Raw genomic sequence first — 133558 nt, forward strand, 5'->3', positions numbered from 1 at the left:
GCGTGCATTGTTATGATATGTATGTATGTAACGTTCCACTCTCGGTCCGGCAGTTGTTCTCTGCTGATCCAGGAGTGGGACGCTTCTCTGGAGTGGTGCAATACACATCATACTTACCTCCTCCACTTGTGTATTACTTGACAAGTGGCGACGAGCTGCACCACTCCCCGGACCCGCATTCCAGGTTCTCTCTTCGTTCTCCTCCAGCGTTTTTTTTTTACAGTGTCTTCTGTTTTTTTTTTTTTTTTTTTCTTCCTCCTGGATTTCTTTTCCATCACTCCTTCATCGTTGTTCCTGCTGACGGCTCCTACTCTTCAAGTTTACTGTGCCATAAGTTTAGCGGCATTTTCTCTTTTACTTTTTTTTTTTTTAGAGACTTATGGCTTGCGCTGTATAGTGCGAATTTGCCGCTGTTGGAAGTTTTCATTGCGTGCTTCCAGTTGTTTGGATACCTAGTGACGTGTGCCCTTGTTGCACATCATTTAGCAACAGTGGATGCCTGTCAACTGAATGCCGTCGTTGGACGTCCTGTGCATTTCATTGAACTCTTCATTCGTGCTACTACAATCTCAGAGGATTTTTCTCTATCATCTGGCGTTTTACGCCACATTTATTACGTCCATTTACTGCTTTCGTTCTAAAGCAGTTCAACCAGTGACAGCAGGACGGTTAACTACGGAGGAACACCTTGACTCTGCTGCGTGCCATTGTAGTCATTGCTACTTCACTTAACTTCACTTAACTTATCTGATCAACCTTCGAAGCACGCATTAGCAATATGTGTGCCCAGAGTTTTTCTCTTCCTCCTCCACAATCGTTCTGGCCTGCAGGTGGCGCTCCTTGCATGAAGTGGCCAGAATGGAAAGCATTCTTTCTCAATTACATTGATACTATTGATATCCAAGGTGACATGCCTCCCCAACAAAAGAAAAGGATTTTCTTGCATTGTGTTGGCCCGGAAGGTTTAAAGGCATACAACCAAGCAACTAAAGCTGGGGGCGGAGAAGGGAATCAAAATGCATTTGATAGTGCTATCAGTGTTTTTGACCATTATTTTTCCCCTAAAGTATGTATTGGTATTCTAAGATACACATTTTTCCACAGGAAACAAGAAATTGATGAGACTATTGATGATTATCTTGCTGCTCTTAGAACGTTATCGTTAGATTGCAATTTTGGACAGTTACAAGAAGAATTAATCAGAGATCAAATTGTTATGCACGTTAATGATTTTTCTGTTCAAGAAAGGTTATGGGTTAATGGAGATGCTAACTTACAACAAATTCTTGACATTGTCAGGAAAGCTGAAATGTCTTCTAGGAGTGCTAAAGTCATACTCAAAGAATCTAAGTTGGATGAGAGTGTAAATAAAGTTCGTTCTAAAATTCGAGGGCAGAATACATGCAAAAAAACAGAAGTAGTTAAGGGCACTTCTAGTGAACACCTTAAATGTTTCCGTTGTGGCAGCAGCTCACATTTAGCAAATAACAAATCGTGTCCTGAATTAAAACAGAAATGTTCTTCATGCGGGGTGGTTGGACATTTTTCTAAGGTGTGTAGGAAGAAACTCTTCAATGAAGTCAAATTTGTAGAGAAAGAGTGTGATGATACTTTACCATGGGAAAAAAATGATGACAATAAGTTTGTTCTAAACATCAGAAGTAATAACAAATCAGTCCTAAATGTTGATTCTGTGAAAGTCAGGAAGAAACCTATTTGTATGATGACTATTGGTGGAATTGAAGTCCAAATGTATGTAGATTCTGGCTCACCTTACACTATTATCAATGAACAGTTGTGGTTTGATAAATTTCAAAAGAAATTAGGGGATATTCTGGTCCTTCCTGATATCGCTCCTGAAGGATTTTCGGGTGAGAAAATTGATTTAGTGGGATTTACTACTTGTTTGTTTGAATTCAAAGATAGATCTAGTTTATGCAAATTGTATGTTGCGAAGAGAGGTCCTGCAATTTTAGGTTGGCAAGATCAAGGCAGTTTAGATATCATATTGAATCCCAATAGTCCTGAACCAGTGATGGTAGTCGATGTGTGCGAATCTGGATCTAGTTCCCTTAAAAAAAAATTCCCTAAAGTCTTTAATGATAGTATTGGCAAGTTAACTGATTTTGTACACAAAATTGTGCTCAAGGATAATGCTTCACCCAAGATTTTCAAAGTAAGGAACATACCCTTAACTGTTAGATGTGAAGTTGAGAAGGAATTAAATGCTTTAGTGAGTGCAGACATTAGAGAAAAGATTGAATCTTCTGAGTGGGTTTCTCCCATTGTGGTTGCTAGACGTTCCGATGGCAAAATTAGATTGTGTATTGATTTACGTCATCTTAATGACAACATTCTTGTTGACCAGTTTCCTTTACCATGCATTTCAGAAATCCTATCCACAATTAAAGACCAAAACTGTTTTCCACCATAGATCTTTCGGCCGCTTACCATCAGATTGTGTTACACCAAGATTAAAAAAACTATACAGCATTCATTACTCCTTTTGGATGTTTCCAATACAAGAGGATGCCTTTTGGTTTGGCCTCTGCTGCTGCTGTTTTTCAGAGACTCATGCATTCATTATTTGGTAACATGCCCAACGTACATTGCTTTCAAGATGACATCCTAATCCATGGCAGAGATAAAATCGAACATGTTCACTTGTTGGATCGTGTCTTAAGTATCCTAAATGAAAGAGGTTTGACTGTCAAATTTTCGAAGTGCAAATTCGCTGTCAGGAGTGTTACGTATTTGGGTCACGTGTTGAGTGAGGAGGGAATTAGGCCAAACCTGATTTAATTGATGCAATACGTTTAGCGCCGGAACCCAGTTGTAAAGATGCTGTAAAGTTCTTTCTTGGTCTCACAGAGTTTTACTCCAAATACATTATGAATTTTTCCTGCAAAACATTCCACATAAGACAGTTACTCAAGAACGGTAGCAAATTTAATTGGTGTAAGGAGTGTGATTATGAATTCAGAAACATTAAAACAGCTATTGCTAATGCTGTTCCTCTGTCAGGTTTTGATCCCAATTTGCCCAGCATTGTTACCACCGATGCCAGCTCGAAAGGTTTAGGTGCAATATTGTCTCAGAGAAAGAGTGATGGCAGTGAAAATTTAATTGCCTATGCTTCTAGGTCTCTGACTGACGCAGAAGTTAAATATTCTGTGATAGAAAGAGAAACATTGGCGTGCGTGTGGGCTTTGGAGCATTTTAGAGCATTTGTCTGGGGCAAACATTGTGAAATTCGTAGTGATCACAAACCTTTGGTTAAATTACTCACCACTAAAGGGATGGCCAAGGCTTCGGCACGTATTGCCAGGTTATGCATGAGACTCCAAGATTTTCTTTACAATGTAACTTATGTTCCTGGTAAGGATAATGTGTCAGCTGATTTCCTTTCCAGAATGCCTTTAAGTGGTAAACATGAAACTGAATCTGAGTGGGATGACTACCATATTGCCTGGTTACACGATGAAGATATTCCTTTTATCAACCAACAGTCGTGGATTGAGGAGTATTCCAAGGATGCTATAATTCAAGAAGTTTTGAAGTACATGGTTGAGGGATGGCCAGAGAAGAAAGATCTGAGCCCTCATTTGAGGAATTTTTGGGAAGTTAGGAACGAATTGTCTCACTTCAAAAGTATACTATGGAGGGGTGATAGAGCTATTCCACCGACTAACCTTAGGAAATCTATTACTTTACAATGCCATGAGGGTCATGGAGGCATCGTTAGAACCAATCTGTTAAAAAATTATTTTGGTGGCCTGGTTACGATATCTTCATTGAAAGGTGTGTTAGAGATTGTGTAAAATGTGCTAATGCCGACAAATCTTTAAAAACTTTGAAACCCAATGAGTACTTTTCTTGTAACCCCAAGAATCCTTGGGAAGTCATTGCATTGGATATTATGGGTCCCATTGGCATTAATAGTAAATATATCATCGCAGCTATAGATGTTTTTTCAAAATGGCCGGTGGTTGAAATTGTAAATAGGGTAGACTCTGATGCGGTTCTAAAATGTTTAGACAGGATTTTTACTGATGAAGGTATTCCCTCCAGGATTATCACAGACAATGGAGTACAATTTACATCAAAAAAAGCTAAGGAATATTTCAGTAGAGTTGGAATTAGACATTGTACTACCTCTTTATACAATCCCAGTGGCAATGGTTTTATCGAACGATTTAACAGAGTGCTTAAAGGGGCAATTCAATCTGAAGGTATAGCGGATGAGAACTGGGAATTACAAGTCCTTAAAACAGTGTGGATGTATCGTATTACGTTAAATGAAATGACTGGATGTACTCCCTTCGAGATTATGAGAGGGAGAATTGCTAGAACTAAAGTTAATCCTTCTTGGTTGTTTGAGGATCCTGTAGTTACCATGGACTTAGATGTTGTAAGAAATAAATTAAGTAACACTCATGAGCGTTATCAAACAAAATTTGAGCAAAATTGTTGTAACAAGCACACCCATAGTGTAAAGGTAGGGATGCTAGTTAAAACTAAGAAACCTTGGAAGGTCAGGAAGGGAGAAAGTCAATATTCCAAACCTTTCAGGGTAATTGAAGTGTTAAGAAATGCGGTCAGGTTATCTGATGGTAGAGTCTGGAATTTCAGACGCATTGCCATATTAAAAGGTAATGAGTGGGTGTATCCTACTAATAGCCAAGGTGAGCGTGGGACTTTTCTGGACTTTGACCCAGTAATTGAATCGAGTAGGTCAAATTGCAATGAGGAGAGTGGGGGTCATGAGGCTCAAGATTTAGTAGTAGAACAAAATGACCTAGATTTCGAGCCTCATAGACACGAGGAGAATAATTCCTTGAACAGTAACATGTTATTCAAAGAGTCCGGAGCTAAGTCTTCATCTCCAAATATACTTGATGATAACTATGTTACCAAATGTAAAAGGAATAGATGTAAACCAAAATGGCTAGATGACTATGTTGATTAGATCTGCATTATTTTCGTTGACTGTTCTTTAGATTTCATTATTTTTATTTTTATTGTTTTTCTTTGAATGTTTATATATTTTGGTTATTAAGAAAAGGGAGATGTGTTATGTCGTGCACGCGTGGTTGCCACTTTGTGTTCATGGCAACGCGTGCATTGTTATGATATGTATGTATGTAACGTTCCACTCTCGGTCCGGCAGTTGTTCTCTGCTGATCCAGGAGTGGGACGCTTCTCTGGAGTGGTGCAATAAACATCATACTTACCTCCTCCACTTGTGTATTACTTGACACTCACCCCCAAGGCTGAGGGCCTGATTTAGAGTTTGTTTCGTGGAGGTAAACCCATTGCTATTGTGGAGAACTTAACCTCTGCCATACTGAGAGTCCTCCGCCCACCAAATTCAGAGTAGTCTGCCAGCCCTGTAGACAACCCTTAACATTGGCAGGAAGAGCCACAAATGCGGTTCCTGTCAATGATGTAAATATTTGACGGACTGCTGCGTACAACATGACAGCTGCCTGCCTGTCAAACTTTTTCACAGTTTTACATTTTTGAGAAATAAACTCCCCAACTGGGAGTTTGTTATTGAAAAATGTAAAACTAATGGCCTCCACACCACAGGAGTTATCTCCCATGGTGTGGGGGTCATTACTATTATTATGTTGGTGTCTCTCACCGTCAGATTTTACTTGGAGGTGATAAAAAGCAACAAAAAAAAAAAGTAACACCATCCACTCTAAATCTGTGCTAGTGTGAAAAAATTGTTGCAGTTTATATTTTTGGTATTGAGAAACCAAGTTAACTCTTTATTGGAAAGGCACTGCATTATTGAGTGTGAGAGAAGCACCGAGAAATGCATACAAAGATGATCATACCAATACACATGTATGTGGTCTCTTAGATAATATTGAGTCCAGAGTGGAGCCTTTGGTATGAGTAGGTTTTAGGCTTGTTGGACTAGGTCATTTTTGGAGTGGAACGAGGAAAAAAGATTGACTGCGGCATCATCTGCCTTGCCCAAGTGAAGATTAACTCTGCAAGAAAGATATCACCATCACAATAAACTGATTGAAAAATGTGTGGCGTTTATGATGAACCAATCATTGTGGCATTGGCACCAGGAAGACGAAAGAAAATATTTAGTCTAATATAGGAATTTTACTTGAGTAGAGCTCTACAGCTAGATGCTCAAGAGATGAACATTAATTCTTGGATATCTCTTTACACTGAAGAAATTTCCTGTGAATTACTTCAACACCTTCCCAATTCTTCTTCATGGTTACATCTAATAATGGATTAATTCGGAGGGAGCCAAAGGTCCATTATATTGTGGGAAGTGTTAATGAGCTAGATTTCAGTAAGTGCTAGTAAATTAAGATTGTGGTTGTTAATAGTGTCATCTTGTACTTCAATGCTAATATACAGTTATGTAGCATGGAGTGCAGAGCTGAAATTATAGTTGTGGTGCTCGGAGTGTCCAGGGGTTAAGTCGCAATAGGAAAAATGTTCCTCTTTGCCCTTGTCTTTGCTGAGTAAGGCTGATGAACAAGTTACTTACCTTCAGTAATGTTTTTTCTGGTGCATACTATATATACTTGTCATGAAGACCTGAAAAAGGCATACATATGTCCGTTATTAAAGAAAACATACCCAGACCCGCAAGACCCCAACAACTACAGACCAATCACAAATGGACCTCTCCTGGGCAAACTGATAGAAAGAGGAGCATTCGCCCAGATGTTACAGTTCTTTGATGACAATTCCATACTTTCAGACTACCAAACTGGATTCTGCAGAGGAAGAGGCACTGAATCAACACTCATAGCACTCTAGGATGATCTTGCAAACACAGGGGACCGCAATGGAGTTGCTGCACTGCTTCTCTTGGACCTCTCGGCTGCCTTTGATACGGTTGACCATCACACCCTAACTCAAAAACTCCACTAAGCCGGCATAGAAGGGACTGCTCTCGACTGGATTACATCCTACCTTCAAAACAGAACTAATATTATCTATTCTCCCCCCTTCTCGTTCAAACCAAACCTCACAAAAGCAGGGGTCCCCCGAGGATCAATCATCCCACCTTTGCCTTTCAAAATCTACATGATATCATGACCAGAACTGATCAATGATTTTCAACTTGCATGCTGCAACTATGCAGATGACACACAAATGCTACTTAAATTGGAATGCCCCAAAGACATTGAAAACTCACAGATCTTAAGTTGCCTCAGAGCTGTTGATCAGTGGATGACTTGGAGCCATCTCAATTTAAATACCTCCAAAACAGATATACTCATATGTGGTAACTGGAAAAAGTATGACCCACTGTGTGCCTGGCCTGATGATTTCGGACCACCTCCTCAATTATCCGAGGAAGTTAAAAACCTTGGAAGTACCATGGACTCCAAGTTAACAATGAATGCCCAATTGGACAAATTAGCACGAACAAGCTTCATCACCTTGACCTAAGACTCTGCAACGCATCTTCCCCCATCTCGGATTTCCACACAAGGTGCAGGCTACGATCTCTTTTGTACTATCCAAACTGGATTATGCCAGTGGCCTGTACCATGGATCATCTCTATCTATTATGAAAAAACTACAACGTATTCAGAACTCCGCTGCCAAGCTACTATTACATCTAAATCCACAAGCCCACATCGCCCCCACTTTTAGTGCACTACACTGGTTATCCGTTGCCAGAAGATCCACCTTCAAGCTGCTATGTATCACCCACAAAGCTATACATAGAACAGGACCGCTTTTTATCAGAAACAAAATAACCAAATACACTCAAAGAAACCTCCGCTCAAGATTGGCACCCCACCCTAGAACACCACCATACAAGAAAAAGACCATAGGTGGTACATCCTTCTCCGTTCAAGCAGCCAAACTATGGAATTCATTACCCCACAAATATAAGATCCACGTATAACTATCTTGTCTTCAGAAGAACCACCATATTCAAACAGCAATGGACTGCATATGCCTGTGTTGATAAATATTTTTAATCTTAATATGTGTATATTCCAGATATGTATAGTACTTTAGGAAATATGTATCGCTACTATGTCATAACAATGAATTACACACATATTCTTTAAACCTGTTTAACAAATGTATATTTACTCATGGTTAAATATGTATAATGTCTCTATATATATATATATATATATATATATATATATATGTATATATATATATATATATATATATATATATATCCAGAAAAATGGTGTATTTAAATCGCACACCAAGGGCTGCACATCATTCAATACCAGCTGGTAAAATACTCAAAAAAACCACTTATTATCGATAAATTCATCGGCTGCTATTTATTGAAAAAAGATTAGATTGCAGGTAAATCACACCAGCAAAAGTTGTACAAAAAGCACAAAAAAAAGATCCACAATGTGCCCACCATTCAAAAGACACACACGCTGTCCCAACCAAATGTCTACGCGTTTCGGCCGAAGCCTTCAACAGGACATTGGCAGACATTTTACACTCAACTATTTAAACCATATAGTCCTTCTTTGATGTTCATTGCATAGCTCAAGAGAAGTGCAAATGGAGCGGCCATTTTATAACGTCACAATTTTAACTTAAAAATGAGAAACTCCTAATCCTGTGCATGTTTTGAAATAAACTATGAACTAAAAATGTGACATTATATATTTCTCTCATATTATAATACATCACAAATATAGTCTGGTCACCTGTGAACACTAAAAAATTAATTAATTGTAATCACAGTCTACAATTCTTGAATACAAAACAAATCCCATGTATGCTATTTTTTTCTCTCTTTCTCTTTTTCAATTTTCATTTTTCCTTTTTCCTTTTACTCTTGATGTCCACATATTGCCCACTTATACCTAATAATTTCAATTTTGATTTTGATTTTAGTTTTAATTTTAAAAGCCTGATATATAAATGTAATTAATTAATAATATAAATATATAAATATATGTACTGCCAATTGATTGCAATACATCCACTTCATATACAGGCTATAAATAGATGACAAATGATGACAAATAAATAGAGTAAATTCAGTCAATTCTAAAAATACAAAATAAAATATAGGTAAAAGCGATTTCAACGTGGAATAAATAAATAAATGGATATTCATCATCATAATTCATTAAATTAGTCATAGTCCTATAAATTAATATATTCTAAAAGGAATCTGAAGAGATTAATTAATAGATCCATATCATAGGTCAAATTGTTATCGATTAGGAAATTGTAAATAAACCCCACAAATTCAGCAACAGGAGAATGTATATGTGCGCCGCTATCCTCCCCAAGGACCTATGCAACAGTATAGGAATAAAATAGATGAGTATAACACCCTAAAAGTGAATAAATTATTAATAAAAAATTATTACCAAAATACACTAAGTTTCAATCCGGCAACATGCTAATAATAATAATAATAACAATAATGATAAAGTCAATCAGTAAGGATCCTAACAAAACACAATATTCTAAAAAAGTCATCAATTTCATTTCATGTTTTCTATTGGACAAAATCTATGTGTGAGAAAATGTGAAAAAAAGTGTATATATCTGTATGGGAAAATCTAAAAACTTACAGATGTACATGAAGCTCTGCGTCCAAGTTGTGACCCCAAGGGTGTTCTGTACCTAAAAGTAAAATAGTTTTGGACTCCATTTGTCTCAAATGTGCAATTCTATTGCCTCCTCGGGGATGGGCCGCAATGGTTTTAACACCATAAAATGCTAGGGAACTACAGTTACCTTCATGTACATCCCAAAAGTGTTTAGCTAAAGGATAAGATGGATCATGATTCTTAATGGCTCTGAGATGTTGCAGGAACCTGACTTTCAGTTTATGAATGGTACTGCCCACATATTTTTTGCGACACCCACATTCAATGACATATACAACGTATTCAGTTTCGCATGTGATACGTTCAGTTATGTCACAAATTTTTCCTTCGAACGTGGTGTATGTCTGAGTATTCTGTGCATACAAACAAGATTTACAATGTCCACATTTCCAAAAGCCCATGCTTTTTTTAGCCAACCATGACATATTAGTTTTGGGACTCTGAAATAGGCTTCTGGTAAGATGGTTACCCAAAGATTGAGTTTTGCGATATGTGATACATGGATGTGGACCTATACTGTCCTTGATGGCAGAATCATGTCTCAAAACATGCCAATTTTTCTGTATGATATTATTTAAATGCGAATGTTGAGAATTAAACTCTAAGAATAGTCTAGGTGATGATACCTTATTTTGATCTTGATTATGAATGTTATCAGGCTTGAAAAGCAATTTTTCTCGAGACATATTCAAGACCCTCAAGTGTGCATCTTTAAGGATCTTCAAAGGATATCCTCTCTCTAAAAACCTCTGTGTCATCGTCATGATTTTAGTCTTGAAGCAATCATCATTAGAACAGATTCTACGAGCCCGTAAAAATTGACTATATGGGATACTCCATTTCAAAGCTTTTGGATGACCACTATTGCCATGCAAGATTGAATTACAGGCTGTTGGTTTACGGAAAATGGTTGTCTGTAAGACATCTTTTTCAATAGAGATCTGGACATCAAGAAATTCTATAGTTTGTGCACTATATTTCAAGTCTAAGTGAATGTTCAGCTCATTGTTGTTCAAGATATCAACATATTGTTTTAGAGAAATCTCGTCACCATCCCAGATAAGAAAGAGATCATCAATATATCTGACCCATAGTATCACTTGTTCCATGTATTTACCATTAGAGTCAGACCAAGCTATCTCCTTTTCCCACCAGCCCATGTAAAGGTTGGCGTACGTGGGAGCAAATGAAGCTCTCATTGCGGTCCCTTGTTTCTGCAAGTAATGTTGATTGTCAAATAGAAAGGCGTTGTGGGTGAGGCAAAATCTTAACATGCTAATTAGCATGTTAGTATGTTGAAGAAATTCAATTTTACGAGTGCCCAAGAAGTGACAACATGCTTGAATGCCAAATTCATGCTTGATGGAAGTGTATAATGCAGTCACATCCATGGTTACCAATAGATAGTTGGGTTGCCATGGAACATTGTGAATCTTAGCAAGAAAGTCATTGGTGTCTCGAAGATAAGACGGCAATTCGGTGACAAAAGGACATAAGAAAAGGTCCAAGAAACGGGAGGTATTTTCTAATAGGGATGAGTTCATACTCACTATAGGTCGACCAGGAGGATGTTTTGTATTTTTATGAATCTTTGGTAGAAAGTAAATACAAGGGATTCTAGGAAACAAAACTTTGAGATAAAGATATTCATTTTGGTAAATTAGCCCTTTAGTGTGCCAGCTATCAAGCATCTCCCAGTAGATGGTTTGATATTCATTAGTAGGATTAGTAGTTAGTTTTTGATAATGTTGTTTATTGGAAAGTTGATGATTAGCCTCCTTCATATAGCTATTAATATCCATAATAACAATATTCCCTCCTTTATCGGAGGGTTTGATGATAATTGTGTTATTGGATTTAAGCTCATTTAGATATTTCCAATCTGAGGCTGAGAAATTCACTCTTTGGGCTTTTTTCATTTTAACCCTTTTCCAATCATTCCGAAACCGATCAACGTCATCAACTACCAATTCATAGAACAAATCAATCATATTACCAGTCGGTAATTGAGGATTAAATCTGCTGGAGGGCTTAAGCCTACTGGCAACGGTCTTATTAGTAACAAATCCCATATCAGTCAAAGTGTTATTGTCTTCACCTATATCATTGCTAACATCATCCAAACAACCCAACCTTCCAATTTCTGCTAAATCAGGCGCTTCATTGACATGAAAACCAGATAAAGTGTCTACATTAATGTTGGAACAAGATGTAGTGGCCTGTGTTGTCTTGGAAAAATATTTCAACAGCCGCAACTTACGTGTATATTTATACAATTCTATTCTGGTGTCAACATAATCCCAATGATTATCAGGACAAAAACTTAATCCTAAATTTAGAATTCGCTCCTGATTAGAGGTGAGCTGTACTTTAGAGATATTTACAATGATATTGGAATTGTCAGATCGAAAGGTCCTCTCTAGTCTTGATATTTGTGATTTCTGCCTCTTCCCCCTCCGCGTCTTGAACCTCCTCGACTTCGTCCTCGACCTCTGTTTGATTGTGGCGTGATTGATCGTAGTAGTCTCATTTCCCCGTGAAAATCCAGTTTATTAGCAGAAGCTTCGTCAGCTGATGAGCTCAAATCCGAGCTGTCTTCTGCTGTATTAGTTGTTATATTAGGACTGTCCATCATCATAATTTTGTCTTGTGCTCTAAGTGTATTATATTTACGAGCAAATGTATAAATTCTACCTATTTCATAATCTTTCTTGTCTCTATTGAATTTAGAGGCCTTGCGGAGCTTGATTTCATCCTCTTTTTTAGTTATACGTTCTTCCATCTTCATTAACAATTGTTGTATTTCTGAGGAGGTACCCATTTTTTCTAGTTCTTTAGTAAGAAGTTCAATTTTATGGGTTTGTTCTTCCATACGACGTTTTGATTGAATAATCAAAGTGTCCATCAATTTAACTGAGCATTCAGATGTATGAGCTCTCCATTGTTCTAGAAGATCAGGATCTATATCACCCAGGGTAGACAATATTAGAATTCTGAGACCTCGTGGCACACAACCATTTTGTATATATTTGGTCAATGAGGTCATTTCCCACCATTTTTTTAATTCTAAGATTCTTGCCTTTTCTAGTTCAGAAATAATGGTGGTTGCTGTGCGTGTATATATATATATATATATATGTATGTGTGTGTATATACATGTATATGTGTATGTTATTCTATGATTTGACATGTTCATAAGTCATTGAATAGCTCCTAGATAAGTTGTTATATTAGATACTTATGAATCCTTGCTCTCGTTTTTATATCGCACTGATCAAATGTTTTATTACCATAAGCATTTCACTATTCAAAAATTGAGGAAAGATAAATAAATGTTAAAAAAAATACACTTATTAATTAACTTCAAATATTACAAATCTTGAAAGTCTGTTTTTATACAATACTACTTTTCTTCTCATATTATTATACCCATTGTTATATTCCTTGAACATATATTCCCCTACTATGTAAATAAAATTAAAGTTATAAATAAGTAAATTAAAGTAAAAATAATAATAATGAATAAATTAAAGAAAACAAATAATAATTAAAAAATGTGTGTGTCTATATATATATATATATATATATATATAAATAAAATTATAAGTAAATAAAAATAATATAAATTTCCTCTCTTGTAAGCTTAACTTTGTCTACCCACCACCATATGTCATGTCTCTATCAATCTATCCTCCATCCCCAATCTGACTCATCCCAAACCCATTCTACTTCTTTCATCTCCAAAATAACCCTGCCTAAGCTCTTCCCTCCTCTTCCACATCTAGCTTACCCAAACCTCAGTTTACTACCATGATCTCCCAAACAACCCTACTAAATTCTCCCTCATTTATCTCACATTTGACTCATACAAAACCCCTCCTGCTACTATGATCTCTCTAACCCTTTCCACAGACTCTTCCCTCCTCCATCTCTCCTTTACTCATCCCAAGCCTCATCCTATTACTATAAACTCCCAATTAACACTTCTGGATTCTCCCCTCCTCTATCCCTCCATTCCAACTAGCAAACTCACATATCCTTTGCTCAAATTAATTCATAATAATACTAAAACTGTACTCCTATTTCCCTATACTAATCCACCACTAATTCCTCTTGGGTTCCGGAGTAGCATGCTATTCGCCGAAAATCGCTTCAACGCCTCATCAGGGGTAGTAATCGCTATATAACTACTATTACAATTACAATACTTGCAGATTCCTAACCTTTGAATAGTCTGGATCTGGAAACATTTCAGTAGATTTCCCACTCAGTTAGTGGGTGCTGGTTCCATCACAAGCTTGCATGCAGCACCCTGTAATGTCCCTGTAACCATAAGGACCTCCCATTGGTGTGCTGACGTCAGTTACTATCCATTTCTTTAGTACTCCTTGAAGGCCAACAGATGAAACCAACATCTAATTTAGACAGGTGCAAGTTTCAGAAGTATTAATAGAAGAAAATAGTAGAAGTATAGGTAGCAACAACCATGCCACAGGGAGGCGGGTGGGTTGGTGAAGAATCTGTAGGTAGATATAGTATCCACCAGAAAAGTGTTACATAATATATGTAACTTGTTCTTCTGATGGATACTTCTGTCTGTAGATTCTCCACCTTTTGAAGATATTCCCCAAGCAGTCTCATACTTGGAGGTGGGTGAATGGCTGCCTACACCAAAAAATTCTGAAGAACTGAATGAGCAAAGCAAGTCTCCCACCTCCCTTCAGAATCCAGACAGTAGCGTTTCTCTAAAATGTAAAAGGGAGAATCAAGTTGCCAATTTGCAGGTATCTGCTACAGTCACTCCTCTCGCTAGCACTGAAGTAGAAGACTTGGCTCTGGTAGAATGATCACTGAAAACTGCTGGAGGCTCCTTGTGCATAGCATAGCAGATCTTGATGCACAGGATAATCCATTCTTATCATGTCCTTTTATGGGCTGCCTTGCATTTTTCCAATACATCCCCAAAAAATCTGATCATCCAGCCTGCAATCACATGTTCTGTCCATGTAGAAGCTGACTGCTCTCTTGGGATCAAGTTGAAGTCTTTCCTCCTCTTTTGTAGGACGTGGAGGGGAGCAGAATGTGGAGATGGCAATCGACTTACCTAAGTGGAAGAGAGTGACCACTTTATGCAGGTAGGCAGCCCTGGTTTGTAATACCAGTTTGTCGGGGAGAAAGGTGGTGAAGGGGGCTTCAGACTCAGTGTCTGAAGTTCGTTTACTTATCTGGCTGACATGATAGCAATGGTTAAATAGTCTTTATTGTCAATAATTGTAAGGGACAACTGTGCAAAGGTTCAAAAGTAAAAACATCAAGTAAGAACTTAGCTGAGATCCCTTAAGAAATGGAGTTGTTTGTGAGACCATTTATAAATCTCATAACAATTGGAGATTTAAAGAGAGAAAGTTGGTCGGGTAGACACAAAAAAATCAATAAGACTGACAACCTTTAACAGTAGCCACAATGGACTCCTGAGCCAGTCAGAGGGCAAAACGCAGAATGTCAGACCGGTGAGCTTGAAGAGGATCTGTGGTCCTGTCTGTACACCATTTAACAAATCTGCACCATCTGCTGGATTAACCGTTTTGACGGAGTATCATCTAATGCATAAAATTACATTCACCACCTCGAGGGGCAAATAAAACACAGTCATGTTGCCCCTGTTTAATTTGCAGGCATGCAGGTGGAGGCTCTGGAACCCAGGATAAAGAACCTGTGCCTGAGACTGCAAGAGGAGGTCTACTTATAGAGAGAGATGGAGCAGAGAGCATAGGGAGAGATGAATGAGGTCAGCATTCCACACCCTTCGTGGGTGTCCAGGATGATTAAGATTACCTGTGCAGGGTAGCACACATTTTCCTCAATACAAGAGGAATTAAGGGTCTGGGGGAAATGTCTAGCGAATTGGAAAATTCCACTTCAAACGAAACACGTCCTCTAATGTTCCCTGCATCTGATACTGAGGGCACCAAATTTCAGGTATTGAACTTTCTCTTGAGTGGCGAATAGATCTATCTGAGAAGCCCCCCAGAACTGGAAGTTGTCCTGGACTTTCTTCTAGGCAAAGATGCCACTGTGGTTGGTGAGGTAACATCGGCTAAGATTGTCTGTTCGCTCCTAGAGCACTCTAGCCAGGTGATTTGCTACCTCACAAATCTGATGGTCCTGAGCCAAGGAACGGAGTACTAGAGCTTCTCAACAGAAAATGCACCCTCTGTTTTTCCTGTTTGTTGATGTACTAAATTGTGGTCATATTGTCTGTAACGATCTGGACTGACTTACTGCAAAGAGAAGGGAGGAAGGCCTTGTGATCCAGACCTATTGCCTGCAATTCCAACAGATGTGTAAAATATGTTCTGGATGCTAGAGTCCTTGTAGCTCCAGCTCCTCCAGATAAGCTCCCCACCCCAGAGTGGAGGCATCTGTAATCAGTGTTGCTACTGGAAGAAAGGGTGACATGGCTTTCCATCAAAAAGGCTGCTCTCCCCACTCCACCACTGCAGATCTGCTGCAGTGTTCCTGGACATCTCAATCCAAGCGCGGAGATCTCCATTTTTTTTAGAACCACAGTCTCTGGAGGCACAACTGGAGGGGCATCACATGCCAACATGCATTGGTGACCAACAGAATACAGTAGGCTAGGAGACCAAGCTGGTGAAGGACAGTTAGGACTCGAATGGTCGCTCCATCCTGAAACATCAAACTCAGTCTGAATATCTTGAATCCTCTGGGAGAAGGGGAGGCTTCCTTCATTGTAGTGTCCTGTACTGCTCCCTCTAAAAAGGAGCTCTGAAAGGGCACTAGGTGAGATTTGGGCTTGTTGGTGGAAAACACAGGTTGTACAACAGCTGAGTTGTCACCTGCAAGTGGCAAGACGCCATCTTTGGTGTTCTGGATTTGATGTGCCAGTCTTCAAGGTAAGGTAACTGTGCAGCGTACTGTTAACACCCCCGAAAGGAGAAGCCTCTTGAAAATCAACAAAACCTCTTTAACTGCCTGTAATCTTTGGGCTGGGTCTGCCTCAGCACCAGCCAAGACCCATCGACTGGTAAGTCCATTAGTGTTGTTTGGAAGTGTTTGGAGAATCCTGAATTTCGCAGCCGGGCATGTCTTCTTTGGGAGACCAATGTCCCCATCATTCCACCTGCTGAGCCTAGGGTATCAAGGCTGATTTGTATCACTTGCTCTGCAACTCTTGATCATCATTTATGAGCTCTATGAAGTGTGTCTAAAGCTAAGCATAAGAGACGACGGATTAAGCACAATCCAGTAGGGAATGTATGTATTGTCTCACCAGGCAGATGGCATTGATGGACTTTAGCACCATCCTTCTAGCCAAAAACACTTTTTTGGTGTATTGTTCTATCTTTTTTGATTGATCAGTTGGTGTGGCTGGAAAAGATCCTGGAGTGAATTTCAAGGAACATGAAGCTTGCACTACCAAGCTTTCTGGAGATGGATGGGACGATAAAAAAGTACAGGTCTCCAGGGGCTGGTTTGTAACGTCAAACTGTCTTTTTGGACACCACTGTAGAAGTTGTTGGTTTATCCCAGATGGCCAATATAGGTTAAATTATCATCTCCTTGAAAGACAGTAATGGCTCTGCGAATGGGAGGTACAGTGAAGTACTTCGGTCAAAATGTTGGATTTTACCTCCATCGATGGAAGTTGGAAGGCCAGCATTTTGGCTGCTTTTCTCACCACAGAGTGCAATGAAGTCATTTCAGGTAGTGGAGTAACGTAGGGGAAAGCAGTTCCCACTCAGAGAAGGTGTTGAGACCCCTAGCATCTTTCAAACCTGTGGAGTTTGGATCCATCAGCACCCTGTACAGAAGCAGAATCTTTTTGTGGGTCTGGTTTTCCGAAGAAAAATCTTACTTCTTCGACTAGTCTTTGAGCATCCATTCTAGAATAATGGGGCACCATAGGCAGGCTTTTCAGATTGAGGTGGTAATGGCACTGATGATCTTCTTTGCGGCACCAGTGGCATTGTTTTTGGTGACGATTGCTACACCTCTGGTGGAGACAATGCACCAGATACCTGTTGAAATCTGATGGTGAAGGAGACGAGGTTGGCTTAACCAGTGAAGGGCGATTTTTGGCTTCTCCTCCAGTGTCATTGGAGTCTTAGAAGCCTAGGACACTTTTGGCAATGGCTGAAAGGGCATGAAGGGTGCCGATTGGTAATGTGCTGGAAATCCTCCTAATGAATAGGCTATCTGTTCCATGGGCCAGTAATGGCACCAGAGGGGAGCATAGCTCTATTAAACATACTGACGATTGCATTCTGGTAAAGTGTAGGATCATGAAATGTGCTTGTGCTAAGTATGTGTGTCCTCATGACTTGTCAATTGACTTACTTTTTCTATGTGGTAAAAATGATTTTCCTTTGTTATTGTTTCACGATCATTCACCACATCATCTTCATTTGGACCTTTCAACGTTTGCTGTGATATATTGCTGTTTGGAAGCACAAAGTGAACATCTGTTGATCCTGGGAGAAGCACCAACATTGGGATGGACACACCTTTTCCAAGGACAGCTTGCACTCTGATGGCATGGAAGTTCTGAAGATTGTATCTGACATGTTTCGTGTGATGCTACCATCAAGGCAATATGTGCCACTTGAGTTGCTCAAACCATATGTGTATGTGAATCACTATTTACTGTTCTTCCTCCACATTGGCTACATCTTCAGTTTGTGGACAGTGGAGGTAGCTGTTGATGTATTTAATCATTGATATTAGTACCTTTTTGTTAGAACATCACTGAATGTTGAATGTGTCATTGCACCAGAGATTGTTATAGTATTCTGTAATTGTCACTGCCATGATGTAGAACCTTGGTGTTATTGGTCTAGGATTTCTGTTGTGAGGGCATGATATATGGCTCCAACTAACGTCATACATGAGTGATAGCTTGCTTATTTAATCTGTTCCAAATGGATATTCCCTTTCCTCCATGGTATCAAGGTAGAGAAGCGTATAACCCTGAATGGTACAGGTATTTGGGTTAGGACTGTTTTTTGTTGCCCAGACTCTATTTCTACATGGACTTGTTTTCAAAACTGGTATGTTACACATAAATTCTCAGTAGAGTTTGTTAGCTCTGAATACATTTGTTGACACTTTTCCTCTTTGTATTTTGCAACTTTTTTGATAACATGATTGTTCTCTAGTGCTCCCAACATGATGTTGGAAGCTGGACATGACAAGGGAAATGCCACAAATAATCAAACAGAAGTCTTGTACTCAGTGTCCATTACATTTATTGTGAAGAAACAAAAACAAGTGTGATATGAAGCAAATAATATGAATTGAACAAAAAGAGTCTATCATGGTTAATGGAAACATGGTAGTAGAGAACAAAACAGTTTGAAGCCCAATGTCCAAAATTAAAGTCCTCAGAAAAGGTATATGTCCATTGAATAGTCCACAGGGTGAATAGTACACACACAAGGAGGGGAATAGGTTTGGCTTCTATTGGGGGTGGTGGTGTTGGTCTTCCTTTCCTGCTGGTACAGATGACTGCCCCCTTAGGGGAGCGGGGCACAGGTGCACCGACCAGGATGGTAGGAGCAGGCTTCTCCTGTGGCAGGGCCGCCTTGTCTGTGGCTGGCAGAGTTGTAGTTTGTGCAGATGTTGAGGGAACACAGACTGGGTAGATGGATCAGGATAAACCTTGTGCAGGATCTGGTAGATGTCATACATCAGCCCCATCAAGGAGCTCAAAGTAAAATTCATGTTTTGCATATCCTCGCTGTTCTCCCTCTGCACCTGCTTAATGTCTCGGAGCTGGGTTAAGCCCTGGCCCATCACGTCTTGGGAGTGTTGTACTGATCCCAAGACTTGGTCAAGGGTGGTCTGGCTCACAAAAACCCCAGTAGCCTCAGTTGGCTGTCCCACAGATTCCCTCCCACGACTCCTACCCTTACTAGCCTGTACCCTTGAAGTGTGACCCAAACCACTGGGTCCTGACAGACATGTTGGCTGAGGTGTTGGTTGCTCAACACAAGACAGGACTGGTGGGCACAGGATAGGTGTGGTGACTCACGGTGCACAGGAAGTAGAGGTGTCCGCATGCTGAGGTCATCTTGCCGCTGTGGTGGGAGGAGTACCTGTGGGCTGGGTTTGACTTACTGGAGCCGTATGGCCAGACAGACCAGCTGGGCCAGCTTGCTCCTCATCACCCGGATTTGCAGCATTGGGGTTCTCACTGAAGGCTTGCTCCTGGGATGGAATGGAGGTCTCTTAGCTAGCAGATGGTGGTTCACTGGTCTAGGTGTTTGGACCTGTGAGGAATATAGAGGATATGTGATTAAAATATAGTTTGTGCATTTCACATGTCTTTGTTTACATGAGGGCCAACCTAAAACCTTGAAAGGGAGAGATTGACTGATTAGGCCTTTGTGTGATTTTCATTGCTTAACCCCTGCAGCCTGACTTGCACAGATGAAAACTCCAGTTTGGACCTTGTAGAGATTCCTGAAATGCAAAAGTGCAAGTTCAGATATTGAGGCCAACACAGTGGTGAGTACATTGGAGCCCTGAACCCTTCCAAGGCCTAGCAGGCTGCAAGACATTGAATACACAATGGTTAATAATACATGAGACTGTAATTGATCATCATATGGACAGTGAGAATTCATGTGTGTGGCTACTAATTCTGTTCAGCATGCCACAACAAATCTTTTGATGTCCTGGATTCAACAGGCAATGACGTATGTAAGCATTTTCATAAATTCATTGTTGCTATCAGCAAGTGCCAACATGGTTGAGATGCAGAAGAGGTGACATTTTATTCCTAAACATGACATGGTGACTGACAAATGCATTTGTTTTTGAGACGTGCGCATATGGAATTAAAGGCCAGTGTTACAACATTACATTGCACTTTTGATTGTCAGATCTGGAAACAGAGCATCATGGTAGTTGTAGTCATCCATTGACACCGTGGCCAATACTTGTTTAAAAAATAGCTTCCAGATATCACTGTCAATGACTGTATTAGAAATGAAAACACGTTTGCAACTGGTACATACATATGGACATCATGTGACTAGAAGTAAATGCAACCTAGGGACACCTTACTCTCCTGTGAAAATGGATGTAGTTTTGGGCCAGTTTTTGGTAGCACAGCATTATTGATAGTAATGGGCCACCCCATGCAAGGGATGATCCATGGGGAACTACACACAATCTGACTATACTTGTAGCATTCTGTTAGGAGGAGAGCTACACCCATGCTGCTAGTAATTAGTATGAAACAACATATTTTATTTAGTCAAAATTAGCTATCCCTGTGTTGTGAATGTTGCAGCATTCCAAAAGTCTACCTCAAGGGCAGGACTCCATTGGTAATTGTTAAGACATATGTAGGTTTGACTTAGGTGGTCTGCACTCCACCAAGGATTCCAGCCAAGCCTTCAGGATGGAGGATTTGCAAGAACTCCTCCTCCCGGGCAAAGAGTTATAATGGGGGAGAGAAGAGACACCACCAGTCCTCTGGCTCTCCAGGTGACTCTTGGAGGCCAGTGAATGAACCATCTGCTGCAGGTCATTCCACCTCTTCCTAATCTCCTCCTGTGTGCGCAGGTTGTTGGCTACTGCATTCACCCTGTCAACTATTCTGGACCAAATCTGCCTTTTCTGGGAAATAGTAGAATTTTCATCCATCATGACAGACAACTCTCCCTCTGCGAAACAGGGATTTCTTCTCCCTGCCATCCTGATTAATTTTGAGAAAAAAGTGCCCAAAAAGTTGACGGATGAACAAAAAAAGTAATAGTAACAAAAATACAGAGGGAGAGTAACACAGAAAAAATCATGTTTCCTGTGTGAAAATTCCTGCATCCAAATCTTCTGCTGGAATGTAATCGCAAAGGATCATGGTCTCCGATGTGACGATCTTTTTGGCCCGCCGCCGACACAGCTTGACGGTAATACGGTCAAGATCTAAATCCAGCCTTTGTGTCTAAAATTCTCTCTAAACGGGGGGCGGAGCCAAGATGGCGGCGGACTAGCAGTGCCATCACGTAGCTCCGTCAGCTAAAATGGCGTGAGGACACCGCAGATCTGGTGGGAACTGCAGGAAATACTGTGGTGTCTGTTGGAGGCACTAGTGGTCCCGAGGGGAGACAGGAGGGTGCCTGGTGAACCGCAATGGAGCTGTGGAGCCACGGACAAGATGGTGGCTGCTCAAACCGTCCGCGGATATAGCTGCCAGGATGGAAGATGGGTGGTCCCAGGCCGCGGGGACCCAAAACTTGGCCCAACAAGAAGGTGGAGAAGACACCCCCTGCCCGATGATGCAGAGGACAGCGCCATGTGCGCTGGAGCAGGTGGTGAACGGGCATTAAGAGAGCATCGCTGCGGGTGGACTAGTGCGGCGCAGTGACGTGACACCTCCCCCCCCCAGTCTGGAGAAAAGAGCCCACGGTGAGTGGGAGCCCTGGAGAGTGCCAGACTGCGCCACAGAAGGAGATTCGTACTAGAGCAGAGGGGCATAGCGACGACGCGGTGGGCCTCGCCCTTCAAGGTGGATGCAAGTGAGGGACCTGGGAGGCACTCCTGCGTCCCCTTGGGATGCAGAGAGGCCATCGAAGAATGCAACAGACTGGCTGGTGGGGGAGGTGAGATACCAGGTGCCCAGCCAGTTGAAAGGGGCATGCAGAGCGCATGGAGCGCCTAGAGGTGCATGGAGAACACAGATATGACCAGCATGTGAGTGAAGAGGCGGCTGGCTGCCGCGTGGTGGCCTGGGGATGCAGCTGGATGGGTGGCCCTCTCCATTAGGAAATAATAGCTGAGCTTACGGAGAAGGAATATACCTCTTAGGTGGAATCGGGGCTAAGAGAGACCCTCGTTGGAAGCAGAGAGCTGGTGGCCTCAAGACAGGATCCAGAAGTTGGGAGGACAGCTTTTTCATCTGATGACGCTGCATGGGGTGGTTAAAGTGAGAGAGAGAGCCTTGAATCAATCATAGGAGAGGCACCATTCCCTGGGAGGGGATGGCAGCACAAAGACAAGGCAAGACAGGCAGCAGCCTGAAAAACCTCTTTGCTAAAACCTCAGCTAAAAAGCAGGAACCCACCTGCGTTGGGAATGACGCCATGGGGGAAGAAGATACCAACCCAGTAATGAAAGCCTTTATGGAGCAACTATTTGGTGTACTCCGTGAAGATCTAGCCACCCTCCGACAGGAGCGTGCCACAACCTTCAAAGAGCTAAAAGGAGAGGTTGCGTAGTTGGTTCAACAGGTGGACACAGTAGAACGCAGCTGTGACACACTGGAGGAAGAACTAGACCACCACAGTCAAGAGATTATCGCTGTCCAAGACAGCAAACAGGACTTGCGGTATAAACTAGAGGACTTGGTGAATAGGTCCCGGCAGTCCAACATCCACATCATGGAGTGCCAGCACAGGCATCAGCTGGACCTCTGGAAGACCTTGCAGTCCATCTGTTCCAGCAGGTGGCGCCGGCTCTTAAAAATCAAGACATAATATTGGACCACACGCACAGGACTGGGCGCCTATCCCAAACCCCGGGACAGCCGCAGGATATACTCACCTGCCTTCATTATTGCAAGCAGAAGGAGCAAATTTTGATGGCTGTTCGTGACATGAACTCTTATTTACTTTTATGTAAGGTTGATGAGCCTTGGGAGGCACCTGTGTGCCATGAGTGGTACTTAAACCTGAGAAGACATTTAGCGGCATTTCGAGCAAGCCCCTATACCCTGCTGCTCCCTGCTGATGATGGGCTAATCCCAGAAACACATGTACAGGGATATACAGCACTTGCTGCACCTACGGAGGTGAAAGACTTTATTACTTTTTGAATGGACCACGAATTTGACTGCATTTACCATGATGCACTGGGGTCATACTTTGTTGCTGGAGTGTAGGCAATGTGCTCCCTTTCTCTGAAACCGTCTTAATGATGGCTCCCTTGAGCCACGGCTGACAAGTCATGGGAGGCACCTGTGCGCCATGAGTGGTACTTAAACCCGAGAAGAAATTTGGCGCCATTTCAAGCAAGCCTCTATACATGCTGCTCCCTGCTGATGACAGGCTAAACCCAGAAACACGTATACAGGGATATACAGCACTTGCTGCACCTACGGAGGGGAAAGACTTTATTACTCTTTGAATGGACTACAAATTCGACTGCATTTACCATGATGCATTGGGGTCATACTTTGTTGCTGGAGTGTATGTAGGCAGTGTGCTCCCTTTCTTTGAAACTGTCTTATTGACTGCTCCTTTGAGCCACGGCTGATGAGCCTTGGGAGGCACCTGTGCCCTATTAGTGGTACTTAAACCCGAGAAGACATTTGGCGGCATTTCGAGCAAGCCCCTATACCATGCTGCTCCCTGCGGATGACGGACTAAACCCAGAAACACGTTTACAGGGATATACAGCACTTGCTGCACCTACGGAGGTGAAAGACTTTATTACTCTTTGAATGGACTATGAATTCGACTGCATTTACCATGATGCATTGGGGTCATACTTTGTTGCTGGAGTGTATGTAGGCAGTGTGCTCCCTTTCTTTGAAACTGTCTTATTGACTGCTCCTTTGAGCCACGGCTGATGAGCCTTGGGAGGCACCTGTGCCCTATTAGTGGTACTTAAACCAGAGAAGACATTTGGCGGCATTTCAAGCAAGCCCCTATAACATGCTGCTCCCTGCTGATGACGGGCTAAACCCAGAAACATGTGTACAGGGATATACAGCACCTGCTGCATCTGCGGAGGTGAAAGACTTTATTACTCTTTGAATGGACTATGAATCGACTGCATTTACCATGATGCATTGGGGTCATACTTTGTTGCTTGAGTGTAGGAAGTGTGCTCCCTTTCTTTGAAACCCCATATTGACTTTGAAGGCCACAAAATATACTTGTTCCAGGATCTTTCCCAGCTGACACTGCAGCGCCGGCGCGTGCTGTGACCTGTCCCAGCTACGCTTCAGGAAAAAGGAATTAGCTATAAATGGGACCATCCCTTCTGTCTAGTTTGTTTGGCAGAATGAGATGCGCATTATACGCACGCTGGAAAATGCCGAATCCCTCCCAGAAATGGACTTGGGGCAGAATAACCCCCTCCATGGGGGCTCAGAGGAGACCTCACAGGTGGCACTTTGGAATCGTGGTTGCGTAGCTTGACAACGAAAGAAGAAACCACAAAAAACATCTGAGAAGAAAAGCAGGAGGGAAACGGAGGACTTGCTCCATAGTTTGCAGCACCGTGAGGGCCTACCTGAGACAGGATCAGAACACTAAAACCCTTTCGGTATCGGTGGGTGCAGAGGTTTTAATGATGAAGCACATGGCCTTCCCGCCCTATAGCTGAGCTTTCTGAGTGGGAAACAACGAAGGACGGGATGCGACATGTGAGAGCTGCAATAAGAACATGGACAAGAAGAGACGGCGGAGCACCTGATGTGGGGGAAGATGGCTGAAAAGGAAAAGACTTGGTACATTCAGATATACCCCCTCCAGAGGGCTTCTACGTGGTGTGTTTACACTTTTATATTAGGTTGGGTAGTTGTTAGGTTGAACGCACTCCCCGTGCCTTATTTTCTAGTGCCATCTCTGGCACTGTTAGTAGCCGGAACACTAAGTAAGATGAACCCCCAAAGGCTGACCCACTTAAATTTCCATAACATGCATGTCGATCAATGTAATTGGCCTTAATGTCAGGGGCCTCAACTCTCCAATGAAGAGGCTAGCTTTGATATCGATGCTCAGGGAAGCCAAAGGGGATATATGTTTGATACAAAGTCACACTTGATGATAGCATACTGAAAGAAACTGAGATCACAATGGTTTGACAGACAATACCACTCATCAGGACCTGGGAAACAGGCAGGGTGGCGATATTACTAGCTACGCATTTCCCCGGGAAACTAGTGGGCATCCAGGCTGAGATGAATGGCAGGCTTATCTCCCTACGCATAGACATACAAGGGCGTAACATCACGGTCGCCTGTATTTATGGCCCCAACAAGCATCAGGAGGAGTTTTTAAGAGAGGCCATTGGGCGGGTGTTGGTTACGGCTGACACGAACATCCTCATAGGGGAGATCTTAATATAGTCCCTGACACTCACATGGACAGATCAGCGCAGCGATATGGACAGACAGGGGCCTACTCAATGCGCTTTCAGAGGTGGTAGGAGGAGAGTGGACTAACGGATGTTTGGCGAGCACACAACCCGACACTTACAGAATGTCCATTTTTCTCAGATGCTCACCAGACTTATGCAAGACTTGACCTCTTTCTGGCCACTTTGGGCCTACTACACGCAATCACTCATTCAGAAATTGGAATGGCGTCTCTGTCCAACCGTGCTCCGATCACATTACAACTCACACTGCCAAACCCGAGCAGGAGAATACGGATATGGCAGCTAAATATTAAGCTTCTTGCAGATGACGAAGTGCGCACAGAGATAAAGGGTACAATTACATCATACTTAAGCATTAATGTTATGCCAGCGATATCAGTGGCAACGGTCTGGGAGGCATTGAAGGCTGTGGTTAGGTGCCAATTTATAGCTATTGCAGCACGTGTTAACACACTCAGGAGGGAGAAGTGATGGCAGTTAGAGGTCAGGATAAAAGAGCTGGAGGGGCAACACAGGGTAAAAGGCACGCAGGAAGTGAAGCGACAACTGGTGGCGATCCGAAAACAATTGAAAGCCCTAGACATGGATGGTGCAGAATACGCCCTCCTGCGCACCAAGCAAATGTACTATGTGGGGAGGAATAAGGCAGGGTGCTCTCGCACACCGGCTACGCGCCCAGGTGGCGCAACGCCGGGTAAACTCAATATAGACGCGAAGGGGCAATGTCACTACAGATGAGAAGGTAATTCTGAAGGAATTTAAGGATTTTAATGCCTCATTATACACAGCAGAACAACTAGGTGATGGGGCAATAGCGAGATACCTAGACGCGATATCCTGGCCCGACTCCCCAAACCTCTAGCCAGTGTGTTAGAGAAGGATATTACCCCTGCTGAGGTTTCAATGGCTATCCATTGACTCCGCACGGGGAAGGCATCAGGGCAGGATGGGCTTGGGGCAGAGATCTATAAGCTTTTTGGAGAACTTTTGGCCCCAGTGTTGGCACGTCTGTTCAACAGCTTTGCCTCTACGGGACTGCTAACCTAGTCGATGCAGATGGGTACCATTGCGGTTATCAGGAGACTGGCACGGATTCAACCTTATGTTGTTGAATGTTGATGCTAAACTTTTTACTGGCATTCTGGCATACAAACTAAGCCCCCATTTGCAGGGACTGATAGACCCAGATCAGACTGGGTTTATTCCAGAGAGAACTTGTGCGGACAACACTAGGAGGCTTTGTCACCTTTTAGATCAGGCACATCGGGCCAATATCCCGTCGATATTACCTTCTATCGCTGGGGAGAAGGCCTTCGACCGTGTGCACTGGGACTTTCTATTTTTGGTCCCTCCCCATTGTGGTTTGGGGCCACGGTTCTGTGAATGGGTGCAGAGTAATTACAGTCCTCCCCAGGCCAGGGTGAGCATAAATGGTTGTCTATCTGAGACCTTTTCTATTGCCGGGGGGACTAGACAGGGCTGCCTGCTGTCACTGATTCTGTATGCCCTATATATAAAACCCTTCACGGCAAAACCAGGACATCAGTGGTATCTCGATGGGGGGCAGATCTCATAAAATAGCACTATATGCCGATGATGTTCTGCGCCACTTGACACAACCGAAGATGTCACTTATAGCAGTGATAGATGTACTGCCGGCCTTCTGCGGTGGAAGGTTTCAAAGCAAATCTGTCTAAATCCTCTATCCTTAACTTGACAGTGCCAGAGGCTGACGCAGAAGCACTGCAACCCTTCTTATTATTTGTTTGGGCCCAACAAGAAGTGCAATACTTAGGCTTACAAATCTGCACCACACCAGCCGCTATAGCTGAATGTAATTATACCTCCCTGCTGAGCGAGGCCCGTGGGGCCCTGACTAAGTGGAGGGATATGGCCTCTCGTGTTTAGGCCGCAACGCGGCGGTGAAGATGACACTTCATCCTAAAGTGCTGTTCATCATGCAGACCCTCCCACTGCAACCCCCGAATAAGTTACCAGATGCTATGCAGAGGCTGAATTGGGATTTCATCTGGGCAGGGAAGAAGGCGAGAATGGCACAAGAACAGGCCTATTTGCCGTAATCGAAGGGGGGGGTTGGGAATCCCCTACCTGGTTGGGTACTATCAAGCTGCCCCAATGAGATATCTGGTGGAATGGTCCTGCGCGAGCAATGAAAAGCAATGGTGCTTTATTGACCAGGCTGTTGCAGGACTGCACATCTGGAAGGTCCCCTGGCTCCTGCGAGGATGCCGCTCACAGGTGTCTATGTATCTCTGGTTCTGCAAGCCACCATATAGGTATGGGACAAAGTGCAGATACATAAGGCCCTGTCCTCACCCATATCCCAACAAACGCCGATCATCGGCAATCCAGACTTCCCCTTAGCACACAAGGGGTCCTCGTACCAGTCTTGGCAGGACTCCAATTGTAAAAGAGTAGGGGACTTGATCGACGTGCAGGGGATCATGGATTTCCCTGAACTCCAAGAGGCATATGGCCTCCCACAAGAAGCTTATTAACAGTATTTGGTGATCCAACACTGGGTGTTATCTCCAACAATCCGACCACATGCAGGTAGATCCCTCCTCCCCTTTGAACGCTGGCTGCTGACGCGTTTGACAGCTAAGAAGCTTACCTCAGATCTCTATGTCTTGCTGACAGTGCCGCCAAACTTACAGCAGACACCTACAAAGGCATAGGTGGGAAGCCGAATGTGGCCGTGCACTCACAGACAGGGTATGGCGAGATGAGCTACACAGAGCGCGCGTAACAACCTGCAACATAAACACCAAATAATTATTCTTAAAAATAGCGCACTACTGGTATTATACGCCGGCGTGAGTAGCCGGATGGCGGAAGGGCACCACAGACTGTTGTTGGCAGGGGTGTGGACAGAGGGGTACACTCACACACATCCTATGGCTATGCCCACGCTTAGCCCCCTTGTGGGAGAACATACTGAATACTATAGACACAATATATGACACATCTATATCACGTTTCCCCAGCTACATCTTACTAGGACTACCGGACCCGCAGACATACCCTCTCAAAGCCCTGAAAGATAGAGCCATTACACTGGCGATCGGCGCCGCAAACAGCTGCTTCTAGCTCGATGGGTTACTTAGGTGTTTCCCTCACATACTGACTGGCTACATAAGTTATGGGACATATTGGGGATGAAAAAGCTAACAGCAATGGCCACAGGATCCCTGCCCAACTTTGATAGGATATGGGGCCCCTGTATCTCTTATCTCTCGCACAAGTTCAGGGGGCTGACATGACCGTGCTACCTGCGCATCATGCGCTTCACCAGCTCAGATAAAGACCCGACTGGGACAACAGATACGACATAGGATGGATAGGTGGCCCATGCAAAGAAGGGGATGAGCAGGCTCTACAGCAATGTAAAGATATAGGTACAGGGGGAACTATGTTTTTTGTTTCTTCTTTTTATTTTATATCCACCGGCCAGTGGTTGTAGGTGGAATAGTTGTATGAGGCAAAATGTTAATGAACAGATTTAATCCTAAAATTCTCTCTAAAGAGGAGAACACACTTATACCACGACTGTGACTGTAAAAAGGCTACTTTTATTGTATGGCAGTTAGGTTCACAATGCAAAACCTTTGGCTGAGCTACACACTCTAACATACCCTACAGCACACTAAAACATGTAAACTAACCTTTCCTCCAGCCTCAAAACAGTTTTCCCTCGCAAAGCAATTATCAACCATCTCATGCTTAATAAAATAACTGTATCCCCAACATTTTCCGCTTTAGATCTCCCTACCTATCTGGGCCCTTCTTGTTTCCTTCCATCTCCTTTAGTTTTCAGTTTATTATACCCACCCTGAGTCCAATCTTACTTTTTGTTACACCTTCTGTTCTCACTTCTCATCTCACACTAGATTCCATCCTTTACCAGCCTCCCCTAATCTTATTCTTTGAGCCATCACTCCGCCACCAGCAAAACCTTACTGAGACTTTCAGTCTCCTCTAATGATAGCTTCCTGACAATCCCCTAGAACCTCCATTAAGTTTTCCAGTATGAGTTTGTTTTCCAGTAGGGACAAATGTACTCTTTCATGCCTGAGCAGCACTGGGCATTCAAAGTAGGGGTGGGCGGTGAACTCCGCTCTGCTCGTGGAGTTTGCAGAATTCTTCCTACTCCGCTTCTGGAAAATTCTACGTAGCGGAGTTTTTCCTCGTTCGCACTCCCCAGCTTTAAGTCTAAAAACTCTAAAATCTACTTGAGTGGCAGAAAAGAAGCAGCGCCCTCTTGTGCTGCGTGTGGTGCTGCTGCTACTGATTTTTCAGCGTGGGACAAACACCTGGTGCTAAAAATCAGCGCAAACAGTGTGACCTAATGCACTCAGCCGCATGCGGAACTCCGCGTAGCGGAGCAGAGTTTTTTTCGTCACTTTTTGGAGTTTCGCATAGCGGAACTCCATCCAGGCCTCATTCAGAGATAATGCCATCATGACTTATTATCCGAATCCCCTTCGTTTTGTAAAATCGTGACATTTCCCTGTTGATCTCATTCCTTGCCCTGTTAATTGGTGCTGACATTCTTGCCCATCTCCCGTCCTGGGAAAAAGCCATGTCCAGAACATTTTTGCTTTCGACCATCCGACCCATACTTCCATGAAATCCCTTTTCATCTTTTTTAGCAATTCCAATCCAGTTGATTGCACCAATTCATGTTCGACTATGTAAATCACCAGTATTTCCGGCTTTTGCCATTTTCACGCCCCCTCCCACCAACTCCCATAATTGGGGCATCAGCTGCACCCATCTCATCACCTTATACCCAACCACATCATTTCAAACTCCTAGAACGGCAACCCCAACCGTGCATAGGTGGTGGCAACACATCTATATCACGTTTTTCCTAAAGCCGTGCTCTGGATGGCCTTCAGGGCAAAAGCTAATTAGTCTCAGTTGCCACTCCCATGCAGAACAAATTAGCCCAAATTTCTTTGCCAGCAGACCTTCCTTTCACAAACGCATCCTCCTCATTCTCAGTACTAACGTATCCAGTACTGCCATGCCATCTTCACATACAGCCTCCTATTTGCAAAAACCCACAACAGGACAATTTTGTCACCACCCTCACTAGACATACCACGACCTCCTGAATCATACCTCTCTCCCATGCGCCTTATGGTCCATCTTGCTCCTCTTTGGGCTAATGCCCATTCCTTCCCCATCTACCTACATGTCCTCTCACAACATACCCAGTAGCATTTTGCTCCAATCACCTCCAAACCCCTATAAGCCCAGAAAAACATTACTGTAAATATGGCCCTATACCGCCTGAGTGCCCAAGTGGAAGCTTATGCAGATCTCACTTAGGCTAACATGCTTCCCAGTATGTAAACTGTTATGCGTTGTCAGTCATCTATTTTCCTGACCGTCTCCCTGGCCCGTTCTTTTAGGATTTTCTTTACCCAATTCACCCGAACAATGGATCAAACCCTGAAAAGTATTTGCCACAAAAAGCTATGCCTACCAGTTTTCCTACAATTGGCACCAGGACTAAGTATCTTTCAACTTCACTCATTTAAAATTTGTCATGTCTCTTCTTATTTCCACCAGCCATCTGCCCGACTCCAAGAACTTATCCCAAACTTCTCTGCACATTCTCCTTGTTAAGTCAGCTAGCAACTTTTCTGGCAGGTACAAGGTCATCACAACCTGATCTTCTACATGTCCAGTGGTACCTGAGTGCCATACTCACTTGCTTCTGGGGCTAAACCATGGAATCTTTCTCACTGTGAACAAGAAAGTGCATCAGCCACTCTCTTGCCCAGCCCAGGCATGTGCCGCGCTCTGAACACCGCATTCCTCCTCAAACACATCAGTACCAGGTCCTGCAGCAACCTCGAGACAAACACATATTTGGTGTTCATCTTTTTGCTCACATGCACCACACCCCCTCATTCTCGCCTCTGAAGATCACTCGTCTTCCAGTTCTTGCCTCTAAAGCCTCCTAGCCACTACGGCTGGAAAGAATTCCAGGAAGTTTGAGCTGTGCCCCTTCTGTGTCCACTCATCAGGCCACTTTTCCACACACCACTATCCTATCCAGCATACACCAAAACCTCCTCTTCCTGATGCATATGATAATATCTCCACTGTCCAGTATTTCATTCTATAACAACAAATGTGTCAAAGATCGTACACGCTATTAAACGTCTTCTGGCATGACCTTGTCCATAAAGATCTGGTCCTTAAACTGAATGTCCAACAGCTGAAAGTTCTTTGGATGCATTGTGAGCAGCCGGAACGTTTGTTTAATGTCTGCTTTTCCCATCTCTGCCTCCTTGCGGCGTTTCCTTACCATCGTTACTGCAGTATTAATGTTAGAATTCTTTAGTTTATATTCCGATTGGGCAACATATGTCCACCAAACCCCCTTTACTGCCACAGCAAGCGGTGTATGAGTCGAAACTCTCCAGTACTCTTTTTCAGGACTGTTCTGAATGGGGGCATTTATACGTCCGGTACTGGTCCTGTTCCATTCTCAGTTTTTTTCTCACTACTTGTTTTTGCCCCTTACACAATTTTACGTTTTCTGCCCAACATCCCAGTCTCAGGTCTGTGCGAGGAATCCTAAAACCATCTGTGAAGATTTCTTATAATAGTTTTGTGACCCCATGATCCAGGTACCTCTGTAGCCCAATGCTCATCCTTTCCACCTGGCACTGGTGCCAGCAATGCTTCTCATTGTGGCACAGCAGTCCAGTTTATCTATCCATGCTAGGCAGAGCCCAATACTGGCGGATCACAATTTTTCCAAATTACTGCTGTTTAAATTTGGGTAAAGTGGATCCAGAGACCCCATTGAGTCAGTAACCCTACTGACTCACACATTTAAATACAGTCTATTGATGATCATGGGGAGTTGTTCCAATACGGAACTCAAGGTTCAGTCTTAAGATCTAAAGAGTATTATTTAAATAGTTGTGGGACAGCCTGCATCCTTTTGTGCACTTGTTGTAGAGTTCTCCTTCAAAGAGGCTCCTACAGCTCCATCCCACCTGCCAGCTCACATCTTGTGACAAGGACCAGGCTATGCCAGTCTGAGTGGAATAATCAAAAGGGCAGAGCTACCCAGAACCGGTTACAGAAATGAACTACTGGAATACACAACAACTGTGAGCCAATTTAGTGTAAAGATGGGGCAGAAAGTTTCAACCACTGTGCTTAGATTTCCTGACCTGGAATCTGGGGTCCCCACTCCAGTGGCAATTGAGAAACTCTCTGTGCTCGAGGGTGAGGGTATCCACCACCAACTGCCCTTGCCAGGTTCGGGACCAGAAGCATGGGAACTTAATATAAGAATGCCAGTATGAGTTGTCCAGACTGATTCAAAGGAAAAAGCTGATAAGCTGTTCAGGGGTGGCAGTGGAGGTGTCACTTCACAATGATGACACTATTTAGAAGAAGGAGGCCATGAAGGACCATAAGCGAGATGAGTCAAAGATGTGGACTGCCTCATCAGGGAAGGACCTGTACTCTCCAGCCATGATGCGTCCCAAAGATCCCAAAGTGACACCGCACTGTGAGTGAAAACGTGCATCCCAATGGACAGTGGGCACAGAGTAACTTGTAACCATGCAGCTATAAAGAAGATAGAACCAGTCTGTGGTTCCCAGAAAGAAGTACCAAGAGCACTAGAAGAGGACCACACGTACTGAAAGGTTTGCATCCAGTGATAGGTACTGAAGATCACAATGGCTGCGCAACTAGCCTGTTTGGGCGGTGGGTTTTGTGTCCCACCTCGTGGAAGAGTTCAAGCCATGAGATCCATCGCGCCGCGAGCACCGCAGCTTCACTGCCTAGTACTGGAGCTGCCTGTGCTTACCTTATGCCGGAGCTGTAGACGTTGACAACACAGCGGATAGAAGGACTGAAGCAGAGTGCCTAGCTTTGTGCTCCACGCTTGGCACACCACATTATGCTGTGTGGCCCCACCAGTAAAACCTACACTTGTGAAGAACTAAGTGATTCAACATATAAGGAACTAGTACAAACTGCTACCAAGACAGTACAAATCTTGAGATCCTCTGACCTGCCTCCAGGCAGTATTACCTCTAGAGACTCTCCGGTTACCAACCCTATATCTCCTTCTCTCTAACCTCAAACCCTTGTAAGGATCCTCCTGTGACTGGTCAAGAGCTACTGCACATGAATACCCAAGGAAGTTGTGTCCCGGAGTAGCATACACTCTCTCCCTCATAATCAATGACCTGTAGTGGTACCAGCCAGTATAATTGGATACCACTCTGATCTTGTGCACTGTATTACATTGTGTGTTCCTGAGTAAATTATTTATTCATTCAACAACCATCGGCTAGACTGAATTTTTGACTTGTGTTGGTTAACTTGTGTTTAGCCTGTAACCCTTCTGAATGCCTTGGAATGCTCGACTCCATTACCCTGAGGACCAACTGCTAAAGTGTTGTGCTTGGAACTCTGTTTTGGGTATAGTACTAGGGTTAAGCCCCAGGACGCCAGTGGTAAATGCCTCTGAATTGCAGAACCTTAGCCCAGTATCCTCTCTCTGCCCTGCTGCCCCTGAAAAAGTTCCCATATGTACATGTTTTCATGTTTTATTTCAAGCACGTGCCACAAAAAGAAAAGAGAAAAAAAGAAACCTTGCAGCTGCCTGATCTTAGTGGCCATATGCTTACAATAAAAATATTAAATTATGATTAAAATGTAACCGTTAGATATAATTTTAATAGAACAGTAGCGGTACTGCCTGGCACATAAATGTATTAACAACAGGTATAGAAGCTTTTAGTTTTACTTCACATCACAGGAAAATATAACTGTCATTGACCCAAAGAAAAGGTACACCTGGCTTTGAATTCATTGAACCTAAAGACAAAGTATAAACAAACAAGGATTACCAAAAAATTAAAAAAGATATAGCTGGAAAGAAGAAAGCATTGGCAAAGTAAAGTATTGGCCCACTAGCTCTGGCACTGAAGAATACTTTTTAAGTGGATGTGCAGGTGATCACTCAAAAAGCCGTCACTCACAGTACAAGACAGGGAATAATCTGAATTGGACTGACAAACTGCCACATGTTGTGGTGGGTGGAAGCAAAAAGAACAGACCAATGAATGAAGAGGGCTGAACCAAAGCCCCTATAAGTCAGTATATACGTGTAAATATTTTATTTTGCTTTTTTATTACATGAGCCTGTCCCTAGGCTAGATCAAAAAAAAGAAAGAAGTTAAAGACACAGGTGTAATGTTTTGAGAGAAAAAAAGCATGCAATGGAATGAAGATTAGACAAGTTTTATGCAACCCTGGCATTCTGCTAAACCAGCTGCAGGTTCCTATCAAAAATTGCACTGATACACTTTTTGCAAAGTAAGGACTGTGTCCACCCTCACCCCATTTAAATGTTTCTTTGTGTCCCTACTTGGGACCCAGCCCCTGTCTTTTGTGACTGGGTCTGAGCTCAAGCCTAGTGCTAGTCCTCTCCTACCTCGCTCCCCCTCATCCAATTTTAAATTTATGCATGGCCCCTTGGATTTCTCAACCCATCCTTTAGTGGCTATGTATGAGTTTAGGCCTAGGCAGAACCCCTCCCACCCCTCTGGCTACTTTGTACCCATTTTAGGCCTACCTGAGGCCACCAGACCCTGACCTTTGTGACCTGGTTTGATCTCCGACCTAGTTACAGCTCTTTACCATCCTCTTGTGCCCTGACCCTCACCCCATATACATTTGTTTGACCCAACTCCCTCTACCCTTTGAGAGCTGATCTAAGGTCACTTATGCATCCATCACCCCCATGTTTAGGTTTTGCCCTCGCGCACGCTTGCTTGCTGTGCTTGCAAAATCTTTTGTGAATGAAAAAAAAAAATCTTAACAGAGACTTAGAACCCGCCCCATACTTACTTGAACTTACCATTGGTTTAGTGCATCGCTCTCATTTACATGCTTCTGATTGGCCAGCACGTCATCTGCTTTCACTTCCTTCTCTCTGCAGCTTTGCCGTCCGTGCCATTCTGTGGATCCTGGACCAAGTACTCCTTACGGTCACTGTCATATGCTACTGGCCAGTCTCCTTCCACTGGCTACTTCACTGTGAAGAACTCTTTTTAGTTACTTTTGCACATGCATTGAGAGTGCATATGTCTGAAGTCCCTTGTTTTCAGCCCTGATCTCCTCCAGTCTCGTGTTGCTTCACTGCCCCACAGTCTGTTGTTTTTATGCCCAACCACCCTCCCGTCCCACCACACAGTGATTTAGAAGCTTTATTTTAAAAAGCGCTATGATGCGGGCAATGCTGGCCGAGCCATAACACCTATTTTTACTTTAAAGTGTTGCATTTGTGTTTTTATTAACCCTGCCGTGTTTTAGATCCTGTCTCCGACAGTGCTTAGCACTCTATTCTCAATGCGATTGCTTCTGTCATAGGAGGCTGTGTGTGAGCATGTACCAGATGCCGTCTGACATCCTGGTGTGCGGACTGTGTGTCTTCCAGGCCTAACACCTGGTTGTGTTCTGCACCATGCATGCACTGGTGCCAGGGTGTCCGTGCACCCGACTGTGGCAAAGAACAGCCCCTCCTGGTCCATGTTACACAGCTGACGTGCCAGGGATGCAGATGGGCTTGTAAAACAGCGGAGCAGCCTTGCTGCCCTCCAGGAAGGATGTAGCACCGGATCAGATGAGGACACATCCAGGGAGATGCTTCTAATCACTGTGGGAGATGCCTACTGCAGTAGCTGCTGGTGCGGTCACAAGCATCGGCGGCGCGCAGTGATGTAAAACACTTTGGGCCTGATTACGACTTCGGTGGAGGGGATTACTCTGCCCGCCAAATTACAAGTCCATTATATCCTATGGAACACGTAATGCGGCAGGCAGGGATATCCTTCACATTTGGGACGGAGTAATCCATCCGCCAAGGTCGTACTCAGGCCCTTAGTATTGTGCTGGCCCTGAGTGCAGGTAGAGACGTGGCCTCCAGGAGCAGGCACTACACGTGGGGCCCAGGCTCGTCAGTCCCCACCGGTTCAGAATGTCAGCAGGGCTCGCTGTGTGTGGGGAGTATGGCAACAAGTGTGCGTTCAGTCTGTGGTTTAAGATAAAAGGGATGTTTAAAATGCAGAGCAGACGGCGCAAGGAGCTGCAATGATGGCACTCACAACTGATGTTACTCTGTTAGCAGATTTGATCTATGCTGTACTGTTTTTATGTGAAGCATAATAACAAAGGTACTCAGTCAGATCCTAGTAAAGTGTGCTTTCTCAAGTTAGCACTGGTGTGCTATGGTAACATCACAGTTACCAACAGTTCTGTGCTTTATTATTAGACTTGTTTCATACAGTAACTCAGCAGGCGATTTTCTAATGAATAGGTGTTCACATGTTTGTGCTGCCATTGCACCCTCCTCAGGATTGCCACTTTTTCCACTGTGTCTTAAAGGTGCAAATGACTCCCTTTGTGCTAGGATTGTTACATTTTAAGAAGTATTACTAATAAGTTATCAAAAGCAGAATTTCTCATAAAGAAAGTGTTTGTATTTTCTCTTTGGTGGTGTTTGACGCTATTTTTGGTTTATTAATGTATTGTTTTATATTTTTACTTTTAGTAATGAAGCCCACCACCTCATTTGAACTTGGATTCATTGAATATTTTTTAGAAAGAGGTGTAATTTTCACAGTGCCACCATTTTATTGAATTAACAACAGCAACAGTTTGCGAGTTTCCATGGATGTCGGCTGTACGTCAGCGCTTACTTAAAAGTGAGGGCCTGTCATTTGTGACAAGGCGGTAGTTCCTTTATAACCACTGTTTGTTAATCAGTGAGATTCATTCGGAAGGTCGGGTAGCATCCTCTGCTCTTCCCGGCATCTCAGCCCTGCTAGGAACAGTGTGGTGGTGGGGAGACAGGTCTTCCTGGCACCTGACAGCAGTGACTGCTATCTGCGCAGCAGATCTTGTCTTTAATGCCCAAGACCAAGTGACAACTTTCACATGTTCTCTTCATGTGTTTTCCTCTTTAAAGAGTTGCTCAGGCCTTCCCCGGTTAAACTCCCCTTCCTTCCCCACTACACTTCCACCAGGGCTGTTGTGCAATATTCGGCTGTCTCCAGGCAAGATGTCAGTCTGGCTGAACGGTAGCCCTCGTGTAAGGCCTCACTGACAGGGAGTGAGAAAGGGCAGCCAGAGGTCAAAGAACAAAGTAAACAGAAACAACATTTAAAAAAAAAAAGCATTGACAAAACCAGTAGGTTTCTATGAGAGATCTATTGGCTTTGTCGATATTTTTTAGACATGTTGCACTGCAAAGCTCGTTGCTGTGCACCACGGCTCAAAGGAAATAAAAAAATAGTGCTAAGATGTTACTGGTGTTGATTATATCATACCGCTATTATTTTCTTTACCTTTAGACATGTTCTGCAACATGCCTAAAACACTGACAAAGCCAATATATCTCGCATTGGCGAAACCTGTTGGGTTTGCCAATACTTGTTAGGAGTATATTTTGATTGAACAGGAGTTATGTGCTTCTACAGAAAACAGTGTTTCCCTTCCATGAAGCTGTGATTGTTTTGCTTATTTATCCAGCTGCTTGAGCCAGCAGAACTATAGCTGCATGAGCTTGAACTTCCAGGGGCACACACATGACATTGTAATGCTGTTACAGTGTTGTAGATAGCTAAACAATTTACAATGTTTTTTTTTCTTCTCTAACAGCAGCTCACATGGGAAAAGGGCAGACATAAAGCATTTACTGCAGTCGCAGCACTCACCCCGTCCATTGTTAACTTGAAACTTCATAGTGCTGTTTTGATTTTAAAAGCAGTATGCAATGCCCAAAGGTCACTAAGCTACATGGATTTTTAGGTCTGGTGTGATAGTGCAACTGTCTCCTGAACTTATGCGATCAATGAAAAAGCTGTCAGAGTACTAGTGAGAGAGGGGCATATGCTGCCATCGTCAGAAGCCATGGTATGAACATTGTGTAATATGCTGATGACACACAATTCATCATTTCCCTCACTGAAGACCCGGACACGACCAAAAGGAACTTCCACTCAGGAATTGAAGCCGTCGCCACCTGGATGAGAGAAAGCTGCCTTAAGCTCAACTCCAACAAGACTGAGCTCATCATCTTCGGAAACGCCACCTCAGTTTGGGACGACTCCTGGTGGTCCACATCCCTCAGCACCCCCCCTGCACCGACTGAGCATGCCTGCAACCTAGGCATCATCCTCAACGCCAGGTAAACTCAGTCATCTTCTCCAGCTGGCACACACGCCGCAAACTTCGGAAGATCTTCAGATGGATCCCAGCAGACTGTCGCAGGACAGTCACCCATGCCTTAGTCACAAGCAAGCTCGACTATGGCAACGCCCTCTACGCCGGCACCTTGACTAGAAACACCAAAAAACTACAACTCATCCAGAACGCCACCGCCAGACCCATCCTGGACCTCCCGTGCCGAGAACACATCTCCCAACATCTGAGGACCCTCCACTGGCTCCTGGTCAAGAAACGAATCACCTTCAAGCTACTCACCCACACGTACAATGCCATACACAATGCAGGACCAGCTTACCTGAACCACTGTGTCTCCTTCCACACCCCCACCAGATCCCTCAGCTCTGCCTAAATGGCCCTGGCCACCATCCCTTGCATCCGCAAAACCACCACCGGAGGATGATCCTTCACCTACATCGCAGCAAAGAGCTGGAACAACCTTCCGCTGCACCTCACACAAAGTCCCTTGCTCACCATCTTTAGGAAGAACCTCAAGAAGTGGCTCTTCGGGTGAGACCCCCAGCGCCTTGAGACCCTCACTGGTGAGTAGCCGTGCTTTACAAAAACTGATTGATTGATATGCTCCCCCCACATGTTGGTTCAGGATTTGATTAGGTTGCATGTGTGTGTTTCCACTAAAAAACAATTTGTGATGAATGTTTTGGCTTGTTGCAAACTTTCTACTCGATACTGCAGGAGTGAGATGGTTATGGTGGCCACCCCCGTGGTCATGGCTATAGGCCTGGTCTGTTTATTACATATTTTATGATCTAGGGACCAGATGTGACTTATTTATTGTGGAAAGCATATGTTAAGGCCAATGGGCATTTAAGTATGCATTTTCATTACTCTATAATTAAAGAACACAAATAGGTATTTGTTGTATGGAATTTCACAGCTTACTGTAGGAGGCAAAGGTTTTGGTGTTAGTTCCAGTGTCTGTGGATATAGAAGGTTTGATCTGTGATAATCCTTGTTAGGCCATCTTAGGAGAGATGGCATTTTGCTTAGCCAACTTCTTTTTGTATACCTTTCTAATTTTAGTGCAGTGTCTGACTGTTGTGATGTGGAGAAATTATGCCCAAAACTGTAGGCCTTTGTTGGGTATGGTGACAAGCTATGGGCCTAATCAATCAATCAATCAATCAATCAATCACGATATTTATAAAGCGCGCTATGTACCCGTCAGGGTTTCGAGGCGCTGGGGGGTAGGTGGGGGGGGGGGGGTGGAGGTGTGCTGCAGTTAGCGGTCGAAGAGCCAGGTTTTGAGGAGTCTCCTGAAGGCGAGGAGGTCCTGGGTCTGGCGTAGAGATGTGGGGAGAGAGTTCCAGGACTTGGCGGCGAGGAAGGAGAAGGATCTGCCGCCGCAGGTCTTGCGCTGGATTCGGGGGATGACGGCGAGGGCGAGGTTGGCGGATCGAAGTTGACGTGTGGGAGCGTAGAAATTGAGTCTGGAGTTGAGGTAGGAGGGTCCGGCGTTGTGAAGTGCCTTGTGAGCGTGGGTGAGGAGTTTAAAGGTGATCCTCTTCTCCACCGGGAGCCAGTGGAGTTCCCTCAGGTGAGGGGAGATGTGACATTGGCGGGGTATGTCGAGGATCAGTCGGGCGGAGGCCTAATTTGTGCACTGGGAAGTGTTATGTCGGATGCCATAGGTCTGGTTTGCCTAATATGTAAAATTGAGACAAAGGCAGTTGGTTTAGCTTATTAACTCTGAAAAATATTTTTTAAATTGGCCCTCACAGTGTTATAGCACACCTGCAGACCAACTTACTGTTCATCAAGATACATCTGCTCTGAAAGGCAGAGGAATGGCCATTATTTTTAAAACCTCTTCCAGTTTAGCACTTTCCCATTGAAAAGCTTAGCCAGGCAGAAGAAATAAGTTTCTCGTTAAAAAATGTGCACATTTTTTCTTCACTGGAATAATTATTTATCTTACTCTAGAGCCAGTGCAGAGTTTGTGAACGCCATTGGGTGAAGCTTTGTCACCTTTTTGTGTGAAATTTGTTAATTTCTCAGTTCTGGGTGATTTTAATTTGCATTTGGATAACCTGAACTATGCCTCGGCTTTTCGTCTGGTGCAGATGATGGCAGTTTTGAATCTTCCGCAGTTGATCACTCTCTTAACTCATAAGGCAGACCATATTATTGATTTGGGCGGTCATTACAACATTGGCGGTAAAAGCCGCTTACCGCCGTGCAGAAGACCGCCAACACACCGCCGCGGCCGCGGAATTCCGCCACAGCTTTTATGACCCACATTTCGGAATCCGCCAAAATTCAGACACCCACACAAGTCCGCCACACCAAAGGTCAGTGATAAACTGGCGATAACAAAACCTCCACCGTCACGCCAACAAAAATACGCCCACACTATCACGACACACGAATCTACGTGGCGGTCTTTCAACCGCGGTATTCCATTGGCGGTACACACCGCCGCGCTCAAAATACACACACTCTTACAAAACACTACCACATTGGACAATTCGAAATACACACACCTGATACACATACACACACCACTCCCACACACCCATTACAATATAAAACACACACCCACATCACCCACAAACCCCCACAACCACAAATTCAGAAAGAAGGCCAGAGAGAGACACCACCAGCAAGAACAACAGCATCCACAGGCACACAACACCATCACCCACAGAACTTCCACGCACCTCACACAACACACCACTACATATCAGCACACTTATCACCACACACTCCACCCCACACATCACCTACACCACCCCATGGCACGGCAAAGACACCCCAGGTTCTCGGAGGAGGAGCTCAGGGTCATGGTGGAGGAAATCGTCCGGGTAGAGCCACAGCTATTCGGAGCACAGGTGCAGCACACCTCAATTGCAAGGAAGATGGAGCTATGGCGAAGAATAGTGGACAGGGTCAACGCAGTGGGACAGCACCCAAGAAATCGGGAGGACATCAGGAAGAGGTGGAACGACCTACAGGGGAAGGTGCGTTCCGTGGTCTCAAGACATTACCAGGCGGTTCAGCGGACTGGCGGCAGACCCCCACCTCCTCCCCCACAACTAACAACATGGGAGGAGCAGGTCTTGGCGATTCTGCATCCTGAGGGCCTCGCAGGAGTAGCTGGAGGAATGGACTCTGGTAAGACAAATCTTAATTATTGCATCCCCCACCCTACCTGCATGCTATCACATACCCCCGCCCTCACCCTCACCCCCAGCACCTCAACTCCTCACATATGTCCCAACATCACAAACCACCCATCCCAACACCAAGCCCTGCATGCAACAACAAAGCATGGACACCCATCACTAAAGCATGCCCACTGCACATACCCATACAACCCCCTAAACCATCATCACACAAGGTCCCACACAGGAATACAAGCACTGGGGTACACGGTCACCCACCCATTGCACACCATGACACACACAGATGTAATAACCATCCTTTTATACCCCTGCAGGACCCCTACCCAACGTCACCGGACAGGAGGGTCCACACATGCCCACACCACCAACAGAAGAGGCCCACAGTGATGACAGCACCTCTGTCCAACTGGATGTAGATGACCAGCCCGGCCCATCGGGGACCTCGGGACAGTCGGTTCCCCTCACACTGGCACAGGCCACCACAGACCTTCCCCCCTCTGGAAACACCAGCACAGCACCCACCCAGCGGGCCCATACCTCCGTCCCCAGGACACGTCAATCAGCTGTGTGTCCACCACTACAGGGAACCTAGGATAACCCACCACCCCAACAACAGCAGGGACCTGGGGGCAGTGGTAGTGGGCACACGGTCCAGGGGACGGAGGCCCAGGAACACAGGGGAACTGGGAGGGCTGCTGTGTGACGGGGCGGACAGGCCAAGGGAACCCACTCTCCACAAGGCCCTCTCCTCCATCATGGGAGCCTACCACCACTCCCAGGAGACGATGGCAACGGTACTGGCCAAGTTTCAGGAGACCCAGCGCCTGCAGGAGGAACAGTATTTGGGCTTCAGGGAGGAACTCAGAACCATCAGCTCCACCCTGGGCACAATCGTAGGGGTGCTGAAGGAAGTACTCAACACCAGAAGGGACACTGTGGCACTACAAGGGGCCCCTGACACTAGCATGGACGATGAACTGCCCACCACCTCCGCCGGCGCTAGTGGACAGGACGCCCCGCCACAGGACCACCACACCAGCACCCCACCCCCTGCAGAGGGAGAACTACCCCGCAAACGGTCCCTGAGATCCAGGACAAAGACATAACACGATTCCAAGACCCCCGCCAAGAAATGATACCACCCGGATTGTCATCCTACTGTCCCACTTTGTCACCCTGTCCATCCTTAAACTGCCCCAGCTCCACTTCCTATGCCCAATTGGGCAATGCACCTATGAGACTAATAGACTGGACTCTGCCATGGACATTCCTCCGCCATCACCCCTCACCATTTCACTACCCCCTCCAATATTGAGCACTAAAATAAACACACTTAAAGCACAAAACAATCTGGAGTCTGTCTGTGATTTCGAAATAGTGTATTATCAATTGCAGTGACAAAATGCTCTTTCAATTATAATGTCAACATACCTATGTCACACAGCTCTAGTCCATGAGGAATCTAAGCAGATGTCACACAGTGGGACCCACATCTGTGAAATCGTAAGGGAAAGTGACAACTCAGTGACCATACACTGGGTGAAAACGACAGACAGTACAGAGGTAGTAGTGTTAAAGTACATGTAGTAGGCAGGTCTGTACTCTTACCTGTGTCTCACTGGAAATATTGCTGGATCACTGAGTCCCTGTTGTTCATGTCTTCTTCCTCTGCTTCCTCGTCTTCACTGTCCACAGGCTCCACAGCTGCAACAACACCGCCATCTGGATCATCCTCCTGCAGAAAAGGCACCTGTCGTCGCAAAGCCAAGTTGTGAAGCAAACAGCAGGCCACGATGATCTGGCACACCTTCTTTGGTGAGTAGAATAGGGATCTACCTGTCATATGGAGGCACCTGAACCTGGCCTTCAGGAGGCCGAAGGTCCGCTCGATCACCCTCTTAGTTCGCCCATGGGCCTCATTGTAGCGTTCCTCTGCCCTTGTCCAGGGATTCCTCACTGGGGTCAGTAGCCATGACAGGTTGGGGTAACCAGAGTCACCTGCAAATGGTGAGGGACAACTGTTAGACACGCACTAACCTGGAGGGATATCCCCAGACCCAGACAACCATTCCCACTGACTTGCCTCCAGGTGCTCACCTAATAGCCACACACGGTGCCTCTGGAGTTGACCCATCACATAAGGGATGCTGCTATTCCGCAGGATGTAGGTGTCATGCACTGAGCCAGGGAACTTGGCATTCACATGGGAGATGTACTGGTCGGCAAACATACCATATGTACATTCATAGAATGATAACTCTTTCGGTTTCTGTACACCTGTTCACTCCTGTGGGGGGGGGGACCAAAGCCAAATGGGTCCCATCAATGGCACCTATGATGTTGGGGATGTGTCCCAGGGCATAGAAATCACCTTTCACTGTAGGCAAATCCTCCACCTGAGGGAAAACGATGTAGCTCCGCATGTGTTTCAGAAGGGCAGACAACACTCTGGACAATACGTTGGAAAACATAGGCTGGGACATCCCTGATGCTATGGCCACTGTTGTTTGAAATGACCCACTTGCAAGGAAATTGAGCACTGACAGCACCTGCACTTGAGGGGGGATTCCTGTGGGATGGCGGATTGCTGACAACAGGTCTGGCTCCAACTGGGTACACAGTTCCTGGATTGTGGCACGGTCAAGCCTGTATGTGATAATCACATGTCGCTCCTCCATTGTAGACAGGTCCACCAACGGTCGGTACACCGGAGGATGCCGCCATCTTCTCACCTGTTCCAGCGGACGGTGCCTATGAAGGACAACAGCGAGCACAGAGTCAAACAACTCAGAGGTACGTACCCACAGTTTACCCAGAACACCAATCATACACAAAAAGTGGCCTGTATGTGTGTTGAGTCTAGGCCTAGGTATGTGTGATGCAGTTGGAAATGAAGCCATGTGGGCCCCTGAAATGGCGGCTGCCTGACCTGTAAAGTGGGACAATGGGATGTGAGGTAACTGCACTGGCGTTGTACACCATTGCGGTAGGCGGTCAAAGACCGTGGCGCAATGCTGCATTGGTTAACATTATACCCTATGGCTCCCAGGAGCCAATGACGATGTACGCCGGCGGTGACGGTACGCACCGCCGCGGACGTGACCGCTATTTTCTATCTGTTCAATCACTCGATACCTGATCTTCAACAGGAGAGGACCTACACTGCAAGTGCTGCTGTGACCTCGGTCTGGAAGAGACAATGGCTCGAGTGTCTGGGGAAAGGGCCTCTGCCTTCACATCAGAGGAGTTGGAAAAGCTTGTGAATGTGGTCCTCCCCCTGTACACGCTACTCTACGGTCCTACAGACAAACAGGTAACTACACAGGGAGCATGTTGTATGGGCTATGCCTGTGTGGAGAGGGCTGGATGTAAGAAGGAAGTGGGGAGAGTGCTGCGTGCATGAAAGACGGTGAATGCATGTGCCACATGGCAAGGGTAGGGATGGGGGCCAATCACTTTGACGGTGCAGCTGGTAATAACTTCTCTTTTTCCCCTGTACATTTCATGTAGGTCAGCGCCCACCAGAAAAAATATATTTGGCGTGCCATCGCCAAGGATGTCCGGACCCTGGGGATCTACCACAGACGGAGCACCCACTGCCGGAAAAGATGGGAGGACATTCGCCACTGGAGCAAGAAGACGGCGGAGGCTCAGCTGGGGATGGCCTCCCAACGTGGGAGGGGTGCCCGTCGCACCATGACCCCCCTGATGTTCAGGATCCTGGCGGTGGCATACCCGGAGTTGGATGGGCGCTTGAGGGCATCACAGCAACCACAAGGGGGTGAGTACACTCTCATTCTGGTGACTTTGCGCGCAGTGGAGGTGTCTGGGTGGGGGAGGTGGGCTGTGGGTTTCCCTAGGCCAGGGCAAGTTCCGTAGGAAAGGCCCCTCCGTAAGGCAGGCCATGTGACACCCCACCCCACCTCTGTAGAGTGCCAAGTACACCTAGTCATGCCCCTGTGTCATCTATGTGTGCAGATGTCGTCCATAGCCTTGTAGGCCATTTCCCAGGAATTGAACAGTGGAGCCCAAGAGCGCAGCGTAGTGCAGGGGGCTTCTGTGTCTGTTGTGTCCGCCAACGGTAGCGGTAATGCATGCACTCAACATGTCTTTCTTTTGTCTTCCCCCCCCTTTTTGTGGTCTCCCTGTTCTTGTGTGCATTAGCATCATCAGGCGGAGGAGCAGTGGCACCGGAGCACGAGGGAGCTGCATCCCACATGGCCCTGGAGGGCGAGAGTACGGACTCAGAGTTCACCAGTGGGACGGAGGGCGAGGGGAGCTCCACGGCGGGGACAGGAGCTGCAGACTCGTCCTCTGATGGGAGCTCCCTTGTGGTGGCGGCAACATCTGTGTCCACCACATCTACAGGTACAGCCACCACCCCCCCTACCAGCACCGCCCTCCCAGCAGCCCCTCAGCCTTTGCCCCGTGCCCGCTCACCCAGGAGGGTGGGCATCACCTTCGCCCCAGGCACCTCAGGCCCTGCCCCAGTCACCCCTGCTGCCCTCAGTGAGGAAGCCATTGACCTCCTCAGGTCCCTCACTGTTGGGCAGTCTACCATTTTGAATGCCATCCAGGGTGTAGGGAGGCAGTTGCAACAAACCAATGCATTCCTGGAGGGCATTCATTCTGGTCAGGCGGCCCTTCAGCGAGCTTTTCAGATTCTGCCTCAGCACTGATGGCAGCCATTGTTCCCGTCTCTAGCCTCCCCCCTCCAACTTCCTCCACCCCGACCCAATCCCCTGTACCTCAGCCTATCCCAAGCACACCTACAGACCAACATGCACACACGTCAACACACAAAGGAATCTCAGGCAAACATAAGCACCACACATCCCACAGGCACTCACACAAGCATCACACACATGCAGACACACCAACATCCACTGCCTCCACTGTGTCCCCCTCCTCCTCGTCTCCCTCCTCCCTCCCAGTCTCATCTACACTCACACCTGCATGCACTACCTCTACAGCCACTACGTCCCTCTCCAGCACACTCACCACCACACACCGCTCACGTGCAGTCACCACCCCCACTACCATTCACACGTCCCCTGTGTCCTCTCCCAGTGTGTCTGTGATGCCCCCTCCCAAGATACACAAACGCAGGCACACACCCACCCAACAGCCATCCACCTCACGACAGCCTCCAGCGCATGCGCCTTCACCCAAAGTCACCAAACGTACACATCCTACAACCGCCACCTCTTCCTCCACTCCCAAACCCCCTCCAGCTACCCGTCCCAGTGTGTCCAAAAAACTTTTCCTGTCCAACCTTGACCTCTTTCCCACAACTCCCCCACCCCGTTCGTCTCATAGGTCCCAAACTAGCACCTCAGCCACAACATCTCTGGGACCAGTGGTGCCTGTAGTCACCGGAATCTGGAGTGCGCCGGCCACCAGGGCAGCCAGTGTGGCACGGAGCCACAGCACAGACAGTCCCCCACCTGTGAAGCATCAGAAGTTGGCCAGTGCCCGGCGGGAGAGGGGGAAGACTCCAGCCACCAAAGCCGCTCCCAGGGGTCCCAGTGGGAGTGTGGAGTCAGCTGTGACACCTTCCAAGGTGGGGAAGGGCCACAAGAAACCCGGCAAGTCTGGGAACAGCGGCACGGCGGAGAAGACCGCCATCATCCCCGATGTCCAGGAGCCCACCTCCAGCACAATCCCAGCTGCCCAGGACAGGACCGCCAGCACTAGCCCAGCTGCCCAGGAGGCCACCGCCAGCACCAGCCCAGCTGCCCAGGAGGCCACCGCCAGCACCAGCCCACCTGCCCAGGAGGCTAGCACCAGCACAGCTGCCCAGGAGGCCCTCGCCAGCACCAGCACCAGCCCAGCTGCCCAGGAGGCCACCGCCAGCACCAACCCACCTGCCCAGGAGGCCACCGCCAGCACCAGCCCACCTCCCCAGGAGGCCACCACCAGCACCAGCACAGCTGCCCAGGAGGCCAGCACCAGCCCACCTGCCCAGGAGGCCACAGCCAGCACCAGCCCACCTGCCCAGGAGGCCACCGCCAGCACTAGCCCCCTGGGCCTTGAAGGAACGCCAGCAAAAGCCCAGCTGGGCCATGAAGGACCGCCAGCAGCTGAGACCCTGCAATGGAGACTGCCATCTCAAGCACCGCTGCACAGGGCACCGCCATCTCAAACACCGTTGAACAGGGCACCGCCATCTCAAGCACCGCTGAACAGGGCACCGCCATCTCAAGCACCGCTGAACAGGGCACCGCCATCTCAAGCACCGCTGCACAGGGCACCGCCATCTCAAGCACCGCTGAACAGGGCACCGCCGTCTCAAGCACCGCTGGCCCATGAGCGGCAAGGGCACTGACGCAACTGAGTCCGTTACGGGGTGAATGATGCACTCTGGGCACCATGCCCCCTCCAGAACCAGTGGAGAAAAGCATCCACTACCCCAATCCTTGGCAGGATGAAGCACTCTGGGCACCAACCCCCCTCCAGAACCAGTGGAGAAAAGCATCCACTACCCCAATCCTTGGCAGGATGAAGCACTCTGGGCACTAAGCCCCCTCCAGAACCAGTGGAGAAAAGCATCCACTACCCCAAGCCTTGGCAGGATGAAGCACTCTGGGCACCAAGCCCCCTCCAGAACCAGTGGAGAAAAGCATCCACTACACTAAGCCTTGGCAGGATGAAGCACTCTGGGCACCAAGCCCCCTCCAGAACCAGTGGAGAAAAGCATCCACTACCCCAATCCTTGGCAGGATGAAGCACTCTGGGCACCAAGCCCCCTCCAGAACCAGTGGAGAAAAGCATCCACTACCCCAATCCTTTTGCAGGATGAAGCACTCTGGGCACCATGTCCCCTCCAGACCCAGTGGAGACTGTCATCCACTTGTGAGACTGTAGCTTTTGCTTTCCCCAGGATATGGCAGTGGGCAACCCACCCACTGTAGAGACTTGAGAGACTGTGGCTTTGCACTCCCCAGGATATGGCAGTGGGCAACCCACCCACTGTAGAGACTTGAGAGACTGTGGCTTTGCACTCCCCAGGATATGGCAGTGGGCAAACCACCCACTGTAGAGACTTGAGAGATTGTGGCTTTGCACTCCATAGGATTGAACAGTGGGCATGTGGCCCCCTCGTGGATTTGGCGTTGTGCATTCAAGTGGCTGAGGTGCCCCCCCTTTCCTTCCCCCTAAGGTGCCTGTTTTGTTGCTCTCTGATGCCCCTTCAGTGTTCTCTCCGTCATGATCGGGGATCTTGTGTGGGCCTCGCCCATACCGTGTGGTCCCAGTGTTCCACGGACTTTCTTAGTGCACTACCTGGACTACTATGCTTGGTATATATTATGTACATGGTGTATATATATATTTCTGCCTACTTGATTTTAATATATTACAATGGTTACACTCATTTTCTATTGTCTTTGCATTCTTCCGGGGGGCTTGGGAGGTGTAACTGTGATGTATTGATATGCATTAGTGTGTGTGTTGTAGTGGGTGAGGGTGGTGGTGTTGCGTGTGTGTGTCCCTGTTTTTTGCCTCCCCATTCCCCTGTGTCGTAGGTGCAGTACTCACCGTGGTCTTCGTCACCGGCGTTCGTGCTCCTGGTAGAGGAGCAGGAAGACTATTGCAGGGAGAATTTGGAGTTCCGGGTCCATGGCGTCCTGGTTCCTTGTGGGGTGTGTAGAGGTGAGCATTTTCCCTTCGGGATTCCTGTTTCCGCCGTGTTTTTATCCGCGGTGAATCCACCCCGGAAAAGGTGGCGGATTGGCCTGTCATAATAGTGTGGGCGGTACATTGTCTCCCGCTGTCTGTTGGCGGTGACCGCCGCGCTGTTTGTTTGTACCGCCGTGGCAGTCGGAGTGTTAAAGTGGCTGTCTTTGTTGGCGGTTTCCTCCACGGTCATAATTGCTAATTTTTTACCGCCGGCCTGTTGGCGGTCTTACTGCCGCTTTAACACCGACCGCCAGGGTTGTAATGACCACCTTGGTGTTCAGGATTCAAGCTAGCCTGACTCATGATGGGTGATATCCCGTAACCGGTCCAAGGATGCTTGTTTTCGGTCCAGGGAGACCTGGCCTGGCAGTTCGGGCTGGAATGTACCCATGGGGAGCAGGGTCAAGACTGATTGGCATATGGCGGGGTCCAGACTTGGGTGGCATGGTGAGCAAAAGAACGATGGATTAAACCCAGATCTGTGACTGGGGGACGTCCTTGAGGTTTGAAAAGTTTCAGCACTCAGTTCATCATCCTTTTGTGTTGCTAAATTCTCTAATCTTGACCTGACTATCGTGGGGTCATCTTATCCCATAGTGTGGTTGGACCACTATCTTCTTTCTTTTAAAAATGTTATACCTAGTATAAAGCCTGCAGAACTAGCTAAGCCTTTACTGGCTCACACTTGGAAACGGTGTAATAAAATGGATTTCCCTAAGTCTTTGCGGGATTCTAATCTGTCTCTCTCACGCCTTATAGATGAGGATTAGTCTTCTGTTTCCTGATAGCTCATATGCAGCAAATCAAGTACCTCTACTCCCAGATATTAATTCCCCTTACAGAGATGTATCAGCACCTTTGTTTTCTACCGACCTAGCAGGGATTAAAAAATGCTGTAAATTACTAGAGAGACATTTGCGCTCTAGATTTAGCCGGGAAGGTAAGGCTATTTACAAACAGGCTTTAAACGAATTTAGTGAAAACATCAAGATAGCACAAGCAGAATTTTTTGCAGTTAGAATTAAAGAGGCAGATAACTCGGAACATGAATCTTTTAAGATTGTAAAACAGTTTATTTACCTAAAGTGTGTAGCACCAGGATCTCAGTCTCTTAAGAGTTGTGTGATAAGTTAGCCTACTTCTTTATGGAAAAAATAGAGAATATTCAGGGTTCTTTTGTTAAAATGAATTTGGTTTCTCTCCTGAGGTTTGACAGCTCTAAGCCAAATGTTATTTGTGCATTATCAAGCTTCAACCAGATTTTGCTAGGTGAATCAAGGCAGGAGATTCTGCATTGTAAATTGGGTTCATCGCTTGACCCATGTCCTCCCAGTGCATTGGTCCAGGATATTGAGGTGATTAATCCTGTTTTCAATTATGTTTTTGATTCCTCACCCGCGACAAGTTCGATACCAAAATAGCGCAAACGGGCCGCAGTCATCCCCTTACTTAAGAAGCCGTCAGCTGATCCTACAAAGTTAGAGAATTTACAACCCATCTGTCTACTGCCAGAAGCGGCTAGAGTTCTGGGAAAATTGGTAAGTCATCAACTGAGTAATTATTTATTTCAACCATCACAATCGAGTTTTTGCTCGAAAGCACAGTACTGAGACGGCCCTACATAAAGTATGGGAGGACAAAAATTTGCCTTGATCACAGTCAGAAGACAACCCTCATCCTATAGGATTTGTGAGCGGCTTTCAACACTAAGATATTTTTAGCAAGACTTGCTAATCTGAGGATTGGCGGTACAGTTCTGAGATGGATTCAATTGTTTTTATCTGTGAGAGCCCAATGGGTTTTCTTGGAGTCTTTGTTCTCAGCCCCTAAAGAGCTGAAACACAGAGTCACCCAGGGCTCCTTGTTGAGCCTTACACTGTTCAATGTGTATATGCCTCCGCTCAGCCATATTATTAAAGAATTTGGCATTAAAGTGATTTTATATGCTGACACCCAACTGATTTTTTATTTGAGAAACAGGCTCCTGTTGAGACAGCTTAGTTTAAGTAATGCTTGCTGGAGGTGGTAGAGTGGATGAATAGTAACTGTTTAAAATGCAATGGCACCAAGACGGAGATTTTACTCTTTGGACGTACTGCTAATGATTAATCCAATGACTCGTGGCCAGAGCAGTTGGGGCTCGCTCTTCCCCTGATTTCGATGGCTAGAAACTTGAGGATTAAATGTGATAATACATTCTCTTTTGGTCACCAGATCTCCTCAGTGGTGGAGACATGTTTTTCTCTGCTGCAAGCTTTAAAGAAAACATTGGATTTTGTCATGTTAGACGTATAGAAAACTATTGTGCATGCGCCATCACATCTAGACTGGATTATGCCAATGCTCTCTATCTAGAATTACCATCCTATTTGTTAAATCATTTGAAAATAGTGCAAAACAAAGGAGCCGAGCTGACTTTGAGACTGCCTAAAACTCAATCGGTTCATCCCCAGTTGATAGAGCTGCATTGGCTTCCTATTAAAATGCAAATCACTTACAAAGCCTTAGTCATTTCATTTCGGTCGTTTCATCAGATGGCTTCTAGGTATCTTTGTAAAAGACTCTGGGGGTCATTCTGACCTCGGCGGTAAAAGGCCCTTACCGCCGGTCAGAAGTCCGCCATTCTACCGCCGCGGCCGCGGTAAACCGCCACGGTCATTCTGACCACCAACTGTGAAACCGCCAACAATCCGACATCCAAGGAAGGCCGCCTCACCAGCGGGCCGCGGAAAACTGGAGATGACCAAACCTCCACCGTCACGCCAACACAAACACGCCCATGCCATTCTGACCCACGAATCCACGCGGCGGTCTTTCAACCGCGGTATTCCATTGGCGGTACACACCGCCGCGCTCAAAATACACACACAGCTCCAAAACACAGCCACATTGGACAATTTGAAATACACACACCTGAGACACATACAAACAACACTCCCACACATCCAATCAACTATAAAACACACACCCACATCACCCACAAACCCCCACTAGTTGGAAATCGGAGAGAAGGCGAGAGAGATAGAGATAGAGAGAGCGAGCACAGCAATAGAAAACCCCAACACACACAGGAACCCAACTTCATCACCCACACCACATCTACGCACACATCACCACATATCACCACGCACATCACCACAAACACCACCCCACACCTCATCCACACCACCCCATGGCACCCCAAAGACACCCCAGGTTCTCGGACCAAGAACTCAGGGTCATGGTGGAGGAAATTATAAGGGTTGAGCCCCAGCTCTTCGGCACACAGGTGCAGCACACCACTATAGCAAGGAAGGCTGAGCTATGGCAAAGGATCGTAGACAGGGTCAACGCTGTGGGACAGCATCCCAGAAATCGGGAAGATATCAGAAAGCGATGGAACGACCTACGGGGGAAGGTGCGCTCGATGGTGTCGCGACACAACATCGCTGTGCAGAAGACTGGCGGCGGACCCCCACCCACTCCATCCCAATTCACAGCATGGGAGCAAGAGGTGGTAAACATCCTGCATCCTGATGGCCTCGCTGGAGTACACGGAGGAATGGACTCTGGTAAGTCGAATCTCAACTACTTCACCCCCCCCCAACCACCAGCATGCCAACCCCCCCCTCACCCCCAATCTCAACCCCCAGCACACAACCTCCCTGCCAATGTCTCACCAGCACAACCCACCCTAAACAACACCAACCCCTGAATGCCAACACAAACCATAGACAGCCACCACCAAAGCATGACCATTGCACATACCCATACACCCCCCCCACCACCACCCTCACAACACCTCCCACAAGGGAATGCCAGCACTGGGGGCCAAGGGCACTCAAAATGCACGCCATGGCACACACCGAAACAATAACCATACTCCTTTACCCCTGCAGGGCCCGAACACCAACACACCGCCACAGAGGGTCCAGATTTGTCCATCCCACCCCCAGAACAGGCCCCCAGCGAGGACAGCAGCTCTGTCGACCTAGAACCTGATGACCAGCCCGGACCATCGGGGACCTCTGGACAGTCGGTTCCCCACACACAGACACAGGCCACAGCAGACCCAACCCCCTCTGGGAACACAAGCACAGCTCCCACCCAGCGGGCCCATGCCTCTGTCTCGCGGACGCGTCAATCAGCGGTGTGTCCGCCATTACAGGGCACTCAGGCTGACCCAACACCCCAACAACAACAGGGACCTGGGGGCAGTGGTAGTGGGCACACCGTCCAGGGGACAGAGGCCCGGGGAAACAGGGCAACTGGGAGGGCTGCTGTGCGACAGGGGGGGGGAGGACAGGCCCAGGGAACCGACTCTCCAAGAGGCCCTCACCACCATCATGGGAGCATACCATCACTCCCAGGAGACGATGGCGACGGTACTGGCCAGGTTCACCGAGATCCAGGCACAGCAGGAGGAACGGTACATGGGGTTCAGCAATGAACTCAGGAACATCGCTACCGCTATGGGGACCATAGTCCAGGCCCTCAACCGGATAGAAACCACATTGTGGGACCATGTGGCACCACAAAGGGCCCCTGTCACTAGCCAGGAACAGCCTACCACCTCCGCCGGCGCTAGTGGTCAGGAGGCCCCCACAGAACGACGGCCCACCAGAACCCCACCTCCTGCTGAAGAACAACCACCCCGCAAGAGGAACCTGAGATCTCAAAGGAAGACAGAGTAGGATGCCAAGACCCACGCCAGCCTAATATCCCCCCGGATGTCATTCCACTGTCCCACAGTGTCACCCTGTCCAACCTTGAACTGCCCCTGCTCCATCCTTCCACAGGCATATGGACAATGCACCTGTGCGACCGAGAACTGGACTCTGCCATGGACATAACTCCACCCTCACCCATCACCGTTTTAATATCATGTACCAATATCTAGCACTAAAAATAAATCACTCATTGCACTGAAATCATTCTGGAGTCAGCCTTTATTATTTACAAATGTATAACACATAACTGATCAATAATGTTCTGTTATTTTTGTGATGACAACATACCGATGTCAATAAGCATTAGTCCATGGGCTAACCAAGCAGAAGTCACGCAGTGGGTCATACAGCACTGAAAATGGAAGGGAAAATCAAACATCAGTTTAAAAGAACTGGGGGGAAATACACAAAGTAAAGATGCAGGGGGCTTTCTATAAATGTTAAATGGCGTGGGTGATTCTTACCTGTGTGCTACTGAAAATACTGTTGGATAACTCTGTCCCTGTTGTCTGGGTCGTCCTCTTCTTCTTCCTCCTCTTCACTCTCCGCAGGCTCCACAGCTGCTTCAACACCACCAACTGGACCATCCTCCTGCAGGAAAGGCACCTGACGTCGCAATGCCAGATTGTGAAGCATACAGCAGGCCACGATGATCTGGCACACCTTCTTTGGTGAGTACATCAGGGATCCCCCTGTCATATGCAGGCACCTAAACCTGGCCTTCAGGAGGCCAAAGGTTCTTTCAATGATCCTCCTAGTTCGCCCATGGGCCTCATTGTACCGTTCCTCTGCCCTGGTCCGGGGATTCCTCACTGGGGTCAATAGCCAAGGCAGGTTGGGGTAACCAGAGTCACCAATTAGCCACACACGTTGTCTCTGTAGCTGTTCCATCACATAAGGGATGCTGCTATTTCGCATCACATACGCGTCATGCACTGACCCAGGGAACTTGGCATTCACATGGGAGATGTACTGGTCAGCCAAACAGACCACCTGGACGTTCATAGAATGGTAACTTTTCCTGTTTCTGTACACCTGCTCATCGTCTTTTGGGGGTACTAAAGCCACATGGGTCCCATCAATGGCACCAATTATGTTGGGGATATGTCCAAGGGCATAAAAATCACCCTTCACAGTGGCCAAATCAACCTCCTCAGGGAATACAATGTAGCGCCGCATGTGTTTCGTCAGGGCAGACAACACTCTAGACAAGATTTTTGAAAACATAGGCTGAGACATTCCAGATGACATGGCCACTGTTGTCTGGAATGAGCCACTTGCCAAAAAATGGAGGACTGACAGAACCTGCACTAGAGGGGGAATTCCTGTGGGTTGGCGGATGGGGGACATCAGGGCTGGCTCCAGCTGGGCACACAGTTCATGTATAGTGGCTCGGTCAAGTCGGTATCGTAGTATGATATGGCGTTCTTCCATTGTCGACAGGTCCACCAGCGGTCGGTACACGCGAGGATTCATCCTTCTCCTCGCAAGTCCCAGCGGACGGTGCCTAGGAAGGACAACATGGAGCACAGAGTCAAGCAAATCACAGGTACGTTCACCACTGCATGCATAGCACACGATTATCTATGTATTGAAAGGCGTGTATGTGTGGCAACGCAAGGCCTAGGCCTGTGTGACGCAGTACAAATTATGCCATGTGGGCCCTTGAAATGGCGGCTGCCTGACCTGTGAAGTGGGACAATGGGATGTGAGGTCAATGCGCTGGCGTGGCACACCGTGGCGGTAGGCGATCGAAGACCGCTATACGAAGCCGCATTGGCTAACATTGAAGCCTATGGGTTTCAGGAGCCAATGACGAGGTGCGCCGGAGGTCGCGGTACGCACCGCCGCGGTACGCACCGCCGCGGGCGTGACCGCCATTTTCTATCTGCTTAATCACTCGAGACCTGATCATCCACAGGAGAGGACCTATACTGCAAGTGCTGCTGTGACCTCGGTCTGGAAGTGACAATGGCTGCTGCGACTGGGGAAAGGGCCCCTGCCTTCACGTCTGAGGAGTTGGAGAAACTTGTGGATGGGGTCCTCCCCCAGTATGCGTTACTCTACGGTCCTCCAGACCAACAGGTAAGTACACTGGGTGCACATTGAATGGGCTATGCCTGTGTGGAGTGGGGTGGATGTAAGTTGGTGGGGTGGGGGGCGAATGCGGAGTGCAACGCACGACAGATGAGAGCATGTGCCATATGGCAAGGTTGGGGAGGGGGGGCCAATCGCATCTAACAGGCAGAAAATTGATGATTTTTCCTTCCCACCCTGTACATGTCAAATAGGTCAACGCCCATCAGAAAGTGGACATTTGGCGTGCCATCGCCAAGGAAGTCCGGGCCCTGGGGGTCCACGTCAGACGGGGCACCCACTGCCGCAAGAGGTGGGAGGACATCCGCCGCGGGACCAGGAAGACCGGCGAGTCACTGCTGGGGATGGCCTCCCAACCTAGGAGGGGTGCCAGTCGTACCCTGACCCCCCTGATGTCTCGGATCCTGGCGGTGGCCTACCCTGATTTGGATGGGCGCTTGAGGACATCACAGCAGACACAAGGGGGTGAGTATCAGCACATTCTGCTATCTCTCTGCGCAGTGGAGGCGTCTGGGTGGGGGAGGAGGGTTGTGGGTGACATTAGGCCAGGGCGCTTTCTGTAGTGTAGTCCTCTCCTTTAGGCATGGCCCTGTGCTCCCGGCCCCCACCTCTGTAGGGTGACAAGTACAGCTATCGATGGTCCAGCATCACACATGTGCGCCTTTGTCGTCTCTAGACCTGTTGTCCTAGTCAGAAGTACTGAGTAGTGTACCCCGAATGCGCGGCTTAGTGCATGAGGCTCCTGTGTCTGTCCTCTCCGCCAACGGTGTTGACATTGCATGCACTCAACCTGGTCTTCGTTTTTCTCCCCCCACCCTTCTTCTTCATCTTCTTGTGCATGTGTGCATTAGCATCATCAGGCGGAGGAGAATTGGCATCGGAGCACGAGGGAGCTGCAAGTCACAAGGCCCCGGTGGGACCAGGAGCAGACACCGAGGGCACCAGTGATCCGGAGGGCGAGGGGAGCACCACAATGGGGACCGGTGGTGACACCAGCGACAGCAACACGTCCTCGGATGGGAGCTCCCTAGCGGTGGCGGCAACATCCGGGCCCCCGCCTCTTCAGGTACAGCCGCCACCCAGCGCACCAGCCCCGCCCTCCCAGCAGCCCCTCAGCCTACGCTCCGTGCCCGCTCGCCCAGGAAGGCGGGCGTCTCCTTCGCCCCAGGCACCTCAGCCCCTGCCCCTGTTACCCCTGCTGCCCTCAGTGAGGAGGTCATTGACCTCCTTCAGACCATCATTGTTGGGCAGACTACCCTTTTGAATGCCATCCAGGGGGTAGAAAGGGAGGTGCATCGGAGCAATGCCTACCTGGAGGGCATTCATTCAGCTGTTTCCAGCCTCCCTCTTCTGACTGCCTCCAGCCTGTCTCTGTCTCCTGTTCCTCAGCCTATCCCATCCACACCGTCAGACCAGCCTGCACACACCTCAACACCCAAGGGCAGCTCATCCAGACACAAGCACCACAGAACCCACAAGCATTCACGCAAGCAACACCCAGATGCAGACATTCCAACAGTCACTACCACCTCTGTGTCCCCATCTTCCTCGTCTCCCTCCTCCCTCCCTGTGACGTCTACACTCACACCTGCATGCACACCACCATCAGCCAGTGCTTCCATCACCAGCACACCCTCCAGTCCAGTCCGCACACGTGCAGTCACCACCCCCACTACCATTTACACGTCCCCTGTGTCCTCTCCCACTGTGTCTGTCACCCCCTCTTCCAAGACACACAAACGCAGGCAGACACCCACCCAACAGCCATCCACCTCACGACAGCCTCCAGCACAAGCACCTGCACCCAAAGACAGCACACCTGACTCTCCTACAACCACATCCTCTTCCTCCACTCCCATCACCACTTCTCCTACCTTTTACCTTGGTCCTAAGAACGTTTTCCTCGCTAATCTTGACCTCTTTCCCTCCACTGACCCACCCCCTCCATCTGCAAAGAGTCCCAAGAGCACCTCAGCCACCACCAGCCCAGCTTCGAGTGTCACTGTGGTGCATGGGTTCTGGAGTCCACCCTTTGCCAGCAGTGACACTTCAATCAGCAGCAAGGGGACAGCCAGCCCCCCCCCAGGCAAGAGGACCCGGAAACTAAAGGGCCGCCGTGAGAGGACTGACATGGCTGCCCCCAAGGAGCCAAGTTCGCCCACTTCACCAGCCACAACAGCTAGGGGAGGCAAGGGCCCGAGAGCCCCATCTAAGGAGCGAAAGGGCAGCAGGGCGGAGAAGTCAGCCAGCAGGAGCGCGGAGCAGGAGGGGCCCACAAGGCCCATCCCGGGTGTTAGGGAGAACATCAAAGGGCCCAGGACTCCGTCACCGAAGGGTCCAGCAACAGCACGGTCGGAGGGCGACTGAGCAGGGAGTCCAGGCCAGGTCTGGCTCCCTTGACTTACTGGACGAGCACCGCTGAAGAGTGCCCCGCCGTGCAGAAGAGCACCGCTGAACAGGGCCCCGCCGTGCAGAAGAGCACCGCTGAACAGGGCCCCGCCGTGCAGAAGAGCACCGCTGAAGAGGGCCCCGCCGTGCAGAAGAGCACCGCTGAACAGGGCCCCGCCGTGCAGAAGAGCACCGCTGAACAGGGCCCCGCCGTGCAGAAGAGCACCGCTGAACAGGGCCCCGCCGTGCAGAAGAGCACCGCTGAACAGGGCCCCGCCGTGCAGAAGAGCACCGCTGAACAGGGCCCCGCCGTGCAGAAGAGCACCGCTGAACAGGGCCCCGCCGTGCAGAAGAGCACCGCTGAACAGGGCCCCGCCGTGCAGAAGAGCACCGCTGAACAGGGCCCCGCTGTGCAGAAGAGCACCGCTGAACAGGGCCCCGCCGTCTCAAGCACCGCTCCGCTGGGCCCTTCCTGTCAAGCACCGCTCCGCTGGGCCCTTCCTGTCAAGCACCGCTCCGCTGGGCCCTTCCTGTCAAGCACCGCTCCGCTGGGCCCTGCCGTCTCAAGCACCGCTCCGCTGGGCCCCGCCGTCTCAAGCACCGCTCTGCTGGGCCTCGCCGTCTCAAGCACCGCTCCGCTGGGCCCTTCCTGTCAAGCACCGCTCCGCTGGGCCCTTCCTGTCAAGCACCGCTCCGCTGGGCCCCGCCGTCTCAAGCACCGCTCCGCTGGGCCCTTCCTGTCAAGCACCGCTCCGCTGGGCCCCGCCGTCTCAAGCACCGCTCCGCTGGGCCCCGCCGTCTCAAGCACCGCTCCGCTGGGCCCCGCCGTCTCAAGCACCGCTCCGCTGGGTCCTTCCTGTCAAGCACCGCTCCGCTGGGCCCCGCCGTCTCAAGCACCGCTCCGCTAGGCCCCGCCGTCTCAAGCACCGCTCCGCTGGGCCCTTCCTGTCAAGCACCGCTCCGCTGGGCCCCGCCGTCTCAAGCACCGCTCCGCTGGGCCCTTCCTGTCAAGCACCGCTCCGCTGGGCCCCGCCGTCTCAGGCACCGCTCCGCTGGGCCCTTCCTGTCAAGCACCGCTACCCTGGGCCCCGCCGTCTCAAGCACCGCTCCGCTGGGCCCTTCCTGTCAAGCACCGCTCCGCTGGGCCCCGCCGTCTCAAGCACCGCTCCGCTGGGCCCTTCCTGCATGCACTGTTAACGGTTCACTGTGCCCACCATGCCTCCTCCTTGACCAGTGGAGACTGTAATCCACCTGATGGACTGTGGCTTTGCACTCCCCAGGATGGCACAGTGGGCAACCCACCCACTTGTGAGACTTGAGAGACTGTGGCTTTGCACTCCCCAGGATGGCACAGTGGGCAACCCACCCACTTGTGAGACTTGAGAGACTGTGGCTTTGCACTCCCCAGGATGGAACAGTGGGCAACCCACCTACTGTAGAGACTTGAGAGACTGTGGCTTTGCACTCCCCAGGATGGCACAGTGGGCATGGTGGCCCCTTCGTGGTTCTGGCGTTGTGGACTCATGTGGCTGTGGTGCCCCCCCCTTCCATTCCCCCTGAGGTGCCTGTAGTTTTTTCATCAGATGCCCCTGCAGTGTTCTCTCCAGAGGACTCAGGTCTCCTGTGTGGGCTTTGCCCTTGTGTTGTTACACTTTGGCCCACGGACACTTCGATTTTCTTTTGATGTGCAGGACTAATTGCCTCGGTTATCCATTGCACTGTATATAGACTTATTTTGATATTGATTTTTTGGCTAGTTGACCATAACTTTTCAGAGCCTATTTTGTACATAAATTTTTATTCACAATTTAATTATGGCTTTACATTTATCAGGGGAGTTTGGGTGGTGTCACTGTGACTTGTTGGTCTGCATTGGTGTGTACATAGTTTGGGGGGGTGGGGGTCGCATATGTGTGTGCCGTAAGCTTTCCTCCTCCCCCCTCCCGTGTGTCGTAGGTGCAGTACTCACCGTTGTCGTCTGCGCCGGCGTTCGTACTCGTGGTAGATGAGCAGGTAGACGAGAGCAGGTAGACGAGAGCAGGTAGTATGTTTAATTCGGGTTCCATGCTGTCCTCCTTCCTCGTGGAGTGCGTAGAGGTGAGCGTTTTCCCGTTCGTAGTCTGTTTCTGCCGTGTTTTTATTGGCGGGGCTCCCGCCCCGGAAAAGGTGGCGGATTGGTGAGTTATGATACTGTGGGCGGTACATTGTCTGCCGCCTGCCTGTTGGCGGTGACCGCCGCGCTGTTTGTCTGTACCGCCGCGGCGGGCGGAGTGTTAATGTGGCGGGCTGTGTTGGCGGTTCCCGCCAGGGTCAGAATTCAATTTTTTGGACCGCCAGCCTGTTGGCGGGTTGGCCGCCGCTTTATCACCGACCGCCAGGGTTAGAATCACCCCCTCTGTCATTACCAGCCAGGGCAAGCCTCAAGATCGGAACATGTCTGACGACCAAGAGTGGTCCCTCTTTTACTGTCCTTACATCGAAGGCCTGGGATTCCTTACAGTTGGGACTTCGGTGTTTGGAGGAAAGACAGCTTAGATCTTGTAGGGATAAATTTGTCTGGATGGTGGGCCTTTTCTTGAATCCAGCAAGACCTGTCAGCAACTCTGCGCTCTATTGTTTGGGCACAAGATATAGAGTTTAGGAGCAGTGGCTATTTATACATTGCTGAATTTGTGGATGCCCATGCTAGCGCATGACTTGGAGGGTATTTTTCAAAACTTCATCTTTTTTAAACATTGGCTTACAGTTGAAAGGCACACATGCAGCAAAATACAATTGGTAATAACAAATGTTCTACTATTCTATGCTCCCTCAAGTCTCCCAATACAAATTGTACCTCACTTGTGTGGGTAGACCTAGTGCCTGGGACAGGAAACGGCCCAAAACACAACATGGACGCAGCACATTTTTCCACCCAAAACTGATCCTCTTTTTCCAATGTCAGTAGCTCTAGATTTTGGACCGTAGCCCAGCTGGCGCTTGGGGAAACCTAGCCAACCTGTAAATTTTTTTAAACTAGACACCTGGGGGTGTCCAGGGTGGCCTGACTTGCGTGGCTCCCATCACATTTATTTACCCAGAATCCCTTGCAAACCTTAAACATAGAACTAAAAAACACATTTTCCTCACTGTCTGTGATGGAAAGCTCTAGAATCCTCTGTAAGCCACAAACTTCCTTCTCTTTCTATGCTACATTCCCCCAAGCCTCCCGATAAAAATGGTGCCTCACTTGTGTGGGTAGACTTAGTGCTGTGACAGGAAGCGGCCCAAAACGCAACATAGACGCATTGCATTTTTCCACCCATAACGGACCCTTTTTCCAATGTGGATAGCTCTAGATTTTGGACCCTAGCTAGCTGGCACCAAGGGGAACCCAGCAAACCTGTACATTTTTTTAAACTAGACACCTCGCGTATCCAGGGTGGGCTGACCTATGTAGCTCTGACCACGTTTAGTTACCCAGAATCTCTTGCAAACCTCAAACTCTGACTAGAAAACAAATTTTCCTCACATTTCTGTGATGGAAAGTTCTAGAATTTGCGGGGAGCCACAAACTTCCATCCACCGGTATTCTCCCAAGTCTCCCGATAAAAATGGTACCTCACTTGTGTGGGTAGACCTAGTGCCCGGGACAGGAAACCGCCCATAACGCAACATGGAGACAGCGCATTTTTACATCCAAAATGGACCCTTTTTTCCTAATATTGGTAGCTCTAGATTTTGGACTCTAGCTCAGCTGGCACCAAGGGAAACCTAGCCAACCTGTACATTTTTTAAAACTAGACACCTAGAGAGATTGAAAAGCACTGTTAATAATTGAAAGGTCAAAAAACTCACCCAATTACTCACAGCTCATGAGCTGTAAAGCTGCAGCAAGGCACCAACAGATTTACAGGCCATTCACACACCTTTCATACGAGACACACCCAAGGCTATTCAAACTGCCAGCCATGGTCCCAGCACATTACAACACTCACATCAACAGACATCGCCATTCAAGGGCCCATCACTTTCATACTCCAACATGCCTGACAGAGTAATCACTCCGGCTGGCGGCTGATGGAGTGTGTGGACTGGTGTTTGGCTAGCAGTGTGTGTAGTGACCAGCAGTAAGTCACTACTCACACACCACCAGACAAATGGCAGCTCACACACACCGCCAGCCAAGCGACAGCTCACACACACTGCCAGCAAGTGCCAGTCCATCCACACTGCCAGCCAAGTGATAGTCCGCATACACCGCCAGCCAAGCGTCAGTCCACGCACACTGCTAGCCAAGTGCCAGTGTATACACACTGCAAGCCAAGCCAGTCCACACAAACAACCAGGCAAGTGCCAGTCCACACCTACCACCAGCCAAACACCAGTCAACACACACTGCCAGCCAAACGCTAGTCTACACACACTGCCAGCCAAGCATCAGTCCACGCACACTGCCAGCCAAGCACCAGCCCACGCACACTGGCATAATTTTCTTTTAACCAAAAATAAAACACAAATCATTTGTAAGTAGATGAAAAACTATGCCCACAAACATAGCAGCTCTAACTAAATACATCACATTAATGCCAACCATGAAATCTGAACAAACAATATAAAACAACACAGACCAGTCAGTTTACTTTTACGCTCACGGTTGCTCCCAATACCTCCATTGCGTGTGGTAAATTTAAAACATGTGGGCACACACAGCCCAGGTTTAGAAGGTTGCTCATGGCCGTACAGACGGCTCTCCTTCTGCATGCCTCTTCAAATAAAGACTCTAAATTTCCTACAGGAATTGTTTTTTTGGGTGTAGGAGGCATATAATTAGTAAAATGGTGATCTTTCCATCTAGGCACATTCTCCAACACTCCAGCTCTAGGAACACTTGCCTGTTCCACTACAACAAGGCTGCCTATCACAGGCTGCTGCAGCTGGACAAATGTCATTGTTGTCTCTGAAGAACAATCTTTGAATACAACAAAAATGTTGAAGGATGCGAGATTAAACAAATGGGTAGACAACTTCTTAAACCAAATGTAAGCCTTACAAACAGCAGTGTAAGGTTCAAACCTCTGACCTACTCTATCTACCCACCCATGTGCTTATTATAGCCTAAAATGCACACTGGTTTGTGCACTTCAGCAACCTGACCCCAAACAGTCAAAGGTGAATTACTTTCATCATGGATGGTAGTCAGCACGTAGACATCTCTCCTGTCTGCAAATTTCACAGCTAGTACTTCATCACTACGCAAGACACTGCATTGTCCTCTCTCATGTTTTTTACAAACAAGCTTTTTTGGGTAACCTTCCTGGTTAGAGCGGACTGTGCCATAAGCAACAGTGTCCACTTTGAACAATCCCCTTGAACAATTAAACACCTTTGTAGAAGTTATCTACATATAAATGTGACCTTTGTTAAAAAGTCTTCTACCAAGTTCACACACAATTTTCTCACTAACTCTGAAAGTGGACGGACAACCAGGAGGGTCAATAGTGGAATCCCTACCAGCATAGACCCAGAAATTATAGACATATTCTGTATGACTCTCTGTAGGAAGCTGGCTCTGTATATACTATATCAAAGTGAGATATAGGTGGTCATTATGACAATGGCAGTGACTGTTAAAGTGGCGGTAATACGCCCAACAAGCTGGCAGTAATCACTGCCAAATTATGACCATGGCGGTGATAACTCCCATAGACAGCCAATGTACCACACCACCTGCCAGGGTGTTAACACCACTGACCATGGCGGTAGCCATCAACAGCCAGACGGAAGCCAAGTTACCGCCCACCATATTATGACAAAGCAAACCACCATGATTTCTGGGACGGTACCAATGCCATCAAAAGCCTGGTGGAAATACTGCAAAATAAACAAAAGACTCACCATCAGAGACAAAGAGAAGACCAAAGCCGCCATGGAACCGGAACTACGAGTCTTCCCAATGCTCTTCTACGCCATGCTCCACCTGGAACACCAACACCAACAAAGACGACGACGGTGAGTACAGCCGCCTAGCACACAAGGGAGGGAGGGAGGAAAAGGGGAGTGACACACACATGCACAACACACACACACCATATACACAACCAGGTGCAGAGGAAAACCAATGTCACAGGATCCACATCATAATAATGTAAGTACTACATGTAGGTTTAACGGATAGTGTAATTTGATGCCAACAGCCACCATATTGTCTATGTGAAAAAAAAATAGGAGTAAATATCCAGAAAGGGCCAATGTCCAATCCAAAATACAAAAGGCACACATGGCCACAGGGCACAGTCCAAGCCCCATCTTGTTTCCTGACAATATCCGCACTACACTGTTCAGGGGCATCATGTTGGAATTTGGGCAGGCACCTCAGCTGAAGTGGGGAACTTGCCCAGTGTTTCTGGAGGGGGCTCCATGCCCATTTCTCTTTGCTGGGGAGTGCAAGGTCACAGTCTCTGAGGTGGGGAACTTGCCCACTGGTTCTAGAGGGGGCTCCATGCCCATTTCTCTTTGCTGGGGAGTGCAAGGTCACAGTCTCTGAGCTGTGGAACTTGCCCACTGGTTCTGGAGGGGGCTCCTTGTACAACATGCCCTCTGCTGAAGGTGAGGGCTTCTGTGTCTCAGCTGGAGGTGAGGGCTTCTTGCCCACTGCTGGTGGAGGTGTTACCCTGCCTTCCTCAGATGGAGGTGAGGGCTCCTTGCCTACTGCTGGTGGAGGGGGCCTCTTGCCTCTCTTTGTTGGTGGAGTGGGATCCTTCGCTTTCTTGGGTGGTAGAGTGGGATCCTTCCCTTTTTTGGGTGGTGGAGTGGGAACCTTCCCTTTCTTGCTTCCACGACTAGGAGGTGCCTCCACTGTCCCCGTCTCATGTCCCTTGGGTTTCACCACCCTAGTCCTCCCTTTCTGAGGCAGAGGTGTGCTCACAGTAGGAATGGCAGCCGTCGCACTCCGGGCCCCTTTGTGCGAGCAGCTGTTGATTTGATGGGAGCAGTGGCAGACTGTTTGGCTGAGGTGCTAGGCTGGGTCATTGGGACCCTGCTCTTATGGGCATGACAGGGGGTGGAGGGGGAGGGATGAGGTCAAGTTGGGCAAGGAAAAGCTTCTTAGGGACGGTGGGGCGGGATGTGGGAGGAGGGATGGGAGTGGAGGTTGAGGGAGAGGGTTGTTGGAGGTGTACGTCTGCTGGACTTGGGTGCAGGTGCATGGGAAGTGTGCTGATGTGAGGTGGGTGGCTGTTGGGAGTCTGAGTGTGTGCGCCTGTGTCTCTTGGGGGCAGACAGGGTGGGAGAGCACACAGGGGACGCATGGATGGACGTTGTGGAGGTGTCTGCAAGTGAGGTGTGTGTGTGTTGCTTGGTGTTGTGATGGTGGTGGTGGCTGTTGATGCAGTGCATGCAGGTGTGAGTGCGGATGTGACTGTGAGGGAGGAGGAGCAGGAGGGGGAGACAGTGGAGGCAGTGGATGGTGTTGTGTGTACAACTGTCTGGTGTTTGTGTGAGTACTAGTGGCCTGAAGTGTGCTGCTGGTGTTTGTCTGTGCCACTCTTGTGTGATGTTTTGTGTGCATGCTTGTCTGCATGTGTACATGGGATGGGTTGGGGTTGAGGTGACTGGGAAGTGGTAGTTGGAGGGGGAAGAGTAGGAACAGGGACACTGGCTGCCATCAGAAAGGAGGCCAGAGCTTGAAACGATCTCTGTTGGGCTGCCAATACACCATGGATGCCCTCCAGGTATGCATTGCATTGCTGCATTGGGATGCCAGCTCCTGGACGGCATTCAAATGGTTAGCTGCCCTACAGAGATGGATCTCAGGAGGTCAATAGCCTCCTCACTGAGGGCATCAGGGTTCATTGGGGCAGGGCCTGAAGTGCCTGGGGCAAAGGAGATGCCCACCCTCCTGGGTGAGCGGGCACGGGCAACTAGGTGGGGGGCTACTGGGAGGGGGGTGCTGGTACGGGGGTTGGCGGCTGTACCTGTAGCTAGGGCGGTCCCAGAGGTGTCCACCACCACCAGGGAGCTTCCATCAGAGGAGGAATCAGAGTCAGTGTTGTCACCTCCTGTCTCCACCATGGTGCACCCCTCGCCCTCCATCCCACTAGTTCCCTCAGCGTCATTGGACTCTGCCTCCTGGGTCCTGTGGGATGAAGCTCCCTCTGTCGGTGGTGCCCCTGCTCCTCTGCCAGATGATGCTAATGCACACATGGACAGGATGACAGAAGAAAAAAGCGGGGGGATAGAAAGGGAGTACTGGGTCAATTACAGCACCAACACCACAGTTTGGCTTACACATTACCATCACACACAGGGATCAGGATTGCGCACTATGCGCCACACTGGCATTCAATTAGCTAGGTGCCACAGCAAGATGAGAGCCAACCACTATCAACTGCACCCCTCCTGGGAACCACTAAGCCCTATCTGACATGGAATGCAACCTACCTAGGTTACCAGATTTTGCAATACACCTATTTCCCTTGAGCTGGATCACGCTGCAATGTCTGAAACCCACCACCAAGATCCCATGCCTCCTGCCAATAATTGTTGTTACCCTCACTGTACTCACCCCGTTGTAGCTGCTGTGATGCCCTCAAACGCCCATCCAGCTCTGGGTAGGGAACCGCCAGTATGCGGGCCATCAGGGGGTCAGGTTCCGACAGGCACCCCACCCTCGTTGGGAGGCCATCCCCAGCTGGGCCTCCGTGGTCTTCCGTACCCATCATCTCAGGTCCTCCCACCTTTTCCTACAATGGGTGCTCCACCTGCTGTAGACCCCCAGGGTCAGGAGGACACCATTACACATACAACCCAGCCTGTCACACATATGGCCCACAAATCCCATTTCCTTCTCCATTGGCACACACATCACCCGACGCCCACCATGTACACTACCACCAGACATACCACCCCCCCCCCCCAAATGACACAATGCTTGCACACACATCTCCATGCAACCTTGTCACATGCATCGTGCCCAAAGTGTAATCTCCGGTTGGTAAAGAGGCCCATAAAGCTGTCCATACTGGGGTAGGACCCCATCCACCAAGAGCTCCAACTCCTCTGAAGTGAAGGCAGGAGCCCTTTCCCCGTCACACGGGCCATGGCAGGATCCAGGCACAGGTCACAGCAGCACACGCAGTGTAGATGTTGTCCTGTAGAAAGTGAGGAATCAAGTGAAGTTATAGACAGTAAATGTAAGTCATGTCCGTGGCGGTGTACACCGTTGTCGCGTGGACTCTCATTATCCTAAATGAGACTACTGGATTTCTAGGTAGCAGGATCGTTCCTGGTGTGGGGGACTGAGTCTGACCCACTTAGAAGGACCTCTGTCACCCTCAATCCGGTTTTGCTCCGGCTAACTAGCAGTGCCTCATCTCTCCCTAGGGGAAGGGATGATTAGGCAGCCGAGCGCATGACATCTATAGAACTTCTCAAGGAAGTCGTGGTCCCAACCAGCTCTCTCATTTACCGCATGATCTCATATACAAATGACAAAGACAGTTTAAGTTTTATAGATTGTTTTTAATAAAACGACTGTATTTTAGATATTAAGGCATGAGCCACAATAACCAGAACCACACAACACAGTAGGATTGAAATAGTCACTATGAGAGTAAAACATAGAAACAATGCTATCATGGTGTTAATAGATTCTATTCTCTCTCAATAGATTATATTTAGAGCACAGCATGTTAAGCTATTAGCTTGCCTTTTCGATTCCCTGGGAAACCATCAACCCTCATACCTGAGCAAAGACCTGTGATCTGGTTCAGCATCTGCAACGAGGCAGTCAGCGTCTAGTTGTGGTTCCCTGGTCGGAATCTCCCTCTTCCCTGTACTAGGACTAGGAAGTGTTTTTTATAACTAATACGCCGGTGTTCTAAGAAACGTCCCTACGTAGGAATGTATATTTTCTACGAACCCTAAAGACTAAACTCCTACCACGTCTATCAGCAATGTACCAGACTGTATCCTTGACTGAAGCACAGAGCGAGCAAGAATGTATTGTTTGAAAACTGCGGTGCTGAAGTAAGCTAAACAGTGTGATAGAAGAAAATAAAACAAGACCGTAGAACTGGCTATTTGAAAAATAACAGTACAAAGCTAAATAAAAAGCATTTAGAGCAAAGTGCACAGAGGCTCTATGCTATGAGCAGAGGAATAAAATATATCCAGGGCAAAGTGCACAAAGGCCTAAAGCCCAAAGCTAATGCGCAAAGGGTACATGAAACTGACCACACTACACCCTCCCCTTGTCGGTAGCAAGTGGTTCTAATCAAAAACGAGAAACAATAATATGCCCCAGATACAAAAATATACAAAATACATTTCGACAAGTCCAGAGGACATCAAAGTACAACTGCTTTTACTAAATTTGTAAGCATGTGACGGTAAAGCCAAATCATCAAAATGTCAATTATAAAAAATCAAATTCTTAAATGGAAGCCACAGAAAGCAGGAGATCCTCCACCTCGACAGACGTCAATACTGGAAAATCCATGCCAAACACTATCATGGATCAGGTGTGTTCCAAAGCCCTATGACCATCCAGGGCGGCACCCCGTGCAGGGTCTATGAATGACACAATACCATCTTCCTCCAGGAAGGGAATCTCATAAACAGCCTCACGAAGCAAACGCAACCGCAGTGCACAAGTCTGGGAATGAGCCCTAATCGGGAACATCAACAGATCAGTATCAACCACTGGGGGGGGCGCTGCAGTGAGAGACAGAAAGCCAGTGCATGTTCAAACGAGCACCAAAGGCACTGAAACACGGGCTGCACACAATCCAAAACTGGTCGGAATGACAGAGACCAGTCACACTCCAACTGTCCTAGGAGTGTTGCTACAAAATGCTGCATCATGCGTTCACGACACAGCTGCGCTGACGGGAGCGCCAACATCGGATTTCGATGCGGTGGCACATCCATTGCGGAAGAACAACAGCAACAGCAAAACACCAGCCAACAAAGCCATAGTAATCGGAAATCCCCCAAAAATGCTTCCGAAAATAGAATGAACAGCCGAAGGTATTAAACCGAATATGGAAGAGAAGGAATGAACAAAACCAACACCAACGGCTTTGAAGAAATGTGCAATTCCAGCAGTGCTGGACGCATTAAATATACGTCCCACGAGTTCACCAAAGTGGCTCGGAAAGTTAGTATTTAATAGGGACTGTATTTCTGCTGATGACCTCGCCACCTGAAGTGCGTAGGTCTCGCGGGCAGATGTAAGGGCTACATGCTTTTGAAACAATAGTGCCTTTAGTCGACTCAACTTGTCAAAATTCACCTTGGAAGTAGCAATGTGAGGCCAGATGTCCGCTACCTCCCTAAATTGAGTGGGGGGAAACAACACATTCCCGCAGCACGTAATGGCCTTGGTGACAACGACTACGTAAACTATTCCGGCACGCATGCCACAACAGGCTTCACTGTTAAGAAGGACGTAGCTGCCGTTTGAAAGCACCTGGAAAGTGTTTTTAATTACTGGGACTGGAACTCCCTTAAGATAGCAAGCCAAGTTCGCAACCGAGGCATTACACGCCCCACGTTGGGCGCCATGTCGCGTGGGCTCTCATTATCCTAAATGAGACTACTGTATTTCTAGGTAGCAGGATCGTTCCTGGTGTGGGGGACTGAGTCTGACCCACTTAGAAGGACCTCTGTCACCCTCAATCCGGTTTTGCTCTGGCTAACTAGCAGTGCCTCATCTCTCCCTAGGGGAAGGGATGATTAGGCAGCCGAGCGCATGACATCTATAGAACTTCTCAGGGAAGTCGTGGTCACTCAGGTCCCAACCAGCTCTCTCATTTACCGCATGATCTCATATACAAATGACAAAGACAGTTTAAGTTTTATAGATTGTTTTTAATAAAACAACTGTATTTTAGATATTAAGGCATGAGCTGCAATAACCAGAACCACACAACACAGTAGGATTGAAATAGTCACTATGAGAGTGAAACATAGAAACAATGCTATCATGGTGTTAATAGATTCTATTCTCTCTCAATAGATTATATTTAGAGCACAGCATGTTAAGCTATTAGCTTGCCTTTTCGATTCCCTGGGAAACCATCAACCCTCATACCTGAGCAAAGACCTGTGATCTAGTTCAGCATCTGCAACGAGGCAGTCAGCGTCTAGTTGTGGGTCCCTGGTCGGAATCTCCCTCTTCCCTGTACTAGGACTAGGAAGTGTTTTTTATAACTAATACGCCGGTGTTCTAAGAAACGTCCCTACGTAGGAATGTATATTTTCTACGAACCCTAAAGACTAAACTCCTACCACGTCTATCGGCAATGTACCAGACTGTATCCTTGACTGAAGCACAGAGCGAGCAAGAATGTATTGTTTGAGAACTCCGGTGCTGAAGTAAGCTAAACAGTGTGATAGAAGAAAATAAAACAAGACCGTAGAACTGGCTATTTGAAAAATAACAGTACGAAGCTAAATAAAAAGCATTTAGAGCAAAGTGCACAGAGGCTCTGTGCTACGAGCAAAGGAATAAAATATATCCAGGGCAAAGTGCACGAAGGCCTAAAGCCCAAAGCTAACGCGCAAAGGGTACATGAAACTGACCACACTACACCGTGACTGCCGCTGGTAATCCCCATTGGCCACTGTACCCCATAAAACCCCATATTAGCCAATAAGGAATAGCACAGCAGTGCAAGACCGCCTTTCGTGATGACGCCCAACGCCGGTGGAATTACCTCACTTCCACCTGTCCCTACATACAGGACAGGCAGTCACCATTTTATGGTGGTGGACAACATTCAGATAATCAAAATCTGCGTCATTACTATAAATTGCACATACATTGCCATTCCCATTGTCCCATCACATTAATGCTCTCTGTACACTGAGGTGATTGTGCCATTGTTCAAATTGTGACACCCTACTCACTCTTGTGTCCCTTAGTGGCCTACCACTGCGGATGAATAGAAGGAAGAGACAAGACCCCGTGTACAGACCCCTTGTGGACTTGGCTACACTGGACAACAAGCACATAATACTCACCTATAGACTGGACAGGACCACTATCACACAGCTGTGTGCTCAACTGGAGCCTGATCTGATATCAGCTATCCGTCATCCCACTGGGATCCCACCTCTTGTGCAAGTTCTATCAGTGCTCCATTTCCTGGCAACTGGTTCTTTCCAAGTGACAGTGGGCTTGGCAGCAGGAATGTCACAGCCAATGTTCTCAGTAGTGCTGGCAAGGGTTTTGTCTGCCTTGGTCAAACACATGTGCAGCTACACTGCTTTACCCCAGGTGGATGATTTGGCCACTTGGTCAAACACATGTGCAGCTACACTGCTTTACCCCAGGTGGATGATTTGGCCACTGTGAAGGCAGGATTCTATGCAATAGAACATATACCTAACATTTTTGGGGCGATTGACGGAACACATATTGCATTTGTTCCCCCCCGCCACAATGAACAGGTGTTCAGGAATCGGAAGAGTTTTCACTCATTCAATGTCCAAATGGTGTGCCTGGTGGACCAGTGCATCCCCCACGTCAGTGCCAAATATCCTGGGTCGCTGCATGACACCTTCGGCCTGAGGAATAGCAGCATCCCAAATGTGATGGCACAACTACAGAGGCACAGGGTGTGGCTAATAGATGAGCCTGAGTCCCCACGCAATGTATGTCAGTGTATGCCTTCAGGAGCTATCCCCATACCATTGTGTAAGGCTAATGTTTGTCCCTCAATACTTGCAGGTGACTCTGGCTAGCCAAACTATCGTGGCTCCTGACCCCTGTGAGGAATGCCATAACAGGGGCTGAGAATCAGTATAATGATGAACATGGGCGTACCAGGGGGATCATCGAACGTACCTTAGGCCTCCTGAAGGCCAGGTTCAGATGCCTCCATCTGACAGGTGGATCCCTGTTCTACTCACCCAAGAAGGTTTGCCAGATAGTAGTACCATGCTGTATGTTGCACAACCTGGCCCTCAGACAACATGTGCCTTATCTGAAGGAGGAGGAGATTGGAAATGCCCCTGTGGCAGCAGTGGACCCTGAGGACAGTGAGGATGAGGAGGCAGAGGGTGAGGATGTGGACAACAGAACATCAGTTATATGTCAATACTTCCAATGACACACAGGTGAGACAGTGGAACTGACCATTCCTCTGACTATTGATGTTTTCAGTGTGGCTATAGCAGGATGGCATTCACTTCCTTTGCATCTCAAATTACTGTCACCTATGCCTTCTCATTTTGCAGATGTTGGTGTTATAAAAACTGTGTATTGATGTGATGACTACAGACAGCTACAGGTCATTATTTGCAAGCTATCACAGTGTTCAGATAATTTGCACAAGATGTCTGTTTCCATAATTGCACATTTTCATCACATAAAACACTGTCACTCAAGTTGTGTTCAAGAGTGTTTATTTTAGTGCAAATTATAGACAGAAAAGTGCAATGGAATCTGGTGATGGTAGAAGTAAGTCCAGGGTATTGTTCCAGTCTGTTTGTAGCACAGGTCCAGTGTCCAAGGGGCCATAGGAAGGGGAGCAAATGCAGTTCAGAGTGGACAAGGTGACAGGGTGGGACACAAGAGCGACATTCAGGAGGGTCTCATTTCCTGGCAGTAGTCTTGGTCTTGCCAAGTGTCTCTGGCTTCTGTCTAGGTCGCAGGGAACGTTTGTGGGGTGGTTCACCTTCTGCAGGGGGAGGGGTGCTGGTGACCTGTGGGTCCTGTGGCAGGGCCTCCTGTCCACTAGCTGCAGCAGATGTGGAGGGCTGGTCAGTAGACTGGCTAGTGGTAGGGGCCCGCTGGGTTGCTGTCCATTCCCTCGTGATGTTGGCCATATTAGCCAGCACCCCTGCTATGGAGACCATGGTGGTGTTGTGGGCCTGCAGATCTTTCCTGATCTCCTGATGGTATACCTCCTGCAGCCACTTGTTATCCTGCATGTTGGTAAGGATCTGGCCCATCTTGTCCTGGGATTGTTGGTAAGCCCCCAGGACATTAGTGAGTGCCTCCTGGAGGGTCGGTTTCCTGGGCCTGTCCTCCCTCTGGCGCACAGCTGTCCTCCGAGTGTCCTTGTCCCCTTGTGCCTCTGTCTCCGGAATGGTGTGTCCACTGCCACTGACCCTAGGACCCTGATTGTCTTGGGTGTGAGATGTGGACTGGGGTCCCTGTACAGGTGGGCACACTGCTGATTGACGTGTCCTGGTGACAGAGGTGTGGGGATGTTGGGTGGGTGCTGTGGTGTTGGATAGTGAGGGGGGAGGCTCTGTGGTGGACTGGGAGTGGGCTGGGGTTGCCGACTGACCAGTGGTCCCTGATGGGCCAGGAAGTTCATCCAGATCCAGAAGTCCACAGTTACTGTCATCACTGGGGGCATCTTCTGTTGGGGGACTGGATAGTCATGGCACCTACTCACCGCTGGGATGGGCTGGGGTGCCTGTAAGTGATGTGTATGCTTCATGTCTGTGATATATTGTACATCCCTAGCTTCCCCTCTATTGTTGCTGTTGCCCTGCCACCTTTGTGTATGATGATGTATGATTTTTAGTACTCCATGCTGTACATGCTTTGGTGATGGGTGTACATGCAGGGCTGGGAGGATTGTCCATGCATTGGTATGGCATGCAGGACTTGGCATTGGGGTTGGTCACATGTGTAGGTGCACTGTGTGGGATGGAGTGGAGTGATGGGAGTCAGGGTAAGGGGGTGAGATGGCAAGCAGGTATGGGAGGTGATAAGTAGTAAATATTGACTCACCAGTGTCCAGTCTTCCGGCTACTCCAGTGAGTCCCTCAGGATGCAGGATTGCCAAGACTTGCTCCTCCCATGCTGTCAGCTGTGGGGGAGGAGGTGGGGGCCACCGCCAGTCCTCTGGATGGCAAGCTGGTGCCTTGCTGCCACGGAATGTACCTTCCCGCAAAGGTCGTTCCACCTCTTCCTGATATCTTGTTCTTGGATGCTGTCCCACGGCGTTCACCCTGTCCACGACTCTCCGCCACAGCTCCATCTTCCTGGCAATGGTTATCTGCTGTACCTGTGCTCCAAACAGATGTGGCTCTACCCTATTTCCTCCACCATTACCCGCAACTCCTCATCAGTGAAACAGGGGTGCCTTAGTGGGGATATGGGTGTTGTGTGGTGTGTGATGTGCAGAGGGTGTTGAGTAATGTGGTGGGGTATGGGATGTGACAGATGGATGGGTGTTTGTGGTCTGTGTGTAGTTGTCTCTGTGATATTCGTGTCTGTCTTGTGGCAATTTCTGGTGTTCGTAAAGGATTGTGGGTAATGTGGGTGGGTGTTTTACAGTGCTGTGGGTGGATGGATGTGGTGTGTGAATCAGTGTCAGGTGTGGGTTTTTGGTATTGGCCAAAATTGTGTGGTTTTGTATTTTGGTGGCCATTCAGACCGCGCTGGTGTGTACCGCCAATGGTTTACTGCTGTTGAATGTCCGCCGTGGTGATTCGCGGGTCATAATGTGGTGGGCATTGTTTTGTTGGCGTAACAGTATGGGTGGTACTAACGCCACTTTAACACTGACCTTTGGTCTGGCAGATATGTGTTTGTGGCAGTATTCTGTCGGTTTGGTGTGTGTGTGTCATAATATGGCAAACGGATGTTTGCCTCCGCGACGGTATGTTGGCGGCCGTCACCACGTCGGGAAGCAGGATTTACCGCAATTGTCATAATGAGGGCCATAATGTGCACAGAGTCCAGGGGTTTCCCAGAAGCTTAACAGAGGCAAAAGTAGATAATACTAATGCTCTCTTTTGTGGTAGTGTGGTCGAGCAGTTACGCTTATCAGTGGGTAGTGCAATGCATTTGTTATACACACACAGACAATAGAAGAAGCACACAATCAATGACTTAACTTCAGACCAATGGTTTTTATGTATCAAAAATATATTTTCTTAACTTATTTTTAGAATCACAAGATTCAAGTTGCAGGTAAGTACTTCAATAGATTTGTATTTCACACATGTATCAACAGTACTTTGTTTGAAATCGATACATTATACAGTTTTTGAAATATTGGCAGTAATCTGTTTTAAAAATGGACACTGCAATTTTCAGAAACAGTTCCTGGGGGGTGGGGAAAGAAATGTTAAGTCCGTTTACAGGTAAGTACAACACTTACAGGTTCAGTATCTGGGTTTTAGGAAGTCCACCGGTCGGGGTTCAAGTTAACCCCAAACACCCACCACCAGCAACACTGGGCCGGTCGGGTGCAGAGGTCAAAGCTGAGCAAATATAACCAGTAGCGGCTGGTGCCATTTGAAAGTGGTGGGGCGTAAAAGTTCTGGATGAGTGCCCGGTGGCGTGCGAGCACAGTGAGCGAGCCTGACCGTGATAAGGTGGGTTCGGGGGGTTCTCCCCCACAAAAAGCAGTGCTCTGAAGTGGTCACAGGGTGACTTCAATTCAAGAATTCAATTTAGCTTTATTTCGGCAAAAAAAGCCCTAAAAGCATATAAGACACAACATCATCAATACAAAACAGTTAAAAAAGAAGCCATACAACTCTCAAGAGTCTCGAAAGATAATTAAAAAGCACAGGGTGACTTATTGTTGCTCAAAACAAATCAGTAAGTAATATGAATAGGTGCCCTTTTCATAGATGGCCAAGCTGAATCAAAGTAAGCCACGAGCTGCCATGCTACATTAGAATTCTGACCAAAGCTGTCATGAATTCCCTAACTTCTTCCAAGATCTCCAGTAAGAATGAAATTAGTTATGGAGTCTAGGCTATTTTTGCTGTGCTTCGTATGTGTGCAATACAGCACCATATGCAAGTGTACTGGAAAAGAGTCAAGCAATGTTCATAACTTGTCTACTCTCCAAGAGATTTTTAAAGTACTAATTTACTGATAAACTGGGGGGGGTGATTTAAACATAGTAAGAATATAAAAATGAAAAAACGGTAAGCTTGAAATGTAAAAAACGTAAGTATAGGCATTCATTTTGCATGGCTTAGACTATTTCCAGAGTGCCTAAAAGCATATTCTCTTGCAAACATGTGGCCTCATGCTGAGGTGAAGCAGATGTGCCAGGCTAGGATGACTGCAATATGGTGGGTGGGATCACATATCTACATGAGCATTTCAAACACTTTGGAGAGCTATTCAAGGGAGGTGCGACACACCTGAAGACCTGCCTGGTGTATGCGTGAGAAAAAAGCCCAGTGAGTGACACTTTGCAGGCGTGCTCTTGACGTGGGAGAGAAGACAGCTCATCTGGATAATGACTCAGCCTTTGGCCTTTTAAGACAGATAAAAGTTGAATGCCATTTAAAATTAATTGCTTGAATATGTGCATTTTGCTTGTAAAGTGATCTGGTGTCCCATCATTGTAAAGAAATGTTCGAATCGCAGACAGCATACTAAATACCGCTATATTTAAAAAAAAAGAAGAAGCATTCTAAAGAAATGTAAATCCGGTAACGGTATACATAAAAATACAAGCAATCGCAAAGTTTCTTTTCAAACGTACAAACATTTGTACCATAGCCTAATTGCTCTTATATGACTGACGTACCCAGGAAAGTCTGTTCACCCACGTTTCAAACGATTTCAGCGCTTAAAGCAGAGGAGTGTTTTTCCCATCACGGATTTGCTGCACATGGGCGGGACACTGTCCCGGAGTATTTCACAATGTGCGTGGAAAGGGATTTGGTGAGTAACAATTAGTTATGGCCATTCCTGAGAAGTCCACAGTCATGCGGGTTGAGATTGTGTTGGAAAAACTGCAAGGTGTCTTCTTTTCAATATCTAAGCATACCCTTGACATATAATTGGTAAATGGTACAATGGGGCAGTAAAATTGAACTAAAATCTGAATGACAATGGGGTGTTTTAATGGTAAATGCATAGTCTGCTATTTGACCTGCCGTACCGCAAATCTCAAAGGGAGAGGCGGGCGAGGGGAGGGACGGAGGGGTTAGGGGGGATGGAGCGAGGCAGGGGATGGGGGAATAACATTTGTTTTTAAAGTCAAATACTTACCTTTTTCCGTCGCCGCTGCATGCAGATCACGTCGTGGTCAGCCAGCCTTGTGTACACCGCAATCCTTTCCCAGCTACTCCCAGAATGAGGTGGGGCCATGGAGGCTTGTTCCCACCCACCCTGTGACGAAGGGCTGCAGTGCTGCACAGCCTTGCTGATTGACAGGCAGCTTTGGAAACCCAGGCCTTATGCTAAAGCGCCCAGGCTGTTTTCTTTGACCGAGGCTTCAGTGCATCATAAGAGGCAGTCCCTTACAGTGTTGTAGGCTGCCGGAGGCCAGGGCTGAGATCAGGTAAGCTCTATAAATCCTGCGACGTCCAGCACATGCGCTGCAGCACATGTGTCTTTCAAAAGTGCCTGGTTTTGCCTGACCCTCGCGCAGAACGAGGGTCACACTGTTTGAAGTTTTAATGTATGAAACATTTTTTGGGATGCAGAAATTGAAGCTGGGGAAACATTTTGTTTGATGCAAAATTGACTCTTGGGCGGAGCCCTGCCGCCCTAATGAAGAAACCGCCACTGAATATAACGTGGGCTCCTATGGAGACAGGGGCTACTCAGAATCAGGCTTGCCTGCAGGTAAGTACCCGCAGCTCAGAGGGCAGACCAGGGGGGATTAGAAGAGCACTGAAGGGGCCACCAGTAGGCACCAATACACACACCCTCATCGGCACAGGGGCGGCCAGGCGCAGGGTGCAAACAGGATGTCAGGTTTTCAATGCTGGTCTATGAGGAGACCCCGGGGGTCACTCAGAGGCTGCAGGCGAGGTTCAGGGGGGTGTCTCGGGCACACCACCGGTCAGACAGGGAGGAGAGCCTCCTGCTGGACATTGAGGCACCAGTGGTTGGTTTGTCCAAGGTCTGGGGGCTGCGGATGCAGTGTGTTCCTGGCCGTCGGATATCTTCGTCCTGAGCTTCAGGGTCGGGGGGTCCTCGGGATTCCCTCCACAGGCGTCATCGTGGAGGGGTGAAGAGGTCAACCCAGGGTGGGCACTTGCTCGCAATCACCTGGGGACTGTCTTTTGCTGGATGGACACGGGCCATGGGCGTCGGCTTCACAGGGGTTAAGACTCACGCATCCGGAGTGAGGTGGGAGTCCTTGGTTGTAAGTTTTCTTAGACAGAGCCGCTGTCCTCAGGAGTTCTTGGTCCTTTTTGGGTGCAGGGCAGTCCTCTGGAGTTGGCAGAGGTCGCTGGTCCCGCTGGATGCGTCGCTGGTCTTGTGCAGTTTCTTTGAAGCAGGAGACAGGCCGGTAGGGCTGGGGCCAAAGCAGTTGTCGTCTTACTTCTTCTCTGCTGGGGGTTTCAATTAAGCAGTCCTTCCTCTTTGTGTAGGTCACCAGCAATCTGGTGAGTTGGGTTTAGGGACGCACTTAAATACATGATGTAGGGGCGTTACAGGGGTCAGAGGGCAGTAGCCAATGGCTACCGTCCCTGAGGTTGGCTACACCCTCCTTGTGTCCACTCCCTTTGGGGAGGTGGGCACATTCCTATCCCTATTGGTCCCTGTCATCCAAACCAAGATGGAGGATTACGCAGGGAGGGGGTCACTTCAGTTCTGGACACCTTAAGGGTGGCGCCAGCTGAAGTGGTCACTCCTCCTGTTTTTCTTAAGTTTCCTGCCAAACTGGCCGCTGTAGGAGGCTGGACTGGCTTGTAGTGAGTACCTAGGGGTACTTGCACCTTGCACCAGGCCCAGTTATCCCTTATTAGTGTATAGGGTGTCTAGCAGCATAGGCTGATAGATAATGGTAGCTTAGCAGGGCAGCTTAGGCTGAACTAGGAGACGAGTGAAGCTCCTACAGTACCACTTAGTGTCATATGCACAATATCATAAGAAAACACAATACACAGTTATACTAAAAATAAAGGTACTTTATTTTTATGACAATATGCCAAAGTATCTCAGAGTGTACCCTCAGTGAGAGGATAGGAAATATACACAAGATATATATACACAATACCAGAAATATGCAGTATAGTCTTAGAAAACAGTGCAAACAATGTATAGTTACAATAGGATGCAATTGGGACACATAGGGATAGTGGCAACACAAACCATATACTCCAAAAGTGGAATGCGAACCACGAATGGACCCCAAACCTATGTGACCTTGTAGAGGGTCGCTGGGACTATTAGAAAATAGTGAGGGTTAGAAAAATAGCCCACCCCAAGACCCTGAAAAGTGAGTGCAAAGTGCACTAAAGTTCCCCAAAGGACAAAGAAGTCGTGATAGGGGAATAAGGCAGGAAAGACACAAACCAACAATGCAACAACGCTGGATTTCCAATCTGGGGTACCTGTGGAACAAGGGGACCAAGTCCAAAAGTCAAAAGCAAGTCGGAGATGGGCAGATGCCCAGGAAATGCCAGCTGCGGGTGCAAAGAAGCTTCTACTGGACAGAAGAAGCTGAGGTTTCTGCAGGAACGCAAAGGGCTAGAGACTTCCTCTTTGGTGGACGGATCCCTCTCGCCATGGAGAGTTGTGCAGAAGTGTTTTCCCGCCGAAAGAACGCCAACAAGCCTTGCTAGCTGCAAATTGTGCGGTAAGCGTTTTTGGATGCTGCTGTGGCCCAGGAGGGACCAGGAGGTCGCAAATTGGACCAGGAGGCAGAGGGGACGTCGAGCAAGACAAGGAGCCCTCTTAGCAGCAGGTAGCACCCAGAGAAGTGCCAGAAACAGGCACTACAAGGATGCGTGAAACAGTGCTCACCCGAAGTTACACAAAGGAGTCCCACGTCGCCGGAAACCAACTTAGAAAGTCGTGCAATGCAGGTTAGAGTGCTGTGGACCCAGGCTTGGCTGTGCACAAAGGATTTCCGCCGGAAGTGCACAGGGGCCGGAGTAGCTGCAAAAGTCGCAGTTCCCAGCAATGCAGTCTAGCGAGGTGAGGCAAGGACTTACCTCCACCAAACTTGGACTGAAGAGTCACTGGACTGTGGGAGTCACTTGGACAGAGTTGCTGGATTCGAGGGACCTCGCTCGTCGTGCTGAGAGGAGACCCAAGGGACCGGTAATGCAGCTTTTTGGTGCCTGCGGTTGCAGGGGGAAGATCCCGTCGACCCACGGGAGATTTCTTCGGAGCTTCTAGTGCAGAGAGGAGGCAGACTACCCCCACAGCATGCACCACCAGGAAAACAGTCGAGAAGGCGGCAGGATCAGCGTTACAGAGTTGCAGTAGTCGTCTTTGCTACTATGTTGCAGTTTTGCAGTTTTGCAGGCTTCCAGCGCGGTCAGCAGTCGATTCCTTGGCAGAAGGTGAAGAGAGAGATGCAGAGGAACTCGGGTGAGCTCTTGCATTCGTTATCTAAGGAATCCCAAGAGACAGAGACCCTAAATAGCCAGAAAAGAGGGTTTGGCTACCTAGGAGAGAGGATAGGCTAGCAACACCTGAAGGAGCCTATCACAAGGAGTCTCTGACGTCACCTGGTGGCACTGGTCACTCAGAGCAGTCCAGTGTGCCAGCAGCACCTCTGTTTCCAAGATGGCAGAGGTCTGGAGCACACTGGAGGAGCTCTGGGCACCTCCCAGGGGAGGTACAGGTCAGGGGAGTGGTCACTCCCCTTTCCTTTGTCCAGTTTCGCACCAGAGCAGGGCTAAGGGGTCCCTGAACCGGTGTAGACTGGCTTATGCAGAAATGGGCACCAAATGTGCCCATGAAAGCATTTCCAGAGGCTGGGGAGGCTACTCCTCCCCTGCCTTCACACCATTTTCCAAAGGGAGAGGGTGTAACACCCTCTCTCAGAGGAAGTCCTTTGTTCTGCCATCCTGGGCCAGGCCTGGCTGGACCCCAGGAGGGCAGATGCCTGTCTGAGGGGTTGGCAGCAGCAGCAGCTGCAGTGAAACCCCGGGAAAGGCAGTTTGGCAGTACCAGTGTCTGTGCTACAGACCACTGGGGTCATGGGATTGTGCCAACTATGCCAGGATGGTATAGAGGGGGCAATTCCATGATCATAGACATATTACATGGCCATATTCGGAGTTACCATTGTGAAGCTACATATAGGTAGTGACCTATATGTAGTGCACGCGTGTAATGGTGTCCCCGCACTCACAAAGTCCGGGGAATTGGCCCTGAACAATGTGGGGGCACCTTGGCTAGTGCCAGGGTGCCCTCACACTAAGTAACTTAGCACCCAACCTTTACCAGGTAAAGGTTAGACATATAGGTGACTTATAAGTTACTTAAGTGCAGTGTAAAATGGCTGTGAAATAACGTGGACGTTATTTCACTCAGGCTGCAGTGGCAGGCCTGTGTAAGAATTGTCAGAGCTCCCTATGGGTGGCAAAAGAAATGCTGCAGCCCATAGGGATCTCTTGGAACCCCAATACCCTGGGTACCTCAGTACCATATACTAGGGAATTATAAGGGTGTTCCCGTAAGCCAATGTAAATTGGTAAAATTGGTCACTAGCCTGTTAGTGACAATTTGAAAGTAATGAGAGAGCATAACCACTGAGGTTCTGGTTAGCAGAGCCTCAGTGAGACAGTTAGGCACCACACAGGGAACACATACATATAGGCCACAAACTTATGAGCACTGGGGTCCTGACTAGCAGGGTCCCAGTGACACATAACAAACATACTGAAAACATAGGGTTTTCACTATGCGCACTGGGCCCTGGCTAGCAGGAAACCAGTGAGACAGTGAAAACACCCTGACATACACTCACAAACAGGCCCAAAGTGGGGGTAACAAGGCTAGAAAGAGGCTACTTTCTCACAGCTGCCAAAAGTGGGGCTTTGTCCGGTGGGGGGCATCTCCACTAGCTGGAGTGCCCTGGGGGACTGCAAAACGAAGCTTGAGCCTTTAACGCACACCGTCAGGTGTTACATTTCCTGCAGGGCGGAGGTGTGAAGCACCTCCACCCAGAGCAGGCTTTGTTTCTGACCTCAGAGAGCACAAAGGCCCTCACCCCATGGGGTCAGAATCTTGTCTGCTAGTGGCAGGCTGGCACAGAATAGTCAGTCCTACAGTAGAGGATTGGGTAAAATACAGGGGGCATCTCTAAGATGCCCTCTGTGTGCATTTTGTTACAAAAATCCCACACTGGCATCAGTGGGGGGGTTATTGTGCTGAGAAGTTTGATACCAGACTTCCCAGTATCCAGTGAAGCCATTATGGAAGTGTGGAGTTCGTAATGACAAACTCCAAGACCATATACTTAATATGGCCACACTGCACTTACAATGTCTAAGAATGGACATAGACACTGGAGGAGCATAATGCTCATGCAGCTATGCCCTCACCTGTGGTATAGTGCACCCTGCCTTAGGGCTGTAAGGCCTGCTGGAGGGGTGACTTACCTATGCCACAGGCAGTGTTTTGTGGGCATGGAACCCTGAGGGGGATGCCATGTCGACATTGCCTTTTTCTCCCCACCAACACACACAATCTGCAATGACAGTGTGCCTGTGTTAGGTGAGAGGTCCCTTAGGGTGGCACAACACATACTGCAGCCCTTAGGGACCCTCCCTGGCCACAGGGCCCTTGGTACCACTGGTACCTTTTACAAGGGACTTATCTGTGTGCCACATGTGCCAATTGTGAAAATAATGGTACATTTTTAGGGAAAGAACACTGGTGCTGGGGCCTGGTTTGCAGGATCCCAGCACACTCTCAGTCAAGTCAGCATCATCAGGGAAAAAGTGTGGGGTAACTGCAACAAGTGCCAATTTCCTACACTCTCGGACAGCGTATACATCTTAATTCCACACTGTGCCCTCTTACTAGGAATGTACTGCCTAAAAAAAACCAAACAACCCTTGAAAAAGACCCAAGATTAATCCACAGCTATTTCTTTCCCTGGAATCAATCAATCAATCATATATTTTTGGAGTGCACTACTCACCCATGGGGTCTGAAGGCGCTAAGGGGTGTGTCCTCAAAGATCAGTTGAAGAGCCAGTTCTTGAGGTCCTTTCTGAACTGAGGCAGCGATGGCGACTGTCTGAGATGAGGAGGTAAGGTGTTCCAACCTTTTGCTGCCAGGTATGTGAAAGATTTTCCTCCAGTGGAGGACTTCTTTATACAGGGTACGTTGCCGAGCGACTGCTGGGACAAGCATAGAGGTCTGGAAGGGGAGTACCAGGTGATGCGGTAGTTGAGCTAGCTGGGTCCGCTGTCGTGGAGGGCTTTGTAGGCGTGTACAAGGGGTTTGAAGTTGATCCTCTTCTCGATGGTGAGCCAGTGGAGGTTTTTCAGGTGTTCTGTGATGTCTTCTCGGTGGGCAATGTTTAAGACAAGTCTGGCGGCGGCGTTCTGAATTTGTTACAGCTTGCTCAGTGTAAGGAAATGCCTCCTTGGCATGGTTACCCCCTGACTTTTTGCCTTTGCTGATGCCAAGTTATGATTTGAAAGTGTGCTGAGGCCTGATAACCAGGCCCCAGCACCATTGTTCTTTCCCTAAACTGTACCTTTGTCTCCACAATTGGCACAACCCTGGCACCCAGGTAAGCCCCTTGTAACTGGTACCCCTGGTACCAAGGGCCCTGATGCCAGGGAAGGTCTCTAAGGGCTGCATATGTCTTATGCCACCCTAGGGACCCATCACTCAGCACAGACACACTGCTTGCCAGCTTGTGTGTGCTGGTGGGGAGAAAATGACTAAGTCGACATGACACTCCCCTCAGGGTGCCATGCCAACCTCTCCCTGCCTATGGCATAGATAAGTCACCCCTCTTTCAGGCCTTACAGCCATCAGGCAGGGTGCACTATACCACAGGTGAGGGCATAGGTGCATGAACACTATGGCCCTCATTACAACTTTGACGGGCGGCGGAGGCCGCCCGCCAAAGTTGCGCCGCAGGAATACCGCACCGCGGTCTGAAGACCGCGGCCGGCATTCTGAGTTTCCCGCTGGGCAGGCGGGCGGCCGCCTTAAGGCCGCCCGCCAGCCCAGCGGGAAACAACCTTCCCACGAGGACGCCGGCTCGGAATCGAGCCGGCGGAGTGGGAAGGTGCGACGGGTGCTACTGCACCCGTCGCGTATTTCACTGTCTGCTATGCAGACAGTGAAATACAAGCGGGGCCCTCTTACGGGGGCCCCTGCAGTGCCCATGCCGTTGGCATGGGCACTGCAGGGGCCCCCAGGGGCCCCGCGACACCCCCTACCGCCATCCTGTTCCTGGCGGGCGAACCGCCAGGAACAGGATGGCGGTAGGGGGTGTCAGAATCCCCAAGGCGGCGCAGCATGCTGCGCCGCCTTGGAGGATTCTGACGGGCAGCGGAAAACCGGCGGGAGACCGCCGGTTTTCCTGCACTGACCGCGGCCAAAGCGCCGCGGTCAGAATGCCCTAAGGGGCACCGCCAGGCTGTCGGCGGTGCTCCCGCCAACCGCGAGCCTGGCGGTCACAGACCGCCAGGCTCGTAATGAGGGCCTATGCCCCTACAGTGTCTAAGCAAAACCTTAGACATTGTAAGTGCAGGGTAGCCATAAGAGTATATGGTCTGGGAGTCTGTCAAACACAAACTCCACAGCCCCATAATGGCTACACTGAAAACTGTGAAGCTTGGTATCAAACGTCTCAGCACAATAAATGCACACTGATGCCAGTGTACATTTTATTGTGAAATACACCCAGAGGGCATCTTAGAGATGCCCCCTGAAAACATACCCGACTTCCAGTGTGGGCTGACTAGTTTTACCAGCCTGCCACACACCAGACATGTTGCTGGTCACATGGGGAGAGTGCCTTTGTTACTCTGTGGCCAAGAACAAAGCCTGTAGTGGGTGGAGGTGCTTCTCACCTCCCCCTGTAGGAACTGTAACACCTGGCGGTGAGCCTCAAAGGCTCACCCCCTTTGTTACAGCGCCACAGGGCATCCCAGCTAGTGGAGATGCCCTCCCCTCTGGCCACGGCCCCCACTTTTGGCGGCAAGGCTGGAGGAGATAATGAGAAAAACAAGGAGGAGTCACTGGCCAGTCAGGACAACCCCTAAGGTGTCCTGAGCTGAGGTGACTCTGACTTTTAGAAATCCTCCATCTTGCAGATGGAGGATTGCCCCAATAGGATTAGGGATGTGACCCCCTCCCCACCGGGAGGAGGCACAAAGAGGGTGTAGCCACCCTCAGGGCTAGTAGCCATTGGCTACTATCCTCCCAGACCTAAACACACCCCTAAATTGAGTATTTAGGGGCTCCCAGAACAGAGGAAGATAGATTCCTGCAACCTGAAGACAAAGAAGGACTGCTGACCTGAAGCCCTGCAGAGAAGACGGAGACACCAACTGCTTTGGCCCCAGCCCTACCGGCCTGTCTCCCCACTTCAAGAAAAATTGCAACAGCGACGCGTCCCCCAGGGTTCAGCGACCTCTGAAGCCTCAGAGGACTACCCTGCATCTAAAAGGACCAAGAAACTTCAGAGGACAGCGGCCCTGTTCACCAAGACTGCAACTTTGCAACAAAGAAGCAACTTTTAAAGACCACACGTTTCCCGCCGGAAGTGTGTGACTTTCCACTCTGCACCCGACGCCCCCGGCTCGACCTGCAGAAAACTAACTCTACAGGGAGGACTCCCCGGCGACTGCGAGCCTGTGAGTTGCCAGAGTTGACCTCCCTGAGTCCCCACAGCGACACCTGCAGAGGGAATCCAGAGGTTCCCCCTGACCGCGACTGTCTGCTTCAAAGAACCTGACACCTGGGAAACACACTGCACCTGCAGCCCCCAGGACCTGAAGGATCCAAACTCCAGTGCAGGAGCGACCCCCAGGCGGCCCTCTTCCTAGCCCAGGTGGTGGCTACCCCGAGGAGCCCCCCCCCCCTTGCCTGGCTGCATCGCTGAAGAGACCCCCGGGTCTCCCCATTGATCTCTATTGCAAACCCGACGCCTGTTTGCACTCTGCACCCAGCCGCCCCTGTGCCGCTGAGGGTGTACTTTCTGTGCCTACTTGTGTCCCCCCTGGTGCCCTACAAACCCCCCTGGTCTGCCCTCCGAAGTCACGGGTACTTACCTGCTGGCAGACTGGACCCGGGGCACCCCTATTTCCATTGAAGCCTATGTGTTTTGGGCACCACTTTGACCTCTGCACCTGACCAGTCCTGAGCTGCTGGTGTGGTAACTTTGGGGTTGCCTAGAACCCCCAACAGTGGGCTACCTTGGACCCAACTTTGAACCTTGTAAGTGCTTTACTTACCTGTGAACGTAACAAATACTTACCTCCCCCAGGAACTGTTGATTTTTGCACTGTGTCCATTTTAAAAATAGCTTATTGCCATTTTTGCCAAAACTGTACATGCTATTGTGATGATTAAAAATTCCTAAGATACCTGAGTGCAATACCTTTCATTTAAAGTATTGTTTGTAAATCTTGAACCTGTGGTTCTTAAAATAAACTAAGAAAATATATTTTTCTATATAAAAAGCTATTGGCCTGGAATTTTCCTTGAGTGTGTGTTCCTCATTTATTGCCTGTGTGTGTACAACAAATGCTTAACACTACCCTCTGAAAAGCCTACTGCTCGACCACACTACCACAAAATAGAGCATTAGAATTATCTCTTTTTGCCACTATCTTACCTCTAAGGGGAACCCTTGGACTCTGTGCATGCTATTTCTTACTTTGAAATAGTACATACAGAGCCAACTTCCTACACTCAGGTTCTTCTTGAAGGTTCTGGCATTGATGGTGTTGCTGTAGTCAAGTCTGCACGTGATTAGGGCGTGTGTCACGGTTTTCCGGCAGTCGGTTGGTATCCATCTGAAGCTCTTCCGTAGGAATCGTAGGGTGTGGAAGCAGGTGGAGGCGACTGAGTTGACCTGTCTGGTCATGGTGAGCGTTGAGTCAAGGATGATGCTGAGATTTCGTGTATAGCCTGTAGGGGTGGAGGGCCTGCCGAGTGTTGACGGCCACCAGGAGTCATCCCAGGCTGAGGAGAAAGGTCCCAGGATGAGGATCTTGGCTTTGTCGCAGTTCAGCTTAAGGCAGCTCTCCCTCATCCAGGTGGCGACTGCTTCCATCTCGTCCCTGAAGTTCTTTTTGGCTGTTTAGGGGTTCTCAGTCAGGGAGATGATCAGCTGGGTGTCATCAGCGTAGGAGACGATATTCATACTGCATTTCCTGACGATGGAGGCAAGTGGGATCATGTAAATGTTGAACAGCGTGGGGCTTAGCGATGATCCTTGGGGTACTCCACAGCTGATGTCAGTAGGTTCTGCCAGGTGTGTTGGGATCCTGACTTTCTCTGTTCTGCCTGTCAGGAAAGAGTGTATGCATCGAAGGGCCTTGCCGCATATGCCAGTTGCGTGGAGTCTGGCCCATAGGGTGTGGTGAGACACTGTATCGAAGGCAGTTGAAAGATCAAGTAGGATGAGGGTTGATGTTTGTCCTCTGTGGCAGCGAGCAGGGCTGTTTTGGTGCTGTGGTTAGTTCTGAATCCTGATTGGAAGATGTCCAGAATGTTGTTGTCCTCGATGTGTTGGCGTAGCTGAGTGTTGATTGCTTTCTCAGCGACCTTAGCTGGGAAGGGCAGTAGCGCGATGGGGTGGTAGTTCCTCAGGTCGGCTGTGGGTTTCTTCAGAAGTGGACGGATCTCGGCGTGCTTTCAGTGTTCAGGGTAGCTTGCTGACTCTAGGGAGCAGTTGATGCAGTCTTGCAGAGGTCGGGCGCGATCGAGGCGCTGGCCTTGTTGAAGATGTAGTAGGGGCAGGCATGGGTCGGGGCTCCAGAGTGGATGCTGCTCATGATGGAGTGGGTCTCATCCGTTGTGATGGGGGTCCAGGCGTGCATGGAGTTCAGAGGATCCTGGCAGGAGTGCTGTTGGTGAGTTCAGAGAGTCTTGGGGTCCAAAGGTGTTGTAGATGTCTTTGATCTTCCAATGGAAGAAGTCTGTCGCAGAGATTCTGAGATGGAGGGATGTTAGTGGTATCGGCTTGTGGTTTGGCAAATTCTTTGATGAAGTTGAAGAGTTCTTCAGTGTTGTATGTGGCGGAGTTGATGCTGTCCTGCAGGGCAGATTTCCTGGTGGACCTGATGAGGCCGTGGTGGGATCTTGTGGTGGATTTGAAGGTTGCAAGGTATTCTGGGGATTTGCTGTTCCTCCACTTCTTCTCCAGCGTCCTGCATGAGCGCTTTGATTCCTGGAGTGCGGGGGTGAACCAACTGGCTTTCTTGGAGGAGTGTTTCCCTGTGGTCATCCGGAGAGGAGATAGGGTGTCTGTGCAGTCGGTGATCCATTTGTGGAGGTTGCGTGCTGAGGTGTTGGCATCTGTTGTATCAGGGAGTGGTGAGCTGCTGAGGGTATTGATGAGTTGCTCCTCTGAGGTCTGGTTCCATTTCCTGTAGGAGGGGCATGTTGAGTGAGTGTGCGCTGTAGGTGTGGAGATCGAAAATTGGATGCAGTGGTGGTCGGTCCAGTGTAGCGGGGTTGAGTCGACGACGGTGACCCTGCTGCTGGCGGAGAAAGTAAGGTTGTGAGTGTGTCTGGCGGTATGCGTTGGTAAGGTGACCAGTTGCTTTAGCCCGATTGTGTCCAGGTTCTCCAGTAATGATGAGTTGAAGTGGTCGGTGAGATCGTTTAAATGGAAGTTGAGGTCACCAAAGAGAATGTAGTTGCTGGAGGCGAGTGCGTGGGGGGCTACGATGTCGATAAGGCATGGTCTGGGTGGTCTGTAGATGAAGGTGCCACAGGTGGTGGTCTTAGGGATGGTGTGCACTTGAAAGCAGAGGTGCTCCATGAGGTGGGTAAATTCCTGTTTGTTGATCGTCAGTCGGAGGGTGGTCTTGTGGGCGATGGCTTTCCCGCCTCCTGGTCTGGATGGATGGTCTTTGCGGAGCAGCTTGTAGTTGCTGGGGATGGCGATGTCCGGTCGGAACAAAATACAGCATCCGAAGCAGAAGCAATTACCAATCATGACTCATGACTGCAGGAAATATGGCCGTTGCCATCAAGGGGCAAGTAGACCAATATGAAGAGAGTGACAGCTTCCTTATCAAACCCATCAACAAAGTTAAACCCAAGAACTTCTTCAACTCATCCAGATTTGTGGGAGTCCACCTGGTAACTCTAGAGCGGGGTTTAAGTCTGGCACTGTTGTCCCTCAAATACTGTTCAGCATACAAAGTAGTCTGGTCAACAATCTCATCTACGAATACATTATGCATAAACACCTGAAAGAAATGTATAAGCAAAAAGATTTCAGTATTCACTCTACACCCTTTTATACCAGTAAAGCCAGGCAACGTTGACTGCACCATGTTTGGGGCAACCCAGAGTTCAGCTCCTTCAGTGGGAAGCCTTTCAGCCCCAGGCTGCAAGCCAGATGCCTCTTGCGGCACATCATTGTCCTCTAAACGAGGCACTTCCTCCGCACTGAGATTGGCTTCATCATCTGATGATTCCTCTCGGACAGAAAATTCCCTGCCAGAATCTCGCACTTCCTCCTCTGCCGCAGATGCAGAGTCAGGCTTATAATCATGGTCAGAGGAAGAATCGAAAAGCATACCAAAACCTGCTGAGCAGAAATCTTGAAGCTAGCCATAATCCTTATTAACAAAAGTAACTTTACAAATAAGTCAACAATACCCAACACTTTGTAAAAGAAGTAATATCAAAGGTGGCCATTATGAACCTGGTGGGAAAGACCGCCCCGCCAGCGGTCGCGGTAACTACCACCAACAGGCTGGCGGTCCTGACTGCCATATAATGAAGCACATGAGAAGCAGACCAGCAACTAACCACCATTGTGGTAGCACCATTGAAAACGGCGGGGGCCATCTTCAGCCGGGCGGAAAGGCCCTACCCGCCCACCATATAATGAAACACCAAACTGCCATCAGTTCCGGGGCGGGAACCACCGCCACGCAAAGCTTGCGGAAACAACCCATATAAGGGGAAACAGTCACTGGGGACACACAGAACACGCCGATGCCGACATGGAGCGAGAGTTGGAAATAATCCCAGTGCTTCTCCTTGCCATATTTCTCCAGGACCGTGACTGCCGACGAAGACGACGAAGGTAAGTACCGCAGCCTAGCACACATGGGAGGAAAGGGCACATTTACACACTCATCCACCCGACCCACACCGCAACGCACACCTAACTCCTCCCACCACCCCAAGCCATACATACCCTAACAAAATGTACTTACCAGACACAAGCCAACAAATACCTGCACCAATGCACACACCTGTGCACACCAAACCCCCACAGTGAAACGCTGCACAATGGGTCAATATTGGACCAACATGCCTGCTGGGCACTAAAATTTATTTTAAAGAAATAATTATTAATGTCCAAACAAGGCCATAGGCCAGTCCATATTTAAGTCCCAGAAGGGCAAATATAGCCCACACTTGACTCCTACAATGAAAAAAACCTCCACTGAGAAGGGGCATCAATGGGGCAGCCAGGCACCTCAGGGATCAGGGGTAGGGGGTGGCAGGGCTGGGGACTAAGGTTTGGAAGAGGGGGTTTTAGGCTTAGGTTTTGGAGGTAGAGAGGGTTTGGGCTTGTCCTTGGAAGGAGGAGGAGTGGGCCTGGACCGGGGGTGGCAGAGGGACCAGGGGCAACATAGGCCTTCTTCCTCCCTGGGAAGGGGCGTGGGAATTGGAAGGGCGGACTGGCAAGGACTTTGAAGAGGAAGGAGTGGACTTGGGAAGGCCAACAAAATGTTTAGGGACAAGACAGGGTAGGCCAGTGGGTTCAAACAGATCAACACAGGAGAGGAAAAGCTTTTTAGGTGCAGTTGGCGGGGTTTCAGAGACAGGTTTGGGAGTGGAGGATGAGGAAGTGGTGGTACGAGGTGTAGGTGTGCTGTACGTGGATGCAGGTGCCTGTTCAGTATGCTTATGGTTGGTGGATGTGTGTGGAGTGGATGAGTGTTTGTGTGTTGTTGGAGGAGTGGTGTGGACACAGTGGGAGAAGACAGGCTGCAAGTGTATATGGATGTTGTGTGGGTGTCTGCAGGTCTGGTGAGTGTGCTGCAAGTGTCTGCGAATGTAGTCGTGTTGAGTGCAGGTGTGGTGTCTGGGGTGCTTGACTGGATATCAGCTATTGTGGTGACTGCAAGAATGGGGGCAGAAACAGTGACTGAGGGTGCAGTGCATGTGGGTGTGCATGGTGAGGTGACAGACAGGGAGGAGGGGGAGGGAGACACAGTGGGGGAGGTGAATATTGGTGTGTCTGCTTTGGTATGTTGGGTGTGTGCCTGTGTGTCTCTTTGTGCTTCTTGTGTGTTGATTTTGGTGCATGGCTGTCTGCATGTGTGCTTGGGATGGGTGGAGCGAGTGGGCTGCTGGAAGGGGTAGAGATGGTGGGAGAGGGGACGGAGAGACCAGAGACCAGCTGCTGTGCTGCCTTCAAGTGCCCATCCAAATCTGGATACGCCACCGCCAGAATGCGGGCCATTAGGGGGGTCAGGGTCCGACGGGCATTCCTCCCTCGTTGGGAGGCCGTCCCCAGCTGGGCCTCTCTGGTCTTCCGGACCCAGCACTTCAGGTCCTCCCACCGCTTCCTGCAGTGGGTGCACCGCCGGTTGTAGACCCCAAGGGTCCACACTTCCTTGGCGATGGCTTGCCACAATCCTTTCTTCTGATGGGCGCTGACCTGCATGGGACATACACAGTAAAGAAACAGATGTCAGTGTGGGTGCCCTATATACAAATGCCATGTCAGTTCAACCTGACATAGCCCATGGAGACATACATATAAACAATAGCCAAGCCAAAAACTGCCAGACACACTATGGGTAAGCATTCACACAGCCAACAAAAACGCGTACAAGCATTCACCACATTCACACACATTCAAGGAGGACAAATAGCAACTCACCTGGTCCTCTGGTTGCCCATAGAGCTTTGCATACAGGGGTAGGACCCTGTTCACCAGCTTCTCCAGCTCTTCCGTGATGAAGGCTGGAGGCCATTCCTCTGTAGCACGTGCCATCTCAAGGACCAGAGTCAGGACACAGCAGCACACGCAGTGGAGTTCTTCCCTACTCGAGGTGCAGGAGTCAAGTGGCAAGGGCATGGCAAAATGGCGGTATATACCGCGGCGGTGTGCAACGTCACCGCCGGCGGTGATCATGATTGGCCCTGCTTCCCCATTGACAACAATGTTATCCAATGATCAGGTGCACAGGTGAACACCACCTACAGCCATGATGACTAACGCCAGCGGAATGAGGTCACTTCCTACACCACACTACCTGTAGGGCAGCGGGCTGCCATTTTGCATCCACCACGCCTTAATAGTCTGGCCGGGGTCCTAGACCATGGCTCCATTCCCTCTCCCCTTTGTCGAATACGGTTATAATTACTGGTCCTCATAGAATCACGGTGGGAAGTGTGCCTACACAGTGATGCAATAAAACCTACACACCTCACCACACATTACCCTGACAGGATTACCATGTTCTTTGTGTCTGTGTGAGGGAAAATTGTTTTGCATGTACAAGATAAATAGTGGAACCTTGATATAGAAGTGTATGTCCCAACTCAATGTGTCTCTCTTCCTCCCCCATAGGTACAGACTCATGTGGCGAGGGAGGGCTCCATCTGTTTACAGACCCCTGGTAGATCTGGCCACCATGGAGGAATGTCACATCATTATCAATTACCGCCTGAATCAAGCCACAATCCGGGAACTCTGTGCACAAATGCAGCCTGATCTGATGCCAGCTAATAGGAATCCCCATGCCATACTTACAACTGTGCAGTTATCATCTGTGCTACATTTTTCGGCCACAGGCTCATTCCAAGTGACAGTGGGCATGGCAGCCGGTATATCTCAGCCAGTGTTCAGCCACATCCTGTCTAATTTTTTTAATTCATTCGTGCAACGCATGGAAAGTTATGTCCAGTTTCCCCAAAGGGCTGATCTCACCACCATCAAATCAGGATTCTATGCTTTTGCAAATATCCCCCCGTGATAGGTGCCATTGATGGTACCCACATAGCCTTCATACCCCCAAGAGTAAATGAACAGGTGTTCAGAAATCATAAAAACTTTCACTCCATTAATGTCCAATTGGCGAGTCCTGCTGACCAGTACATTTCTCATGTCAATGCAAGGTTCCCAGGATCAGTCCATGATTCCTTTGTCCTGAGAAACAGCTGTGTGCCATACATGATGTGACAACTACAGGGGGACAGAGCTTGGCTCATAGGTGAGTGTGTATGACACTGTATCAGTTACATACCTGACAGGCAGTCTGTATGCAAGTAGAAAGTGTGTGTTTTAACCCTCTTTCACCCACCCGTGGGGCACATTGCTGTATTGTAGTGTGTCTAATGTTACTGAGGACACCTCATAGTTACCTGTTTGCAGTGTTGATAGTTGTTAGAATCAACATCCATAAGACAGTGTACTTGTCTGAAGTTGGTCTGCATGCTTCATTATGAGACATCAGTGTTGTTTGGGCAGGGGCACACTATTCTTCCGGCATGTTGCCATGTGTCTACACTCTGGTGATGAGTGCAGAAAGCACTTTTCAGGTGCCAATCTACATCGCTGTATGATAGAAACTGTGCTAGGTCCCATGTTGATAATATTATTGATGACCTAAGTGATACTTATGTTGCAATTGGTGAATTGTGTGTGTCTGTACATCAGAAATGGAAATTGTGAAATATTGTGTTTGAACTGTGCAATATTGATTTGTAACATTTACCTTGCAGACAGATGCTGATGTGGTGTCCCTTATCAGTATTGTGGCAACTTTATGAATGAAGAAACAGATGTGTGTTACAGCAGTGGAATGTACAGCATGACATACTTCAAACACTAAAGTCTGTTAGACCCCCTCCTGCAATAAAAGCGGCATTATGATGGAAACAGGCTAATACATACATATTAACATTTGATTGCTTTTACTCAATAAGGACAGATATTTTGTGTGTGCAAGTGTATTTATTTGAAGATACTACATACATGAGTGATGGGACAGTGAAAGGGAGTGGGCACATGCTGAACAATATACTCAGGTACATTTTCACAGCTGTTGGTAGCACAGGGGCTGAGTCCATGGGGCCATTGGAAAATGGTGAAATGGCAGTGGCATGTCAACAAGGTAGCTCAGTGGCACACAAGGGAGACAGTTCAGGGCAGAGTCACTTCCTGGCGGTGGGCTTGGTCTTGGCTGGTGTTTCACTGGGATGTCTGGATCTGAGGCCACGTTTGCAAGGGGGTACCTGGGCTGCAGGGGAAGGGGTGCTGGTGTCCTGTGAGTCCTCTGGCAGTGTCACCAGCCCACTAGCTGCTGCAGATGTCGATGGCAGGGTAGTGTCCTGGCTAGTGGAAGGGGCCTGCAGATGGGTGGAGGACTCAGGCTGGATGTTGGTCTGGCGCTGCAGCACCCCTGCAATTGAGGCCATAGTAGCATTGAGCTGTTTCCATTGCTCCATGGCCTCCTGGTAGTGTGCTACCTTCAGCCTCTGATTCTTCTCCCACGTGGCCAGGATTTGGGCCATCCTGTCCTGGGAATGGTGGTATGCTCCCAGGACCTCAGCAATGGCCTCCTGGGCAGCAGCATCCCTCCTTGGGTCACCCCTCTGGGCCACTGATACCCTCCCACTAGCCCTAGCCCCCTGTGCCTGTGTCCCTTACACAGGTCTGGCAGTCCCACTTGTGCTGGGCCCTTCATCATCCTGCCTGGTGATGGGTGGCGACTCGGGCCCCTGTACAGGTGGGCAGACAGTCCGTGGCCTGAAGACACTGGTGTGGGGGCGTTGGGCCAGAGCTGATGGAGGTGGAGGACTCAGGCTGGATGTTGGTCTGGCGCTGCAGCACCCCTGCAATTGAGGCCATAGTAGCATTGAGCTGTTTCCATTGCTCCATGGCCTCCTGGTAGTGTGCTACCTTCAGCCTCTGATTCTTCTCCAACGTGGCCAGGATTTGGGCCATCCTGTCCTGGGAATGGTGGTATGCTCCCAGGACCTCAGCAATGGCCTCCTGGGCAGCAGCATCCCTCCTTGGGCCACCCCTCTGGGCCACTGATACCCTCCCACTAGCCCTAGCCCCCTGTGCCTGTGTCCCTTGCACAGGTCTGGCAGTCCCACTTGTGCTGGGCCCTTCATCATCCTGCCTGGTGATGGGTGGCGACTCGGGCCCCTGTACAGGTGGGCAGACAGTCCGTGGCCTGAAGACACTGGTGTGGGGGCGTTGGGCCAGAGCTGATGGAGGTGGCTGAGTGGTAGGGGTGTCAATGGTGTCCTGGGTGGGGCTTCTGGAGGGTGACTGTCCAAGACTGTAGGATGGCCCAGGGATCCCTCTGCATTCTCCTGAGTGGGGCCTTCGTCTTCAGGTGGAGGACTGGCACTCCTTGACGTCTCCGTTCGGGTGGCATGGGTGGTGGTGAGTGGGTGTGAGAGAACAGAGATGTGGGTGTTCTGCACTTTCTTCTGCATAATGGTGTGTGTGCTTGTGTAGTGGCAGTGCTGTATGGGATATGGCATTGGTAGTATTGTACCTTGGTCTCATAGGGATAGTTTGGGTATTTGTCTGGGGGTTGATTTCATTTGGCTTTGATGTCTCCTGTCTACTGCTCCCTATACAGTCATTGCCATATCCCTTGCAGCACTGGTCACCAGTAATTGGTAGTTACATTCTCATGTAGTAGCATGCAGGGTCCCTTCGTATTCTTTTTGATGCATTTAGTGAGGGGTGGTGGTGCATTCCGGTTGTTGTAGTGCTCCTGACATTACATGCATGGGTTGGTGACTGTGCACAGGGGGCTGGATAGTGATTTGTATGAGGGGTTGTGGGTATGCAGAAAACATGGATAGGAGTTTCTGGGTGTTGTGGGCTGGGTAGGGGATGGGGGCATGGTGGTAGTGAGAGGGATGGGGTGATACTTGCATTACAGGTGTGGTGACTGTTAGGGTAATGTAGTTGACTCACCAGAGTCCAGTACTCCACGGAGTCTAGTGAGGCCCTCCAGGTGCAGGATAGTCAAGACCCTCTCCTCCCAGTCGGTATATTGGGGGGAGGAGGTGGGGGACCACCGCCAGTCTTCTGTACTGTGATGTTGTGTCATGATGCCATGGAACGCACCTTCCCCCGCAGGTCGATCCATCTCTTCCTGATGTCATCCCTGGTACGTGGATGGTTTCCCACAGCATTGACCTTGTTGACTATCCTCTGCCATAGCTCCATCTTCTTGGCCAAAGGTGTCTGCTGCACCTGTGCCCCAAACAGCTGTGGCTCGACCCTGAGTATTTTGTACACCATGGTCCTTAGCTCCCTGTCAGTGAAGCAGGGGCGGTTAGGGGGTGCCATGGTGTGTGTTGTGGGTGCTGTGTTGTAGGTGAGTTGGTGACTGTACTGTTGTATGGTTGGGTGTGTGGTTTGTGATGGTGGGTGTGCAGTGTTTGAGTTTTGGTGGTGGTTTTTTATGTGTGACTTGTGTGATGGTTAGTTCAGTGTATGCGTGTTGAGGTGTCAATAACTGTGGTGCTATTGGCGTTGCAAAGGATTGTGGGGTGTGTATGTGTGTGATTTATAGTGGTGTTTGTGGGTGTGTGTGAGGTGTGTGGACGTGTGTCAGGTGTGTGCTTTTCAAATTTGCCAATGTGTGCATTTGTTGTTGGCGGGTCCCATTGCTGACCGCGGCAGTCCATACCGCCAATGGTCGGTCGACATCTACTGACGCGCTGCGCTGATGTGTACATCATTATTTGGTGGGCGGGGAGTTTGTATGCGTTGCAGTGGCGGGGTAAAGTGTACTGCGTTTTTACTGTCGTTGGCTCTGGCGGTGGGTGGAGGTTGTCAATTTTTTGGCTGCCTGTCTTTTTGTCATCATTATATGGCGGTATGCAATCTGCCGCCACTGGCGGCCTTTTGTCGGCCATCAGCACAGCGGTCAGCGGTGTTTGCTGCCAAGTTCATAATAAGGGCCAAAGTGTAGCTTTATTAAACAGAAAGTAAAACTGCTGGCATATAGTAACCTGGAAGAAAAAGTCAACCAGTACAAAGCGCACTAAAACCTATATACTTGTATATAATACCACTCACTTGCCAGAGACAGCTAGTATCAGGATCATCTGCACCTACTGTGCACAGACACTGCGAGCACCAATGATACCCCACTAGAATGGAAAAACAAAATAAAAATACACATAAGACAACACAATGCACAAATCCAAGGAGAATTCCACACACAATAAACCAGAAACTAAATATGCTGCTATTATTATACCATTTCCAAACAATCATTCATGCATGGCAATGATACTCATTTGGAGTAAATAGTACAAAAAATGTTTTTCTTACCAAACACATGCAACTACGCAAACTGCAGATCTACCAGTGCCGAAACCACAAGCAGTCAAAATATATGCCCCCCCAAAAGAGGAGCAGCCCTTGCCAACGGGGCCGATCCCCACAATGGCCATATAAATAAATCCCTAGTGGCTTCTGCCAGCCAATCTGCCCACTAGAGGGGCAGAAACTGCCAAAATATATGTCCCCTAAAGGGGAGCGACCCATGACCAATGGGCAGCTCCCCAACATGGCCAAAAGATTTAGGGCCATATGTACGAATACTTTTTCCCATAGACACAGAATGGGTAAAAACCTTTGCTACATCTGGCCCTTAATCCCTGGTGACTACTGGCTTCTGCCCCTCTTGGGGGCAGATGGGCCTAAACAAAAATTCTTCTTTCTACCGACAGGTGCTGGAAGCAAATAGTTTCCAGTGTCTTCAGGCTGCTCTGATGACAGTGGCTTATGCAGATCGCCAGAGACGGGGGTAGGGGTCGAAGCGGAAGCGCTTCCACTGCCATCCCTGGGGTGGCCATATTGAGGGCTGCCCTACAGGGGGAGCGCCTACACTTCCCCTGTGGGTGGGTGCCACGACGCCTGGGAGCCGCCCTACGCATTTAAAGGGTTAAAGCCAGTAAGCCTTTACAGGATGGTTGTTATCCTATTGTGTTACAGGCTATAGACAGGTATTTTGTAACATGTAATGTCACAGATTATAATAGTAGGCAAGGGTTTTAGAGTTGGCCATCCACTCTGACAAACCCTGGGGATTTTTACTGTGATGAATCTTGTTATGCCCTGTTGAAAAGAGTATTTTTTACATATTTATAATGTTATAACTGTATCCATGATGTTTGCCAGTTTGTGTGCACTTAAATAGGCCTGTGTTTGGTAAACTGTGAAGCCAACAGTAAAGAGTAGTGACTTCATTGGTTCATTGAGAACGGTCAGGAATGCTTTCATAGGTTTGATGTGATTATTACTAAATGTTATAACGGAGATTAGGTCTGACCTATTTATTATGAAATGTATGTGTTAAAGACAATAGGTTTTTAAGAATATATTGTTAGTACAATGTGCTAAAGACTGTAGGAAGATATTGTGCTACGTGGAATTGCGCAGATTACTGTAGTAGGCAAGGTTTTGGTGTTGGCAATCCACCCAAAAACACGGGGCTAAAAGAAATGCACTACAATATTATTTGCGGGCTGTTTTAGGAGAGATGGTATTTTGCTTTGCCAACTGTAATTTTATATACATGTGTACTTTTATGGCTAGATGTTAGATGGTTGTCTTGTGAAGAGCTTACACCAATTTCAGTTGGCTTGAGTTGATTATAGTGACAAGTTAATAACAAAGGCTATAGGCCTGATTGTTTATTATGAAAAGTTATGATCTCCCGTACTGATTGTGGAAAGCTTATGTTAAAGTCAACATGCTTTTAAGGGTAGGTTGTTATTGCTCTGAATTAAAGCCTACAGATAGGTTTTTTATTACAGAAGATCTCACAAATTGTCTTAGTAGGTAAAGGTTTTGGAGTTTGTTACACCCTCTGACAAACCATGGGTACAGAACATTTGTACTGTGAGAATCCCTGTTAAGGCCTGTTAGGACAAATAGTATTTTGTTTTGCCAACTATATTTGTTAACATTTGTAATTTTATGACTGTATTGCCAAAATGAAGGGGCCTAAGTTTTCCCAACAGATTCAAATAAGAGGGCCTAAAGCAATGAAAAAGGCTCCCAATGTTTTGAAATGGGTATGTTATCAGGGTGGTGAACTCCTCAACAGTCCTGTGCTTGGTCTGATAGAAATTATATGCTGCAGTGTGGAGTTCAAACACCCTGATAGTATCTCTAGTGTAAAGTACTCAGGCCCCTTCATGTGGCAATCTTCATGCCTGTTTGTTCCCTCCAGCACTTCTGGAGGGTGTATCCACCACCTACTGTCCTGAGAAAGACCTGCTGTCTCACAAATCAACACATTACAGGCCAAAACATAGACGCTTTACTATAAGTGATGTCTGGATGTTATAATTGTGATGAGGCAACACTATTGAAATGTTATAATGTGCCTTAACTCCAATAGAATGTTCACTAGGCATTGTGTTCACTACTATACTTTTATTCACTGTTCACATACTTTGCACTCCTCATTAGCACTATGCTGCAGCACATTTTTTGTCTTGTGGAATATCAAACATTATTATTTAATGTACTATTGTCACTAATCTCGGGGTCTTCCTCAGGGTCTTCCTCAGTCCCCTGGTTCTCTGTTGACACTTTGTACCGGTCCCTTTCAAAATAGTACATGGTTTTCACGATGTTGCGAATCTCTGGTAGTCCCGTCTCCCTGCAGAGCCCCTTTAACTCCCTCAAATTGTAACACAACAGGTTGTCAGGGTCAAAGGTAGATTCCATTTTGGCAAGGTAAAACACAATGGTAAAACAACAAGAGTCCCAAGTGCAAGAATCTGAAGTAGGGGTAATAATAACAAGCATTTGCAATGCAATGGGTCTTGCGTTTGCTCGAGTTAGAGCTATTAGTGTTGTAAATTTCGAACTGGAAAGTTCTTGCCACACAAACTGAAAATAAAAAGTAAAACAGTTGACATAAGCGAGCCGATTCAAATTGCCGCCGTGTGCGCGAAGGACAGACACAAAAGGAAAAAGAAATTCACTTGCAGTCAAAGTTATCGGCAAAAGTGCAATTATCCACGTTAATAGGGTCGATGGCCAAGGCGGTGTGGTACTGAAAATTCTGGACCCGTGTTATAAACATCGTCGTATCACAACGATTTTGGTATCAGCAGACCGAGAATGATTAGAATAGTATGCACAAACATTGTATTCATATTCGGGTAACGAAATCACCCGAATATCAGAGTTTCCATCCTGAACCCTCGTGTTCCATTTAAACGACAGCCATTTTGTGATTGCCCTCACATAGGCCAATGTCTAATGCTGAAAACGAGTCTGAAGGACACGTACATCTTTACTGACTCCTCTGTGACCTGGGCAAGCTGACTCCACTGCCTGAAGCCAAACCTGTTCGGCCAGTTTCTTTCCCAGTGGCCGAATGAGATTAGTATCAAGGCACAACACATCATAAAACCTTTCATCACACACAAACCATGCCTAATCTTACACACACCTGTCCCTGTTTCTTTCCTTATGACTTGCTTTACAAGGAGGAGGTGCCTGTTTATATTGTGGGTCCGTTGATATCTGATGAAAGTACTGAGCCTTGCCGGGTAACTGATTGAGGGCTGGACAAACTGAAATATGGGCTTGTCATCATAACCCTGCTATTTCTTTGTAGTGAAAATATGTGAATGGTCAACTGTAAAATAAGGAATGTTTGCCCAAAGCATAATATTTTGTATAAAAGAGAAGGTTAGCTTTGCAAGAGGAGCAGTCTCCTGAGAATATACACCGTGTTGTACTTCTAGGATACCTGTTACTGGCTGCAGCTAATAAACAAGATCTTTGACTTCACCAAGAAGACTCTGTGTTTCTGTAGTCTGAAACAGGAAGGACTCGAAGTCTTAGGGTGTGTTCCCTGGCACCACTGGGTTCTGAAAAACCCAGTACTTCAGTTGGCGCCCAACGTGGGGCGATTTCAACGGTACCAGTCCAAGCCAGAGGTTCGTGAGGAGCTTCGTGTAAAAATTCTGGAGGGAGGCCGCCACTTCATCGACCCCTGTATGTCGACGTGGTCCGAAAGTCTTTGCTGCGAGGATCCCCGCTTCCCGACGGCTACGAAGGACTGCTGCCCTGACTATCGCCCTGTTTTGGACCCTTGATGATTTGGTAGAGCGAAACGATAAACGAGTCTTCTGGTGACGTCATCGATACCTCAGTTAAGTATAAGTGGAGCGTCTCCCAGTCCTTAGTTTGGTTCTTAGTTTGGTATCCCCTTGGGATCTTTGATTTGGAACTTGCAAGTACCAAAGCCGAGGGATTCGTGTATTCACGAGGCTATCGTATTCGATAATCCTTTGAAGTTTGACCCTAGACTAGAGAGCGAAGATGCCTGGTCTTAGCAGACATGGAAATTTGTTTTGTCTTGGTTATAATAGGGATTCCCGATTGGAGGACTCGTGTCCGGTTCCTCCGATTGGAACTCCAACCTATGAACTATATGTGAAACATGGCATAGGCCCCCTCACATATAATGAAGTATGGATCCGATACACCAGGAAAGATGGAGTTTTAAAATGGCCCCAATATGGTAGTTTTGACACAGAGATTCTGAATAATCTGGAGGTTAAACTTTTTAAGAAGAAAGCCCGGCCGGCGATGTTTGACTCTTTCCGCCTATGGCGTAAGGAAGCCAAACAGAAGGAAATTAAATTAGCAAAGAGAAATAAGAGGGAAGAGGGTATCTCGATAATGCAAGCTGCCATGCAGTTTAAAGATGATGAAGAAGAACAGATGAATGAGCAGTTGCACAGGCAACGTAAATTGGTGACCGATAAATGTTATCCAGTTTTTCCGCTTCTTCAGCAAGATGCAGCAAAAGAACTTGAGAAAGATCCTTTAATGTCACACTTGTTGAGTTCGCCACCCCCTTATGCGCAGAATGCTACAGCACCCCCGCAACCTTTAGCTGTGCAACCTCCGGTTATTGTGCCTCAGGTTCTTCCACAGCCGCCAGCTCCTCTTCAGTTGGCTCCTATTACTATGGCGCAGCCCCTTCAAGGGCCGCCGACTTCGCTACCTGCTTCATCTGTACCTCCTGCGACTTTATGTACTACATCGACTGCCTCTTCTGGTGTTCTTCCTGATACTGCCTCTGCGTCTGCTTCTGCGTCTGCCTTGCCTCCCTCTGTTTTCCCTCCTGTTCTTTCATCAACTTCTCCTTCTGTCCGACAGAGAATGACAGATACTGTTGCCAGCCTTATATTTCCTCTCTTTGGGTCGTCTGGTGTGACCCCAGATTCGGAGCGTAAACAGTCACATAGTCAACTGCCTAATTCTCAAGAGAGAGAAATGTTTGACCGTATGGCGCGTAAATGGGTTGTTTACCCTTTAAGATACGATGTAGAGTCTGTTATGGATGTCTTCCGTCAATGGGGAGCACCGAAACAAAGATACGTTTTTGAGAAAATGTGTGCTTTCCTTTGTGAGGAATTGGAGGATAATGGTTTGGAAACAAATCCGCCTGATTTGTGCCGTGTACGGTTTGAGTTTGAAAAAGGGCACGATTGTGGGTTCCGATGTTGAGAAAGCAGTTGCGACGTTGTTGTCCTTTAGGAATAAGGATCCTTCTCAGTCATTGTTCCAACATGACTCCTCTGTTAAAAAAAAGGTGCAACAGTACCCAATGAGAGAAGTCCCTCCGGTATGGAAGGACGCCGTTGCGGCTGATGTTGCTAATCAAATTGATGCTGTCCCAGCTCATTTTCAGCGTGTTTGGGTACATGTTCCGTGGAAGCGAGCTGAAGTTTTAGCCCTTAAGCAGACTTTGCCTGATCCCCGTAAAAACCCTGCAGGGTATTATAAGGAATTCTCACAGACTGCAGACTCATGCATTATGAATTTAGCCGACATAGACATGTTATTTGGGAATGTTGTTCCACAGCCTTTGTGGGGATTGATTCGCCATACAGATCATGCGCAAGAGTTAGGTGACTCATGTGCTAATATTAGTGTTGCAAATGATAGACAAGTTGGTGGTGCCAAGCCTGAGCCTTTGGTAGCAGAACTGCCTGCTAGGATCATTACTTACATGAAGTCTTTTATGCCTGCGATGCGTGTGAATTGGGATAAATTGTCTGCGTGTAAGCAGAAGAAGGATGAAACAGTGTCTGATTTCTTCACCAGGTTTGAGGAAATGTTTATCGACCACAGTGGTCAAGATATGAGTACAGAAGGTGGTCAACGGTTGTTCGTCGACAAGTTTGTGCACAATTTGCTTGCCGAACTGTGTAAGAAATTGAAGGATTCAGAGGGTTCTTGGGCCATTTCCTCTTCAGCACAAATATTGGCTACTGCACAGTACTACGAAAATAGGGATAAAGATGAGAAGGATAGAGCAGACAAGAAAACTAAAGAATTAAAGACGAAGGTTCTTTTACAACAGGCGTATCCGCCACGTGGTGGTCAGAGTAACTATCAGCAACCTCAACAGTTCCAGAGAAACTCGCAAAGGTTCGAGTTTTCTCAACCACGTGTTCCTGTAGGTCCCAATCAGTGTTCATATTGTAAAGAAGAGGGTCATTTCAAGTATAGTTGTCCTATTTTGTTACAGCGTACGAATGGTGCTTCTGGCGCAAGAGGTCGAGGTGTTCAACAAGCTCCTAGAGGTAGAGGACGTGGAAGTTTTCCCCAGAACACGCGTTCCTTTCCGTCTCAAAACTCAATGAATAGTTTTGACCAGCAACATAACGCGTCTGGTAGGACGGCTCAGTACTATGCTGACGACTACTATGCAGAAGATGAGAACTTGGAAGGTAATAATTGCTAGGACAGCCATAGACGAAGAGAGGGAGTTTTTTTAGTTCCAGTGGATCAGAATGGACCTTATGTTAAGGTGATTACATCAGGTGTGTCGGAGCCTTTTCTGTTGGATACTGGTGCTACAAAGAGTTCTATTATGCACTCAAAACTCCCTGGCGCACCTTTGTCTGGCGAGATGAATGTTTCAGTAGGTTTTTCTGGCGCCCCGGTTAGGAACCCGATTTCTAGTCCTATGTCCCTTTCTGTTGGACCTTGTGAATTGGAAGCACCCCTTATTCTGACGACAGGTTGTGGTGAAAACTTGTTAGGGTTGGATTTGTTGAAAAGATTGTATGCAACATTATATTGTTCTCCTTCGGGAGTACAACTTACACTGGGTAGGAAATTGGTCTCTCCAATGTATTTGTCGAAGGATGAACTTCCGACCGAATTGTCGTTTCTTCCTGATACCATTTGGGCTACTGGTCCTAATGATGTGGGTCTTTTGGAAATACCACCTTATGTTGTGACATTGAAAGCCAACGTTAAATTACCACGCATTCAACAATACAAGATCTCTAGTGAAGGTGAAAAGGCGTTGCTAGCAATCATTTATGATTTAATTGAAAAAGATGTAATTGAAGAGACAAGAGGCAACGTTTGTAATAGTCCTGTTTTGCCCGTTTTGAAACGTACTGACCCCTCTAAGCCACCTGTTTACAGGCTCGTGATTGATCTTAGAGAGGTAAATAAAATAGTTGTGCCACAGTTTCCAGTTGTTCCTAATATCACTGCCCTATTGACTATGATTCCAGCTTCCGCCACCTGGTTCTCGGTGATTGACTTAAAGAATGCTTTCTTCAGCATCCCGATTGCAGAGGAGAGCAGGGATATTTTTGGCTTCAGTTTAGGAGGCCGAAGTTTCCGCTTCAAACGCGCTCCACAAGGCTACTGTTAAAGTCCATCAATATATAGTCAGGCTTTAAAAACACAGCTTGATGCAATCGTTTTACCTGACGGCGCTACCCTTATTCAGTACGTCGATGATTTGCTAGTCGCTACAGATACGGAAGAGATTTGTAAAGAAGCCACCTTGTCGTTGTTGCGTCATTTATCTGATTTACATCACAAAGTGTCCCTTTCAAAATTGCAATATTGTCGACAAGAAGTGACCTACTTAGGTCATCTCTTATCGAAGGAGGGAAGGAAACTGACCTCAGAAAGAATTCAGGCAATTGCAAAATTGAGTGTGCCAAGGACACAGAGAGAAGTACGTGCTTTCTTGGGCATTACATCATACTGCAGACAATGGATACCGAATTTTTCTTTGTTGGCCAAACCTTTGGTAGCATTGACCTATAAAGATACACCGAACCCCGTTCCGTGGTCTGAAGATTGTCAGAAAAGTTTTTCCGAATTGCGTAATGCATTGTGTTCGGCTCCTGTGTTGGGTACCCCCGACTACAGTAAGCCCTTTACACTGTATGTCCATGAGAAAGAGGGTTGTGCATTGTCAGTGCTGACACAGTCTTTTGGAGACAAGCAGCGCCCATGCGCATATTTTTCGTCAACTTTGGATCCGGTAGCTAAAGCATTGCTGAGTTGCTTGAGAGCCACAGCGGCCGCAGCTATTTCTATTCGACAGTCTGCTGGGTTAGTGATGAATAATATGTTGATTGTGATGGTTCCACATGCAGTGGACACGTTGTTAAACAGGTCCAAGACACAGCATTTAACTAGTGCTCGATTGTCAGGTTACGAGTTGACACTGTTAGCGAGTCATGTGCACATAAAGAGGTGCAATACGTTGAATCCAGCCACGTTATTGCCGATTTCAGTAGAGACAGATGATGTTGAACAACATGATTGTTTTCTTAGGACAGAAGAAGAAACGAAAGGGAGAGTAGATCTTAAAGATACTCCTCTTGTAAAGTGTGATAGTACCTTATGGGTGGATGGTTCATGCTTCAAGCTTCCGAATGGTGATACGACTGCAGCATATGCAGTCACAACTTTGCATACGATTGTTGAAGCTGCACGTATACCACATAATTCAGCTCAAGCAGCAGAGCTGATTGCACTTACGAGAGGGTGTGTGTTATCGAAAGGAATGAAAGTGACCATATATACCGACAGCCAGTATGCGTTTGGTGTGGCCCATAGTTTTGGACGATTGTGGAAAGAACATGGGTTCCTGACTTCGCATGGAGCTAAAATTCAGCATGGTCAGTTGGTGAATAACTTCTTGAGTCAATGACCTTGCCATTACAAATTGCGATTGGGAAATGCAGTGCACACAAGAAGGTTACTGATGATGTCGGTCGTGGGAATGCATTTGCTGACAAAATCGCAAAAGAAACAGCAAAAGATGTGATGAATCGAATGTATGTTGCAGGCCCCGCAAGATGGGTTGGTGACGTTGGAATATGTGAAGATACGATAGAGGGTGTGAAGTCTCTTCAAGCTGAAGCTTCAGAGAAAGAGTTGAGTGTGTGGAAAGAAAGTACGGGTAAATTGGATGAAAATAGTTGTTGGGTTGACTTGTCAGAACATCAGCGATGGTTGTTACCCGATGCGTATGTGCTTGCAGTGGTGACAATGGCTCATGGAATGGCCCATATCAGTGTGAAAGGGATTTGTAAGTTGTTGGCTCCAGTATGGCAAAATGCTGGAATTCCTAAATGTGCAGAGAATGTGGTCAAGAATTGCATGGTGTGTCTGAAATACAATCCTGGTAGGGGAACCCCAACTCCAGCTGGTCATTTTGCGCCTCCAACGTATCCGTTCGAGGTTTTGCAGCTAGATTTCATCCACATGGAAAGGTGCAACAATATGAAATACGTACTCGTTGTTGTGTGTGCTTTTTCAAGATGGGTAGAAGCATATCCCTTAAAAGACAACACTGCCTTATCCACAGCTAAAGCCCTTGCCAAAGAATTCTTCCCTAGGTTTGGAATGCCGAGAATGGTCTGGAGTGATAATGGGAGTAAATTTGTGGGTCGAGTGATGAAAAAAGTATGTGAGGGGCTAGGTATCCAGCAAAAATTCCACGCTGCAAATCACCCCCAATCAGCTGGACTAGTAGAGTGCTATAATGGCACGCTAAAACTGAAGTTGGCAAAAATACAAGCGAGCTCTGGTCTTAAATGGCCTGACGCTCTGCCTTTAGCACTCCTATCAACAAGAATGACTGTGCATTCGAGAGTGGGACTTAGTCCCTATGAAATTGTGTTCGGCCGCCCGGCCAACATATGGGGAGTGCCAAGACCAACAAAATTCAGTGAGATCGAACACCCTGTACTGCTTGATTATTTGTATGAATTGACGGCTAAATTGTGTGTTCTACACCAACAGGTTCACAATACTCTGCCTCAGGTCTCTGAAGCTCCAGGACATCTTACCGATCCTGGATCATGGGTGCTGGTCAAGAACTTCCAGCGGACAAAGAATGACCAGCCCCTTTGGACCGGCCCCTACCTCGTCCTTCTCTCAACAAGATCAGCTGTTCGAGTGGAAGGGAAAAAGAACTGGATCCACGGCGTACACTGCAAGAGGGTCCCTTTTCCTCTACCGTAAGACCGGTGGTGCCCAGGAGGGGATCGCTGACTCTGAGACTGAGACTGTGCCTCGTTTTTTGCCATTTAGCGATGCACGTGTAAAAGGAACAATTTCTGAACGAGAAAGTGACAATAATTTGCAAGCAGCTGTGCCACCGTCAATTCGATTGAACACTACAGAGCCTGAACTCTTGTTCCAGAACCAGACAGTACCTGGAAAAAGCCGTTATAATTTGAGACCAAGAACTAAGGACAAATAATTTTTTCCCGTTCCTTTGCTATTTTTTTTTAAAGTGCGGCTCTCTCATCTCAGAAACTTTTTTATTTTTATTTTTTTTAACATATTTTTATTGATTTTTCAATTGTGACATACATTTCAATGTGCTCAGTTAACAGCAATACAAGGATATTGTCAGTTACAATAATTTGCTGGGCGCTTGTTATTAAACTTAACAAACAACTAATAACTTCCGTGCACCGCTAGATCCGCGCATTTATGTCTAGACTTTCAGGCAATGCCGGCTTGCGCATTTAAAGCTTTCTCTCGTGTGAGGTTTTAATTGCCGGTTAGGGTTCTAGATGAGGGCGCCCCCTATGGAAGGAGGGGGGGGGAGAAGGGAGTGGGGGGGGGTTGGCTTGGCTTGGCTTCTGTAGAGCCTGTATCCACTAATTGGGCATGATGGTCTGTGCGTGCTATTTGTCTTGTATGCGCTTAAGGGTGTGGTGTATTGATATCAGTGCCGAGGTGCTGTTGGTAGGCGTGTGCGCTTCTCCTGACTTACTGCCGCTTTACAGCCAGGGCGAAGCCCATGATTAACTGTATAGTCGCGGCTATCTGCGGTTCAAGGGGGTTTTTCGTCGTTCTTTGCTTCTAATTTGGAGACCAGTGTACCCCAGGTTTCACAGCCCGAGTGTCGCAGTCCACCCCGCGCCAGTTTTTTTAGTACTTGATATTCAGCTCGTGCCCAGCGAAGCGTGAGAGTGAGCCAGGCACCATTGTCGGGGGCCTTGGGGGCCTTCCAGTTCATGGCTATTAGTCTTATGTACATTGCATAAGCCAGGTCTACGAATCTATGCATGTGTTTGCTTCTTTTGGTTCTTGTCCTAAGGCCAAGGAGACAGGATTTGGGATTTGAGTCTAGGCCCAGGCCAGTCATTTTCGACAGTACAGTGGTCAGCACGGCCCACTCCCCCTGCACCCGCGGGCACTCCCAGACCATATGATAAAACTGTGCTGCTGGGGTTTTGCATCTGGGGCAAGTTGGGTCCGATCCAGGGAACATGCGTTTTATCCTGGCTGGCGCTAAATATGTCTGATGTAAGTAATTAAACTGTGTGTATCGGAATCTGGGGTTCCTTGAGACCTTGCGTGTGTGACTCAGGGCTTTCGGCCATTCTGTCTCTGAAATCGGGGCAGGCAGTGCGGCATTCCACCTCTCCCGAGCTTTTTGCAGGCTAGCCTCCGGGGGCTTATTCAGAAGTTTATACGTGTTTGATCCTACTTTTTCACGAGTGTCGTAGCTCAGCATATGGTGCAGGTTAGCCGAGATGCTTGGCTCAGCGTTCCCGGACTCCCATGTGCTTCTAATGGCGTGGCATATAGCGTGGTATGTCAGAAATTGCCCCGAGCTGATCTCTGTGAGGGCCTGTATGGCTTCGAAGGACATTAGTTTTCCTTCCTCGAAGCATTCTCCCACCGTGCTTATGCCCGCATCTATCCAGGTTACGGACGAGTGAGATCCAGTTGTCACCCATCCGGGGATTCGTTCTAGTGGTAGGAGAGGTGAGTAGGGAAGTTTTTTGGCTTCTTTTTGAATGTACTTCTTCCAGTATGCATGAGCTGCTGTCATCAGTGGATTTACGCGTGTGGTTTTGGTTTGCCTGTTCATGAGCCACTCAAGCAGAGGGACTCCCCGGAGTCGGGTTGTCAGCCAGGTGGCCTCCGCTGCACCAGGATTATGGATCCAATTTAATATCCACTGCAGCTGCGCTGCTGCAGAATAGAGCTCAAAGTTAGGGGCTCCCAGCCCACCCGCCGCCACCGGGTGGTGTAGTGTGTTGAGTGCGACCCGCCTTCTACCATCACCCCACACAAGCTGCACCAGTGCAGAATTTAAACTGTTGAAAAAGCTTTTAGGGATTGTGATCGGCAGGGCAGCGAAGTAATACAGCAGCCTGGGCAGTACTAGCATGTTGGCTATGGCTACCTTTCCCAGTGGTGAAAGCGGTAGTTTATTCCAGAAACGCAATGAGCTCTTCATAGATGTCACCGCTCTCCCCAGGTTGCCATCCCTGAGGTCTTCCGCACTGTGGTAGACGTTGACCCCTAAATATTTAAATGTGTCAAAGCACCATTTTAATTGGCCTGATGGGGTATTCTCACGTCGCGCTGGGGACCAGCCGACCAACGGGAATATGCAGGATTTCCCCCAATTCACTATCAATCCCGAGATCTCTCCAAACTCGCACAGCAATGACATCACTGGTGGGAGCACCTCCTCTGCGCTGCGTATATATATCAAGGCATCGTCTGCGTACAATGATATGACGTGGGAGGTGCCGTTCCTTACCACCCCCCAGTCTTCCGTTTTTGCTCGGACTCGCGCGGCCAGTGGTTCCATCGCCAGGGCGAACAACAGGGGGGATAGGGGGCACCCCTGCCTTGTTCCCCTGCTAATCTGGAAGCTCTCTGATATGACACCCCCTGTCTTCACCCTGGCCTGTGGGTTCGTGTACAGAATGCATACCCATCTTATACATTTTGGGCCTATGCCCATTCGCTGCATGGTGGTAAACAGGAAGTCCCATTCCAGTGTGTCGAATGCTTTTTCGATGTCTAGCGAAATCACTGCTTCCTCAAATGCACTCGGGGGGGTGTCGCCCATTACGCTCAGTAACCTGCGAATGTTGAGGAAGGTGTTACGTTTTGGAATGAATCCCTTCTGGTCTTCATGTATCAAAGTGTGCATGTGTGGAGCTAGCCTGTTGGCTAGTATTTTGCCAAGTAGTTTGCAATCTAGATTTAGCAGGGACAGAGGTCTGTAGGACCTAACGTCGGTGGGGTCTCGTCCCTGTTTCGGGAGGACCACTATCATTGCCTCTCTCATTGTGGGGGGGAGAATTCCGTTAACCTCCGCTTCTTCAATAACTTTTCAATAACTTACGTGCAGTAAGGTGTGACGCAAAGGTAGAGTAATATTCTGATGGCAGGCCATCTGTCCCTGGAGCTTTGTTTCTAGGTAGTTGTTCTAGAGCCTTGTTAAGTTCGCCTAGTGTAATAGGGGCCTCTAGCGACTCCTTGTCAGCGTGTGTGAGTTGGGGCAGGGAGGAGTCCGCCAAAAAAGACTCGAGTTGCTGGGGGGTGCATGATGTGCGTGAAGTGTATAGTTGTGTGTAGTATTCCCTGAACGCATCATTTATTTCTTCCTGTGTGGTTGCTAGTGCGCCTGCGCCTAACCCCATTGCCCCAATTGGAGGGCATTGCCGTTCCTCCCGCAGGAGCCATGTGAGCAGCCTGCCCGATCTGTCGCCTTCCGCTTGTAATCTGGTCAAGTGATATTTGTAGTCATGAAGGCGTAATGTGGCGTCGGCGGCTGCGTATTCTGCGCGCGCATCTTTTAATGACGTGTATGGTGTTTCGCTGCGGGCCACTGCATTTTCTAGTGCTCTTAATTTCTTCTCCAGCTTGCTAACTTCTGCATTGAGCGTGCGTCTTACCCCCCATGTAGTGGAAATACAATGCCCACGAGCCACTACTTTGTGTGCGTCCCACTCCGTTGCTCTTAAGTTTGCGGTGTCAGCGTTCAATTCCCAGTACTGTTTGAGCGCTGTTTTCAGGGCGTCTGTGAATGCAGGGTCCTGCAGTGCTTCCACTTGTAGTCTCCAGGTTGGGATCGCTTGACGCCTCCTGCCCCAGTCTAGAGTTATTTTGAGTGGCGAGTGGTCTGATAGTGTTTTAGCTAAGTATTCAATCCCGTTAGTTACTGTGCAAATGTCCTGGGTGCCCCATAGTAGATCTATCCTGGTGTGCACCTTGTGTGGTACAGAATAAAATGAATATTCTCTGTGGTGTGGATGCTTCATACGCCACAAATCATAGAGGCCCATGTTGTTGGCCCATGTTGCCAGTGGGTGCCTGGGGTGTCTATTAGCCGCTAGGTGTGTGGGGGGGCTAGACCTATCCAATGTCGGGTCCGGCGTATTGTTAAAGTCTCCCCCCCATATTGCGGATGTTGCGGGGTTCGCCAATAATGCTGGGGTAAGCGTGTTCAGGAACTCAGGTAGCGCAGTGTTAGGGGCATATATTCCTATAAGTGATAGTTGTTTGCCGTCTAATTTACCCTCCACTATTACGTACCTACCTCCCTGATCTATCCTGTGTGATGTTTGAAGAAATGGGACACTCCCTGCTATCCATATGAGGACCCCCCTCGCGAAGGTTGAATAAGATGTACCTACAATCTGTCCTCCCCATTTGTTCCGCAGTTCTTGTAGGTCTGGATCCCGCAGGTGGGTTTCTTGTAGGATTGCAATGTGTATGCCCTGGCGTTTGAGTCTTGCGTGCACCCTGGTCCTTTTGCTATGATTCCCGAGGCCCCTGACATTCCAGGTGACTATGTCATATTTGCGTGCGTTATAGGCTGTATGTTGGGCCATGTTTATTTTGTAGTGATGCAACTAACATTCTGCTCCCTGGTAGGATCCGAGCAGTTTCCTCCCTCCCCTTCACCTCGTCGACCCTGTTTCCCGCCCCCAACCATGTGTCCTGTGTTATGCGCAGATCCGCGGTGCACAAACTAGTAATTACCCTCCCACCCTCCCCAACTGGATCCCATCCCCAACTGTGAACCAACAAAAAACTGCGCACCCCGTTGGGGTGCGAACTAGGCTGTGTCCATGTGGATGTCTGCGGGGGAGCAATAATACTATCCAGGTGCGGCTCATAATAGGGGCTCGCATCCTTCTGCAGACACAGTCTGCAAGTATTGTAGGTGTTAGACCTGACAGCCTTGGGGTAGTCACCCCTAACTTTTTGCCTGCCTCCCTCCACTTTTTGGACACTGTTTTTGCTGGTTTATAGACTCTGCGCACTTTACCACTGCGAACCAGTGCTAAAGTGCATATGCTCTCTCCCTTAAAACATGGTAACCTTGAATCATACCTGATTGGACTATTAATTTACTTATAAGTCCCTAGTAAGGTGCACTTTATGTGCATAGGGCTGGTAAATTAAATGCTACTAGTGGGCCTGCAGCACGGGTTGTGCCACCCACTTAAGTAGCCCCTTTTTCTTGTCTCAGGCCTGCCATTGCAAGGCCTGTGTGTGCAGTTTCACTGACACCTCGACTTGGCATTTAAAAGTACTTGCCAAGCCTAGAACTCCCCTTTTTCTACATATAAGTCACCCTTAATGTGTGCCCTAGGTAACCCCTAGGGCAGGGTGCTGTGTAGGTAAAAGGCAGGACATGTACCTGTGTAGTTATATGTCCTGGTAGTGTAAAACTCCTAAATTCGTTTTCACACTACTGTGAGGCCTGCTCCCTTCATAGGCTAACATTAGGGCTGCCCTCATACACTGTTGAAGTGGCAGCTGCTGATCTGAAAGGAGCAGGAAGGTCATATTTAGTATTGCCAGAATGGTAATACAAAGTCCTACTGACTGGTGAAGTCGGATTTAATATTATTATTCTAGAAATGCCACTTTTAGAAAGTGAGCATTTCTTTGCACTTAAATCCTTCTGTGCCTTACAATCCACGTCTGGCTGGGCTTGGTTGACAGCTCCTTGTGCATTCACTCAGACACACCCCAAACACAGGGTACTCAGCCTCACTTGCATACATCTGCATTTTGAATGGGTCTTCCTGGGCTGGGAGGGTGGAGGGCCTGCTCTCACACAAAGGACTGCCACACCCCCTACTGGGACCCTGGCAGACAAGATTGAACTGAAAGGGGACCTGGTGCACTTCTTAGCCACTCTTTGAAGTCTCCCCCACTTCAAAGGCACATTTGGGTATAAAACAGGGCCTCTGCCCTACCTCATCAGACACTTGCTGGAGAAGAAACCTGAACCAGAAACTACATCCTGCCAAGAAGAACTGCCTGGCTGCTCAAAGGACTCACCTGTCTGCTTTCTACAAAGGACTGCTGCCTTGCTGTTGCCCTGCTGCCTTGCTGAACTCTTGTCTGGCTGTGAAAGTGCTCTCCAAGGGCTTGGATAGAGCTTGCCTCCTGTTCCTTGAAGTCTCAGGACCAAAAAGACTTCCCTCTTTTACTTGGACGCTCCGTGCGCCGAAAATTTCGACGCACAGCTTGTCTCGCGGCGAGAAAAACGCCGCACTCCGACGCTGATCGACGCGACGCTCTTGGGACGATCGAAGATCCGACGCACGGCCTCGCAAGGACAACGCCGCCCGACCTCTAGAGGAGAAATCGACGCGACGCCTGCCGTGAGATCGTAATTTCAACGCGCAGCCCCGCAGATCGAAGTCTAGAGGAGAAATCGACGCGACGCCTGCCGTGAGATCGTAATTTCGACGCGCAGCCCCGCAGACCGACGCGCAGCCGGAGAACAAGCAGGAAAAACCACGCACAGACCCGGGACATCTGGTAATCCCCGCGATCCACAGACAGAGACTGTCCGAGCGCCGGAAAACAACGCCGACTTCCCTGCGTGGAAAATAACGACGCAAGTCCGTGTGTGCCGGGGAGAAATCGACGCACACACCCTTTTTCCACGCACCTCTTCTCTTGTGGCCCTCTGAGGAGATTTTTCCACTCCCAACCAGGTACTTGTGCTTAAAAGAGACTTTGTTTACATTCTAAAGACTTAAGACACTTTATATCACTGTCCTGTGATATTTCTACAATTTTCCATTGCAACTTTATTCTTTTTGACCTACAATTATCCTGATAAATATTATATATTTTTCTAAATACTGTGTGGTGTATTTTTGTGGTGCTATATGGTGGTATTGTATGATTTATTGCACAAATACTTTACACATTGCCTTCTAAGTTAAGCCTGACTGCTCGTGCCAAGCTACCAGAGGGTGGGCACAGGATAATCTTGGATAGTGTGTGACTTACCCTGACTAGGGTGAGGGCTTTTGCTTGGACAGAGGGTAACCTGACTGCCAACCAAAAACCCCATTTCTAACATTGGTGATCAGCGGTGAGGATAGGACTTGTATTTGTGCAGTGACATACAGTAGCTAATTATTTCACTACCTACCCACAGTTGAAGGTCAACTTGGTTTTTATCTCTTTTTGAAAACCCGATTCTTTTCCTGACAATTTTCAAAAACTAAATCCTCACTCAACATGTCTCTGACTGGGTCTCAGACAGGGGACTTTGACCTAGTCCAGTTGGATGCATATACGGTCAAACAACTAAGAGGATTCTGCAGGGCATTGAGGGTACCCACCCAAGGGGCCTCCAGAAAGGAGGACTTTCAAGTGGCGCTGAGGGCCTGGGCAGAAGCCCATTTAGAGGATGATGAGGAAGAGGAGCCAGAACATGGTCCCTCAGAGGAATTTTCACTATCAGTAGATGGTGTTACCACTGCAATTGTGCACCCTTCCAGACCAGGGAGCAGTGTCTCCATGCAAAGCCTGACCGCAGAGGAAAGGAGAGAGGAAAGGGAGTTCCAATTGCAAATGGCAAAACTGAAAATTGAGGCTCAACAGGAGGAGAGGAGGGCAGAGAGAGAAGCCAAACAAGCTGAGGCTGAAAGGGCAGCCGAACAGAGTGAAGCTGAAAGAACAGCCAAACAAATTCAAGCAGAAGCTGAAAGGGCAGCCAAACAAGCGGAAGCTGAAAGAGCAGCCAAACAAGTGGAAGCTGAAAGAGCTTTGGCTGAAAAGAAACTATTGTTGGCTCATGAACTGAGTCTCAAGGAGCTGGAGATCAAGGCAAGACAGTCTGAATCCAGCAATAATGGTGGCAGCATACAGACAGGACCTGCTGGAGAAAAGAAGGTTCGTATACCCAAAAATGTGGTGCCCAGTTTTGTGGTGGGAGATGACATAGATAAATGGTTAGCTGCTTATGAAGTTGCACTAAGGGCTCATGAGGTTCCTGAAGGGCAATGGGGGGTAGCTATGTGGGGTTATGTGCCACCATTGGGGAGGGACACACTTCTCACATTGGATCCACCGGATCAAAACACATACCCACTTCAGAAAGCCACTTTACTTGCCAAGTTTGGGCTGACCCCTGAGGGATACCGTCAGAGGTTCAGGGACAGCACCAAACAGACCACACAAACATGGGTAGATTTCTTTGATTTCTCCAGTAAGGCACTGAATGGATGGGTGCGGGGCAACAAAGTAGCAGATTATAAAGGTTTATATGACTTGATTCTGAGAGAGCATATGCTTAATATTACTTATACAGATTTGCTCCAGCACCTAGTGGATAGTAAGCTGACTGATCCCAAGAAGCTTGCTGAGGAGGCGGACCTCTGGGTTAGCACCAGAGTGTCCAAGAAGGTACCTGGGGGGGGACTCCCACAAAGGCGGTCAGGGTTCCCAACAGAAGAAAGAGGGGGGAGATAAACTTGCAGATAAGGAACTCTCTAAAGGCCCCCAAAAGAATTCCCAGGGAGGGGGTGGCAACCCTTCCTTTTCTAAATTTGGGAAAAAGCCAGAGACATATGACAAGTCAGGGAAATCTAGCCCCAAATGCATGGAGTGTTACCAATATGGTCACTACAAAGGCGATCCACAGTGCCCCAAGAGGGCACCATCCACTACCGGACAGGCACCTGGGTTGACTAGTGTAGCGCTCGGGGGGGAGATGGACCCAACTAGCTTTGGGGAGCAGGTAGAGATTTCCCTAGTGTCCCTGGGAGAAGGAGAAATGGTGCCCAAGGCCCACATGCCCAGGAATACTTCCAAGTACCGGCAGTGGGTCACCATTGATGGGCAGAAGGTGGAGGCTCTGCGTGACACAGGAGCCAGTATGACTACTATCAAGAGTCAGCTGGTGTCAACAGAGCAGATAGTACCTAATACATTCCACCAGGTCAGAGTCGCTGACAATCGCGAGAGTCACCTACCGGTGGCTCTGGTTCCCTTTGAGTGGGGGGGGGGGGTCTCTGGTACTCTGAAAGTAGCTGTGAGTCCTGCCATGCCTGTAGATTGTCTGTTAGGCAATGACCTTGAGCACACTGCTTGGAAAGAAGTGGAGCTCAGGTCTCACCTGGAGATGTTAGGGTTACCTGAGTGGGTCTGCATGACCACACGGTCCATGGCTGACCGAGAGGGAAGTCAAGGGCATCTGGAGCCTGGAACGATGGCCCAGAGAGCTGCCAGGAGGAGGGACCAGGGGTGCGGGAAACCGGCCCCAGCTGTTCCCACAGTGGCTGACGGGGCTCCTGAGGAGGAGGCTCCCGAGCCAACTGGGGAAGACATTGCCGCCCTAGGTGACTTACCTGAGCTTGCTGGCTGGCAAGTTGAGGGTGGACCCACCAGGGAGGAATTCTGCAAGGCGCAGAAAGAATGTCCCACTCTGGAAGGTTTGAGGAAACAAGCCTCAAACCAGGCAGCAGGTGACGCCTCTGGCGATCACCACCTATATTGGTAGAATGAACTCCTCTACAGTGAGCCTAAGGTTCCGGGCTTTGGGGCAGCACGTATGCTGGTGGTCCCCCAATGTTACCGAACCTTCCTACTGGGTCTGGCTCACGACATTCCCCTGGCAGGACATTTGGGGCAGGGCAAGACCTTTAACAGGCTTGTCACCCACTTTTATTGGCCCAAAATGAGGACACACTCAGACAAGTTCTGCAGATCCTGTCCTACCTGCCAGGCCAGTGGTAAAGCAGGAAAAAGGGTTAAAACCCCCCTGATTCCACTTCCTGTCGTTGGCACCCCCTTTGAAAGGGTGGGCATCGACATTGTTGGTCCCTTGGACCCCGAAACTGCCTTAGGCAACAGGTTCATCCTGGTTTTGGTGGACCATGCCACCCGTTACCCAGAGGCAATCCCTCTGAGGACAGTAACTGCACAGGTGGTGGCCAGAACCCTGATGGGGATATTTACCCGTGTGGGATTCCCCAAGGAAATAGTGTCTGACAGAGGCACTAACTTCATGTCTGCATACATGAAGTCTCTGTGGGATGCGTGTGGTGTAACTTACAAGTTCACCACACCCTATCACCCCCAGTCGAATGGTCTTGTGGAGAGATTCAACAAGACCCTGAAAGGCATGATTGGTGGCCTCCCTGAGGCCATGAGGCGTAAGTGGGACGTCCTCTTACCATGCCTTCTCTTTGCTTACAGAGAGGTCCCCCAGAGAGGGGTAGGGTTCAGTCCCTTTGAACTTCTCTACAGGTACCCTGTCAGGGGACCCTTAAGCATTGTCCAGGAGGGATTGGAGAAAGCTCCAAAGACACCCCCTCAGGATGTGGTCAGCTATATGTTGGCCCTCCGCAACCAGATGACCCGCTTCTGGAAAGAAGCCCAAGATAACCTTGAGGCCAGTCAAGAGGTGATGAAACAATGGTATGACCAGAAGGCCACCCTGGTAGAGTTTCAACCTGGAGACAAAGTGTGGGTAATGGAGCCAGTAGAGCCCAGAGCTCTCCAGGACCGCTGGTCTGGCCCATTTGAAATAAAGGAGCGGAAAGGGGAGGCCACTTACCTAGTGGACCTCAAAACCCCTAGGGATCCCCTACGGGTGCTCCATGTGAACCGACTAAAAGCTCATTTTGAGAGGTCGGAGATCAACATGCTTCTGGTCACAGATGAAGGAGAGGAAGAGGAGAGTGAACCTCTCCCCGACCTCCTCTCTGCCCAAGAAGGTGATGGGTCAGTAAGCGGGGTCATTCTGTCTGACTCCCTGACTCTAAATCAGAAAGGAGACTGCTATGAGCTGTTGGAGCAGTTCTCCCCCCTGTTCTCCCTTACTCCTGGACTGACCCACCTCTGTGTTCATGATATTGACACTGGTGACAGTCTCCCTGTGAAAAACACAATTTACAGGTTGTCGGATAAGGTGAAGGCCAGCATCAAGGAGGAGGTTTCCAAGATGTTAACTCTAGGGGTTATTGAGAAATCCAGTAGTCCCTGGGCCAGCCCAGTGGTATTGGTACCTAAGGCTACTGCCCCAGGTGCGAAGCCAGAACTCCGGTTCTGTGTGGACTACCGGGGTCTCAACTCCGTCACACGGACTGATGCTCACCCCATCCCCCGAGCTGATGAGCTCGTGGACAGGCTGGGCGCTGCCAAGTTCCTGAGTACGTTTGATCTTACTTCAGGGTACTGGCAGATCGCCCTAACTGAGGGGGCTAAGGAAAGATCCGCATTTTCAACCCCGGATGGCCATTACCAGTTCCGGGTGATGCCGTTTGGGTTGAAAAATGCCCCCGCTACCTTCCAACGGTTGGTTAACGGGGTCCTAGCTGGCAAGGATGCCTTCTGTGCAGCCTACCTGGATGACATAGCTGTCTACAGTTCCAGCTGGGAGGAACACCTGCTTCACCTCAAGGAGGTGCTTCAGGCCCTGCAACAGGCAGGCCTGACCATCAAGGCCAGTAAGTGCCAGATTGGGCAGGGTTCCGTGGTGTACTTGGGACACCTAGTGGGTGGTGGCAAGGTGCAGCCACTCCAGGCCAAGATTGAAACTATCAAGGCCTGGCAACCACCCCGAACGCAGACTGAGGTGAGAGCCTTTCTAGGCCTCACAGGATACTACCGCCGATTTGTCAAGGGCTATGGTACCATTGTAACACCCTTGACAGAACTCACTTCCAAGAAACAACCTAGGTTGGTGAATTGGACAGAGGCTTGTCAGAAAGCCTTTGACGCCCTGAAGGAAGCCATGTGCACGGCCCCCGTACTCATGGCCCCTGACTACTCCCAGGAATTTATCGTGCAGACAGACGCTTCAGAGCATGGCATAGGGGCAGTCCTAGCACAGCTAAATGAGGAGGGCAGAGATCAACCAGTAGTCTTTATTAGCAGAAGGCTATTACCACGGGAACAGAGGTGGAGTGCTATTGAACGAGAAGCTTTTGCTGTGGTCTGGGCACTGAAGAAGCTAAGACCCTACCTGTTTGGGACTCACTTCCGGGTTCAGACAGACCACAGGCCCCTCAGATGGCTCATGCAGATGAGGGGTGAGAATCCAAAACTCTTGAGGTGGTCCATTTCCCTACAGGGGATGGACTTTACGGTGGAACATCGCCCAGGGGTTGACCACGCCAATGCTGATGGTCTCTCCAGGTACTTCCGCCTTAGCGATGAGAGCTCCCAGGAGGTCGGGTAGCTCTCCCCACTTTCAGCTGGGGGGGACACATGTTAGACCTGACAGCCTTGGGGTAGTCACCCCTAACTTTTTGCCTGCCTCCCTCCACTTTTTGGTCACTGTTTTTGCTGGTTTATAGACTCTGTGCACTTTACCACTGCTAACCAGTGCTAAAGTGCATATGCTCTCTCCCTTAAAACATGGTAACCTTGAATCATACCTGATTGGACTATTAATTTACTTATAAGTCCCTAGTAAGGTGCACTTTATGTGCATAGGGCTGGTAAATTAAATGCTACTAGTGGGCCTGCAGCACGGGTTGTGCCACCCACTTAAGTAGCCCCTTTTTCTTGTCTCAGGCCTGCCATTGCAAGGCCTGTGTGTGCAGTTTCACTGACACCTCGACTTGGCATTTAAAAGTACTTGCCAAGCCTAGAACTCCCCTTTTTCTACATATAAGTCACCCTTAATGTGTGCCCTAGGTAACCCCTAGGGCAGGGTGCTGTGTAGGTAAAAGGCAGGACATGTACCTGTGTAGTTATATGTCCTGGTAGTGTAAAACTCCTAAATTCGTTTTCACACTACTGTGAGGCCTGCTCCCTTCATAGGCTAACATTAGGGCTGCCCTCATACACTGTTGAAGTGGCAGCTGCTGATCTGAAAGGAGCAGGAAGGTCATATTTAGTATGGCCAGAATGGTAATACAAAGTCCTACTGACTGGTGAAGTCGGATTTAATATTATTATTCTAGAAATGCCACTTTTAGAAAGTGAGCATTTCTTTGCACTTAAATCCTGTGCCTTACAATCCACGTCTGGCTGGGCTTGGTTGACAGCTCCTTGTGCATTCACTCAGACACACCCCAAACACAGGGTACTCAGCCTCACTTGCATACATCTGCATTTTGAATGGGTCTTCCTGGGCTGGGAGGGTGGAGGGCCTGCTCTCACACAAAGGACTGCCACACCCCCTACTGGGACCCTGGCAGACAAGATTGAACTGAAAGGGGACCTGGTGCACTTCTTAGCCACTCTTTGAAGTCTCCCCCACTTCAAAGGCACATTTGGGTATAAAACAGGGCCTCTGCCCTACCTCATCAGACACTTGCTGGAGAAGAAACCTGAACCAGAAACTACATCCTGCCAAGAAGAACTGCCTAGCTGCTCAAAGGACTCACCTGTCTGCTTTCTACAAAGGACTGCTGCCTTGCTGTTGCCCTGCTGCCTTGCTGAACTCTTGTCTGGCTGTGAAAGTGCTCTCCAAGGGCTTGGATAGAGCTTGCCTCCTGTTCCTTGAAGTCTCAGGACCAAAAAGACTTCCCTCTTTTACTTGGACGCTCCGTGCGCCGAAAATTTCGACGCACAGCTTGTCTCGCGGCGAGAAAAACGCTGCACTCCGACGCTGATCGACGCGACGCTCTTGGGACGATCGAAGATCCGACGCACGGCCTCGCAAGGACAACGCCGCCCGACCTCTAGAGGAGAAATCGACGCGACGCCTGCCGTGAGATCGTAATTTCAACGCGCAGCCCTGCAGATCGAAGTCTAGAGGAGAAATCGACGCGACGCCTGCTGTGAGATCGTAATTTCGACGCGCAGCCCCGCAGACCGACACGCAGCCGGAGAACAAGCAGGAAAAACCACGCACAGACCCGGGACATCTGGTAATCCCCGCGATCCACAGAAAGAGACTGTCCGAGCGCCGGAAAACGACGCCGACTTCCCCGCGTGGAAAATAACGACGCAAGTCTGTGTGTGCCGGGGAGAAATCGACGCGCACACCCTTTTTCCACGCACCTCTTCTCTTGTGGCCCTCTGAGGAGATTTTTTCACTCCCAACCAGGTACTTGTGCTTAAAAGAGACTTTGTTTACATTCTAAAGACTTAAGACACTTTATATCACTGTCCTGTGATATTTCTACAATTTTCCATTGCAACTTTATTCTTTTTGACCTACAATTATCCTGATAAATATTATATATTTTTCTAAATACTGTGTGGTGTATTTTTGTGGTGCTATATGGTGGTATTGTATGATTTATTGCACAAATACTTTACACATTGCCTTCTAAGTTAAGCCTGACTGCTCGTGCCAAGCTACCAGAGGGTGGGCACAGGATAATCTTGGATAGTGTGTGACTTACCCTGACTAGAGTGAGGGCTTTTGCTTGGACAGAGGGTAACCTGACTGCCAACCAAAAACCCCATTTCTAACAGTAGGGCATCCCCAGGTCGCAGCTAACCATCCCTCCCCCCGCCTCGCGCCGCCACCAATTACGCGCAAGTTGAGTACAGGAGTTGGCTTTAAGAGCAGCAAAACAAGGATACATAGGCCCTCATTCTGACCCTGGCGGTCGGTGATAATGCGGCGGCCAAGCCGCCAACAGGCCGGCGGTCCAAAATATGCAATTCTGACCCTGGCGGGAACCGCCAACACAGCCCGCCGCATTAACACTCCGCCCGCCACGGCGGAACAAACAAACAGCGCGGCGGTCCCCGCCAACAGCCAGGCGGCAGACAATGTACCGCCCACCCTATCACGACCCACCAATCCGCCACCTTTTCCGGGGCGGGAGCACCGCCGATAAAAACACGGCGGAAACAGACTACGAACGGGAAAACGCTCACCTCTACGCACTCCACGCGAGATTCCGGCAGTATGGAACCCGAGTTGCAGGTCATCCCCGCACTCCTATACCTGCTCCTGTACCAGGAGCACGCCCGGCGGCGCGGAAGACATCGGTGAGTACTGCACCTACGACACAGGGGAGGGAAAAGATTACCGGCACACACCCACCCACCCACACCCACTACAACACACACATCAATGCATTCCCACAGATCACTGTCACAACCCACAAACCCCCCCCTCCGAAATAATGCAAAGACCAAAAGAAGAGATCATAAACGGGCAGATATATTGAAATATGGACACCAGTAATCCCAATAAATAAATAAACTATGTACAAAATATATACAGCTACTAAATGTAGTCCAACCACTGTCCGTGGACCACAGGGGTCCTGTGCAAAGGGGCAAGGCCCAGTCCCACGACAAGAACTCCACGGAGAGAACACTGCAGGGGCATCAGAAAGAAAATAGGACAGGCACCTCAGGGGGAAGGGAAGGGGGGGCACCTCAGCCACTTGAGTACACGACGCCAGATCCACGAGGGGACTCCATGACCACTGGCCCATCCTGGGGAGAGCAAAGCCACAGTCCATACAGTCCATACAGTGGGTGGCCTGCCCACTGGGCCATCCTGGGGAGAGCAAAGCCACAGTCCATACAGTCCATACAGTGGGTGGCCTGCCCACTGGGCCATCCTGGGGAGTGCAAAGCCACAGTCCATACAGTGGGTGGCCTGCCCACTGGGCCATCCTGGGGAGAGCAAAGCCACAGTCCATACAGTGGGTGGCCTGCCCACTGGGCCATCCTGGGGAGTGCAAAGCCACAGTCCATACAGTCCATACAGTGGGTGGCCTGCCCACTGGGCCATCCTGGGGAGAGCAAAGCCACAGTCCATACAGTCCATACAGTGGGTGGCCTGCCCACTGGGCCATCCTGGGGAGAGCAAAGCCACAGTCCATACAGTCCATACAGTGGGTGGCCTGCCCACTGGGCCATCCTGGGGAGTGCAAAGCCACAGTCCATACAGTCCATACAGTGGGTGGCCTGCCCACTGGGCCATCCTGGGGAGAGCAAAGCCACAGTCCAAACAGTCCATAACAGACTCCACTGCCACTGGAGGAGGCATGTTGGCCAGAGGACATCCTGCAGCCCTGCCCGAGACAGATCCTGCCCTGCCACGTCTGCCAAAGGGCCAGCGGTTCTTGCCTGGAAGGGCCCAGTTCAGCGCTTCTTGCCTTGAAGGGCCCAGTTCAGCGCTTCTTGCCTTGAAGGGCCCAGTTCAGCGGGTCTTGCCTTGAAGGGCCCAGTTCAGCGCTTCTTGCCTTGAAGGGCCCAGTTCAGCGGGTCTTGCCTTGAAGGGCCCAGTTCAGCGGTTCTTGAGACGGCGGTCCCCAGCGGAGCGGTGCTTGAGACGGCGGGGCCCAGTTCAGCGGTTCTTGAGACGGCGGTCCCCAGCGGAGCGGTGCTGGAGACGGCGGGGCCCAGTTCAGCGGTTCTTGAGACGGCGGTCCCCAGCAGAGCGGTGCTGGAGACGGCGGGGCCCAGTTCAGCGGTTCTTGAGACGGCGGGGCCCAGTTCAGCGGTTCTTGAGACGGCGGGGCCCAGTTCAGCGGTGCTTGAGACGGCGGGGCCCAGTTCAGCAGTTCTTGAGACGGCGGTCCCCAGCGGAGCGGTGCTAGAGACGGCGGGGCCCAGTTCAGCGGTTCTTGAGACGGCGGTCCCCAGCGGAGCGGTGCTGGAGACGGCGGGCCCAGTTCAGCGGTGCTTGAGACGGCGGGGCCCAGTTCAGCGGTTCTTGAGACGGCGGGCCCAGTTCAGCGGTTCTTGAGACGGCGGGGCCCAGTTCAGCGGTGCTTGAGACGGCGGGGCCCAGTTCAGCGGTTCTTGAGACGGCGGTCCCCAGCGGAGCGGTGCTGGAGACGGCGGGGCCCAGTTCAGCGGTGCTTGAGACGGCGGGGCCCAGTTCAGCGGTTCTTGAGACGGCGGGGCCCAGTTCAGCGGTTCTTGAGACGGCGGGGCCCAGTTCAGCGGTTCTTGAGACGGCGGGGCCCAGTTCAGCGGTGCTTGAGACGGCGGGGCCCAGTTCAGCGGTTCTTGAGACGGCGGTCCCCAGCGGACCGGTGCTGGAGACGGCGGGGCCCAGTTCAGCGGTGCTTGAGACGGCGGGGCCCAGTTCAGCGGTTCTTGAGACGGCGGGGCCCAGTTCAGCGGTTCTTGAGACGGCGGGGCCCAGTTCAGCGGTTCTTGAGACGGCGGGCCCAGTTCAGCGGTGCTTGAGACAGCGGGGCCCAGTTCAGCGGTTCTTGAGACGGCGGTCCCCAGCGGAGCAGTGCTGGAGACGGCGGGGCCCAGTTCAGCGGTGCTTGAGACGGCGGGGCCCAGTTCAGCGGTTCTTGAGACGGCGGGGCCCAGTTCAGCGGTTCTTGAGACGGCGGGGCCCAGTTCAGCGGTGCTGGAGACGGCGGGGCCCAGTTCAGCGGTTCTTGAGACGGCGGGCGGTCTATGGCCAACTGCTCATTGCCTGGTGGTGCCCTCCTGGGCAGCGGGGATGGTGCTCCTTCAATGCCCACCTGGGCTGTGGGTGGTGGGGCCCTCCTGGCCAGCTGGGCTGGGTCCTCCCTGGCCAGCGGCTATGGGGGTGGTGGGCTCCTCCTGGGCAGCAGGCCTGCAGCCTGACCTCTCCGACTTGCTGCCCTTGCCCTCCTTAGTCGGGAGTCTGTGGCCCTTTCCTCCCTTTGGAGCTGTGGCTGGTGACTGTGTCTGGGTGGTGTCCGGGGGGGATGTAGAAGCCGGGCTCCTGCGGCGCCCCTTCCGCCTTCTGCTCCTCTTCCCAGGAGGTGGGCTGGCTGTCCCCTTGCTGCTGGGCGAAGATCCAGACATGCGGGCTGGTGGGCTCCAATACCCCTGCACCCTTGTCAAGGGGGCTGCAGGGCTGGTGGTGGCTGAGGTGCTCTTCTTACCCCGACGAGAAGGAGGGGGGGGCTCAGGGTCAGGAAAGAAGTTAGCAGTGGCGAGGAAGAGTTTCTTGGGACAATGGAGAGTGGTAGGTACAGTGGGAATGGGAGTGGAGGGAGAGGATGTGGTTGTAGGTGAGTCACGTTTGCTGTCTTTGGGTGCAGGTGCAGGAGGGATAGGCTGTCGTGAGGTGGATGGCTGTTGGGTGGGTGGGTGGCTGCGTTTGTGTGGTGTGGAAGAGGGGGTGACAGACACAGTGGGAGAGGACACAGGGGACGTGTAAATGGCAGTGGGGGTGGTGACTGCACATGTGCGGACTGGACTGGAGGGTGTGCTGGTGATGGAAACACTGGCTGATGGTGAGGTGAATGGAGGTGTGAGTGTAGACGTCACAGGGAGGGAGGAGGGAGACGAGGAGGTGGGGGTCACAGAGGTGGTAGTGACTGTTGGCATGTCTGCATCGGAATGTTGCGTGTGTGAATGTCTGCGTGATCTGTGGTGCTTATGTTTGGATGAGCTTCTCTTGGGTGTTGAGGTGTGTGCAGGCTGGTCTGATGGTGTGGGTGGGACAGGCAGAGGAACAGGAGACTGGGAGGAGGGAGTTAGTAGAGGGAGGCAGGAGACAGGGACAATGGCTGCCGTCAGTGCTGAGGCCAGAGCCTGGAACGATCGCTGATGGGCAGCCTGACCCGAATGAATGCCCTCCAGGTACGCATTGCTGCGATGAACCTCCCTCTCCACCCCCTGGATGGCATTCAAAAGGGTAGTCTGCCCAACAATGAGCGTTCGGAGGAGGTCAATGACCTCCTCACTGAGGGCAGCGGGGGTAACAGGGGCAGGGCCTGAGGTGCCTGGGGCGAAGGAGATGCCCGGCTTCCTGGCAGAGCGGGCACGGGGCGAACGCTGAGGGGCTGCTGGGAGGGCGGTGATGGTGCGCTGGGTGGCGGCTGTACCTGTAATGGCGGGGGGCACGGATGGTGCCACCCCCGCAAGGGAGCTCCCTTCCGAGGACGTGTCCGTGTCGCTGCAGGGTCCAGTCGTCCCCGTTGTGGAGCTCCCCTCGCCCTCCGTCTCACTGGTCCAGTCAGACTCTGTGGCATGGCCCTCCTGGGCCATGTGAGATGCAGCTCCCTCCTGCCCCGATGCCACTTCTCCTCCGCCTGATGATGCTGATGCACACAAGCACAGAAAGACAAACAAAAAGGGGGGGGAGAGAGAAATAAAGGGATATTGAGTACATGGATCTCCGGTACAGTTAGCGGACATGACAGACACAGATGCCCCCTGCACTAAGTTGCACACTTGGGGTCCGCTACGCATTCCGTGGAACATGCCCTACACGCCTAGAGTTGACAACTGCACCCATGGATGACACGGCCCAGGGATGGCTGTACTGACACACTACTGAGGGTGTTGGCTGGGGACACAGGGGCTTACGGGGGTGCCCAGCCTACAGATATCGCCCTGGCCTAGGGGGACCCACAGCCCTCCTCCCCCACCCAGACACCTCCACTGCGCGACAACAGAGTAGATAATGCTTGGACTCACCCCCTTGTGTCTGCTGTGCTGCCCTCACGCGCCCATCCAAATCAGGGTAGGCCACCGCCAGGATCCGGAACATCAGGGGGGTCAGTTGACGGCAGGCACCCCGCCTACGTTGGGAGGCCATCCCCAGCAGAGACTCAGCGGTCTTCTTGGTCCCGCGGCGGATGTCCTCCCACCTCTTGCGGCAGTGGGTGCCCCGTCGATGGTGGACCCCCAGGGTCCGGACTTCCTTGGCGATGGCACGCCAAATCCCGATCTTCTCATGGGCGCGGACCTATGTGACACGTACAGGGAGGGAGAAATACCACGTTCAAGTTTGTCTGCATTTTCGTTGCCAGTGGCCCAACACCCCCCATCCCCGCCAGGCCCCCCGCCATGCCCCCCACCAGCCCCAACATGCCCCCCATCCCCGCCAGGCCCCCCGCCAGGCCCCCCGCCAGGCCCAACATGCCCCCCATCCCCGCCAGGCCCCCCGCCATGCCCCCCGCCAGCCCCAACATGCCCCCCATCCCCGCCAGGCCCCCCGCCATGCCCCCCACAAGCCCCAACATGCCCCCCATCCCCGCCAGCCCCAACATGCCCCCCATCCCCGCCAGGCCCCCCGCCAGCCCCAACATGCCCCCCATCCCCGCCAGGCCCCCCGCCATGCCCCCGCCAGCCCCAACATGCCCCCCATCCCCGCCAGGCCCCCCGCCATGCCCCCCGCCAGCCCCAACATGCCCCCCATCCCCGCCAGGCCCCCCGCCAGGCCCCCCGCCAGGCCCCCCGCCAGGCCCAACATGCCCCCCATCCCCGCCAGGCCCCCCGCCATGCCCCCGCCAGCCCCAACATGCCCCCCATCCCCGCCAGGCCCCCCGCCAGGCCCAACATGCCCCCCATCCCCGCCAGGCCCCCCGCCATGCCCCCCGCCAGCCCCAACATGCCCCCCATCCCCACCAGGCCCCCCGCCAGCCCCAACATGCCCCCCATCCCCGCCAGGCCCCCCGCCAGGCCCCCCGCCAGGCCCCCAAGCCAGCCAGTGGCCCCAAATCCAGATTGAATTAAACTCACTTGTTGGTCTGGAGGACCGTAGAGTAGCGCATACTGGGGGAGGACCCCATCCACAAGTTTCTCCAACTCCTCTCCAGTGAAGGCAGGGGCCCTTTCCCCAGGCGCAGCAGCCATTGTCCCTTCCAGACCGAGGTCACAGCAACACTTGCAGTATAGGTCCTCTCCTGTGAAAGTTCAAGTCGCAAGTGGATAAGTAGATAGAAAATGGCGGTCACGTCCGCGGCGGTGCGTACCGCGGCGGTGCGTACCGCCACCGCCGGCGCCCTTCGCCATTGGCTCCTGAAACCCATAGGCTTCAATGTTAACCAATGCGGCTTCGCGCCGCGGTCTTCGACCGCTGACCGCCGCGGTGTGCCACGCCAGCGCATTGACCTCACATCCCATTGTCACACTTCACAGGTCAGGCAGCCGCCATTTCGAGGGCCCACATGGCTCAATTTCAACTGCGTCACACAGGCCTAGGCCTTGCATAGCCACTCAGACACGCCATTCACTGCATAGAGAATCGTTTACTGTGCTAGCTGTGAGTACGTACCTGTGGGTTGCTTGACTGTGTGCTCCATGTTGTCCTTCGTAGGCACCGTCCGCTGGGTTTGGCGAGGAGACGGATGAATCCTCGCGTGTACCGACCGCTGGTGGACCTGTCGACAATGGAAGAACGCCACATTATCCTGACCTACCGTCTTGACCGTGCCACTATACATGAACTGTGTGCCCAGCTGGAGCCCGACCTGATGTCCCCCATCCGCCAACCCACAGGGATTCCCCCTCTGGTGCAGGTCCTGTCAGTACTCCATTTCTTGGCAAGTGGGTCATTTCAGACAACAGTGGGAATTGCTTCTGGGATGTCTCAGCCCATGTTTTCGAAGGTGTTATCCAGAGTGTTGTCTGCCCTGATGAAATACGTGAGGAGCTACATCATTTTCCCTGAGGTGGGCGAATTGGCTACAGTGAAGGGTGATTTCTACACCCTTGGACATATTCCCAACGTCATTGGTGCCATTGATGGGACCCATGTGGCTTTGGTTCCCCCAAGAGACAGGGAGCAGGTGTACAGGAACAGAAAGAGTTACCATTCCATGAACATCCAGGTGGTGTGTTTGGCTGACCAGTACATCTCGCATGTAAATGCCAAATTCCCAGGGTCAGTGCATGACGCCTACATCCTGAGGAATAGCAGCATCCCTTACGTGATGGAACAGCTAGAGAGACACCGTGTATGGCTATTGGGGGACTCTGGGTACCCCAACCTGTCGTGGCTACTGACCCCAGTAAGGAATCCCCGGACCAGGGCAGAGGAACGGTACAATGAGGCCCATGGGCGTACTAGGAGGGTGATCGAACGCACCTTTGGCCTCCTAAAGGCCAGGTTTAGGTGCCTGCATATGACAGGTGGATCCCTAATGTACTCACCTAAGAAGGTGTGTCACATCATCGTGGCCTGCTGCATGCTTCACAACCTGGCTTTGCGCCGCCAGGTGCCTTTCCTGCAGGAGGATGGTCGAGACGGTGGTGTTGTGGCAGCGGTGGAACCTGTGGAGAGTGACGAGGAGGAAGACGACGGGGCTGAAACAAACAACAGGGACAGAATCATTGAACAGTACTTCCAATAGGACACAGGTAACAATTCAAAGATAATTTAGTAAATCTGAACTACTCTCCTGCATCTCTGCTGCCTGTCTATTTGCCCCAGTGTATGATGACTGAGTTGTGGCTTTTCCCTCCCTATTTCAGATCTGGGGTCCCCACTACGAGTCCTGTGCTTCGTTTCCCCATGGACTACAGCTTTGTGGCAGCTGTTTGTTGACTTCACTATGTACAAGGACATATTTGCACTGTCATGTCAATTACAATATTTTGAAATCACAGCCAGACTCCAGATAGTTTTGTGCAAAATAGGTGTTTATTTAAGTGCTCAAAATGGGAAGGGTGGTTTCAAGTGGGTGGGGGCTATGGTGAAGGAATGTCCATGGTAGAGTCCAGAGTAACAGTCACACAGGTGCATTGTCCAGAGGCCTGTGGAGAGATGGAGCATGGGCAGTTCAAGGATGGACAGGGTGACAATGTGGGACAGTGGGATGACATCAGGTGGTATCCTTTGCTGGCGGGGGTCTTGACATCCTACTCTGTCTTCTTGCGAGATCTCAGGGCCCTCTTGCGGGGTGGTTCTTCTCCTGCAGGAGGTGGGGGTCTGGTGGGCTGCTGTTGTGCGGGGGCCTCCTGTCCACTAGCGCCGGCGGAGGTGGTTGGCTGTTCTTGGTCCAGGCTAGTGGCAGGGGCCCTTTGTTGTTGTTGAGTGTCCGTCCTGGTGTTGATGAGGTCCTGCAGCAGCCCTACCATGGTAACCAGGGTGGAGGTGAGGGCTCTGATGTCCTCCCTGTACCCCCGATAGTGTTCCTCCTGCAGTACCTGGATCTCCTGGAACTGGGCCAGTACCGTCGCCATCGTCTCCTGGGAGCGGTTGTATGCTCCCATGATGGTGGTGAGGGCCTCGTGGAGAGTGGGTTCCCTGGGCCCGTCCCCCCCCTGTCGCACAGCTGCCCTCCGAGTTGCCCTGTTTCCCTGGGCCTCTGCCCCCTGGCCGGTGTGCCCACTACCACTGCCCCCAGGTCCCTGTTGTTGTTGGGGTGGTGGGTTATCCTGGGTGCCCTGTAGTGGTAGACACACCGCAGATTGACGCGCCCTGGAGACAGAGGCATGGGCCCGCTGGGTGGGAGCTGTGCTGGTGTTCCCAGAGGGGTTTGGGTCTGTAGTGGCCTGGGCCTGTGTGAGGGGAACCGACTGTCCAGAGGTCCCCGATGGTCCGGGCTGGTCATCGGTGTCCAGGTCGACAGAGCTGCTGTCATCGCTGACGGCCTCTTGGGTGGGGGGTGTGGAGAATTCTGGGCCCTCCGCGGCGGTGTGTTGACGGTCAGGTCCTGCAGGGGTATAGAGGTATGGTTATAGTTTCATTGTGTGGCATATGGGTGTATCTGTGGGTTCCCGTGTCCCCAAGTGCTGGCATTCATGTGTGGGGACTTTGGTGAGGGTGGCTTGTGGGGGGGATGTGTATATGCATTGGGCATGCTTTGGTGATGGGTGTCCATGCTTAGTGGACGCATGCAGGCCTAGGTTTTGGGATGTGTGGGTTGTGATGGTGAGACATTGGCAGGGAATAGGTGTGCTGGGGGTGGGGGTGAGGATGGTGGTGGGGGTGAGGATGGTGGTGGGGGTGAGGGTGGGGGTGAGGATGGGGGTGGGGGTGAGGGTGGGGTTCGAGGATGGGGGTGAGGGTTGGGGTATGATTTGGCATGCAGGTGGGGGGGAAGCAGTAGTGAAGCTTCAACATACCAGTATCCATTCCTCCGCCGACTCCTGCGAGGCCGTCAGGATGCAGGATGTTCAAGACTTCCTCCTCCCATGTTGTAAATTGTGGGGGTTGAGGTGGGGGTCCTCCGCCAGTCTTCTGCACGGCGATGTTGTGCCTGGATACCATGGAACGCACCTTCCCCCGTAGGTCGTTCCATCGCTTCCTGATGTCTTCCCGATTTCTGGGGTGCTGTCCCACAGCGTTGACCCTGTCGACAATCCTCTGCCATAGCTCCGTCCTCCGGGCAATGCTGGTGTATTGGATCTGTGTGCCGAACAGCTGGGGCTCTACCCGAACGATTTCCTCCACCATGACCCTGAGTTCTTCGTCTGAGAAGCGGGGGTGTCTTTGGGGTGCCATGGGGTGGTGTGTATGATGTGTGGGGTGGAGTATGTGTAGTTAAGTGTGTTGAGTGTGGTGGTGTGTGTTGTTTTGTGTGTGGATATTGTGTGGGTGATGGTGTTGAGTGGCTGTGGCTGCTAGTTTGTGGATGGTGGTGTCTCGCTCTGGCCTTCTTTCTGAATTTTTGGTCGTAGGGGTTTGTGGGTGATGTGGGTGTGTGTTTTATATTGTATTGTGTGTGTGGGAGTGGTGTGTGTATGTGTATCAGGTGTGTGGAATTCAAATCGGCCAATGTGGCTGAGTTTTGTTCGTTTGTGTGTATTCTGACCGCGGCGGTGTGTCCCGCCAATGGAAAACCGCGTTTGAAAGACCGCCGCGTGGATTCGTGGGTCGTAATGGCATGGGCGTATTTCTGTTGGCGTGACGGTGGAGGTTTTGTCACCTCCACTTTTCCGCCGACCGCTGGTCTGGCAGTCTGTTGTGGCTGTCGGATTTTCGGAGGTTTGGCTGCTGCGGGTCAGAATGACCGTGGCGGGTTTCCGCGACCGCGGCGGGATTATGGAGGATTTCTGACCGGCGGTAGGCGCCTTTTACCGCCGAGGTCAGAATGACCACCATAATGTCAAGCGATATGTCCAACCGCAGCCAACAAAGCACACAATGTACAGTCCTGCTCTCCTTCTATGGCGGCGGATCTCGCCCTGGTGGCCGGTCAGCGGCGCTCGTTTAGAGTATGTCTGCGGACCGGGGGTGATCTCCGGGCCCTTCAGCGACCCGGTTAGTGTGGTATCCGAACTTATTGACTCCGATTCCGAGCCCTCCTCCTGTTGGATTCTGAGGGCCTCGAAAGAGTTTTGTGTCAGAAGGGGAGTTTCCTTCAGGACCCTGGCTCTCTCTTCCGCAGCCTGTTTCACCGTGGGTTGACCCCCGGGTCGCCTCTTGGAGCGTTTCCGTGGGGACGCTGTGGACCAGCTTTCGTTGATTCCGGTTGCTTCTCGGGGTTGGGCAAAACCCTTGGCATGCAGCCATGTCCAAGCGTCCTCCGGAGATGTGAACACGTGGGTGCGCTCATCTGTTAGTACTCTTAGTTTGGCGGGGAATAGCAGAGCATACTTTATGTCATGCTCACGGAGACGTTGTTTTATTTGAGCAAAGGAGTTGCGTTGTCTTTGCACTTCCTGAG

At 49.2% G+C, this 133558-nt stretch overlaps 1 long non-coding RNA gene across 1 annotated transcript; it reads right to left on the bottom strand.

The window, feature by feature from the left end:
• Window positions 1-18866: 18866 nt before the first annotated feature.
• LOC138265342 (uncharacterized) lies at window positions 18867-78259 on the bottom strand. Its single transcript, XR_011199345.1, has 2 exons — window positions 78053-78259; window positions 18867-19906 (listed from the first exon to the last, which is right to left on the bottom strand). It is a non-coding gene; the product is annotated as an uncharacterized lncRNA (long non-coding RNA).
• Between the last annotated feature and the right edge of the window lie 55299 nt (window positions 78260-133558).

The sequence above is a fragment of the Pleurodeles waltl genome, chromosome 11 (assembly GCF_031143425.1).
Source record: "Pleurodeles waltl isolate 20211129_DDA chromosome 11, aPleWal1.hap1.20221129, whole genome shotgun sequence".
Taxonomy (NCBI): Eukaryota; Metazoa; Chordata; class Amphibia; order Caudata; family Salamandridae; genus Pleurodeles; species Pleurodeles waltl.